General features: G+C 27.9%; 2 protein-coding genes across 9 annotated transcripts in view; one reads left to right on the top strand and one right to left on the bottom strand.

The window, feature by feature from the left end:
* Nucleotides 1–12,472, bottom strand: part of LOC145843876 (uncharacterized) — a 24,909-nt gene extending 12,437 nt beyond the window's left edge. Inside the window, exons 1-5 of the mRNA XM_082951139.1 lie at nucleotides 12,336–12,472; nucleotides 11,807–11,892; nucleotides 11,086–11,305; nucleotides 9,926–10,922; nucleotides 8,673–8,820 (exon numbers count right to left, since the gene is read on the bottom strand). Coding sequence (XP_082807265.1) covers nucleotides 8,673–8,820; nucleotides 9,926–10,922; nucleotides 11,086–11,305; nucleotides 11,807–11,892; nucleotides 12,336–12,418 — 1,534 coding nt within the window. The 5' untranslated portion in view covers nucleotides 12,419–12,472. The remainder of the gene's footprint in view (nucleotides 1–8,672; nucleotides 8,821–9,925; nucleotides 10,923–11,085; nucleotides 11,306–11,806; nucleotides 11,893–12,335) is intronic.
* A 13,822-nt stretch (nucleotides 12,473–26,294) lies between these two features.
* LOC145833860 (E3 ubiquitin-protein ligase HUWE1-like) lies at nucleotides 26,295–116,297 on the top strand. 8 transcript variants are annotated; one of them, XM_082941099.1, is made up of 93 exons: nucleotides 26,295–26,363; nucleotides 27,413–27,546; nucleotides 32,412–32,577; nucleotides 33,895–34,047; nucleotides 38,068–38,130; nucleotides 38,526–38,621; nucleotides 38,845–38,972; nucleotides 39,243–39,384; nucleotides 39,612–39,708; nucleotides 40,014–40,088; nucleotides 40,758–40,921; nucleotides 41,230–41,398; nucleotides 42,152–42,253; nucleotides 43,099–43,290; nucleotides 43,613–43,766; nucleotides 45,264–45,394; nucleotides 45,671–45,815; nucleotides 46,296–46,438; nucleotides 48,260–48,456; nucleotides 49,434–49,616; nucleotides 50,045–50,169; nucleotides 50,462–50,639; nucleotides 50,953–51,006; nucleotides 51,133–51,235; nucleotides 54,543–54,673; nucleotides 54,936–55,099; nucleotides 55,489–55,626; nucleotides 60,394–60,516; nucleotides 60,760–60,836; nucleotides 61,269–61,453; nucleotides 61,826–61,975; nucleotides 62,266–62,387; nucleotides 62,481–62,525; nucleotides 62,949–63,174; nucleotides 63,689–63,911; nucleotides 64,225–64,422; nucleotides 64,762–64,877; nucleotides 65,155–65,187; nucleotides 65,397–65,462; nucleotides 65,729–65,832; nucleotides 66,796–66,877; nucleotides 67,336–67,488; nucleotides 68,243–68,370; nucleotides 71,334–71,534; nucleotides 76,252–76,396; nucleotides 76,585–76,712; nucleotides 76,962–77,145; nucleotides 77,524–77,716; nucleotides 78,032–78,240; nucleotides 79,525–79,639; nucleotides 79,866–79,996; nucleotides 80,426–80,524; nucleotides 80,805–81,055; nucleotides 81,743–81,962; nucleotides 84,193–84,297; nucleotides 85,722–85,770; nucleotides 86,195–86,278; nucleotides 87,036–87,166; nucleotides 87,483–87,651; nucleotides 88,002–88,145; nucleotides 88,456–88,646; nucleotides 88,860–88,963; nucleotides 89,116–89,239; nucleotides 89,454–89,574; nucleotides 90,127–90,341; nucleotides 92,841–92,931; nucleotides 96,245–96,373; nucleotides 96,687–96,849; nucleotides 97,360–97,489; nucleotides 97,798–97,900; nucleotides 98,420–98,546; nucleotides 99,208–99,436; nucleotides 99,735–99,950; nucleotides 100,228–100,435; nucleotides 101,400–101,548; nucleotides 101,865–102,007; nucleotides 102,409–102,713; nucleotides 102,970–103,101; nucleotides 103,393–103,528; nucleotides 104,631–104,733; nucleotides 104,942–105,062; nucleotides 105,418–105,624; nucleotides 105,891–105,997; nucleotides 106,505–106,623; nucleotides 106,869–106,967; nucleotides 107,453–107,728; nucleotides 109,856–109,922; nucleotides 110,228–110,344; nucleotides 112,431–112,643; nucleotides 113,231–113,370; nucleotides 113,755–113,987; nucleotides 115,493–115,610; nucleotides 115,877–116,297. In XM_082941099.1, exons 1-93 carry the CDS (start codon nucleotides 26,319–26,321, stop codon nucleotides 115,977–115,979), a joined length of 13,200 nt encoding a protein of 4,399 aa, XP_082797225.1. In that variant the 5' UTR covers nucleotides 26,295–26,318; the 3' UTR covers nucleotides 115,980–116,297. The 8 variants fall into 8 exon arrangements, with proteins under 8 accessions (XP_082797225.1, XP_082797241.1, XP_082797233.1 ...); XM_082941115.1 differs by having other exon boundaries at nucleotides 40,755–40,921; nucleotides 86,198–86,278; XM_082941107.1 differs by having other exon boundaries at nucleotides 40,755–40,921; nucleotides 87,039–87,166.
* Nucleotides 116,298–144,179: the final 27,882 nt, after the last annotated feature.

Below are 144,179 nucleotides of genomic sequence, written 5' to 3'. Positions count from 1 at the left end.
TGTTTAAATATCAAGTAGTATTGATATTGATAACTAAAAGTTGCTTTTTTAAACAGAATTACCTAGGACTAATGACATTTCATTTTTTTTTGTTATACTAAAGAGTGTATGTTTCAGTATTTCGTTTTAGTTTCTTTATTTGTTAGATTTAACTTTGTTTTTGTTAAGTGCTGTTTTAGTTCAGTTGTAAAAAGAAATTTTAATCTGAGTTAGTCTATTTTAATTTTTGACCATATAATTAAAAGTAAATCATGGTTACATACTCAACTGCTTGTTTTATAAAATCAGATTTGTGTTTTTTTATGATCTATAACTGTCAGTAAACATTTAAACTAGATTTTTTTGTGTTAATTTTCTGTAGTATTAATATTAATAACCGAAAATTGCTTATTTTAAACAATATTACCTAGGACTAATGATATTTCATTTTTTGTTATACTAAAGATTGTATGTTTTAGATTTATATACCTGTTTTTAATTTTTCAACACATTTAGTTTTAGTATTAAAGATAGATGTTTTGTTTTCTGCTTTTAAAAAACAATTTTTTCAAAATATGTTCGGATTATTTTGAATACTTAAGATAAGTGAATTTTTTATTGTGTTCTATAATAAAATATGAATCTTAAACATTTAGGTAAATATAACGTTTTTTTTTTAAGTTGTTGTGTGTGTGAAAAAATTAATATAGTTTAAAATAATAAATTTTTAACAAATGCGAAAATGTTTCATTTCTATATTTATCAATTAAAATTACAGATGATACTTATTTTTGTATACAACTAAAGTTAACTTTGAATTCGATTTAAAGTTTATAGTATAATAAAATGTTATAGTTATAATTGAATAATTTTACAGTTTTTAACTTAAGCTTTAACTAGAAATAAGAGCAAGTAAAAAATTTGTTAAAAATAAATTTTAGAACCCTTATGGCTTGTTTAAAGAATTATTTAAATAATTATGATAAACAGCTTACAATAAATTAAAACTTTACTAGGTTTTTGTTTCTAAACAAAATTAGAGTAGTCTCTTTAGATTTAATTAAAACTAAATTGGTTATTTATGCCTTATTTTAGTTTATCTATACACATCACATTACCGGCTTTAATCATTATATTAATTGGTCAAGTATGTTTTTTACGAAAATCATAACATAGAAGAAGTCTTATTGTATCATGTTAAATAAGTTTCAAATGTATAATTTCAAAATTACTAGTAATTACAGTTTAATTAGTGTTCTTCTGTAGTTATAGCTTAGTAAATAAGTTTAAAAATTACACATGACTCAAAGAAAATTACACATAAATTAAAAACAACCCACTTTATAATTGTCATTGCATTTCGTTTAAACTTAGTAAATAATTAAAATTATTTTTTATTTTATATCTATAGACGTGGTTGAATTTGTTTACAATTAAAAATTACATAGAAAGCGTATTTTTTATAAACAGAGACGCTTGTTCTTGTGTTTACAAAAATAAAGTTCCAAAAACTAGCAGTACGGCTTTTAATGAAGCCATTTATATAGAATTTTTAAATGTAAAGTTGTTCAATTTACTTTTCAGCGCGACGTATTTTTACAACTTTTTTGTATAATTTTAAAATCAAAACTACCCAAAATATGCTATGACGTCATGAAAATATTGGAGCCTTTTTTTTGCAAAATTGCTGCAATTATACTCATGAAAAGTACCCAATATTGCTCGAAAAAAAAACTACCCATAAAAAGTCCTACCCTTTTTTTCTTATTAAGCTAGGTAATTAATTGAAACTTTAAAATTAAAAGTTTAAAGGTTAAACTAAACTTTAGTAAAAAGTAACCAACTCTTAGAACTAATTTAAAAAACAGCAGTTTAAATATAAAATCAACTTCTTATAGCACAATTTCAAAAACACCGCATTGAAATGATTAATAAATGTATACAAAAAACATTAAAACTTAAATAAGTATGATAATTACCTTTTGTTTCAAAACATTCAATTGTATAAAGTTGTAAAACTTGTACTAATGTTTATAGTGTCATTGAAAAAACCCAATAGTTTAATTAAAAATATTGTTTTCTTTTATTTACCGTTTATAGTATTTAAAAGCATATTTTCATTTAAACTTTAAAACAACGCTTAAAACTGAGCTAAGAATAAGTTATATTCTAAACACAAGTGAAAATTATTGAAGACTTTTTATTTGAATAGTCACAATATTAATCTTAATTATCAGAACCTTTTCATGAATGTAGTAAAAAAGAAAAAAAAAACGAGTTTACTATTATTATATTTAGTTTTAGACACTCACTGTCTTAGTGTTAGCTTGCTGAAGTATAAATTATAACAAATTTATCAATTGATTATTACAAAATTTCATCCTGGTATTAACAAAATATTCTTATCGGAATACTTTTAAAAAAATCATATCAAATTTTCTTAAAGTTGTTTGAAATTGACACTTAAAATTAATACTGAATAAAGAAAAATAACTTTTATAATTAACCAATATACCATAAACTTACACCTTTTCCTAGATACAATATTTTTCTTTAAGTTTTATTTAGAAAAAAAATATAGTATACTTTGAATCAGGTATTAGTTTATTACGTGTCTATCATGCGATTTTTTAGATCTACTTTTTTTTTATTTTTCTATGTAGTTAAATCTTCTTTTGAAATAAACAGTTTACTTTTACAATTGATCTAATGCAATCAATAAATTAATTATAAACTATTATTAAATTATAATAACTATGTATAATATATTTAACATTTTTAACACCTATTTGTCACAACTGCATTTTCATTGGTTAATCAAATTTTTATTAACAAAGGATTTAAGTTACAAAGTATTTTTTTAAGAAAAACATTTAGAGCAACTTAGTTTAAGTTATATAATATATTTTTTTTAAACTGTAAGCTATTGCTAACTCAAAAAACAAAGTTGAAAGTTTTTAATATACTGAAAAACTTCAAAATATGTTAAACGAATTGTAAGCAAAACAAAACACTTAACAAAAATTGACCCGTTTTACAACTAATCAATGTGGTTATTATACAAACAAATCAAAGCTTTAAATTTTCAACTTCACTAAAAATGTTATTATCTTTTTATTGAACGACAAAACAATTGCTGAAAACATTTGGTCCCGGCACACAAAAAGAAACTTTAGGGTTATCAAGTCGCACACCACTTGGATACCTTTTAACGTCTTGTCCAAGACAACATATAACTAAACAGTAAAAACCGTAAATGAAAGAGTGTTGTAATACTATTTAATTGATATTTTTCAAATTACACTGTTTACAATAACTCATACAAATATTCATACCGAAAATACATGTATACCTTTTTTCATTGGAGTATGATGTTTAGAAATATTTAATATGCAGTAGATTTCAAAAAAAATAGTATTATGATTGTTGAAAGTTATACAAATATGCACCATAAATAAGCAATATCGTTTTGTTTATAATCTGTCAGGTATTCCTTTTCAATTTTATTAAAAAGCAATACTAATGTTTTCCATATGAATATTTAATTTTATGCTCTCAAAAAAGATAAACTAAATAAAATAAATTTTCAAGTAGTAAATGTATAGTATTACACTGAAGACTTACGTATAAGCGACTGCCTTACAAACAAAAAGTTTTAAATTCAACACTTTCATTAGTCAATCAAGCTGTTTTGTGCAACACAGCCAGTTAATTTGATAGGCTTCAGTTTTTTATTACACGTCATAGCAGAAGCTGTATTTTTTATTTCATTAACATATAGAGAGGATTTGGTCAAAATGGATTCAGATGCGTTTGTACGCTGAGCTAGATAGAAATAACCTTCACATTTTAGTTTTTTTATTTATTAAACGTTACCCTTTTTGTTTAAAAGCTTGTTGTTGTTTACAACTTGTGGGGTTGAGTTTACAGTAGGTCTTAGTTGAAATTTATTTAAAACTTAATTTTTCAACTTAGTTGTTGCAATAATCTAGTATAGTACAGTGTGGACGAAACAAGATTTTTTTTTTGCAACTAAATTTTTTCTTTAATCACTTTTGATTTAGACTTAACTTTAAACAAACTTTAAATAACAATAAATTACAACTAGTTCGATGTTTTTAATATCATTTCTAATTAAAGTGAAAGTTTTTCGATGCTAGATTTATATTTCGTAATTATTGATTACATGTCAACATTAAATAAAGATAGCTAATTTTTGTATTTTTAAGCAGTGTAATTTTTAGCTTTTGAAAGTTGTTTTTCAATCTTTTCAGCTAAAATGCCGTTGCTAATAAACCAGTTCAGTCTCATCAGCGGTGACAGTTCAAATGCGTCTGAAGAAGTGAGCCAACTTGAAATGCTGTGCACTGGTGGCTTGGGGCTTGTGAGTTCTTTCACATTTTTTTGCTTGTGCTTTTGCTGTTAAAATATTTCAGAAACATGAGAGTTTAACTGTTTCTAATGTTTAACACAGTGTGATTTCAGCAGTTTTTTTTCAAACAAAACAGTTTAGAACTAGTAGATTTTCTAGACTGTTTAAATCAGCAATTCTTAACCTGGGGTAAATTTACCCCTTGAGGTTAATTATCCTGTTATAGAGGGTAAACTTTTTTATTACAACTTTTAAAATTAATGTTTATTAGTTGTCATTTTAGTTTACAAGTTAGTATTTAACTGATTTTTTTTTTATAAGTTCTTTAAATTTTATGATTTTTTCTATATAATATACTTAATTTTTTTTTTTCAAAATTAAACACTATTTTGTACATTGGGGGTAAATTTGGTTGTTACCTTCATAAAAGGGGTGAATTTGGTAATAACCTTCCAAAAAGGAGTAAATCATAAAAAAAAAGGTTAAGAATCGCTGGTCTAGCAAATGAAAGAACTTCATCTGAGGTTTTTTTTTCCAGCAGTAAACAAACAAATTCTGTTCGTAATAACAATTTGATCAATGCTTTGGCAGCGTAAAAGTTAAAAAGGCGTAAAGCTTGATTTTTTTTAAACTACTTTACTTGTTACGTGTGTGCCATTAAAAACTATTCACAGGTGAACTTCTACTTGTTCGTCGCGGTGTTCACTTTCTCGTACAACAAGCTCCGCAACCGGACGCAGCGGCTGCAAAACTTCTTCGCCTGCTCCATAGCCCTCCTCAACACGGTGCAGTTCAGCGTCGCCTTCGTGAAAGCCTTCTTCCCGACACTGGAGGCGCAAAAGTGCGTGCCGTTCCGCATGACGCAGCTCACATGCACGGCCGTGACCCGTTGCGCGGCCCACCTCTTCTTCAACGACCGGCTCAAGGGGCTGTCCCGGCCCCAGCCGTCCGAGAACAACTTTCTCCTCAAAGCGGTCAGCGTCTCCGTGGTGGTCGCCTCCGCGTCCAAGCTCACCGTCCAGTACTTTTACTCGGCGGCGGAGGAGCACCCCACGGTGAGTTGCAACGAGGGGCTGACGGACGGGAGCGTGGGGTACTACTTCTACATCGGGGCGAGCCTCCTGATTGGCGCGTTGCAGCTCATCGTGCTGGCCCTGATAATCCTGAAGCTGACCAGGCACTCGAAGCTGATCAGGGAAAGCCCCAGCATAAGGAACGGGATGCGGAGCAGCAGCGTCGTCATGAAGCGGGTGGTGAAGCGGATCGGCTGCTCCTCGATAGTGTTCGTCACGAGCGACGTCATGTTCGTTGTTTACGTCATAGTCAAGAGCACGATAAGCTACTGGCACGCTTACTTTCTGTCGGTCAACGTCACGGTGAACCTCGTGGCGATAATGTGCTCCCACAACGACTATCGGAAGAGGTTTTTCCCCTTCAAGTTCCGCGGTGGCTCTTTGAATGCTTTGAACAGGGGAAACACCGTTTTTAATATTACGCAGAGACACTTGAATGGAAAGTCGTGATGGGTTGTTTATAATTTTTATGTTTTATTTTTCGATGTTTTAGTGTATAATTTTTACTCTTTTATTTCATTCACTTAAATGACAATCTAAATGTCTTTCTAATTAAATCATGAGTTTGATTTTTTCTGAGATGCATTAATATATTCATGCAAATTATTATTTCGATTGGTGCTTATGTTCTATTTTGTAGTAAAACTTGTTATGCTTTTGTTGGATACTAACTTTTGTTTAGGAATTTTTTAACTGAACTTAAATTTTCTTTAAACTTTAATTTTAATGTTTCTTTCTAACAAGATTTTATTCAAACTAAATATTGCGTACAGTTTTAACATACTTTTTTTTTAATTTTTTGTTAAAACTATTTCACATTTTTATAAACGTTTTATCGGACTTTTATCGAAAAACATTAAAAACACAACTAATCAAACAGACTAACTTAATACTCAAAAGTACTTGGGTTAAAAACTGAAGTTTACAGTTGTTTGTAACATTTCTTTTTTATTATTTTTGTTTGGACGTATGAGCAACAAAACAACAACTTAAATTTTACTAAACTAAAAGTAAACTACAGTCTCCTAACAAATATTATGAAAGTTTTATAAAGTAGTTTCACAATAAGTAAATGCTATGGAGTTTCGTTAATTTTTTAAAAAAGTAAGGTGTTGAACTTCATTACGGTAAATTTATCAAAAAGTTATGTTAAATTTAATTTTTAAATTTACTTCAAAAATTTAATTTTTAGATTAAAGTTTTTTTATCAGACTTGCACGATCTTACAACAACACAAAGTTATTAAGAACTCAAATTTTTTTTTTAAGTTTTGTTAAATAATTTGGTAGTATTTGTACGTGCTGAAACAGTGTTTTTATTTCAGTTCGCTACTTATTATTTTACTGTTTGTTCTTTAAACATGATATAGACAGCAAAACTGTTTGCTTCTTACTGTTAAATTTGTAATACTTGACCAGGTTGTTATTGATGTAAATTGATGTATGAATTTTGAGTTTAAGTAAAAATTTATTTAAAAGTTTTATTGGTATGAACGTTCAAACTTTTACTGTTTTGTAAAACAAAAACCATGTTAATCAACAAAGTCACTAAGAAGTTTGTGCTTGTTGAGCTGAAATTAATTCAATTCGGGTGTAAAAGTGAATAAACTATCTCTCATATATGCAACTTTGTTCTAATATTTGTTTATTTAGTAAACATTTATCACTTAGTATTTTCGTTTTGAAAACTTACGATTCAAGAAACACCTACTAGCAAAGAATAAAATTTCAACCACACAGTTTATTCAAATTTTAACTACTTATCAAACAAAAAACTTTTTTATTAACTCTACACAATTCCAAAGCAACATTAGATAATTTTTTTAAAATAGTATAATAGTTGTAACATAAGGTTATAATAGTTTATTTGTATTTCTGTTTAGTTCATTTTTTGTTACTGCACAAGGTATAAACCTAGTATACTTATCAAAATATTTTTGTCGAAACTTATTACTTTTTTAATAATTGAAATTATTCTACAGCTTAATTTTTTTTCATTTAACGAAATTTTTTTATGAAACTTTTATTGTAACAATTTAAACTTTAAAGATAGTTCTTGGACAAAAACTAAATTATCACAAAGTTATATATAGTATAAAAATCATCAAACTTAAAATAAATTTAATTTTTCTAATATAAAAAGCTAATTATTTTTAAAGTATTCAAATGCTTTTCAAGCGTATTTTGTTTTCGAAAGTTTCATAACCCTTAAGCTAGAGAAACACCTAAGGAATGCTAATGATCGTATCAAATGCAGATAAAAATTTAAAACCCAACTAAATACTTTCGACTGCAGGTTGATATTAAAATACGGAAAACATTCTAGTTTGATGCAGATTTTATTTAGGATAAAAGATAACATTATTTATAATTTTATTTTCTACTTGGAAATATTATACTACATTTAAATATCAGCCTGAACTTGTATAAAATTTTAAATGTTCAATATTTTGTTTTACTTAAAAGATAAAGTGCAATTTTTTTTAAGAATATTTATGCAATTTCATAGAATAATACACTCATTAAAATTCTTATCTGCTTTTTTATTTAAAATAAATATTTTCACCGAAAACTTTTAAGGTAAAAACTAAAAAATGGTAGTTTTAGCCCCAACCAAAATTTAAAACAGTTTTATTTTTTGTTAAGAAAATGTTTTAATTTGTTCTTTAAATGACTTTTTATGAGTAAGTCTAGATATATTTTAAATTCAGCATAAACTGCTTGTAAAGCTTCAAAACTAATGTTGTTTTATTTAAAATATATATTCTAAACAAACTTATATACTACTGTTAGACTTATTTAAACTGTTTTTATTATAACAGTTTTTAAATACAGAGTCGAAAAATCCGTCAGCTTTGAGTTTGTATTTCATTTTAATTTCAAAGATACAACTTTTTAAATTTTCAGAATTATATCGGTTTATACTTTTTCGAAATAATATTTGATACACGGTTACATTTAATCCGATTAAAATATTTTAAGTAACCCGTTTTCAGCAAAAGAACTTTTTCTAATTTAAATTTTAGACTGTTTAGAAAATAAGCATTTTTTGGTTGTGGTTTTTATACATTATGCTTTTAATATTTAAATTAAACAGCTCATCGGCTTAATTAAGGTTTACATAAACATCAAACTTTCTAACACGACTTAAAATTAAAAGTATTTAGTAATCAAACATGTTTTTGCTTCTGTTTTCAATTGTATTTAGGTAATTAATTAGATATTAAATTTGAAATTTATTTAACAAACCTTTAGAGCACCATCCGTTTTGAACGAATCCACACAAAATTCTTCTCACATAACTGTATTTTATATTCTCAACAAACAGTTTGTCAAGTAACTTTTTGAACTTGGCTATTTTCAGCTTTGTAGCTATGTGTCTAGCTACGTGAAAACTCTGAAAATTTTTTTGTTTACATAGTAGTAAGTTTACAACTAATAGCATATTTTTTTAAAAGCGATAAAAGAAAAGCTCTCAAAATGTTTGGTTTTAGAATCTAGTTTACGTAAAAACCTTTCGGTTATCGTATAATTAAGCTCACTTTTATGTTTTTTAAATAAGCTTCTAATTTGTTGGTTTTTTATGTGTTTTATCAATATTTCACAGTATATAAGCTTAAAAAGTTTATTTATCAAGATCGTTTTCTTAGTTGAGGTAATTGAATTATAGTAGCACACTTATGATTGGTGAAGAATAATTTTTTTCCTTAGTAGAAACAAAATAACATTTCATATTTACTATTTTGAGTTTATTAGGTCAGATTAAGCTATTTTTAGTAGCTATTAAAACAAATTCCATAAAGTAAACAAAAAGGTACATTAATAATATTTTTTTGTTTTATTCGTATTCTCTTCAATCAATTTAATGCCCATAGTGTTGTGATTTACAATTAAACACATAATGTTTAAAGCTTTTAACAAAAATTACTGAATAAGAGATTTTTGAACATAAAGTTATAATCTTGCAAAAAAAAACTTTTTTTAATAAAAAAAACGGCTCATTTTTATTTTTATCGTAGGGTAAAAATAAATTTATCTTAATAGTTACATAAGTAACTTGATTTCAAATTATTCAAAAAAAAACGATGTAGTATGATAGTTAGAAAATTTGATGATTATATTAAAAATCAGGTATTTCAAAAGAAATATTACTCTTTTAAGATTATTTGCACCTTAACATATCGAGACTGAATACAGTTAGATATGATTACTTGAAATGAAATTTCTAAGCTATGTGAATTTAAGTTTTTTTTTGTAGAAATATTTTACAGCTTTAAAAGATTTTTGTTTTTAGTTAAATTTTATTAAAGTTTAAAAACAGTTTCAAAAAATTCAAATTTTTAATGTAATTATTTTGTTCTGTTGACAACAATGTAATAAAACAAAAAAATTTATTTTTATACAAAAAAAATTCTTTACAAAGAGTATATTTTACTTATTTAAGTATTAAGCTTTTCTAGTTAAAACAAAACTTTGTATAAAAAATTATAAAAAACTTTTACCTGAACAGTTGAGTAAACTTTGACGCTTCCCTCTTTGAAATCAAAACTCAAGGGAAATTCCCCTTTCACGATATCGTCCCTACCAGGGACGGAAAACCTAACCCTCGACACTTTCTCAAAATCAGCCAGTTGAACCTTGCCGAATCTCCCGTCAGACCTGAATTCTTCCAAGGTGATGTATTTTCTGTTGTGCCTGAACGCCTTACACATCAGTTTATCGAACCTCTCTGAAATCTTCTTCTTAAACTTCACCGGATCTTTTTTCGAAGACTTCTGTTTTTTCAAAGGTTTTTTAGAAGTTTCTATTAAGCTGTAAATTTTGTTGAAGAGCAAGCACTCGTTAGTTTCGGGTCTCAAAAAATCCCCTGAGTTGGGATCGGACATCATTTTCGCGAAGACAAACGGGTTATGGGTCAGTTTGTTAACAGAGCCGCTCTTGATCTTAAAAGTGTTCTTGAACTCTTTGAACCGATCCTTGGACACGCTCTTGCCCACAAACTTCTGCGACACGTCGTCGAATCCGACCAGGTGAACGCTGACTTTTGGCGCGAAAACTTCCCCTACAGTGAGCAGCGTCGAGTGCCTGAGAGCGACGAACTTCAAACTTTTCCCGCCAATTTTGTCGGATAAAAGCAGTCTCACCCAGCTAATGACTTCTCTGCTTTCTTTTGCATCGATCTTTTTACGTTCTTTTTTGGTCAGTTCAAAATCTTCGTCAAGGTCTAGTGACTCAATTCCGTCAATCAACCAGACAATTTTACCAGAATCGTCATTCAAAAGTTTCTTAATTTTTTCTTCAGGTAACTTTTCACTCAAACTGGCAAGACCAGATAAAGTAACTTTTTTCTTGATATTCATTTTGTCCAGCTGCAAAAGTACAACGAAATGTCCTTTTTCAATTAATTCCCTTTTGAGCATGGTGAGTAACGTTGATTTTCCTGACCCTGGTTCGCCGATTATTCCTATTTTGTTCGTTGCAATGGGTTTCTGCGTTGCTCTGAAAGAAAAATAGTTATTCATTGTGAGCATAATATTTAAACTTGATACAAGATCATAAAACTAAGTTTTATTATTTAAGATAAGTATTTTTTAATTATCAGAAAGATGATACTCTTTGTTTTTCTTAGCTTACAATAAAAAAGTGTTATTCAAATACTTACAATGCCATAATGTCATCGATTCTAGTAGAAACTTTTTTCGATTTTCTTTTTTCAGCAAACAAACTTAGGCCCTCACATATTTCGAACATTGGAAGGTTTATCAAATGTTCATTTTTTATTTTAACTGCATTTCCATTGCAATCTGTGAAAAACTCGGGCTTTTCTTGCTTAAAAAAGTTTTCAGGTTTTACAATTTTCTTTTCTTCTTTATGCATGAGCGCTGAAACATGTAATGAAAAATTAAGTAAATGTGATTAGATGAACTAAATATAGTAGCTTTCTAAGGAGAAATATAGTTGAAAAACTAATATTTTTACATTCACAACCAATGAAACCTTCTAAATACAAAAGTTTTGAGCAAAACACAAAAAACGAAAAGCTTTTGAAGTTGACATTAAGATTTCATAAACAACACCTTTAAATTTTTACGTAAAAGATATGAACACTGTTTTAAAAATTGATAAACAAGCTGTGTAAATATTTTCATATCATTTGATCCAAAATCAATAAAAGCTTTTAAATTTTGAACAAAGCATAATTAAAAAGTATCAGTTTTTGTTTTAAACAATACTAATTTTACGTTTCTAATGTCTTTGAAGTTTATCGTAAATTAAGAAAGAGCAAAACTTTATATTAAATTTTTGTTTACGCAGCTGAAAACTTCAAGAAAAAAAATCAATAAAATTTTACACGAGATATCAAAACAAAAACCAAAACAAACCTTTTCCATTGGAAAAGGAATGTAAATTGCTTTGACTGCTGGATTTTACAATCTTTCCACTATTTGAGTTGTTTTCTTGCATTTTTCTGTACAAATAATTTTTAAGTAATTATTTATACAAACAGCTTTTAAAAACAAATTAATCAAACAGTTTTTTTATCAAAAAATATATTTTGTTCTAATTTTTTTACGTTAATAAGTAGTACACGTTTTTTAAACTGAACAAGCAGTAAATAAAAATACTGTTAAAACTTTATGTTATAAACTCAAATTCTTTTTCAAACTATACAGCTTTCATGAAATCTTAAATTTCATTTAAAAGCTTTGCTTTCTAATGAAAAGATATTTTTATACTATATAAAAAACTGATAAATTATACTTTAATTATCAAAGCATATCACTTTAGTCAAAAAAAAACTGTAAAGCTTTCAAGTTTAAACTGGCTTTAACTAGTATCTAGCGAGATGAATTATAAATATAAAAGCGTTTGTTTTCTACAAATGACCAAAAATCAATAATTTAAACTGACATTTCAATCATTTTATCTTGGTCTTGAGTAATTATTTTACCATTGCCCTTTGTGCGAGATGCTATTGTTTCGTCTTTTATCATTTTCCAAGTACTTTTGGTTCTAGTTCAATATATTTTTATTTGTGTATTTTAACTATAAAAGTTTACCTAATAATAGTTCAGGTCAGTTTAAAAAAACTTACACTTAATCAAAGTAAATGTTTAAAAAAGTCGAAAGAAAAACTAAGCAGTTTTTGCTAAGCTGTAAATGTAACACAATATTTGAACCGCAATATAAAAATAAAAAGTATAAAGTTTAACAAAAAGTTCGACTAAGCAAAAAAATCCAAAATAATACTGTAAGCTAAAACTTTAGCTTCTGATTTTTTACTTAGAATGGAGTTTTATATTTATTTTAATATTTTTTTAAGTTGTAACGAGCTGTCTTTTATTTAAACTTTAAAATATTAAATAATCAAAAACCAAATACACGTAATAATATATTAAAAAATTAAAAACTAACTTTAAAGCACCAAAAATACTACTAGCCTAAACTAAATCTTTTGACCTATAAGTTTTGCTTGAAACTTTATAAAATTTTGTTTTATTTTGCAAAAAAAAATTGTAAATATATTTAACAAAAAACAACCATTGAGTAAAACTTTATAAGAAGAAGAAACACCTATACTTTAACTTTTGACTAATTGAGCTTGAAGGAAATTAGTAAACACATTACTAATGACCTTTTTTCTTACAAAAAAATTACTTTGAATAACTTGAACCAGTTTACAGTTTAGACAAACATGTATCTATTGAAAGTATGCCTAGAAAAATTTTAAAAAATGTAGCAACTTTGCTCAACTTGATACAAGATTGTACAAAACAACTTTTTACTTATAAATAAAACTGAAAACAAATACCAATTTAACTAATAAAAAACCAAGAAAACTTTGTAGTAAAACCACCACAACTTAAAGCTACTAGAGCGGAAAAAAACATAAATAAAACAACAGTTTTTTACTACAAAATCTAAAATAAAACCTTATAAGTTTTACTAAACTAGCAATAAAACTAAGCAAAAACTTTTTTAGTAAAAAACGCTGAAATTTAAAACTACAACCTAAAATTACTAGAGCAGAAAAAACATTACAAGTTAGACTTCTTTCTCACAGGAAAAATACTTGAAATCGCAACAATGAAAAACATTTTCTTATAAAATTCCACAGTGCTTAAGCACATCACAAAAAAAACACCACTAGTAAAAAGCACCTTGTAACTAGCAATGACTTTAACTTGAATAAAACCGCTCAAATGATAAAACTTGAATGTGTGGGTTAAAATTTAACAGAAATTTCATGTGTTTGTAGAGCATGTATGTAGCTATGGCATGATGTAACGCAAATAAAAGAAGCTGTAAAGAATTTTTTTAGCTTCCATTATTTACTTTGCGTTTTCTCCTGTTTTGAGAAAAGCGTTGCTTTAGTAAAGCAAGCGTGTTGTTCCTAAAGTTCTTGGAATTTAAATTGCTTTTAAATGCGAGCGTTTAAAATTATATCCTTCCAAAAACTAGTTTTAAAAGACAAGAAAATACTTTTTGTTGTTTTTAAAAAAGCTATGAATATTAATTTTGTTCTTTTTACCTTCTGTTTTTTTTTTTTTGATATTTGAAATTGTTGTAATAAATCAAATGTTATTCATTTAAGGTTTTAAATAAGAATTAAGTTTTTGCTATAAGTTAATTTTCTTAATTATCAAAATCATTTTAAACCCTGATTTTAATATATTTTTATGTGTTTAAAATCAATTATATTTATCAAAAATATACTTTAAACAAAAACAGTTCTCAGGTTTTCTTTTTTGTATAAAATTCTCCATAAACTAACTTTGATAAACTAAGTTCTTAAATAAAAAAGTACTACATCATTTTCATAATGTTCGATAAAACTTATAAACGAACTATAAATAAATTTTATCAACATTCAAAAGTGTTTTATTAGGCTTTTTCTTGTTTTGGCATTTAAAACGGCTGTTTGACATTTGGACTATTTTTTTTTAGAAATGTTTTTAAAACTAAACATGTAGTTTGAAATCATCTGAAAAAATTTTCTGATATCATATGTTTTCCAATTAATATTACGTAAATTAAATGTAATAGGGTTTTAATATCATGTTGAAACAATTTTAAGATTAAATTTTGTATAAAAATTTAATTACAGTTTTTATATCTGTAACTTGAAATGTTTCCATACACTATATTTTAAAGTAAGAATTTAATCAAAGTAAAGTTATTAGTTGGGTTTTTTAAAGTGAATTGTATTTTAAATACTCATTAGCATGTATCGCTGTGGCTGTGGTACTTGGAAAAATACCCCGCTTTTTCGTTTAAAAATTTAATTAAAAAAACACATTACTTTTATTTAAAAAAAAATGGACATTTTTTTGTTTTTGTAAAAGAAAGTATTATTGTGTCTTGTGTTTTAATCTTGAATTTGTTGTTATTCTTTAGATAACAACAACAACAACAACAAAAAAAGTCCAAAATATTTGGTTTTAGGACCTCATCAACTAAAAAAAACCTTCGGTTGTCGAATTGCCCACCACTATGTTTAATTGCAAACTTAATATAATTTATATATTTTAATAACTTTTCATTTAAATTTTAAGTTCATAAACCATGAAAAAAATTTAAAGTAGAACACATAACTTAATTTTTTTTTGGCTTTACGTTTTGTTTTTGCATACTAAAAACTTTATGTGTAATAATTACGTTCAATAGAGTTTTGCTTCAAACAAAACTTAAAAAAGCAAAAATAAAACTACGACGGATATTTTTGTTTAAATTAAACTTAACTATAAATCGAATAAAAAAAAAACTAGTGTTTAAAATAAAAGATACTTTTATAAGTTTAGTTTATGATGAAGTTTGTAAAACAAACATAAAATACAAGATATGTAAATTTTACTCGACAGTTTAAATTTATTTTTTGAAAGTTTAGTTTGTTGAAATTCAACGACATTTAAACAAATTAAAAACATTTTTTTGTTATTGACAATATTTTTTTATATAACTGATTTTTTTTGTAACTATATAAACAATTTAATTTTAAAAAGTTTTTTTATTGATTTTAAGTGCTTTTGCATAATACAACTTCAAAATGTTTAATAATTTATAGTGCTAAATAGAATTTTCTTTTTTTTGAAAACTAAAAAAAATCATTACTAAATCAGTATTTTATTTTTTTTGTATGGTATCTTTATTTATTTATTGTTTATTGAATTACAAAAAAAAAGCGCTCAAAATATTTGGTCCTCAGACCTGGTGCACGAAAAAGGTCGCACACCACGGGACGGCGACGGGATACTGATATCTTTTAACGTCATGTCCAGGACTAAATTATAATATCAAAAAAGTATTGTCCCGCAAAACAGAACAAGCTTTTATTAAAAACTTTTAAAAGTTTACGAGCATAAAGTTAATGTTTATAAATTTTTCAAAAACATAAAACTTTAATGTCAATTATTTTTCTTATTTTAAAAGCTATCTAAAATTTTTTTTTTTTAGAGAACGCATCTTTGTCTTTAATTAAAAAAAAAAACTTGGTTTGGGGTTTGAATTGTTTCATGGGGTCCCTCAAAAAATAAAGGTTTTTTTTTTTCATTTATATGGTATTAAAACTAAAAATAAATATTTTTTATTTTATTTTATTTTTTATTTTTTCCCTTAGTTTGCATGTTATTTAAACTTCAAATGTTTATTTTATAAATAATATTAGTATCTTTTACGATTTGGCCCCAAAGCAAAATGATGTGTAATATACATCAAACTATCATAAAATATTAAAAATCTATGAAAAACATGAAATTTGATTTATTTTCTTACTAGCTCATACTCTCAACTCAAGTGCAAAATTTAAGTTTAAGTTGCAAAATTTTACGATTCAAATTGAATTGATATTTATTTATTCATTTTTCCCCCAATGTCGATAAAATTTTTAATTAAAATCCATTAATTTTTTAGTTGTTTTATTCATAACAAACTGATCTTTCTTCTAAATTGTTACTAGTACAGTTGTTTTTAATTTATCTTTCAGCTTAACGTACAATGACGGGTAATCTTATGATTTTAACTGAATAGTTCGAGAAATATACGAAAAACACTTTGAAAATGTTTTGTTGATTTTAATATATATAAATTTTTATATTTTTGTGTTTTCGTAATTTTTAAAGTCTGGGTAAGATTAGGTTGTGTTTAAAATTTTAAAAGATTTACTGAAACACTCCAAATTTGTATAAACACTTTGTATCAATAGCTTAAAATTTTAGCTTGAACCAAAATATGTTTCAATAATACCTAATGGACAAGGATTCTAACTGAAGAAAAATGCAACTACTAGAAGTTTGTGGAATTGTACACAGTTTATGATAAGTAAAGTTTCAATATATTTAATTATAAAAAATACTATAAACTTCTTATAAAACTTGAAAACTGACTTGCAAGTGCTAATTTTTTCACTAATAACCTGTTTTCACAAACCAGTATTTATTTAATTTGAAATAAATTATGCTCACTATATTTTAAAAAATATATTATGCTACTATTTATGTTTAAACAATAAAAATAATAGAGCTTGTTGTATTTTAATGCTAAAGAAGGAACTGTTTATAAAGCACTTGTTTAATAAGGTTGTGCATAATTTGAAAAGTAAACTTAACTAAGCATAAAGTGGCATAAAGTATTACATAATGTTTATAACTTGTAATATAGAAAAACCAAACTTACAAAGTCAATAGCAATTTTCAAAGCATAGTTTTGAAAAACATTTCTTAATTAATAATATATAAGTTTTAAATAAATTTATCTTATTGTTAAAAGTTTATCTTTAAGAATTAAGAAAATTATTAAAATTTACTTGAAAAAAAGTGTTTAAAATGTTAAAACTGAAGTGTTTGAGTATAGTAAGTGTGATATTCAATGACTTATAGACATTTTTATTATTTATTATTTCAATTTAAATTAATCCATTTAGATAAAATAAAATCTCAAATTCTTAAATGTTAGGTGATTTTTAAAACTTATTCTTTTTTAGTACTTTGAGTACTAAAGTAGTATTATATTTTATTAGATACAGGATTGCTACTTTACCTGGAAAAACCTTGAAAAACCTGAAATTCGACAATTTAGGCAAAAATAACCTGGAAAAACCTGGAATTGAGAAATTTTGAAAAAAACCTGGATTTTTGAACAAAAAGACCTGTAAAAACCTGGAATTTTAACAATTTTCAGATGGTCAGTAGTAAAATTTCGATTTGACCCAAAAAATCTATCATATAAATAAAAAAAATATGTCATAATTAAAATTTTTTTCTATTAAAAACATATGTAGCTTTATATTATCTTTTCAATGTTTTTATACTATATAACAGGGTTTCTTACCTTAGACTTAACTTTAAACCAAAAATAGACCCAAAATAAGTACTTATAAAACCTGGAATTTTTTTAAAAAAACAACTGGCAACCCTGTAGATAAACAATTTTTTGAAAGATTATTTGAAAGTTATTTTGAAAGATTTTTTCTACCTTAAAAATTTATCCAAAAAAAGGTTTAGAAAATTTGTATTTTGAATAACCTAGAACAAATTCTGAAAATATGGAAGAAATTTCTTTGTTAGTGATTACTTTGATTATAAAGTCATAAATAGTTTTCTTGGAAATTTGAAAATATAATTGTGAATGTCACTTATATTTGACATGGTTAAAAATAATCAAGTAATTTTTTTTAATAAAACAACAAAGCAGAAAAATGTTTAAAGTTATAGTAATCTATTATTGAACCAAGTATTTTTTCAAGATTGCAATTTAAAATGTTAAAAGGTGTTGTATTTATAAGTATAAAATTTATAAAAGCTACTTTTATTCAAAATTTAATGTAAATACATTCAAATATAATTTTTTGCTTTAAAACTACAGAGAAGGTGTGATCAAATTGTTTCTTTGTTATTTAATTTTTAAAACTTATTTTTCTTTAAATTTTCTAAACCAAAAAAGTAGCTAACAAGCTTGCTTGCCTGTTTCAAAAAATTAATTTACCAAAACAGTTTAAAATGTTATTGGAAGTGGATATTTAGATTTTAAATTTTATTTGGGTGAATTCTTGCTTGCCAACTGTAACTATTGTTATTAAAATACATGAACACTAAAGTGCCTATAGAGTTTTTTGATCTTTGAATTTTTGCTTGAAAACTTTTTTACATGAGAAATTATTACAAAACTACAGTTTGTAAGATTATAAAAAGTTTCATGGAGGTTTTTTTTTTTTGGAATTTCTGTAATTTTTTATAGTTTTAAGTTAATTTGAAGATTTTTGTAAAATAAAAAAGAAGCTTTCATGAAATTTTCCTTGAATCTTTATTACTTGAGTACTTGGTCCTTTTTTCAATTGTAGTTTACTTTTTATGCCATCCAATATGTATAAGCGAATATCCTACTAATTCACAAATTTCAGCACTGTGCTTTCCTCCAATGGATATGTCAAATAGTTTACTGCTGTTGTTATTGCTTGTTTTGACCCAAACTTGCTGTTGATGGTAAAGTACGGATTTTGTTGCATTTGTCATTATTTTTATTTTGTGGTTTTCTATCTTTTTGTATAGTTTTTTTAAAGGTAAATGCTTTTTTTAAAAGGTTTTCTCTGATTCTAGGATAAAAATTGACGATGTCAAATTTAAGCAGTTTACATTTTCCTTTTTCTAAGTTTCTGAACCAGGTTAAAACCTTGTCAGAGCTCATTCATTGATTAAATTATATTTGCTTCTTATTTGTACATTTTTATTGTCGATTATTCTCTTTCTAATAATTCCAATTTCTAAGCCTGTTGGGTTTATTAGTCGTTTGCTGTTGAAATCATTCTTATGGTCTTTCCAAGGTGATGTAACATTGTTTCAATTGGAGGATGCTTATTCTATTTAGCTTAAGTTTTGTAGCAATCAAAAGCTTCTGTATTTATATCGTCAATTATGCTTTTATCCATTTTATGTATTCTTTTAGTTTTTTTATAAGCATTCTGCTGTAATCATCTTTTGGAATTTGGTAGTAGTTTGTGGTTTCAGCTTTAACAAGGATGTCTTTTGATGTTGTTATCTTTTTTATGTCTACCTCTATTTTTTTCTGGAATTCATCTTAACGTTTCTCCATTTTAAGTTTTCGGCTGAATCAAACATGTTGCTTTCAAATTCCTTCAGTTCCTTTTATAGTAATCTAGATTTAAATCCGTATGTTTCCTTAAAATTTTCAATGCATAAGCTTTCTTCTTCAGATACAATGTATCAATACAAATTTCAATGACCTTTTTCAGAGGTACATTAGTAAAACAACTTTTAATGTCAAATGAGCAATACTATTATTTGCTTCCATAAATCATATATATTTATATTTACACATTTGTAACAAAGTGCTTTGAACCAATTTGAGTAGCTTCAAACATCAAGTTAGAAAACTCATCCGTTTTCTAACTTAACACAATGCTGTCAAACAACTATACCCAAGCAGAATGAGTTTGTTCCCGGTTGAAGCAGCTTTGGTAAAATTGATGTTTCAAAGCAACAAAATTGTTGCCGGGAGAGTCACACACTTTTAAATATTTTACGTTTGTTGGCACAATATTTGCCAAGAACAAAACAATACGCTGAAAAGTGAGTAGTTTTCGGTCAAAAAAATAAATTATTAATGTCATCTTTGCTTGCAAAATAACACCATCAAATTTTTATTATAAAACTAGATATAAGTTTTAATTAACAACAATAAAAAGTACTGTTACAGACATTTAAACAGGCAGGCAGTTTATGCACAAGTTTTTACTTTTTTACGTACCTGGGTGCTTGATAAATTCTGGGCCAGATTTTAATAGAGACAAACTGTTAATAAATTATAATTCAGAAAGATTTTAGTTACTTTGAGTCTCTAGAATACTCTTGATTTTGATTCAGTTTCTCAAAATATTTGAAATTAGGATGCAAATTTTGTGATTTAAACAAACATTTAATTACAAAAGTTTGTCAAATAATTTTTTGCTTTAAAAGAGTATTCAAGTAATGATACATATTTAATCATTTAACACTTGTATTCTAAGACTTAGTATTAGCAGGGTTGCAACAAAACCTGGAATCCTGAAAAATCCTGGAACTTAACAATTAAGCTAAAAGGTCCTAGAATAAGAAAAATTTTAAAAAAAGTTTGGAAAAACCTGGAATTTTCAACAATTTTTTCATTTTAAGTAGAAAAATCTATTATGCAGGTAAGCAATTTTTATCATCATAATTTTTTATATTATAAAATATATCTTAAGCTTAACTGTATGTTTTGAATGTTGTAGTAGGACTCGGCACAGTTTTTAACCTTAACCTAACCTTAAATTAAATATAGACCCAAAATTGTGTACTTTCAAAAATCTAGAAATATTTTTCAAAAACCAGTGGCAACTTTGGAATGAGTTATGGTGTAGATCACCTGGTCAATTAAGGGCATCGATGGGGCAGGTCCACCTTGATTTTTACAGGTTGATATTATTTTACAAGGTTGATCTTATTATCTGAGCTATTAGACATTTTTAACCACTTAAAAAAGTTCAAATTAATTTTTGAGATATGAGCAATCAAAGTTGGTGCCCTCAATAGGTTCCTAATGGAAGGTGCAAACTAGCAAACTAAAAATGCAAAAAAAGACCATTTCACTAAAAATCTATCTTCTCCTTCATTATTTAAGCAATCTTCTTCAAATTTTCACAGAAAGTGTTGAAAAGTTAGAAAGATTGAATGCAGGATTTTCTTAATTTAAATAAATAAAATTAAAAAAAAAAAACTACCTAATTTTTTTTTTTAATTATCTAAAATTTTTATATTTTAATATTTTTAAAATTCTAATATTCAAAGTCTTTTACACTATAAAAGAAACGTTTCCTGAAAGTTTGAGGTCTAAAGCTCAAAAAATGAAGGAGAAGATAGATTTTTAGTAATTTCAAAATAGCTGAGAAAATTGACCCCAAAAAATTTGTGATCTATACGTTTTTGTCAAAACTTTTTTATAATAATTACAATATCTCAAAAGTTAAATAATATTTTTAATTCTATAAAAACTGGCTTGTAGTTTGTACTTCAAGCTTTCATATAAGATCCAATGTTATTTTTAGTAAAAAAATGTTGGACTTCCCCTATGCCTCTAATTATATATGTTAGTTAATTTGAAAAGAGAGCTTACCTTTTATAAAGGTTTCTTCAAAACCTGGAATCCTTGAAAAAAAATCGAGTTTGAGAAACTTTGAATAATAATATATTTGACTACTGTTTTAACCTTAAACATAACTTTAAACTAAAAGTAGGCCAAAATTGTATATTTTAAAAAATCTGGAAGAAATTTGGAAAACCTGTAAAAAATTTCTTGAAAACCAGTGGCAACACTGTTTATAATTTTGTTTTTGTTGTATGAAAAAATAAATTCATCCCTAATCCACACTTTTTTTCATTAATAAATAGAATTGTTTCTGCCAAAGTTTACAAAACAAATAATGTGTAGCTCAATGACCAATACAGAATAAATGTGTTTTTGTACATGTATAGCTTTCTTTCATCACAATCAGAAGTTTGATATTCCAGTAAGATCTTAAATTACTGACTTTTTTTTATTTATATTTGAAGGCTGAATTTGATTAGTTCAAGGTTGTCACAAATTCAGGAAAATCAGGATAAATGAAAGAATGACAAAAGTCAGGAAAAATAAGGGTTTTCAAAAAAAAAAGTTAGGAAGTTTGATATAAACTTGTTTCTAATAATTCTTTTTTCATCAATAAAAACTGCAGTTTGCTAGTGTTATTTTCTAAAAAAATTTCTAACTAATCTTAAGTTAAATTTTATTATAAAAATGACCTAAAAACTTGTTTTTTAAAAATCTGGAAAGTTTTTTCAAAATACTTTTGGTATCCCTGCCCTGTTAAAAACTAAATAAAATTAAAGTGATAAATAAATATGTTGTTGGTCCAAAGTCAGTTTTTTCTTTAATTTGATTGTGTTGGTTCAAAGCAGAAAAACTTGGCTTTTCTTTCATATGCTTAAAAGTTTAAATAAGATATTGGCTCAAGTTTTTATCATTGCTAAAACAGTGGCTTACACTATGAACTTTTTAAAATTTATTAATAACATAAATTATTCAATTTAGCTTTTAAAATCAATTTTTGATGCCTAGCTAAAAAAGGAAAACATTTGTTTTTCCTAACTTACCCAAATCTAACCTTTTAAGTTGTAATTATTAAAACAAAGAACTGCAAATTAAAAACAGTTTTTCTATTAAAATGTTTTTATTCTATAATCTTCCTTTTGGTCAACATTTGAACAAAAGATGATCATGGTTAGGTTAGTTAGGTGATTGTATCATGCTTTTTGAATATAAAATAGTTTTCATAGTAACATTTCAGTTTCATGTTTAATTTATTATTTGTAATACAAAAACTTGAAGCTGCTTATATAACTGACAAAAAAATTAATACTATTCTTAATTGTGTCTTTTTAGCTGTTATTGTTAAGTGTCAAAAAATTCTATCTAATAAATAAACTTCAATAGAGGCTATTTTTTTTTCAAAAAACTTATGCTTTAAACTCAATCCTACATCACATGAAGTTAATCAATTTAATGAATTGGACATTATAATAATGTGTACACAACAGAAAGACTGATAAATATTCAATGATAATTATGTTTGAGTATATTTTTTATTGGACATTTGATTGAAGTTGTGAAAAATTTTTGTACCTGTATTGCTTTCTTTTAACACAATCAAAAGTTTGATATTTCAGTAAGATTACTGACTTTTTAATATTTACAATTGAAGGCTGAACTTGACCAGTTTAGGGTTGCCACAAAGTCAGGAAAATCAGGAAAATGAAAAAAAAAAAGACTAGATTCAAGAAAAATAGGGGTTTTAAGTCAGGAAATTTGATATAAACTTGTTTATGATAAGAAATTTTGTCATCACTAAAAACTGCATTTAGCTAGTGTTATTTTCTTCAAGTTTTTGCATATTCAAAAATATGAATTAATCTAGCAAAAGAACTATTGTTTTAACTTGTTTATAAGTAAGATTAAGAACTTTACACAATTTCAAGCCTTAAGTTATGATGTTTTTAATTAACTATAATCAAAAACTGACTTACAAAAGTCAGAAAAAGTCATGAAGTTTTTTTCTGCTGGATCTGTGGCAAAACCTGCTTGTTGAAAAATAAATTTTGTACCAAACTTAGATGAATTTTTTAACAGAAATGAAATTAATACAGTACCAAAAAGTCAACCAACAAATAAACATAACTAAAATAGTTATGATATTTAATGTGTGGAGTTCTTTAAGTTTACTATTTAGATTTACAAGTTTTATCTTGAAAAAAAATATTAAATTTATTTTCAATGACTTTTGATACATAAGTTATGTTATAGCTATTATCAATTGAACAAAGAAGCAATTTATTTGCTTAAAAAAATAAAAAATTGTTAAGGCTATCTATTGGTAAAACATAAAAAAAAAAACACTATAGTCCTTATTTAAAGTACATAAAATCTAAACAATTTTTTGGTATGCAGTCAATCATGTGAAAAGATTTTGTTACAAACATTATCACTTAAATTTAATAACATATTTTTCTTTTTAACTTGAAACTTCAAGTTTATTATAAAAAGAAGATTAAATTTAGAAGAAAAATAAGTTGATAAAAGTTAAAAAGTAATGATAAGTTGTAGTTAATAAAATGTTAATAATTAAGAATTTAGATAAAAAAGGAAAATAATTTTTCTGTAATTTTTTATTTTCCAAAATTAACAAGTTTAATGGTGAATTATATTAATTTGAGTGCCAGACTAACTGAACAAATTTTGTAAATGTTAGCTAAAATATTTTAAAGGTATATTTTTTCTTGGTGAGACATGATTGTGCTTTCCATTAAGAACCTATTATTAAACTCATTGATTTTCTTCTCTTAAATGAATTAAAAATTACTCAAAAGTTTGCAAAAGAGTAAAACATTTCTAAAAGCTAAGAAAAAACCCTACCAGGGAAGACCACACACAAAAAAACAAGGTTTATCTCCCTTTAATGTGAATTTGAATATAAGTTATGTGTTGAGAATAAAATAAGTTCAATTCTTTGTATTCAAATTCAACTAACAGGCTTTTATACATTTTAAGCCACATAGAGGATAAATGCCAATCGGGATATTGTCTGTTGAGTAAAAATTAAGAAACCTAAGTTTTTAAATTTAAGTTTAATAAAATCAAAGTAAAAATTTAAACTGTATTTACAAAAGTTAAAAATAATTAGTTCACAGACAAAAGAACACTTGAGAAAGTATATATATTTATTAAAGACCCCTAAATTAAACTATATCACAGGGTTGCCACTTTTTTGGAAACCTGGAAAAACCTGGAGTTTGACAGTTTAGGCAAAAATAACCTGGAAAAACCTGGAATTTTAAAAAATTTGAAAAAAACCTGGAAAAACCTGGAATTTTGATCAAAAAACCTGGAAAAACCTGGAATTTTTAATAATTTTAACATTTTCAGTAGTAAAATTTCGATTTAACACAAAAAATCTATCATATAATTAAGATATTTTGTCATAATCAAAAAATTAAAAAAAAAAAACACATTTAAAGTAACTTAACAGTATCTTTTCAATGTTTTTATACTATTTAACACAGTTTATTATAAAGAAATGAATTTAAAAATAAAAATAGACCCAAAAATGTGTACTTTTAAAAACCTGGAAGAAATTTGGAAAACCTGGAAAAAAATTTGAAAAAACGAGTGGCAACCCTGATATCACCTATTAAGAAAGTATATATGAAGTTAACTATTTACTAGCTACTTATATGTGCTGTTTACTCCAGATATAAGAAGTTGATAACCAATTTTGATACTTTAAAACCAATTTTGTTCAAAAACAACATTTCTATTTTTTTTGAAAAATTAATATAATTTATTTATGATTTTAAGAAAAAGATTTAAAAAACTCAGGATGACTCAGGACAGTTATTTGTTACTCAAAATTTTTTGACTTAAGGAGAAGCAACCTTGATTTAAGTACCAAATAAATGGCATAATACAAACAAAATGCTTATTTTATTGATAAAATTAAATTGAAAATTTAACATTCAAGTTTCACTGTAGCAGTTTTACATAAGAATTTAATCATTTTTATCAACAAATAGTAGTTTATGTTATGTTATATATGTTGCTATTAACAAAAAATAGTATACAGTAGTGTATCACATACAAAAATATAAACTTTTAAAAAACTGGACAAAGTTGATTAAAAATTTGCAATCTGTTATATTAAGATTATAAACAATAAAGTTGAAATTTGTTTTTTTACTAATACTGACAAATGATATAGCAACAACCATAAAAAAGTTAGTTAAACAGTTTTCATTAAAGCTATTTTAAAAAGAATTAATATTAGGTCAAGAATTAAAAAATAAATAATTTGCAGAAATTAATTAACTTTTGACCCTTAGCTGACTAAGCATAGTACATACAGGGTTTTCACTGGAATTCTTTACTTTTCTGAATTGACTATTGTAAATTTATGTTTTCAAATTGATTTTTTTAAGTTTTGGTGGGAACTTAGTTCATAATGTTTCATTTAATTGAGAAAAACAGGGACTAAGAAGTCAATTTATTTGTATTTTGCCTGCAAAGTAGTTCTGAGTTAGTGTTAGCTCGATTAATTTTTCAAAGAGTTTTAAAACAATTAAAATACAAACTTATAAAAGTTTTTTTGGAAGTGTTGTTCTTAAAATTTTTAACAAAATATTTTTATAGCTATAAAGTAGGTATAAAGTAAGTGTTAACCACAAAAAAATTTTGAAACTCTTAAAATATAAGTCAGTAAAAAGTTTTTAAGAAAATAATTTTTGTAATTGTAATTATTAACAAAAATATTTTTTCAGCTATAAATTTTGAACTTAAACAATGATTATTGACCGAAACAAACTGAAAAAATGCTCATCCGAAGTGGTAAGATTTTTTCCACTGATTTTAACAAATTTGAATTATGTTTTTTATCAATATTAGTAAATTAGATTTAAAAGAAGCTAAAAAAATAGCATTTTCCTTGTAAAATTTAAAACTGTAAAATAGTTGTACATTGATAGATAGGTCAATGATTGTCTAAAAAGCACATATAAAATTAATCCTTTCAGTTGTATAAAATATCTTTAAAATAAACGTATTTAAATAAATGATCCAGTTTATAAGATTATAATTGTATTAATAAAAAATAATAAAACATTGAGCAATGAAAATGTTTAAATGTAAGTAACTTTTTCCATACTTTTTGATGTGTAGCAGTTGTTTTTGTTTTAAAAAGTTGTTATAAATTTTAGGCTCAATAACAAAAATGTTAGAAAATTTATTTTGAATAAAGAATGTCAACTGCTAAATTTTAAATGGTTGTTATGTCTAAAAATGTGATAACATGCTTAAATTGATAAGTTTTAGACATAAAACATAAAAACAGTCTCATAAACTAATAGTATTTCAATAAATTAGTTTATTTACCTAAAAAAATTTTTTAATTGAAATAAAACTATTCCGTTTAAAGCACTCCAAAACTTTTTAACTTGGTTAAAAATAGTTTTTTTGATGTTTTCATGTTTACATCACCTTTAATAATTTCATCAGAATTTACTTAGATAAAGGTTGAAACTAATACAATAATAGTTCATATCAGCTAGACCTAAGGTGTAATTTAACTTAACAATCTTTGGGTTGAATATCTTGTGAGATATTTTGATATATGTATTTAAAAACAAAAAGTTATTAACAATCTTTTGAATAAATACATTAAAAGATAATTAAGTAATTGTATTAAAGCAATAAATGCAATTAAATATTTTTTTCATAATATCAATATATTTCACACAGTCATCCTATCAGCTAAACCTTGGTATAATTTAACTTATCAGTCTTTGGAATAAATATACTTTAAGTTATTTAAGTATCTGTGTTATAGCAATAAATATAATAAGATTTTTTCTTGAAAATAATATAATCACATCACACAGCCATCCGACTGCCGACAACTGATAGAGAAATTAACAAAGTGCACCGACGATGAACTCGTGCAAATATTGAGGGGGACCTCCAGCTGGTGCGTGGGAAAGTGTGAACTGTATCACTGGGTGGATGTTTTAGACAGGTTAGAATTAGAATAAGTACAATAAATATATTAAAATTTAAGTGGGTAAATGTGAACTGTATCACTGGGTTGATGTTTTAGACAGGTTAGATTTATTAGAAATATATAAATATATTAAAATTTAAGTGGGAAAGTGTGAACTTTACCACTGGGTTGATGTACTAGACAGGTTAGAATTATACAATTGCAATAAATATTTAAATTAGTGGAAAGTGTGAACTGTACCACTGGGTGGATGTTTTAGACAGGTTAGAATTATTAGAAATATATAAGTATGTTAAAATTTAAGTGGTAAATGTGAATTGTATGACTGGGTTGGTGTACTTGACAGGTTAGAATTAGAATAAATACAATAAATATTCAAATTAGTGGGAAAGTGTGAACTTTACCACTGGGTTGATATATTAGATAGGTTAGAATTAAAAAAAAAACAATAAATATTTAAATTAGTGGAAAGTGTGAACTGTATCACTGGGTTGACGTATTAGACAGGTTAGAATTAGAATAAAAACAATAAATATCTAAATTAGTGGGAAAGTGTGAACTTTACCACTGGGTAGATGTACTTGACAGGTTAGAATTATATAAATACAATAAATATTTAAATTAGTGGGAAAGTGTGAACTGTATCACTGGGTTGATGTTTTAGACAGGTTAGAATTATATAAATACATACATTAAAATAAAAAAATGTTGGTATTCGTGTGTAAGAATTAACTATATCACTGGGTATAAGTTTTGGTAGGTTAGAATTATTAGAAATGTAATTATTAGAAAGGAATTATTATTAGAAATTATTAAAGTAAAACTTAAGTGGGCAAATGTGAACTGTATCAGATGTATTAGACAGGTTAGAGTATATGAAATAAACTATTGTGAACTTTATTTCTCTTATTGGTGAGAAAATAAGAGCTGTACATCACTGGGTTTAAGTTATTTACAAATAAGAATGACGTCAAAACAAAACAATGATGAACTTTAAATTTAAATTTGTTGTTTGTTTTTCTATGAACAAACTACAAGACTTGTTTTTAAAGAAATATATTTCCCAGAAATTCAAAGTTTATTGTATTGGACAAGTTTAATAAATCGTAATTAGAAAATAGAGTACTTTAAAAATAGTTGGAAGTGTATAACTTAAAATTCCTGATTTATTTTTAACATGTTAAATAAAAAAATAATAATAGTTAGTTGTTAAGTTTTGTAAGGGAATTAAGTATGAATAAATAAACCAAAACTTAAACTAAATAATTCATAAGTGCTAACTAATTTTTAAACAAGGTAACTGAAAAAAATTAGATATAAATATTAATCAGATTTTATTTAAGTAGTTATACTGTCAATATAAAATTTTGTTGGGTTTGATATTAAAAAATGTAAAAAAAAGCATGAAATCAACAAGTATTCATTAATACTTATAATTTTTATTTATAAGAAAGTGATTTAAATGGTGAAAATAGAAAATAAATTATGACCAATCTCAAAAGTTAGTTTGCTTTTATTGATTTTTTTTTCAAATTTCATCCAAAGTTGAATAAATGGATTCATTTTCTACTAAAACGAACAATTTTAGTAACATTTGTTTATATAACTTGGGTAATTAAACAGTTGTACAACTAAATTATTTTGAAATTCAGACAAATACAATTTGTCTTTGCTTTGTATTCAGCAATTATTTTATTTTAAAGTTTTGTAATGTAGTTGTGGCAATTATGGTTTTAGGTAACCAATGATGCTTAATTGTTTTGAATATGCGTTCAAAAGCTAAATATTTGTTTATTTGTTGCTTGAATAAAAGTGATATTTAAGTAAACAAGTAGATTTACAATCAATTTATCAAAATGTTTGTTTTACAAGTTAGTATTATAAAACAGTATTACATTATGTATATATTCTGGGTAAAATATGGTTCATAATATGTTGTTTTAGCCCACAAAGTTTATCTACCTTATATTTGTAAATAAAGTTTATTTTAGTTGGTTAAAAAACGTATTAAATGCTTATATAGCTTGAAATAGAAAAACCAATAGTATTAAATTAATTTTTATAAACTTTTAGCAAGTGTTAAAGAAGTTAAAAGCATCTAGCTTAATTTTGAGCTAGCTACATAATCTGAACTTAAGGTAAAATTAATTTCAGAAAAAATAGAATTCCTTATTAGTATAAAAGTTGCTTGTAAAATGTCATTTGCTTTTACTGCTAAAGTTAATAGTTCAATGTTTTGATAATTTGTAAGTTGTTTGTTTAAAAAAACAAAAGTAAGTAAACAATAGTTTGTTTATTAATCTATAAAGTTTTCTCTTAATTTTCATAACTTGCTTGAGGTACAAAATACTCACAAGAAAATCTTAAAAAGTTAAAGTATCAAAAATTAATACAAACAGTAAGTTTTACCCACGTAGTATATGAGAAATAATAAGTTAAGTGAAACTAAGTTGTATGTATTTAGCATGTGACTTACTTTTGTCAAGCAGATAAGCTCATACTACAAAGGGAATTAAGTACAAATTATCAATAAAATCCTTGTTTTGAAATTGAAATGTATATTCAATAGTGAAAAAAATTAAGACAACCTCACTGAAAACTAAACCATTCAAGCTTCTGTACTCTAAATCCAAGGTTAAATATTTAAAATTGATCACTTCCAGCCAATTTTTAATTTTTAGTTAGTAGATAATAAATTAAAAATTATACTGATTACAATGCACTTAACCTATATTTCTTACCATATAAGGTAAACAGGAGCCTAGCATGAACTAAATAAAATTCTTTGAACAATATTAACAAAAAATAAAGTAATTTTTTTATTGTTCAGCTAAAAAGCAAAGAAAACACTCCATCTATATATAATTCAAGAACTTACTCTACAGTTGAATAGTTTTTGAAAAATTAAAAATGGAACTTTCCAAGAAATCAACATTTAAAATCAAAATATCATTAATAAAAAAATCTTTAATAAGTAGTTTAACTTTCTGTCATTATTGTTGAAAATAATAAATGTCAAATAAAAAGTATGATACTGCTTAAAAAAGTAGACAATTATTGTAGCAAAATACAAAAAAGTATAATTTAAAAAACAAAAAGCTTTGCAACAAGAGTATCAACTTTTCATAGCTAACTTTGAAACATTTAATTTGTGTTTATCTTTAAAAGTTTATTTTTTTAATATAAATAATATTTTTAAATATTAATTAATGATGGTTTTAAGTATAAGTTTTGCTTTAATTTTTATTATTACAAACACATATTAATTAAATATAGACAAGTCTAAGATTGTTAAATGCAATGAAATTTAGTTATGATAATTTTAAATTTGCTTTAACAAAGATAATTGACAATTACTTATTTTTAAAAGCCTAACTGAATTTAATCTAAAAACATATGTTTTACTTGTGGTTATTTTTTCAATTATGTAAAATATGTTGCTATACTATAAAGCTTTCTATTATTTATTGTTAACAAACTTGTCTACTACAGCCTTTAAAAAAGTGTGCTTAAAAATATAATTATTTTAATCAGCAATTATAAAACTTAAACACACTGAATGTTATTCAATTAGATACATGTTCATCATCATTTTATAAATATTATAATATCAATAACAACAACTTGGGTTAAATCATGAAACTAGCACTCATTGAACCTTCCTGATTCTTAATTTAAACTGTTAAACTAGCTGGTAGCTATTAAAAGAGTATTAAGAACATGAACAACTTGTGAAAAATAAAATTTAACCTCTTTGGTCTAAAATTATGAAATTTATATTTAACAAATTTTAATTGAAGAAAAAAGTTATCACTGATTTACTTTGGTTAATTATTGGATGTCGCTGATACATAATAAAAAATTACCGACTATGTTTGACTTTTTGTGTAAAAATAGGTACAGTCATAAGTTGAGGAACTTTTTTTTTGCACCTGAAAAACTTTGTGCGGTGTAAGTTATAAATATAAATGTGCAAAAAAGAATCTTACAAAACAATACAGGCTTGATTTTTTATAAAACACAGTCAACATACAAAGAGCTGATAAAATAATCTGTGAGAAGTTTAGTAAATTTATGATAAATTAATATTACGCTTGTCCTGGCTTTTACCAAATATTTCTTTATTTTCTTTATTTCAAATACTTTTAAGTATTTTAGTTATCAAGTAGTTAAAAAAAACATCAAAAATTCAAACGTCTGGCCTGTGAAACAAATATTTCTAATTTAAAACTAACATTTTCATATAATAGTTCATACTAATATTTTTTCTAAGCTTAAAAATAGTAGACCAGCTTGCTAAAGTCCATTTTCAATAAGTTGGCCACATTACATATAAAACATTGCCACATGTGAGCCAAAATAAAAAATTATATAAAGTTGTTCTAAAATATACTGGGTGAAAACAAAATGACTGTTATTAATATTTAAGCTGGCTGGCTGGCTGGCTTTGAAGCCTGTTATAGACTGGACCTTTTTCTCAATTTTTATTTTTATATATTGTAATAAAACAAATAAAAAACCATATTTTTAACAGATCATATTTAACAACTTACTTAATATTTTTAACTGCTAAAATATTAACAATGTAATAGCATATTGAAATGAATAAAAAATGTTGAATTGTCACTCACCAACCACATCCTTGCACCAGCTTGCTGTGCCGCAAACATTAATTAATTATAAATAAAATTGTAACAAAAAAAAACCATAAGTAAATAAATAGTAGTAATAAATTAATAGATATTAAACAGATCTGAAAATAAATTAAATAATAAATTGTAATAATTAAAACCATAAATAACAAAAAATAAGTCAATAAATGTTAGTAAATAAACCGGTAAATAATAATATATAAATAAATGACTATTATGACGTCACAGATTCGACGACATCCTCGCGCGAGCTTGCAGCACCACCAACGACACCAAGTGGATGTTGAGGGTGAACACAGACGAGCAGATTTGTTCACTAGTGCAACTGATCCTCCATTTCACATCCTTGCTGATCGAGTATTCGTTCAGCAGACACCTGTACAACTCTGTAGAGGTTAGTATTTAGAATATGTATTTTTAAGTTAAGTAGATCAGATTTGCTCACTGGTGCAACTCATCCTACATTTAACATCCTTGCTGATCGAGTAATCGTTCAGCAGACACCTTTACAACTCTGTAGAAGTTAGTATTTGTATATTATTAAGTTAAGTAGATCAGATTTGCTCACTGGTGCAACTCATTCTCCATTTCACACCACTATTGATCGAGTATTCGTTCAGTAGGCATCTTTACAACTCTGTAGAGGTTAGTATCTGTATATTTTTGAGTTAAGTAGATCAGATTTGCTCACTAGTGCAACTTAAACTCCGTTTCACATCACTATTGATCAAATGTTCCTTCAATAGGCATCTGTACAACTCTTTAGAGGTAAACAGGTTTATCTTATACAATATATGTAGGGACTAAATTGAATATAAAGTATTTTTTACCTGTGCAACTATGTAGAGGTTAGAAACATTTTTCTAGGTGAAGTTAGAGAAATGTACGCTTGTATGTGGTTTGTCTGTTTTGTTTCTAAATAAATTAGTAGGGAAGAAGTTTACATGAATAAAACGGGTATATTTAAAGTTTGTTCTACATGCGTATTGCTTATCCTTAAGTGTTTAATTTAAAACTTTTCAATACACACCTGTCTGCTACAATGAAGTTATGTTTGCAAGCTACTCATTGAAAAGTTCTTAAAAAAGTCCCAGTTGGATAACTTGATCAAAAAAATAGTACACTGTAAAGTAGTTTGCTATTATTAAGTAAAAAATAAATTTGACAACTTTAACATTGAACCGAACATTTAAGTTCAATTGTTATTTTATCTGTAAATGTTTTATGTAAAGTTTATTGAAAACAACAGTCTTATGTTTTAAGTAAATTTTTTTCTGTTTGTTGAAGGTATGTGATTAGTGTATTTTTGTTTTGAATTTATACAATGGTGAGTAGGTGGTAATTTATGTTTAATAAAAGTTGCATTGTGCATGCTGAAGCAGTAAACTTTTATTCAATACAAAACAAAAAACCATAAGAATTTTCCATTTACGGTAACATTTGTTTATTTTTATTACAAAAATATGTGATACTATATTTTATATTGTTCATTAAAACAATTGTTCAAACCCAATATTTTATTCCTTGTTTCTTCGCACAAAGTGTTCTTTTAGAGCAATATTTCTTATTTCAACTGACAATTTTAAATACATAAATTTTAATTTAAACTTAATTTTAATTAATTTATAAAACATTAAAACCAGCATTTCGTTTTGTTTCTTTGTAGGTTATTTTTTAGCAATATCTTTCCTTCAAACTAATTTTTTTTCAGCACCTCACCGCCCTGCTTTCCTCCACCAAGCTCGACATCATTCTGAGCGTTTTGAACCTTCTGTACGTCTTCAGCAAGAGGAGCAACTTCCTGTCGAGGCTGGCCGACAAGCAGAAGAACCCCCTTCTGGAGAGGCTGTCCTACCTCGGAGAGGTTTGTTTTTGATGATATTTGTATTAAAAAAAGTTTATTAAAAATACCCCCTAACCTATGGTCTTTCTTTAATTGTTAGTATAAATATTATCTCCCATCTAGGAGAGGTTTGTTTTGTTGATATAACAAAAAATTAAACATTTCAGTTACATTTATTAAAGCATTATTTGATTTGATTTATTTGTACAGCATAAAACTATGTGTAAGAACTTAGATGTGTAAAATAATTAAATAAAGTCTATCAATAACACCCTTTCAATTACTTTTATTACAGTTAAAATTTGGTTTGATAGTTTATATAGCATCAAATCATGTTGTTTTAATCATATTGAAAACTCCACAATCATTAATCTAAAAAATCTTAGTCATATCAGCATCAATTAGTACAGAATAAGATAACATATAGTAAATAAGTTACTGATTATTGCTGGAGAGCCTAGTTGGGAGAGGTTTGTTATGTTGATATTAATTACATTCTGAAAAACTAATTTTTAATCTGAGAAAATTAGTTGTTAAGGGTTAGCTGAAATACATTTTACTTGTTTGCTCAATGAAAATGTTTTCGAATGAATCGTGTTTCAAGATATAAATTAAAGATAGTAAATAATGAAAAAAAGTTTTATATCCTCCCCTTTGACCCTAATGATCAGTATGCACAAGTAAAGAGTATTTTAATTTTTTACAATAAATTAAGAGAAGTTGTAATGTTTTATATTCGTCTCCAAATCTAAAATTTGAGATCTGTAGTTGTTTTTTAATTAAATAATATTTAACTTGAGTGAGTTGTGAATTTTTGAAATAATAAAACCTTGTACAATATATTATCAACCCAGTGCTGAGACTAGTGACTGTTTGACTGAAACCACTGTATAAATAATCATTACAATAAATATTAAGTTTGTATAACAGTTGTTGTTTTAATGGTTTTTTGACAAACGCACACTAGACTTTATGTAAACAAGCTAAAGTTTAGTGATTTTTTGAGAAAGTAGACATTAGTAGGGAAATAAGTTTTTTTATTTGAACTAATAATAGGAAATATGTTTTAAGTAAAACAATATTTTTAGGCTTATTATTTGATGCCTTCCATAAAGTACCTATAAAACTCTGAAAATTTAAAGTTTGTATTTAAAAAAAAAACTTTGGTTTTAAAAAGTTGGTAAAAGACGGATAGTAGGTTATAAATATAAAAAATGCAAAACATATTTACCCCTATGGCTATAATCGTTAAAATAAACAAGTTATTCATCATCTTAAAGTCCAATTTTAATGACTTAAACTAAATCTTCTTATGTAAACAAAAATAAAGTTTACATGAAAATTCGAGAAAATAAATATGTTGAAAACTCGATGTTATTTTATTTCTCCTATGCTTAATTTTTAAATCTTGTGATACCTTTATACAAATTAAGCTTATTACATATTAAAAGCATTCAAGTGTTTAATTTCTAATAACAATCAAATGCTTTTTAAGCCGCTTAAGTTTTTGGTAAACATATTTATATGTTTTTAATGCAAGCATTTTGTAAACCTATTAGATTTAAACATCAACATATCAGGTATGAATTATTAAAGTTATCACTTCTTACCACAATGTCAAATAATAAGTGAATGTTTTGGAAACAAACAATAAGTAAGCACAATGTTTACATTCAAAACATTCTATTTAAAAATGACAACAAAATAAATTGTTGAAGTGACAACTTAAATTAACAATTAAAATAGAGTTGTGTGTTTAAATCTGTTTTAATTGCAAACAAAAAGTCCACGTTCAGTATATAAATAGATCTTGCAACAACTAAATTTAAGTTGCTGACAGCTTTTAAATTAGTATTTCAACATTTATGCATAAAAGTTATGATAACTGTATTTTTGTTTCAAACACATTCTAAAGTTCGAAATGTTCAAAACAAACGTGCAAAACACCTCATCAATGAAAACAAGAAATTGTTTACACAAAGTTGTAAGAAAATTGAAAAAGCAGTATCCAGTAAGTACTCTTAAAAGATAATCTATAACGCAACTGTATCCTGTGATTTATTACAAATAATTAGAAAGTATAATTACAAACAGACAAGTTAGTCGAGTATTTGCAATTAAAATTTGTTTGAAATTAATAGCTGTAATTAGGTTAAAAAAATTCTCACATTATAAATATCACTGAGATTAATATGCTCAAATCATTCGTGTTTTTGTTGCAAATTATTAGCACTTAAATTAGCAGAAAATGTTCAACAATCTGCTAATGAACCTGTTTTTGAATACAGTTTAGATGAACGTCAAGTAATTAAATTGTTAACACAGAGAAAACAATAAAAATTAAATCAACAGGTTTTAAATAATATTATTACGTTTATAACATAAACATTTGGGTTTAACTGAGTTTAATTGATAATTTATCTTCAGATTGATTTAAATTAAGTAATTTCAATCAATCACTACATGTATATCAACAAATTTTTTCACACATAAGAAAGATAAAATACCTTGAACTTTTAAAAGTATTAAACATACTACTTATTTTGATCACATTATGCTTAAAGCATTAAAACGTTAGTTGTAAGGTATCTTAAAGCTTATTTAAAGTTAATTTATAAAATAAAAAACACAATTGTACACAAATATATAAAAGAAATTAAAAAAAAAAAACTAAGCAATAAAAAAATATTATAATAAAAGTTAACCCAGCTCTGATGTGTTAAAAAAGGCTTATTTTTATCGAAAATAAGTAACAGCTGAAAGGTATTCACACATGTTTTAAGGTGAACAAAAAATTTGTTTACCTTAAAAATTAATTAACACTTGTAAATCAACATATAAAGTTTTACCTATCCTGCAGGTATTGCGGTGATATAAATTGCATGCTTAACTACTTCAGCTGCTTATTTGCAATTTAGTTGGGCATTTCAAATATTTCACTTCAACATCGCAAAAAGGTTTAAACACAAAATTAAGACAAATTAAAAACATTCTTTTCAGTTCAAATTTGTTAATTTGCGTCTAAGCTGTTTTGAGCAACATAAATTAAGAATGACGAAAATATCAAATTTCAGTTTTAATTTACTTTATACTAATTTGAAGTTATTTCAAACATCTGGTAAAACAACTTTAAATTAATAACTAAGGAATAACCTTTCAGTTCAAATAAATTAATTCAAGTTCGGGGGTAATTTATTCTTCGTACTACAGATAGTTTGTAGTATATTTTAATATATCGTAAATTCACATGCATGTTGCTAAATTTAAACATAGTCAAATTAAAAAACTACAAAAAAGAATGTTTTTCAGTTCAAACTGGATATAATGAATTTAATTACTCTATTGTTTTAAAACTCATCAAATATTAATGGGTACAGTTCAAAAGTGTGTTTGTGAATTTTTATTTTAGGTACACATGGTTAATTAGTTTTTGTTGCTTTTTGTTTTTTGTAACGAAGTAAGTTGAGTTATTTGTACTCTTTCTGCTTTTTAATTATTTTAAATTTCAAGAGGTAAATAAAAATGTGAAAATTAAATATTTTATTTAAGAAAAAGTAAATAAAATATTTAAATTGCACATCTTTATTTAAATAAGCTCTTTACATTTCAGTAAATTGAGCAATCTTTTTTAGTTAAGACGAATAACTATTAATTTCAGGAAGTAAAAAATTGTATTAACGACTTCACTTATCTGACGTGAAGAGCTCAATTCTGGTTTATTTAAATTTTTATTTCCGGTATTTACGTTTGAGATTAAATTAAAAAATGAATTTAATTTTAACGAAGCACAAAAATAAAATTATTCGTAACAACTTGACTACTCTAACGCAGAGAATATAGTTCTGGTTTATTTAAACATAGCTTTTTCTTAAGATTTTCATTTAAAGTTAAATTAAAAATTGAATTAAATTTCAACAGAATAAATAAAAAAATAACACAACTTCCGAGGAGCTTGTTTTGTATTATATGTCAATTAGTTTCAAATATAATAAGAAATATAATAAGTTAACAAATAAATTGAATTTATTGTTTTAAATACAGAGTTGGGGAGGTAAGGAAAACGGATTCGGACTGGCTACGTCTTGTTTAAACCAGCCCTTATCTGTAAGTTTGTTGTTAATAGAAGATAATTAGTTTAAGTTTAATAATTTGGAATAGCATCTAGTTTTAACCAGCAATTATATTTTAGTTTATTATAATAAAATAAATAATAAGTTTTTAAATTTAATTATTTGGGTTGGTTTATCCAAATAGCCCTTATCTGTAAGTTTGTTATCAATAAATAATCAATTAATTGTAGTTAAAGAAATAACTAGTATAAAGCATTTTACAAGCCATATATTTGTACATGGATAAAAACTTTTAACTTACTGCAAGTTTAATATACTAGATAAATGATCTAACACTTTGAAATAAATCCATTGAAAACCAATACATATCCTGACATAGTAGTATTTATTTCTTACCTTCTTTTCAAGAGTTTTGTTCTATCTTTTAAGAGTTTCCCACCCAGTGCAACCACCCTACAGCACGAAATTCCTTCAGAAAAAACAAAATCAGGCGTCACCTGCATTAACTTGACCAATGTACATGAAGTGAGTTTTGTTAAATAATTTTTATAAATTAAGCTTAACAGCTCAAATAAAAAAACTAAGTTCAGCTTAATTATAAATTAGACTAAGCAGCAACAAATTGAAAGCTAAATTAGATATAGAACTTTATCATATTTTAAATCCAAATTAGAACAGGTACCAATATAAGTTAGAAATGAACTGTGACCAAATAATAATCGATTAACTATTAAATTTTTCTTAACAGTTAAACGACAGTCCATCGAAGATAATGGAAATGTTGATCAACAAATACACAACGATGCCCGAGGAATCGAAAATGCTGCTTTTTACCAGGCTCAGGCTCGCATACAACTTCGCCAAGCACGAAACTAGGTTTTAAAAAAAAAAAAAATTTTTTTAGTTATTTACACCTTTTAACTTCTTTTGAATAAACTTTTAAATAAATTTTTTAAAGTCTTATTTTGATTCTATAACCAATACAAAAATAGTATAAACTTGAGTTAACGTTAAATTTCATTCACGTATAACTACTAATATTTGTTGCTCTTCACGAAACTAGGTTTGAAACATGCCATTAGTGTTTAACTTCAAATAAATATTTAAAATTAAAAAAAAAAAATTAAATATAAATTAAATAAACAGATTAAAATGCGTGCAAGCGAGGCTTCATGCAATAAGTGTATTGGTGTACACTTCAAATATGAACAATGTGGGAAGCATACTTTATAACGGATTCACAGAAGAATTAGTTGATCTGTTGCAAGCAAAAGACAACAGTCTCATCGTTAGTATTTTGTTTCAAATAAAAACATTTAAAAACACTTATATAATTTATCAAAAATAACACATAAGTAAGCCTTTTAAAATTTTTTGGCTCGTAAAGGTGTTTAAATTAAATTGATAAATTAGAATAACAAAAAAAACCCATAGTTGATCAATGTCTTAGTGCTAAAATTAAAGTAAAGGACTCTAAAAATAATTTATATTTAAAATTAAAATTAATATAAACAGGACATTAAAGCTGCCGCTTTAAGGACCCTCACATCCATAGTCCACTTGGACAACAGAGATAGACCTTCGAGGCTGTCTTCAATTATAGACGTGACAGGTATGTTGGAAGTAATGTAATATTTTAATCTATATTGTTATTAATAATATGAGTTAATGGCGGGTATGTCTCATGGTTTCTACCATGTAGCTCATTATTTTTTTATTAGCTATTTAAATCTTTATTTTTAACTGGTATGTTTCAGTGCCTGGTAAATAATATGACAGTATTAGTTATATAGTTATAATAAAAATCTAGTATAAATAGGTATCTACCATGTTGTGTCATGTGGCTCAATGTGGTTGATTAACTATACCTTTTTGACTTTTTTTTTCCTTATTTTTTTAATATAAATTTTTTCACAGGTATGTCCCAGTATCACGGATTCCTGCCTGTCTTAGTGAGGAGATGCATTGAAAACATGACCAAATCAGATAAACGTAAGTACGATTGTTGTTTTAAACATGGTTATTAGCCCACTTAAAAAATTAAACAGCACTAGTTCAAACATTGAAAATAACTTGAATAAGAATGTCCTGTTTTAGAAGTGCACAGTATTTATGTGTTGTAGAATTCTGATCGAACTTTGTTGATTTTTGATCCGGTCGGACCCTTAACATACCAAGAAGGATTAACCGCTAAATAAAATTCGATTGCTAATTAATTGCCAGCGTTATCTTACACACGACATAAATTTACAAAGTACTCTGAATAACAGAAGGCGGATTAGTGGATTTTCACCTAGTTTTATTCAAAAAAAAAAAAACAGATCGTTAAATGATCTAAATTAATCTGCAAAACTTTTCAATCAAAATTGAAATAAGTTAATGTAGTAAGAAAATACTCAAGCATTAATAGCTGTAAATGTAATCTCATACTTTTTTTCGCATAAAATGATATTCACAACAGAAGGCGGATCGGCGGAATTCCCGCACAGCTTCGCCAAAAAATTAAAAACATAATTACTTTTGCATAACTTATATATGGTTATAATAGAAATTGTTCATAGAAAGTAGAATAATAATTAATAAATTTAACATGTATCGCTTCAATTTACATCTAAAACGATATGGTAACAATAAAATTACGCAAAATAACTCACACAGAAGGCGGATCGGCGGAATTTCCGCACAGCTTCGCCACGGCTCTCTTCTCTTTCCTCTACCACCTGTCCTCTTTCGAGCAAGGAGGCATTTCCCTGGTGCACAGCGGCATGATGGTGCCACTGTTATCAGTTGTCACTAACATGGGCGACCAGCAGGAGCAAACCACTGTTAGTTTTGGTGTTGTTGGTAGTTATACATCTAACACACTTGATGTAGTTGTACATCTTTAAGTTTTTTATCATATTAACTTAAAATCTGTAGTTAAGAACAGAAAACGATAAGTTATAAAAATACTTAGTTTTTAATTAAGTTCGTTTATAATTAAAAAAAAGTTCTGTATACATTTTTGAAAATCGAAAGGGTACGAACTAAACTCTTATTACTTAAATTAGATGTTTTAAAATTATTTAAACCAACCGAGTTTTTTTTTATTTTTTATTGCACGCAGCCTGTTTACCTAGACAACATTAAACAGTTTGTGACGAGGGCGGTGCGGGTGATCGACCTCATCACCAACATAGAGTGGCAGTCCTTCCAGAACGCCAACGGATTGCAGGTGTTCATCGACAGGCTGAAACACGAGGTCGACATTTGCAGGAAGAAGACGCCACCTTGTAGTTACCACCTTCCTACTAAGAGTTCAGGTTTGTTTGCTGAATTGTTAGTATGTCACTTATATAAGTGGGTAGCTGTCAAATTTGCACGAGCGTACAAATTTGCACGAGCGTACAAAATTGCAAGAGTGCACCTTCCTACTAAGAATTTAGTTTGGTGTTAATTACATTTAATACCTTGTAGTTACCACCTTCCTACTAAGAATTCAGGTAATCTACTGTACTAAGTATTATATATACAAGGTGGTATTACATATATAAAAATCACCTCGTAATTTTCATCTTCCTTCTAAAAACATAGATTTGTTATGTTTTTAGTTGATATATTCATATAAGCACCTACTTGTACCCACTTGAGATTCAGGTTTGTTACTTATGTTACTTAAAACTAGTTAGTAAGATAGATATTTAAGCGTTACCTTGCAGTTACTATCTTTCTGATTAAAACTCAGGTAATCTTCCCTACTAAGCAAGGTGTTATTTTTATTAACACCACTTTTTGACTACCCACATACTAAAATTCAGGTTGCTTTTAAGTAATGTAATAAGCCTGTAGTATATTGTTTTGAGTATACCTACTTAAATTGAGGTAAATCACTTTTTTAACTAATGTATTTTTCCAAGTGTTATAGTTTTTTTTGGATCATTTGATATCTTGGAAATTAAAAACATGATAGTTAATGGTTACTAGTTGCTGTACAAACTTTGGTGCTAGTTCGTAATAACAATGAGATTATGTTGATTCATACAGTTATTTATTATGTATAATAATTTTAAATAAAGACGAAGCCAGTTCAAGCGGTAGCACAAGCCACACAGAAATGGAAGTTGACACGATCCAGTCAGCCGAGAGTATGGATGTTGACACCAATACTTACAAACCTGGTATGTTGTTTATTAATATAAACTTATCCAATAAGCTGAAAGTATGTATGTTGACACAAATACCTATAAACCTGGTAAATTGTTTATTTATTTAATTATACAAATTTAATTATGTCTAATATTAAGTATGGACGTTGACACCAATACTTACAAACCTGGTAAATTGTTTATTTATATTTTTTTCAAATTTAATTCAATCCGCTGAAAGTATGGACGTTGATTCGAACAATTATAATCCTGGTAGATAGTTTTGGGATAACATGAAAATATAAAAACAATCATATATTATATATGTTTTGTTCCACATATTAAATTTATTTTGAACAACTGGATATGAATAAATTTTTTCATTTATACCAAACAAACAATCTCGTTAGTTAAATATAAATTTAATCGTTTGATGTGTTGCCAGCAAAAATTAAAAACTACAAAGCGACCATTTTAAAAAATAAACCAATCCACTACCACACAGGAGTCCAAGAGTCCAATGCTTCTCGCAACACCAGGCACAAAAGTACTGACTAAAAGTATTTTCCTCTTAAGATTGCAATTTAAGATTTTGGTTTTCTGAAATTAAGCATCTTTAGGATATGGAAATTTTCACTTATTTTTTTTTACATTTGAATGTTTAATAGTCCACTTGACACTTGTATACATGTCCTAAACACCTAAACAATCTTAAAACATATTTTAGCTTCTTTGAGTTTATATTGATAAGATTTAAATTCAATATAGTTTCTTGATTTCGTATTAAAATAATAAGTATTCAATATCTACAATGTTTTAAAATTTAACTTTTAAATCGAAAATAAAAATTAATAACTAAAATAACTACTACCACACAGGAGTGCAATGCTTCCCGCAGCGCCAGGCCCTGTTCAAATCGGTTCTGAACTTCCTGAAGAAAGCCATCATGGATTCGAACAACCAGTCCGTAACCGACACGGTGCGAAACATGATGCAGGGATCGCTGCCCGAATCACTGAAGCACATCATTGGCAACGCAGAGTTCTACGGGAGTCCGCTCTTCTTGCTCGGTTTGTTTTTGTTATTTAAACGTAGATTGATTTGAGAGCGAAAAAAATACTTGAAATTTTGGGATTTTAATGGTTACAAAACTATAAGACTGTTTTTCTAGATTGGTTAAAATGCTTACTATCGTAAGACTAAGAAATATTTTAGGACTGGTAGGCATAACTCGGAAGTGTTTTAGTAACTAAAAATAACTACTGCTGTAGTCAGTAAAAATATTTATTCTAATGTTTTAAAGCTTTGCTTTATTTTGTAAGCGTTTTAAATTTTGGTAAAATAATCAGTATTGTTCTTGTAAAGAAAATAATTTATCTTTTCCATCCACAGCGATGGAGGTAGTGACTCACTACGTGTACCAGGAACCATCCTTGCTTAGGTACTTGCAGGAGAAAAAGCTCACTGACGTCATAATGCACTCGTTGTTGGTGAAAAATCCCCCGGCCACCCGAGAAGTGCTCGCTTCACTGCCTAATGTGCTCAGGTTGGTTTAAAAATAAATGTTACAAAATCATAAAATAATAAAAAATTTAGATATATTTTACTTAAAGTTAAACATAAATCTTGTGTTTGTATGTTAACTGAATAATGTACTCAAGTGATTAAAATATATTAAATATAAAATAATAATACTGCCTAATGTGTCTAACAGGTAAGTCCTAACATAATAAAATTAATTAAAATTTAAAATTTTCTTACATTAAACAAAAACATAAACCTAGTGTTTGTATATTCGTTAATGTACTAAAGTGGGTTCAAAAATATAAGTGTAATAAAATTATTTAAACTTATGTATTTATTTAAGCTAAACTGAAACATAAACCTGGTGTTTGAGTGTTTATTGCATAATGTACTGGAGTGAGTAAAAAGTATTTAAAAAAAACTTAAAGAGTACCAAAAAAAAAACTTAAAGTTAAAGTGGATTTTAGGTTTAATGCTTTTACAGGTAATAATAATATTATACAAGCTATTATTTTTAAAATTAAAGCATTGTTTACAATTATATTTGTATTAAAATTCTAAGTAATAAAATATATAACCACAAAAAGTTAGTCGTTTAAAAATTTTGATAAATTGTTTGATTTTCTACGAACTAAAATATTATCAGAAATTTTGATATCTATAAATAAACTTAATCCGCTAAGCTGAGCTCATTTATCTAATTAGCTTTTATGTTCTTACATATTTGGTAAACATGTTTTGCTTAATTAGTTTGTTATCAAATCTTGTTTTCATTAGCTGTGTCTAATTACACTGAATTATTTCTAAAACTTTGTTCAATATTTCGTAACTTATACGTATAATTCAAACGTATATCAAAATTAAATAATTATTGCGAATGAAATAAACAATCCATTGTTAAATTGTTACACCTGACTTGATAAGTCATTGAACCTTGCAGTAAATTGTCAATTGAATGCTGTTATTAAAAATTGCACCTACAGTATTAAAATAGAAACATCTGTTTTGCAAAATGAAAAGTGGTTTTATAACAATTTTTTTATTTGAATTGTTTATGTTATAACATCAAAATAATTGAATTAAATGAAACAATTTAAGTTGGAGTATATCCAAACAAACTATGCAACTGAATTAACTTTAAAATAAAACTATCATTTTAAATAAAATTTCTAATTGTTTAAATAAGATGAAAACAAATTATAACAATCTACTTGTAAAACTGACTTGGTGCCACAAATTTAACCTTTTAGTTATTAAGAGCCTTGAGATAAAAATTAACTGAAAAACTGATTAACAATATAACTAATAAAATTAAAAATTCTATTGCTGAATAAACAAGTAATAATTCACAATATTATCAATAAAATAATCAGTAAACTAGTGTAAATGAAATAAACAATTATCAATAGTTTGTTTCTTAAGCGTTTCAATAATTAGTTTGCTGTAAAGTAATAAATAGTTTTTTAATTTTTATATAAAATATACCTGATTATTTATTAATTGTCAAAACATTCAACAGTGCCTTGTGTTTGAACTCAACCGGGCTGGAAACCTTCCTAAATTGTGACCCGTTTGAGAAGTTGTTCAACGTCCTACTTACTCCTGAATACCTACCCGCCATGCGCAGAAGGAGAAACGCTGAACCCATCGGTTTGTTTTGTTTAATAAAAAAGAATTTTAGTTAAAAAGTACCTAATTTAGTTTTAAGAGCATTTTATTCTTAACCTTAAAAGCGCTTTGAAAACAATTAGGCTATATTTTGTGAAAACTGATAAGCATTATTAATTATTGATGATTTTTAGTCTTCGAAGAAAAAAATCCACTTAAAATAGATACAAATATTTTTCGTTGATACTGATAAAAATGTAATTGCTTAATCTTATGGTAATATTAAAACATACGCAACTAATCGAAGTTACTACGCAGGCGACACAGCGCAAACGTTGGGAAACGCGATGGACGATTTGATGCGGAACCAGGAAAAATTGAGGGTTCCAACACTGAAGGCGCTAATTGAGTTGCTAAGGAAACTGAAGCAGCTGGGCAACGACCCCAGCACTGTTTGTTGCAAGTAAGTTTGAAAAATTATATTAATTGTAGTGTTTTATAAATAATATAAACAATAAAAATAATATAAATATAATTTTTATATAAATGTTTACTGCAAGTTTGTTTTGTTGTTTCAATTTTTGTTGCAAGTATGTTTGATTTATTCTGAATTTGTAAATTGATGGTATTCCTATTTTTGTCTGTATCAAAACTTCATATCACTTCTTAAGGAGCCTCTAATCTTTTATTTAAAAAATAATACTTCACTGTACTATTTTGAAAATGATGTATATGAGAAGTAGACATAAATGTTTTTCGGTAAAATTTACACATCAAATATAAGTTCTACTCTAATATTAATTATTAAAACTGTTAGTTAATAAACAGTGAGTAGTTGTTTGATCATCTAAATAAAAATCATTCGTTTGTTAGTTGATTTAATTGAAAACAACTCTTTTGCTATTTAGTAAATACTAACGCACATGTTTGTAAAACTTCGCAGGTCAAGCGGGAAGTCGGTAGATACGAGGGTCGACACTTCGGTCATCAACGTTGCCAGGCAACCGGTCGGGTTGTCAGGGGAGGAGAGACCCCCGCGGGTCATCGAAATTAACAGGATCATCATCGAGGAAAATCAGGAAGATGGTTTGTTTGAAAATTTATAAAAAGTTTTTATAAATAAGTAAACTAGCTCAAAACATTTATAGTATAAATTAACAAAAGGTAATTATAAACTATCTTTGAAAAGTAACAAAAAGCTGAATGCTTGTAATAAAATACATCAAAGGTGCCAAATAAATTTTAAGAAAGTATATAATTATAATATTAACTTAAGTTGGGCGATACATTTTACAATACTTAAAAGCAATACAGCATCCTTTAGTTTTCAGTTGCCAATAAAAGTTCATAGGTTTTTAATCATAAAAGTCAGAGTAAATTTAATTTATAGAAGTTATAAATATATTGGTAGATATAATTTAACACAAATGGAAAAATACAAATTTGATTATAAAGAAAAACTAATTTAAAACACTTTTTATTGTTTTATATAAAATAACTTATGTTCAGAGAACTGAAAAAGAAACAAGTTTTATTTTACATAATGTTCTAAACTTGATATTTTTTCAAAACAAGGTATATCAAGCAAGTTAATGAAAAATAAAAGGTTAGAAACATGTGCGTAGATGTTTATAAGTTTATCGATTTTTGATTGAATTAATTGCAGTCTTTGTGAAACAACAGCGTGTATGTGAATTTGTTTAGCTTTGTGCCGTAAAGATCTTTGTTTTGTATATTTAAAAAATAAAACTTATTCTCAGAAAAAAATAACATTTTGTTACGAAATACAAGTTTCCAAACATTTCATAGAAAAGAAATACCATGTTTAGAATTTTAAAACTGAATAATTTGAAATTTTAAAACAGTAACAAGTAGAAAACCAAAATAATGCTATGTAATTTCTAATAATTTAATTCAAATTTTGATGGTGCAATACAATCACTAATAATTAAGCAGCCAGTAAGTATAAAAACAAGAATTAAATTAAGGAAAAATCAATCACATTTAAACTTACCTTGAACTTATTAATTATATAAAGCAATTAAACTTAAAAGTTTTCTGCAAACAACGTTTTTGTTTGTAGATGAATAAAATTGTTATAAAGAACTTGAATTACTCATTTGTGGTTGAAATAAAATAAAATCCAATTTTGTTATGGCTTGATAACCTTTGTAAGGTCGTAAAAATGTAATGATTTGTGTCAACAAACTTCCTTGAAAAAAAAGTATTTGACCATTTTTTATTTTGGAAAATGTCTGCAGTATAAGATGATGTTACTGAAATATTTAAACTTTTAGTAACTCTTCTAAATGAGTGTATAAGCGTTTTGTATACGACAATTTTCAGATAAAAAGGAGTTGAAAATTTTATTCAATGTTTTATAACAACAAACTTTGTTTGCATACATAGAATGCAAGCTATGTTAAATTTGCATATAAATATATTGAATACTTGGTGGTAAAGGAGAATTATAAGAGAAAAAAAAACAAAACAGAAGACCTAAAACATGAGATCTAAAACATTAAAATTTACTATGCAGTTTTGTTTGTTTTTTTTTTTAAGTTTGGTAAAATTGGATTAAAAAAACAATAAATTAAAAACAAGCAAAACAATTAATATATCAAATTACAATAATTTATTTTTAATTGCGACTGTCTACTAACATATGATGATTTGTTCACGTGCCTTATAGCAAAAAATTAAATAAAATAATAAACAGCTTTTTTCCCAACACAAAAGATTAAATTCAGTTAACATTTGAACACAATAAAATTTTGTTTAACAAAAAATTAGAAATACCTTTAAATAAATATTTAAAATTCGTAAAGTTAAATTAATTAGCTTCAAGATAACTTTTTTTCCAACATAAAACAAAAATCAAGTTGATCGTATTATGACGTCACACAGAGCAAAGCGAGGAGGAGGACATCCGCGTGGTGACGGAAGAGGACAACAGCCTGAGGATTTTGGAGGGCCACCAGCAGGTGGAGCCGCCGAGTTCAACAGGAGCCTCGCAGACGTCCGTGCTCGCCAGTAGCTCCAATGTATCCACTAGTAGTAATGTGAAGAAGCAAGTTCCGCTGTTGGATTACATGACCAATGTGGTGAGAAAATAATTAAATAAACAAACTAAATATAAATAAATATAAATAAACAATAACTAGTATGGTGTGAAGTGTTATAAGTAGATAGGTAAATAATTGTTAATATAACGTGAAGAATCAAGTTCCATTGTTGGATTACATGACTAACGTGGTTGGTAACAATATATATATAAACTTTTTAATAACTTTAATTTATTGCTGAAACATTAGTATACAACAACACATGTATTATGCATAGAACTATTAGCCAATCAAGAGTTTTGTTTTTGCTTGTATTACTAATAATATATGTATTCGTATTCTTAAGTGAATAGTTTTATATGCCTCTGATAAAGAATTTTTTATTTAAGCTGAAATATATTTTTTCTTGAATTGATTGAAAAGTCGTCGCAGTTTTTATAGTTTTCTTCAAACAAATTAAAGCATATAATTTTTAATACGAAACAGGATTCCTGAGTCAAAAGTTTAATTTGTTGTGACATATTTTTGACAGTTTTAATTATCCGTATAATTTCGTTCATTGAATAAGATATCAAAGCCTATTGTTTTACGTGTATACTATCTTTTATAGTTAGGTAAGCTTTATTCTAACACTTATACAACCTTCTAAATCATCTGTAAATTTTAAGATTTAAACCCAAAACATTACCTATCATATTTAATATCATAGACAGTCAATTACTAGCATGAGTTTAATGTTCGACAATTTATTTTTTATAAACAAATGTACATTTCCCTGGAGCTTGAAGTTTATGTCCTTTTTCTTGAAAAAAAAAAAGTTAATTGTTATCAAGTCGATTTAACGAAATAGCATTATTATTTAATAATCAGTGAAACTAATACTTACTCTAAACAGACGGAGTTTGTGTAGAAATGTAAAGTTTGTATGAACAAATATTTGAGTTTTCAAAAGACTTGTTTAAATTTTTACTATGGAAAAAGAGCTACTATTACAAACTGTTCAATTTTCTCAACAGACCAAGTTCGTGAACGCGATTATGTCAAACTCGCTTGCATCACAGCCGACAGAAATCAAACAGTTCATAAGTTTTGGGGGTGTCGAGGCGTTATTGGATTTGCTTGAGTTGGATTCCTTGCCTCTCGATTTCGCCACAACGTTCGCTTGCAACTCCATCATTAACCTCGCTCTCAACTGCTTGGTAAGTTTTGTTTGTTTTGATTATCTCAAAATGTATTCGTTTTTTTGTAATACAATTTTGTGTTACGTTAGTCAAGGTTTATATGCAATTTTAAGTACAACTGTTCTTTTGGTTTGACTACAAATTGTTTCAATTTTTAGGTTGTAATGTAAAAGGTTGACTGTAAAAGTGCCTTATTGAAATAACTAAATTAATAGTTTCAAATATTAATTTATAATTGCATTGTGTTGTATAAATAATATAAAATATATCCGCTAGGTGACTCAGAAGAGCTGTGTAAAGTACCATACAAAAATATTTATGCAACAATTTCAAAATATTTTTTTAAGTATTTAGTTGCCAGTCAGATTGAAAACTTAAACATAGATATTATTTGATTAGTTTTTGGTATGCCACAATGTTAATACCTAATCAATATAATCAAACAGAGTTACCAGTTCCAGCAGAGGCAACAAAACTCCTCAGAAAACACAAACATGTTGAGTATGAACAGGTTGGAGAAAATAATGGACAAGTTGCAGGTCCTACAGCTTCACAAAAACACCCCCGATGGGTTAGTTAATATTTTGTGTGTCTTTTGTAAAAAATAATCAAAATGTAAATTCTATTGTAACGTCCAATAGAAATTCATTTCAAAATTAATTGTCAGTTAAGTTTTTATATCCATGGTCCCTTACCAGATCACAACGACTCTTATGTACTTAAAAAGTCTCAAAAACTAGATTAACAAAATAGATACTATATTTGTAGCTGAACTTATTCTGCAAGCTAAAAGTGTGATTTTGGGGAGATATCGCCCAATTTTGTAAAGGTTCAGATTGTAAAATTGTACAAACCTCAAACAGATCTCAGCGACCCACGTGCGTGCTGATGCGTGACCAGCGCAACTCTCCGGTGCCACCAAGCGACACGAACACGCCTTTAGTGCAGCACCTCGTTCACTTCCACTCGTACATATCCATGTTCCTCAGCTTCGCCAAGAACGCCAACCAGGCCAACAGAAACAACAGGAACAACGACAGTGTTAGTTGAGTATAAAAGTAAAAACAAACTTTTTAGTACTATGTTCCTACTTCTGTAGTTTTAGATTGATAAATCCGTTATCTTGGTAACACATTTTTATGCTGAATACTGATTAATAAAAATAATAATAATGTTAGTTGAATCTTAAAAAAGTTCTTTGTAATAAAACCCTTACGCATGTTAGTTTTAATGAATATTTTATACAAAATGACTTATGGTAAAAATAATAAGTCTTAAAGTTTTATTTATTATCTGTTAATTTTGTTGGTCTTACAACTTCTTGAATTAACTAATACTAATAATTTTACTACAGAACGACTTAAGAAAATTCCTTGTCAAGAGATGGTCGACTGAGAAAGGCATCGAGGTTAGAACTATAAGTTAAATTGCCTCTATTTGATTATTTTTAACTTGCTCTAAGTCTACAGCATACCCTATTAGGTATCAAAATTCTCAAAAACTCATACACTAACAATTCAAATATGGTTAACAGAATCTGAAGGCGATGAGCTCGTTGTACAGAGGACTGATATGGGAAAGCACGATGTTGTTAAACATGTGCGCACCCAATTTCAACCCCGAAGATAACGATTTCGGTATTATTATTATTATTATATTGTTTATTGTGCAATGTTGGACTCAGGCATCAAAACCTGAGCCACTTAAACAGGACACACAAAAAGAGAAAAAGAAAATAAACTTATATTCAAAACTTTAAGATAAATTATACATATATATATAAACAAACATAATTTAAATGGAAACACAAAGTTAAACACAATATGATAAACAAATGAACTAAATTGAAAATTCAGTTCAAAAAATTCAAATTTATATATTACTTAGTACACACAGTAAAGAAGTTTGTCTAAAATCATGGCTTATAAAACAATATTCATAACTACAAAATATATAAGTAAACTAATAGTTTGTAGGGGGGAGGCGTAGGGAACCGAATATTTTTCTTTTTGTTACAGTGGAAAATTAGTTAATTTTACTGGTATTTATCGTATTTAAGTCAAATCTTTTTAGCTTTAAACGAAATTGTTCTACCCTCTCACAAGATACTATATCCTGAGGTAGTCTGTTCCACATAGCTTTTGCTCTGTGAAAAAATGCGCCTTGCCACTGACTGTTTTGAAAATCATGTTTACATTTTATTTTCAAATTATTTCCTCTTAGTTGATATTTATTTTGGGAAAAATTAAAAAACTGGTTAAAAAAACTTTTATATTTGCCATTGATAATTTTGTAAAGAATTAATAAATCAAATTCCCATCTTCTATATTCCAGTGATTTCAATCCAAATTTAATCATTCTATCATTATATGACGTGTAAGATATGTTGCAACGATTACAAATATGACGGGTAAAACTCCTTTGCACAGATTCAATTTTGTTAATATCCTTTTTTAAATGGGGTGACCAAATTTGGGTACTAAACTCAAGTTTAGGGCGAACGTATGTTTTAAATAGTTTTGTCAGAATTGAAGCAGAATTAGTTTTAAAACTTTTCAATATTTGATAACATGTAGTTTTTGCAATCTTATATAAATAGTTGATATGTTCATTCCATTTCAAATCTTTGGAATTATAAATTCCTAAATCTTTAAAAACTTTAATTTCTGGTAACTTGATGTTATTGATTAAGAGGTCAGTTGGAGAAGATTCTTTTTTGTTAATGGTTAGAATTTTACATTTGCTAGGATTTAAGTTTAGTTTTCTTGTTTTTAACCATAAGTAAATATTATCTAATGATAGTTGTAATGAAGTATTTGACTGACTAAAGATTTTGGCATCATCTGCAAATAAGCTTAACTCACTTTTAATATCAATGTTTGAACAAATATCATTAATATAAATTAAAAAGAGAAGGGGACCAACTACTCCACCTTGTGGTACTCCACTGTAGATTGTTAAAGAGTCAGAAAGCGTATTATTGATGAGTACTCTTTGTGATCTATTATTTAAAAAGTTATCAAACCAATCAATTAAGCTTTCATGTAGCCCATACTGATTCAAAATTTTTAATAATCTTTTGTGTGATACTGAATCAAAGGCTTTTTGAATATCCGTATAAACTACTTTAGTAAATTCATTTTTGAGATAAGGAACTAACCAAGAATGTAAGCATGTTAACAGTTGAATGGTTGATGAGCGGTTTGGAACAAAACCAAACTGTTTGTTAGTTAATAATTTGTTATCAAAGAGGTGATTGAGAATTTTTACAGATACAATATGTTCATAAATTCTTGAAAAGCCACTTGTTAGAGATATTGGTCTGTAATTTAATGCATCGTGTATATTACCTTTCTTGTGCACAGGAATAATAAAAGATGTTTTCCATTGTTTAGGAACATCAGATAGTTCTAGAGAGCAATTAAATATTAATGAAAGTGGAAATATTATTGATTGGATAACATGCTTGATATAATAGGGTGGAATGTTTTCTGGCGTTCTTATGATTTTATCTTTTAAGTGGTTAATTGAACTTATAATGTCTTCATAGGTTATGAAAAAATTTTGCATCTTATTACAATTCTTTTGGGGTAGCTTAAAAGACTGGTAACTCTCGTCTTTTTTAAAAACTTTTTGAAAATTTATGTTGAAAAGTGTTGCTATTTCAAAATCTGAGGTTACTGTTTTGTTTTTATCATTATCATATAAGAGATGTATGGAATTATTTAACTTAAGTTTAGATTTCACGTAGCTATAAAACTTTTTTAAATTTGGGTTTTTGCAGAATTTGTTTTCATATTCAAAGTTGTATTTTTTAACAGCTAATTGATATTCTTTAGACTTGTTTTTGTATTTTATCAAAAGTGATTTATTTGTCTTACTTTTTTTGTATAGATTCGCTTTTTCTTTTAATAACTTTTTAATATGAGATGGATATTTTTTACTTTTGTTATTTTTAGAAAAAATTGGAACAAAACGTTTGATTGAGATTTGGATTGAGCTGATGAATTGATCGTAGAAATGCTGGAGATTTTCTGAATTTTTAAATAAAGAGGTCCAATTAATTTTTGACAGGAAATCATTGATGCTTTTAAAATCTGCTTTTTTATAGTCATATGAGACTTTTTTAGCAATAGGTACTACTTTATTTTCAATTTTAATTTTTAGTGAAAGCAAGTTATGGTCACAAGTGTTTGTTAATGGAAAATTAGTTGAGTGTGATATGATTCTATCTAGACCAAAATGATTGCAAATTATGAGATCAAGAATGTTACCATTCTTATGGGTTGGATTTTCAATTACTTGGGTTAAAAAATTGTCTGTACAAAAATTAAGAAAACATTCATGGGGTTTATTGAAATCTGTGCTAGGAATCCTCCAATCTATATTTGGCATATTAAAATCACCAAGAACATAAAAAGAACACTCTTAAAACCATTTTAATCATTTTGATTACATTTTGAACAGTCAGTGCGCATCTAGCAGACAGTGGAGGAAGGTAGACACAACAAAATCTTAATTTCATCTTTTTAAAAATTACATCTACACATAGGTATTCAAAATTGATGTTGCTAGTAGAGATAGAATCGTTTTTAACTTTAATAACTTTAAGCGAATTTTTGAAAAGGATAGCAACACCTCCACCCCTACTAGACCTATCACTTCGGTAAATAATATAGTTAAAAGGACAATAATTTTTTATGGACAAGGTATGTTTTGTTGTTTGTGACAATAATTTAAACGAGAAAAACATCTTTCAAAATATCAAATTTATTAATTGATTTTGTGCGTTCGAAGAGTTTAAGAAATGATATAATTGCTTTCAGTAAATCTTTGAATCAAACTTTATCCTTCAACTTTTGAGATCCTTTAGTAACAGTATGATTTGAAACAACGCACTGACATCAAAATAAATGGTTAATAATTCATTATATGTTCTTGCAGATGTAAGGAACTTGGTGGAATTGATGCAAGACGATCTTATTGAGCATGTCAGGTTTGAAAACCTGCAGGAGGATATTGTGACAGACATCAACATCGCGTTGAACGAGAACCGTGCCACCAAAAAGCTCAAGGTTTGTTGATTGGTTAAAGTTAAAAATAAGTTTAAAATCCTCAAGGTCACGAAAAATGATGACAATAAACTCTTTTATAAATACTTCTAATTCTATAGAAATTTTAATTTCTCTACAAAAGGTCTAATTCTTGTAAAACTTGTGATCTGGTGTCGTGTAAAAGCTGCAAACTAAACTTTTCTCACGCGTTCACCACATGATATGTCCATTTAAAAACTTGCATGTTAACAAAATAAGTTTAAATATTTTATCACACCAACAGAACTTGTTAGGACCACTGCTGTCTGTGCGCATAAGGAAACTGAAACCAGTTTTGTTATTGACCAGCAAAATAGTCAGATCCATATCTGAGTTCCTCGGGTTGTTGGTTAAACACGGTGTGGCCCAGAAGCAACCGAAAAACAACACCATCAACAGCTTGTCCAGGTTTGTTTGCTTGGATTAATTCAGTCTGCTAAAGTTATTCAAATAATATTAAACCTATGTGGGTTAGTTTTTCATGTATTATGAAATAACTTTTCTGAAATATTAATATTTTTGGTTGGAAAAATAAAAGGTAAAGCTCAATTTAATTAAAAAGAATCAAAGAACTAAATAAGCCTGTTATCCTTTTTAAAGATGTTAAGATGTTGGAACCATGTTGGACACTATTACAATGCAGACCTTTACAATAATTAAAATGAGACACTACAATACAGTAGTACATGTATGAATATGATAATAATTACTAGATGTGTAATCTAAATGTTCTTCAGAAACACTAGCCACGCTCTGATTTCGTGGCAATTAAATTATATTTTTTATTTTTAACACAGAAATCGCCAGGAAAATAACCAGACTCAGTTGTACGCACAATCGAGGGAAAGCAGACGGTTATCGAGGTGCCTCTGCGAAATATTATCCGATTCTATGAAATGGGATGATCTCAGTTTGGATACCCCTGAAAGATTAAGGTTTGTATAAGTATTACTTAAGTTTTATTTTTAGGTTACTCTTTCGAATCAAAAGTACTTTGTGGTATAAATGAGATTTTTTGATGTCTAGTCTAAATTAAAAACTTTAAAAAATGTTACAGCAAATTTAACAGAAAAATCAAAATTGAATATTTTTTAATAAAATTATACTAACCGCTAGTCGTAGCTTCTAGAACAAACCACAATGAAATTTAAACTTCAATTAATGTCTTAAAATTTCTAACCGCTAGTTGTCGCGTGTGAGCAACACGAGATGCAAGTCACGTACATAGAAGTTGCGTAACATTTTCATATACATTATACGCTGTGTTGGGCGGCCAACATTGAACATAAAGTTGCCGCTCTTTTCACTAATATAAAAAATTTTCACTTCATGCGTTTGAAGCTGTTTGTATTTGTGTGGGTGTTTCTTATATGAAGTTTGATGTTATATTTGATGTGAACAGTTTTTAATTATATTAATATATCTGTCATACATGTGTTGATATATTGCCTCGAACCAAGTTATTTTGTCATTTTCTGAGAATTTTTTTTTAATTTGAAAGCTTCTGGTTTTGATGTAGTTTGTCAAACTTTGCACGCTGTAAATTTTGCACATCTTTCTAAATTGTTCACATCGGATTAAACTTACATAAAAAATAGATTTATAAGTAAAAATACATTCATTAGTTTGAATTGATATGAGCTTAAAGTGAAACTTAAAAAAAAATCAAAGTTGAACAATTAAATTGCTACAATTACATGAACAAGACGACAAAACTCACTAAAAAGTTTTCTGTTTGTGATTTTAGTATAATTTAAAATTTTATGAGGAAGTGTATAGCAATTTTCTCATACAAAAAAGATATATTGTTAGTTCCTCGAATACTTCCTGTATTAATACAAGTAATATCTTATTTCCAATTATTCAATAGATAATTCAAATTCAAATGTTTTGCAATATTCTAGCAATGTAAAATGTAAAATCAGCATATTTCAGTAAGTGTGCTTATTCGCTGAAATATCAACTTAGTTAAACTGATGTAATATTTTGTAATTTTAGCAAATAAAAAACAGTTATTCATTGTGTTGTAAGTTTGAGCAATGTTTTAAATTGACAACTTGTCAAAAAAAGTAAAAATTAATTATCTGCTTTGTTAAGATACGAAATTTTGTAAATATTAAAATCTAGTTAAGAGACATACTAAGTTAAACAAATTTTAATTGAACTAGAGAAGGATAAATTGTTGTGAGAACATATTTTTGCAATGTTTTTAATAAAAAGTATACTTTTACTTATTTGTTTATAGGTCGTGTAGGTTTAAATTTTACTTATTGAACAGCATGACTGAATGTGATTACAAATCGCGTATAAGACGTCGAATGCTTGTCACAATTAATACAATTACATCAAATCGTTATAAGGGAAGTAGTTCTAATTCATTTAGTAGCCTCAACCTTTTGCAATGGGATGTTCAAAGTTATACATAACATTTTCTGCATAATATTTTGTAACTTTCTCCACACCTTTTAAAACAATTTATCGAGTCTTGACCAAATCAGAAATTTATATTTCCACCATCCGTAAAACCTCGATGAAAAGAATCCATTTTTTTGAAAAAGAAGCAAGAAAGTTCTGTGAAATGAATAAAGCGAGGCAACAGCTAGCAAGATGTTTGCTCGACAATAAAAAGATGTGGCTACGTGATAAAAATTTTACTCGTTGAAAATTTCGACTCTCTTTTCACTTAACCTCGCTTCAACTTTCAGCGAAATCTTTCGACCGTGAAATGAAGTGAATTTTCAAGCATATTCAAGCGCGCCTTTTCGTCTTTTTCATATCTTGAGAACAGCTATATCGAGTAACTGAATAAAAAAAATTTTTATGAGGGTATTTTTGCATTAGTTTAGTAATGTGAAATAGATCAAGTAGAATGTAATGAGAGCAACTAAATAGATAGCAACAAAAAGAACTTAAATTTAAAACAATAGTCTTCGAGAAATTGTTTGAGTAGCTGAATGAAATTAAGAAAATATCGAGGGATGTTTTTTTATGAGCTGAGGAATTTCAAGCATATTCCAGCGCGCTTTTTAAGCAATTTGTTTTTCAGCAGCTGAATGTGGTCTGAATTTGAGTAGTTTAATTATAAATTTATTCGGTTTAGATTTTTTTATGTTCTAGCAATGTGATTTAGAGGTCAAGTTAGATATAGAGTTGGCCTATTTTGTACATTAACAGTTTTTTGTCAAGTATTTGATCAGCTTAATTGAGGCTGAAATTGAGAAAGTATTCAGGGGTGTATTTTTTATGAGCTAAGGAATTTGCACTTGACTCTGAAGTAGTTTTTGTAAGAATAATATTTTATTGAAAATACTCTGCGCATGAATGTCAAGAGGTTTTAAAAGTTTAACAGTTTCCTAGGCCTTATAACTTATTTAGTTGTATATATATTTATATATTTAGTTGTTTCGATTTTCTTGCATTAAGTGATGAATAATTTGGCCAACAAATTAAGCTAAAATAATTTAGCAGTCTATTGTGATTAAATAATTTTTATCGTTAAAATTTAAAACTTAAAGTAAATTTACGTAAAGTAATTGTGTTTTTGTTTGTGAAAAGCAATATTATGGTAAAAGCATATTCAATTCAGTATGCTAAATGATTTATATGTTTAATGTCCATTTCTAATTTATAATTTATTAAGAAAAGTAATTAAAAAAAACCAGAACATACGTTTCATAAAGCTAAATGCTTAAACCTTTAAGTGGGCTCTGTGGAAAGTGTTTGAATTTATTCAATCACATTATTATATATATAATTTATTGGAAAAGCACGATTTATTTTATATATACATCAGCTTTTTGCTATCTCCGCACCTTTTGTATAAAACACTGGGGTGAACAACCTCTTACAAAGTTTATAAAACAAAACTAATGACGGCAAAAAGTTAACAAAACTAGGCACGCATTTCTGAGAATTCTGAATGTTTGAACAGCTTATCTAAGCCGCGCACTACAAGTTGTTCAAATATATCATTGTACGCACACACACTACTTTTTAATGCTGAAGATTATCAGCTGCCGTTGCTGTTGCCTGTCCCATTGAAACGTATAAGGTCCATACGATTACATACTTATAATGGTATACTTTACAAAAGGTAAATATGTTTGGATAATTTATTAAGTTTTAATCTTTTGTTGCCAACGCTAGTTTCTGTTGTTGAAATACTAAATCTTGACGGTTAAAACATCCCCTTACGTATTAAGCTATTGATACCTTTTTAACGTACACAATCTTTTGTTAAAGTTATATTTTATTCAATATAAAGCTTATCAAAAGATTTACCTCTCAATACACAAATCCACTTGAGCGAAATAAACAAATTCGCCCAATATCAACCAGCCATCGCGGTCACATGACCAAAAGCGATGTATTTCGCAATTTGCCAGAACATTCTGTCAATTCGTTTCGTCGCGGTTGAGCGCGCGCGCAAGTACGTGTCTCCCTGCAATGATTGCAGCAACCTGATACTAGCTGCAATGCTGCATTCGAGAACAATCGAGAGCGCACCGCCCTTTCTGCACAGCTCTCTAAGTTTGAACAACCTTCCAGTTATAAATTGCTTGAAAAGTTTCAGCAGCAGCAGATTGGAGCGAAACTCTGCGCTCGACTTTTTTTTCAAGTTTTTACCAGAAATAGCGCTCTTATCACTTTTTTTGTAATAACTTTTGGCGAGTGCGTTAATTCTAGTTGAGAGCAGCTTAATTATTTGTTGTGTGCAGCGCAAAAAGCGTTGGAACTGTTCAGATTTTGCAGCTTGATCTGGTTGTGGCGCAGCTTTTTAAATGCAGCAAATGTACGAGGTGTGAATGTGAAGGTATCACGTTTCAAAAGTTCCAATTTGCAACTTGATATGCATGTATAAATTAGAAGTGAGATTTCGGAGAGAGGTAATTGATTGTTGTGTTAAGCTCGCAGCTGCTTGCCAAAATGTGAAGTTAAGTGGCCAGCAGTAAAAGTTTTCATTTGCAGCTAGATTATGTAAGTTGTGGCATGTAATTTGGTTTTATGGTAGATTTTGTTTTGATTTATATAATTTTTATCCTTTTGAAGACTAAATTAGATTTCTTTTATTTGGAAAAGGAAAATTTACTTCGAAATTAATTAACAGTAAAGAATTGTATTCATTTTTTACATGTGAGTAGTTAAAAAATTTCTTAATAAATAAGTATGTTTATTAGTTTTTAAACTTATGAACAAATTTTTAAATGCAACAGCAGATTATTTGTATTAACAAAACTAAATATCATAAAAAGCATAACAAAATGGAGGTAAAAGAAAACAGAATTGAATTTGAAAGTGGTAAGTTAATTCGATGAAACTTTTCGCAACATCCGCTTTCGATAGCGCCACCTAGCGGATACTTTTGTTTGTGCCTTTAAAATCGAAAATCATAATTTCTAAATAAAATTTAGTGGTGCGAAAAAGATTCATATAAAGTTTAATTTAAAACACAAAAAATATATTTTGTTTAATTTGTCACCTACACACATTCTTGTAAAAAATTGAGCTAATAATTATACATTTCATTATGGATGTAACTCAATTATTTAAATCTTAAAATAACCTTTGTTAGTAACTTGTTTCGTAGTTAATTATCTTCTTTTACAGAGTCACCTTCTACATTTGCACTGTGGGATTCACATTACCACTATTATTTGATGATAAAAGTTAAATTCATTTTTAAATATTGATAATTATCACAGAGTTACCTTCTACATTTGCACTGTGGGATTCACTCTTCCATTGTTGTTTGATGATAAAAAGATGCCTTACCACCTCATGCTTCAGTACTTCCTCGGAACCAAGGCTCAACAAGCATTATTCGAGTTTGTTTCTTTGTATTTATTTGTATATAACAGTGTTTACAGCTTGAATGCAAATTAGATTGTTCACAAAGTACACGTTAAATTATTATTTGTAAATCAAACTAGTACTAGTAGTTTTAAAACTGAAAATACTTTCTTACTTGGTAATTTTGTCTTGTTGGTTTTGTTACATGTAAAACTTGCTCTATACAACTCAAGTAAGGTATAATTATATTTTATATAAGTATTTTAACTTATTTACAGTTGCTTCAAGTGGGTTTTGGAGTGCTACATTGAAAAAGAAAATGACGAGTCCCCTGAGAACAGCAGTGAAATTCCAGGTAACAAACCTGTTTTAAATAAACAAAATAAAAAATGTTAAAATATAATTAGCTTTCATAAAAATAAAAGACATAAGTTGAAATTTAAACAAATTTTTAAATTAAATTGAAAACATACTTCTCGGTTTTACTGACAACAAAATTTTTTTATTTATATATTTCAAACTAAATAAATAGTTAAAAATAAGTACTAACAAGTCTAACACCAATATTTTTTGTACCATAGAAATGTATCAAATACTACACATATTTAGAATTAAAAAAATATTGTAGCAGTACAAAAAGTTGTCAAGATAATTTCTCAAAGGCTGCGTTAAAATTTTTAATCTTTGTAAATTGGTATTAGTACCAAGTATAAAAAAAAAAAACTTAAGTATTGAAACAATCTCATCACCCCTTATTTTTTTTTGTCTCACGTAGCTGTATGCGCAGGAACTCTCAGCGACTTCCTGGATCCGTGGCTGTCATTGGTCGAGAGGCTGGTGAACCCCTCCAACGTCTTCCAATCACCGCACGTCGTTCACACCAAGAAGGCTCCCTACAACGCCCACGGAAGCACCGAGGAACCGCTGGTGATACCGTTTTCTCCTGCTAGGTTCCTCATCAAAATGCAGAAGGTGTGTTGTGTTTGGCTTTTTTATAACCAGTTAAGTGAAGATGCTGTTTCATTTAGGATAACTGTATATAACTTGTAAAGTGTTATATTTTTGTTATTAGTACATATTGTTGTGTTTGGCTTTGTTTTGATTAGGAAAATGTAAATGACTACACTTGTGTTATATGTAGGCTTGATTACATGTTAGCTTAAGTACTTTTTGTATCTAAAACCTTTTGTTAAGATGCACAAAATTTGAAATTAAGCATTTAGTGATGACTGAGATGAACAATCATTATAATTTATATAAATTTTTATCTTGAATCTTACAGCTGAAAATAAATAAACTAAAGTAAATTAGAAAAATCATCTATAACCAATTTCCTCCACACAGGATTCACTGAAAGCAATGCAGTTGTTATGGGATTCTGGTTGCTTGTCGAAACAGAGCAGCAGAATCGTCGATTCAGTTATACTGATATTGTGCCATCTCATAAAAGGTGAAAAAATAATCAAACAGAAACTCGACGAAGAAGATAAAGTGGTTTGTATACTTTAAATATTGAAAATTATAAGTAATTTAATAATGGTATATATTTTATTTTGAATGAGCTTGGCTAAAAATGATAATCTACTAGATTTGTAGCTCCCAAACTAATCCTGATCTATATTAATTTTAAAAGTATATCACAATTTGACTAGAGTCTTGAAAATTTTTTTCACCCTAGTTTATGCTGTTGAATAACGTTTTTAGAGCTCACTATATACAAAACAATATAATTTTGAAGTACACTGATATATTTTTGCTTATATTTATTTTAACCCAATTTACAGAAATGGGACTCAGCAAAGCCACCAGCAGACCTGACTACAAACGCCATCGATCAGTTACTAGCTGGCGCCAATGTCCCCATACAGCAGGTTCTCATGTCTGGCAGCAGTAGGAACCAGTGGAGGTCAGTATTTATCAGCTAATTTAGATACGCTAGATGGTTTGAAACCCTAACAGTATTAAAAAAGATAAAATAAAATGAAAATATTTTTTACAGAGCTAGAGACGGCGACAGGAGCGTGGCAGTTCCAATCTCCGGAAAGTAAGTTTATTTTAGATTATATTGTGTTATTTAATAACATGTTGAGGTTGTTTGATTAAACTATTGGCAAAGCCAAGTTTTCTGAAATGACCATAAATTCAATTAAAATAAATAATCTTCTCGAAAAAACCCTTAATAAATTATTAACTTTAAAATTATCACAAACACAAACCCCCACCTATCCCAACAGCGAAACAGCAACTTTTTTGATACTCGGTTTTAAACCATTCGGACTGACAAGAGTTACTAACTACTAAATAAAATTTGATTGTAATAACTTTTATTGGTACACAAATAAACACACACCCATACTATAATTATTAAAATATATTTATTAAACTATAATTATTTAAAATTTAAAATTATTTAGAAGTAACTAACTTTCAAACTATCACAAACACAAACCCCTACCCATCCCAACAGCGAGCCGGCAACGGAGGAAGCGGCCCGTCGCATCCGGGACATCGGGTTGGACATGAACGCGCTGATCGAGCAAGCCACAAGGGCGTCGTCATCGCAACCGTCGGGTAGCAACGTTGCTGGGGGCAGGAGGCCCAGGGTGAGGGTGAGGGGCACCTACGTCCCCCCCGCCTCGCAACAGCCCCCTCCGCCCCAGCAACCGGAACCCTCCGAAGAAAATATTCAGCAGGTTGAAGCAAAAGTTGTGAAATATTGTGACAACTTGATGTAAAAGTTTTTTTTTTTTATGTGTAGCTTGAAATTAAATTAAAATAAAAATAGACAAAATTTTCAGTAATAACACTAACAGTAAACGAGTCCTTTGAGTTTTGCATCTTTAAATAAACCTTTTTAATAATAAAGTCCTCAAGGTGGGCTCAGTGTGAATAATTTAATTTATTAAGTTAAATAAGTTAATTCTAATTATATATATATATATATATATATATATAAAATTAAGTTATTTAACTTAATAAATTAAATTTATTATATATATATATATATATATATATAGAAATAACAAACACAAAATAAACTTTTGCTTGGTACAGCTGTTTCTGCGTTTAATACGCGTCCTCAGCCAAGTTTTATTCAATGAAAAACAAACTTGTAAGTACAGCAATAAAATTATACAAAAATAGGTATTACGTAATAATATATATACATATATTTATTTATTATAAAACAAAATCTTTATCAAACAGATAATAGAGATGGGGTTCACGCGCGACCAGGTCGTGCCGGCATTGAGGAGGCACCGGAGGGTGGAGGACGCCGTGCAGCACTTGCTGAACGGAGGATCGAGCGACACGCCGGCAAGCAACAGCGAGGACCAGTACCAGGACGACCTGATGCGCGCCATACAGATGAGCATGCAGACGACGCAGCAGGAGAACAACACCGATCAGCAGGAAGGAGGTGAAGGAGGTGAGTGTGGAAAAACGATAAAATAGTTTTTTGTTTGTTTTGTTTGTTAAATGATTTTTAGTTTTTATTTTTAATGTGGCGCGAATCACAACACTTAGTTTGTTTATTAAGTTTGTTTAGTTTTAAATCGATAATAAATATACTTTTCTTTAGTTGTTGAGTTGAAACTTGAGTTTAGTTCAATTATTAGATAATTAATCCTAACGTTTTAACTCAATAAATTGCTAGTTTTAACAAAACTAAGCATGTAAAGGTTTGTCTTCTCATGAGTTGCTAATTTTTTTATCTACTTATTAAGAAAATTTACCGGCAGCGGCGCCCGTGGCAGAGGCCGGAGGCGAGGAACCGCCTCAGGTGGAAGCGCCCGCCTCCGAGGAAGGAGAAAGTTCTCCCTACCAGGAGGGAGAAAGTCCTCCTCAGGATCAGGAAGGAGAAACTCCTCCCCAGGACCAGGAGTTTTCAACTCCCCCGCAAGCGATGGTTCCTCCGCCAGACCTACCGGATGCCGAACGTTGGTTTTGATGAAATTTTTATTTAAATATTTTGTTGTTGTTTTGATATTGTCTGCATTAGTATATTGTAAGTTGTTCCAACAAGTTGTGTTGTTCCAATTGTTTATTGTAAGGGGGTCAAATTATTTAGTAAAATTTTTAGTGTAATTATCTCATGTCCTCGAAAAACTTAAAACGCTTCAAGTATTTCGACTGGGTTTTTATTGGACTAAAGTTTACTTTTAGCATATTTTTAAAACCTGTTTGCCTTTTTTTTTTCGGGATACAGACTCAGAAATTAACTTATACTATTCTTAATAAAATATTATGCCATATTAATGATGCTAATAAACAAACAGCTGAAGACGACGGTCGAATGATCGATCCGGCAGCGATCGTGTTCGATCAAGAGGACAATCTGGATTACGCCGAATACGAAATGTTTGATGATCAAGATCAGTACCCTCTTATGATGGTAAATTTGTTAATAATTATATTATAATCAAGTTTGTATTTTATATGAACCTTGTCAAGTTAGGGTAGTTTTGAAATTATAAATTACAAGCGCATGTAAACTATTCTGTTATTTTTTTTTTTTAATTTGATTTATTTATTTTTGTTTTTGTTATTTAGTTGTAAAAGTGTAAATTACAAGCGCATGGAAATTGCGCTTTTTTCTTTATTTTGTTAATTTAATCGATTCTATTTTTGTTTTTATTATTTTATTTTGATTATTTTGTTTTTATTAATAGAGTGAAACATCACAAAGAGGTGAAACTTCTTCAGTGAGTTTTTTTTTTGGTTTTCCTTTACTTTTTGTTATTATTTTAATCATTTTATTTATATTTTATGGAAAATTGCAGTAAATTTAAGACAACCTTAAATATTAGTTTTTATTTTGTATTTTTTCAATTAAAAATTTTTTCATATTGTTAGATTTTTTGAACAAAATATTAAGGTATTTTGATTTATTAAAATTGATTATATTTTACAGGAACAAGCAAGATGTGATCAAGATCGAAAAGAGAAAGACGAAGCTGAATCCAAACTGCTCAATCAGGTTTGTTGAAATGTGTATTTAAATAAATACTTTAATTGTAAATATTTGTTTTTCTAACTATAATATGTTTTACGTTGATGCAATTAACTATCAGAAGAAATTACAACTTTAAAATTTAAATTGAGTTTAAAATTCTATTAACTTATCAAGGTCTGGTATGCAGAGTAAATAATAAGTATATGTTGGTTAACCAAAATAAAAATCGGCATTTTATGTAACCAATGTAACAAGTTTATTTAAAAATATAACTTGGAATATTTGTTCAGGATTCTGAAAAGATGATGAATGATGATGAGATAGAAAAATTCGCAATTGTCATGATCGATAAATTAATGCAATTTATTAATCACAAACAAGAAACTGTTTACAGGTTTTTATAATTATTTTGTTTATTTAATAATTGTTGAATTCGATAAATTAATGCAATTTTTTAATCACAAACAAGAAACTGTTTACAGATTTTTATGATTTTATTAATTGTTTATTAATTGTTATAATCGATAAATTAATGCAGTTTATTATTTTTCATTCGAAAATAGATAAAACAACATAAGAATAATTAAAATTAGCTTCGACATCATTAAGTTAATGCATATAGTGTTATTAATGTGTTAACTTGGGAAAATTGTAAAATAGTAGCTTAAACATTACTAGTGTTTTTCTTATATTATTATATTTATTTGTTTACACAAATAAAGTAAATAGTTTAAAACCAAAACTAACAAAAAATATTTTGAACTGAGCAAATATCTGTAATATAAATTTTATAAAACTGAGGCGGTATTGAACGTTGCATAACACAATTTTTATAATTAGAAAATCGATATTTAAGACGTCTCGTTTCTAATTATAAATTCTGCGTGTAATTGTATAAGAAGTTATAAATAAACTGTCTCAAATCATGTGTGTTTATGTAATAACAATTTTGTACTTTTTTGATTTTACACGTTCAATGAAATTTTTCAAAAAAAAAGTTAATTTTTTTTTATCTATTAACTTGCACTTTTTAGTAATTCTTGATTTTCAAATTCGCCGTAAAATAGTTGTAATAAATGTTACTCAAGCATACAATGCATTAAGAAGCTATACACTAAAGTCTATTTTTTCCAGGATTTGTGACATGATAGTTGTCCTCATGAAAAGATTAAATAAATAAAATTATTATTAATTATTTTTTCTAGGATATGCGACATGATAGTTGTTCTCATGAAAAGAGTAAATGAATATAATAATATTAATTATTTTTTTTTCCAGGATATGCGATATGATAGTTGTCCTCATTAAAAGATTAAATAAATAAAATTATTATAATTGTTATTAATTTTTTTTCTAGGATTTGTGATATGATAGTTGTCCTCATGAAAAGAGTCAGTGGTACTTGGTCGCAAAAAGTTATTGGAAACATTGTTGCCGATGTAAGTTTTGTTATAAAATTGTAAATATAGTTGAACTAAAAAATCATCTGAAATAGTAAAGGTTTGGTTAAACGTGTTTACAAGTTAAAACTAAGGTAAGTAGACTGATTAAATAAATTGTTACTAACTTTTTCTACTTGTTGTAAATAAATTTTGTAACTTGTCTCAAGTATTAGATGTTTCTAAAAATTGAAAGTTATTTAATTTCTCGACCCGATAGTACGAGTCATTCACATTCCTATCTAAAACCTAAAGTAAAATCCAATATTTGCTTCATTTTAGATCGACGAATCAGCCAGTACCCTCTACAGTCTACACTGACTACAAAAAATATAAATAATATAAAATATACCTATACAAACAAAAAAATTTACAGATCGATCATTCGGCAGCTACACTACACACCGACTACAGAACATACAAACATACAGATAATATTAACTTAAACAAATTTACAGATCGATCATTCAGCATCAACCCTCCACACCGACTACAGAACGTACAACGCTACGATGATGCATCCGAATCAGGGCGCCCAGATGTGGATTGACGACGACAACAGACACCAGTTCTTCGCCACTAAATTGCTACTGTTCTGCCTACTTTTTGAGGTAGGAATTTATAATAAAGTATATAAAATACTTAAATGAGTTCTTCGCCACTAAATTGCTACTGTTCTGCCTACTTTTCGAAGTAAGAATTTATAATAAATTATATTAAATACTTAAATGAGTTCTTCGCCACTAAACTGCTACTGTTCTGTCTACTTTTCGAAGTAAGAATTTATAATAAATTATATTAAATACTTTAATGAGTTCTTCGCAACTAAATTGCTACTGTTCTGTCTACTTTTCGAAGTAATAAATTTGTGTAACGAAATAGTTTATATTCGGATAGAATGTTGCACAAATAAATTAGTGTTTGTATAAGTTCTCTGCTTGTATTTTGAAAGAAAAAAAAAGTGTAATATACTTGAATAAATAACGTCAATTTTAGCAATTTTCTTCACAAGTCCTTACACAAGTTTAAATTTTAACAAACTGCGATTTTTTGTCTGTTGCCTATAAGATTTGCGTATAACTAAAACCAATAATTTAAATTTCTTTGTGTTAACATCTAGTCATCAGTTTTACATATGAAGAAATGGTTTCACATGAAAAACCTAATTTGTGGTTTTAGTAATGATTTTGTAATATGCGTGTATTATTTATCTCAATTAAATTTAATCATAAGTATACGTCATTATTTAACTTAATCAACTATAGTTTTATTTGTTATTTGCATATACTATAATTTCACAGGAACAAAAATATAACAAACTTAATATTCACAGGAACAAAAATATAACGAACTATAATTTCACAGGAACAAAAAGAACTGTGCGCGAAAGTGGTTTCACAGAAGGGACTCATTGTGACCTGCATTAAGTTGTTGGGTCAAGCAGCGGAGTTTGTTGAAGAGTACCCCACTTCGTTGGATAAAATCACGCCAAAGTTTGTGTTTATATTTGAATTTATAAAAGATAGCAGTCGCAATAGGCTTGGTAAATTCTATATTTGAATTTAAAATCACACCAAAGTTTGTAATACAGATTCCCATGTATAAATAATTAAGACTTTATAGTTTATTTAGAGCGGTAATTCCCTTTTTGTTGATATCTTCCCCCTTTTGAAAACCTTGAATAAAAGCATGAAATATTTAAATTATGACAATGTTTAAAAAAAGTATCTGATTAGTTGATTATTTATCATACCTAATACTATATTCAGTTTTGTTAAAAAGTTTACTTCTAAGCCTATTTATGTCTAATAGGATTATAGGCAACATGACTCAAAAAAGTCAAAGTATTTACAATAAAAACCTCTAATCCTAAAAAAATACAATGAACACAATAGGAATAACATGATATTCATGTATGAAAAAAAAAGTTTTATTGACACTTCTCTAATAGGATTACACGACAACATTATACAAACAATCCAAAATATTTTAATAATCTAGACATATATTTGTTGAAAAGAACGTCTAATCCTAAAAAAACATTGAAAATTTAAAAAGAATTCAAGAGTTAAATGTTATTCATGTATTAAAAAAATATTAATGTCATTTGTGAAAGTATATTAGCCGTTAAATCTTTGAAGTATTTTTTTTTCTTTGAGGGTTTCATGCCATTTAAAAGTATAAAGGGTGGGAAACCTAAAACAAACAAATAAAATTTTTGGTGGCAACTTGCCAACAAATCAGAATTAATTCCATTATAAAATAAACATTAATGCCCAAATAAAACGTACAGGCGCCTTATGTATCCACAACGACTGCGGATTACAAAGTTTACTGCCAAAAAGCGTAAACTAACGTAATTCAATACACGAGCTACCTTTATTACGTCATAGTATCGCCTATTGATGTGCGAAAGCGGCACGCTTTGAAATGAAAAAGTTTTGCTGCGTCAAGTTTCTTTATAGCGATTTTTTTTTTGCGAGAAACATTATATGTAAAATTGCAAAAAAAAAATTCAAGCCTCGTTTAATTCGAGCAATGCGCGTGAAACCGAATAAAAGCAATAAAAGTTTTTATTAAAAATGCGCATAATGTTCCTTTGTGCGACAAAAGGCAAGGCGTCAAGTTTTAACAAATTAAAAAGAGTAAAGTTTCAAATTATCCGAGCTAGGTGTAAAAAAAACCTTAATTTTCTTCGAATTACAAATGTGAAACATTGAATTCTTTCAAGTTGCCTGAAAAAATATAAATTTAACTGTTTTGTGAACAATAAGTTAAAAAAAAAATATTCTGGCTTGAAGTTCTAAATATCAATTTTCTCCTAAAATGCAAGCAAAATACACAAAATCTTAAAATATCAAATTTTCTCCAAGTTGCCAGTAAAATCGCTTTTTTCCACGTGAACGCGTCATCATCTTCGCAGAGGTTTCCTGTATTACAAGCTCTCGTTGAAAAATTAATGACTTTGTACAAAGTTTCATCCGTGCTTTGATGTCTAAACTAATTTAAAACTTACATCGATTTAAAAGGGCTTCGTTTGATCTTTATATAGCATTTTAAAAATTTATATGTCATTGCGCTAATCAAAGGATCTTTCGACGCATCTATTTTTCGAAAGTTTTATTGAGAACTTTTAAGTAAAGAAACTTTAAGTAAGAACTTTTTAAGTCTTATAGCAATGGATGAACTTCTTGAGTAAAGTTTATATTTTACGCGTATTTTTTGGTAAAAACTAAGTTTTGTTACTATTTTATTCGGTATAGTTTTAGTTTTGTGAAAAGTTTTTAAATATGGCGATTTGATAATTTTGGAAAATTTGTTTGAAAATAAACCGGACGTACTCCAGTGCATATATTGATCAAATTAAAACAAATATCCACTTCAATAATTTACGATATCTTTTATTTATAGTTTGCTGTACATTGGATAAAACTAGTAAAATAATTCGTTATATTTATTGATTTACTCGTTTATATTTATAAAAGGCATTTTTTTAATCAGTAGTTCGGTTTTATGCTTCCGTTCTATCAAATACTTAAATTTAATTCTCAATAATTTTCATCTCGATTACTCCTGCTGAAAGTATTACAATTTTTAATTTTAGTAACACAACTATGTAAATAATAAAAGAGTTCAACAACCAAACAACCTTCTACCTCGCTAACGTTTCCATTCAAGTCTCACAATATGTTTCCCAACAAGTTTATAGTCAAGCAAAATATGACTACACATGTTTTAGTTGATCCTATTAACTGAGCAGACTTTTTAACAAAAACTATCATTTTAAACATACGTAACATCCGAGTGAACCCTCCAAGCAGTCGTGCTGTTGATTGACCCCTACATTCCAACCTTGTAATGTACATACCGGTAGTTGAATATTAGTTTATTAAAAATATAATAAATAATTTCCACAGTTGGGTATTAATAAACCTACCTGAAAAAATTAATAGAAATAAATAAACTGTTCAAAATATAAATTTGAGCGTTTGCTAATAAAGATCCTAGCGATGCAAGTTCACTGGAATATGTAACAATAGCAATTCCAAACAGTATTCTTTTTGTTATACTAACACATGTTTCTGTGTTAACACACTTTAACGGAGCTCTTTAAAAAAGTAAAAACTGCAAGGAAAGAGTAGAAGCTTAATCAGGTGTATATATGAAATAAATAAATATATTATTCAAACTAAACAATCAACAGTTGGGTCTCACGCGTGTTGCTCCTTATAAACATGCAAACATCCACTTAATTATAATATTCCAACACATAATTGAAACTAAAAATAATTCAATACATTAATTAAGCACGCCTTTAAATGCTATATAAATAAATTATTTTTACAATTCCCTTTTTTCAGTTGGGTATCCCGCGTAATATAAAACATGCAAATAAAATACTCATATAAACACCCACCTGTGAATAGATTCAAACTTAAATATATTTGCTAAACAGTTGGGTCTCACGAGTGATGCTGCTGATCGACCTTCACATGCGAACCTGCACGTCGATGCAGCGCCACCACGCGATCAACCAGCAGATGTTTAAGAAGCAGTGGATGTGGTTCGACGAGCGGACGGGCAAGTGGTACCAGTACTCCGTGCAGAACATGAAGACCATAGAGGACGCGTACAAGGAGGGAGAGTCTAGTGTGAGGTTGGTTGTGGTTCAACAACCTAGATTATTAATTACAGGGTTGCCACTTTACCTAACACCTGGAAAAACCTTAAAAAACCTGGAATTCGGAAAATTTTGAAAAAAAAAACCTGAAAAAACCTGGAATTTGGTAAATTTTCACATGTTCAGTAGTACAATTTTGAATTGACTCAAAAAATCTATCATATCTCGTACAAGGAGGGAGAGTCCAGTGTGAGGTTGGTAGCGGTTTAATTTAATGTTGACTTCAGCTGTTGATAAAATGGATACGACTGAATTTAGATTCAGTAATAATTTTTGGTCAATTATAAAAAAGTACAGGTTGTTAGTAAAGCTATGTTTTTATGGGTAAGTGGGTTTTTCGAAACGAAAGTATAGAGGTTGAGATTTACCAGTTAAATTATTTATCGCTCAAAACCTCAAAGCTGCTAATAACTTCGTTTATTTAAAAAAATTTAAGTACTTTAATAAAAAGAGTTAATATTAAAAAAACTTGAAATTTAATAAATTGAGTGTAGATTCATTTGAAAATACCGAGTAAGGTTGGTAAAAAAACAGACTGTTTATGTGGTTGAAATAAATTAGTAGTTACAAAAAGCAACTTGATTGTAACAAAATCTACAGCTATAGATAAAATCCTTTTAAAGTGCAAGTTTTCATGTTCAGACAAAACAAGATCAAATACATTTAAACAAAATCAAAACAGCTAATTGCTCAACTTGAAACACTGAAACACTTTATAACATTCGATGTTTGCCAAAACGCATGCGAGAGACACGCGCGCCTAATTGTTGTGTAAACAACCATCCTACATTATAAATCAATTGGTTTGTATATCAATTAAATGTATTTCTCAGAATTGCTGCAGTCAGTCTATGAGTATCTCCATTGTGTTTCTGTTTGAGGATTTGGCTTATATTTTCATGAGGTTTGCTTGATTTTTTATTTGTAAGAAGCATACGTGAGAAAAACGACTGCATTTCTCACACAGATAACATCAGAAAGAAAATGTAGGTACGTGTTGTGTGAGATATGAAAAAGTTAGAGGTTTTTCAAATTGTTGTAAACTGCGGTTTTCGTACATCAAATTTCATGCTTCAAACAAATTTCATTTGAAATTCACCAGAGGTTAAAGCAAAATGCGCGTTTTATTCGTTTTACCAGAAATCCAAACTAAATTTTGCTTCTCATTCGTTTTAAGCAAACAAATTCGAGCCAAATTGTGAAAAAGTCAAACATCATATTTACAGTAAAAAGCATTCCCGTAAAATTTCCACTTTTGAGCTCACATACAGCCGGCCTTATGCACTGCTAAAGAGTGGGATATCGTTTCTTTATTACACCACCTCTCGCCACTGTGAGGCGCTGAAGAGCTTGCAACCGCTGTGACGCAACAGACGGTTTGTTCGTGATGATATTTGCCCGTTGTTTTGTAATTGACGAAATTAAACGCGAACTTTTTGAATTTGCTTTACAAATTTGCTGCCAATTCTGATTTGTAGTTTGAAATGCGAAAGCGGTTTGTCGGATCAAAAATCCTTTTTTTCGAGTTGGATTCTCTTGTTAAGTGAAGCAAAATAATTGTTTATTTTGGTTTCGCAAACTTTGCTAATTAACAGCAACTAAATCTGTGATAATTGAATCGATTAAACGCATAAAGTTGACTAAATTAATCAATTTTTTGATGATTAAAGCCTGTCTAGTGTAATACTATTTCTATGGAGTATTTTGGAAATAAAATACAAATTGTTCTTATTTTCTTAATCTTAGCTAATTAACACTTGCTTAATTGTAATTTTTTAATGGCTTAAACAGGTTAAGTTTGTTAAACAAATCAATTAATTGGTTAACCTGGAATAGCAGTTTACACTTACTGTCGTGAAACTGTATTACATAATACACACTTTTGTAGAGGTTGTAGCGTTTACCGATTACTTTTCAACTCTTTTGATACAAATGAATAAATATTATTTCTGTCTAATGCGTTTCAAATCGGTGTTTATATTTAATAAGTCATGTTCACCGTACTAGTAGACTTTATGGTGAACAGATTAGAACAAGAAAAGCAACTCGCATCCAATTATAAATTACCAGAGTTTAATGTATTACATAATGCACAATTTTGTAGAGGTTGTTTACTGATTACTTTTCAACTCTTTTAATACAAATGAAAATTTTATTTCAATCTAATGTGTTTCACATCGGTGTTTATATTTTTAAGTCATGTTAACTACACCAGTAGCCTTTATTGTGAACAAAAAATCAACTCACATCAAGTTATAAATAACAATAATTTAATGTATTACATAATACTTAATCTTGAAAATATAAAACATTTATTGATTTTTTTGATTCTTAAAAAATGCGATTAACTAAATTTAATTTCATCAAATCTATATTTATACATTTCACAAATCATGTATACTAGTACATACTAAGAAGGCTTCACACCCATGAAATTTCAATTACTAATAACCAGAGTTATAAATTTATTGATCAAAGTTCAAAAGTTGTCTTAATTGAAATCGAAGTTGAATTCCAGCAAGTTACTCAAGTTCAACGAACTCAAGTTAGAAATAATCCGAAGTTGAATTGAGTAGAAGTATAGAGAACTTTAAAGAGTAGGTGCTACCAAGCAGCCATATTGAAAAGTTGCTTAACAAGATTAACTCAGTTCGTTGAACTTTGTAAAGAGTTTTAAAACAAACTTTGTTAAGTAACAATACTATGTGGTTACTTGACAAAAGTACTAAGATAATATTGGAATTAAAACGCATAATGGAAGCAAGTCACCAAGTATTAACCCAGAGAAAACACGAAGTAGAAATAGTAAGAATATAAAGACGTTACTTAACCAAATCTTGATGCCGAGAAAGTTTGACTCTTGACCTGAATACTTTAATATGAAAATATTTTCCTTACATAACCATCCTTAACCTTTGCACACGAAATTAGCTTCGGTTCTGACTTTTACATCCTGCTATGTATCATGTTACAACTTATATGTAAGATGTATTGGTCTTAATTTCTATTTTAAAACTCAAGTCTTTTTTTCAAATAAATTTACATCAGTTTATCAGGTACTTTGTACTGATATTTTTCCACTTTGAATAGAATAAAATGTACTTTTTGCTATATGTCATGAAACAACCGGTATTTAAGATGTATTAGTTTTTATTTCTAATTTAAACCAAGTCTTATTCTTTCATGATATATTTACATCAGATCAACAGGTACTTAATATCGGTGGTCGATTTCCACTAATGCTTTGTTAAAATGCAGAACAAAAACTTAATCTTTTAAATACCAAACTCGTACAAACCATTTTTTTGTTCATCATACCCAGCTCTTAACTTCGTATTGAATTTTTTTAACTATTGTTTATTTTACGTTCAATACAGAGAGGAGCACTTACCAGGATTTGAAAACCCGCTAATCCAGGTAACTGTTTGCTATTGAATAGGAAAAAAAATATTTGGACATTTTCAAACAATTAAAAACTTTCTCCACATTTATAAACACATTACAAACTTGTACAAACACAATTGTGTTTTTTGTTCGCATGTAGCTGTACTAACAAAATTTATACATACGTGGCTTTCGCAATGTATTTTTCAAATTCGAGCGCGCAATACCAGCTGAACTTGGTAACGAGATACCTTTCGCAAGCAGCTGTAACATTTCGTGATTGCAACCATCTAAATTTTTTATTTAAGAGTTTTAACAACGCGCTTTGTAATGCGGTCTTTATGCAATCAACGCGTGCGAGTCGTGTTTGTTCAAACATCAAAAGAGCTCTCAAGTACAAAGTTGTTTTACCAGTTGAAATTAAACTTCAATTAAATATTAAATACGACTACATTTATATCAACATGTAAATAAACAATCACCAATGGCGCCTCGGTTTCAAATGAAATTCTCCAATTTTGTTTTCTTTTCAACTTTGGGTGGGCGCCTTGATATTTATTTATTTTACATTAAACCTCGCAAATACGTAATTTCAAAACAAATCTTCAAAAAACTGTTTTTGGATGTAGAGTTAACAATGTGGTTGAAAATATTTTTTGTGTATTTCTTTAATTGTGAATGAGAAATTATGTAAAAAAGAGTATTTGAAATATTTTTTGAAAATCAGAAATAGTTTAAATTCAAAATATTGAAATTGTTTTTCAATTCTTGACAAAAAACAAAAATTCTTTCAACAACAATGACAGCATTTAGCAGACCACGACAATTTAAAATAAATTAAAGTAACACGAGTTTTATGTTGTCTTGTGATTCCTCAACAATGTGAAGTATGAAAAACAAATTAAAGAGTTCAACTTTTAACCACTTTCACATAACAAACTTGAATGACTTTAAATTTTGTGTCGCAATCTCCATGTGAGGTAGCTGGCTAATTCCAAGTCTTAAAACAAATTAATTATACAAAACTTAAGATTTTGTTCACCAAGCTTTTTTAAAATTTTAAGTATTTTTTCGTGGATTATCGTTTTTTCTTCTACAAAAAATCAGTCCAATTAAAGTTTGAAGTCAGATATCGAAATTCAAATATATTTTCGAGTTTTTGTTATTGGAAAACATAAACTTGTTTAGTTATTTACATAGATATAAAATCATTTAGGTTGTCTTTGTACACATTAACCTGAGAATTTTTTCTAACACGTTCCGATCTAATAAACTTGAGAAATTTATTTGTTTAATTTCTTAAAAACAGGTTCACAGCGGGTAGAAGGAGGTACAAGGTTGACTTCCACCAAATGCTGCAGTTCAACGAAGAATCAGGCAACAAGCGACCTATTATGACGTCATACGCCAAAAAACCAGTGAAGAAGTCCAAAAAAGATGCCGATAGCAAAAAGGTACGTACATTGACTGATTTGTAACTAAACTTTCAGAAATTCAAAAGCTTACATTTAACATTTTGAAATTACATTGAGTAACTGTTTTATTAAATTTTTGCAAAACAAAAAAAAAATCAGATAAATTTTAAATATAAGCTTTTAGTATGTTTGTTAATGTAATATTGATAACTTCTAAATATTTCCAGATCAATCTAACTGACTACCAGTTGATAAGCCAGGAAGATTCAAGCGCCTTGGTGAGGTATTGCGTTTCATTCATTAAAAACCCCCTACACAGTGATGCCATCCACGCCTCCATGAGATTACTGCTCAGGTATATATATATTGACCATGTAATTATAAATAAAGTAGAAAAAGTTGTAAAAAAGAATTAGAAAAAAAAAATTATATCAACCATATACTACCAAAATAATTAACTTAATTTGTGTTGTAACTAATTTTTAAAAGAGATTTGCGTTCTAATACTTTTATTTTATGTTTAAAATATTTTGGCTACTTTAAAAGAAATAAAAATACATCAGAGGTCTTTTACATATCAAAATACTAATAATATTACAAACAGGTTGACGCGATTCTGTGACGAGGGAGGTGTCGGCAGAGCTTGGACTTTCGCACAATTGGACGGAGTGAAGCACATATTGCAGTTGAAGAAGAGACACGGGTTCCAAGGATTCGAATCTCTGGCCACACTGCTTATCAGGAGGGTTTTTGAAGACAAGAAGACCGTCAAGTACGCCATGAATAAGGTATGTGTTTCACTTGTCGTTTTGAAAAGTTTTGTTTAAATTAAACCAATTTATAATGATTTTATTTAACTAAGTTTTTGATAAACTGGTTGTCCAAAATGCTGTTAGATTTAATGCAAACGTTGTATAAACTAAAAATATAAATTCTAATTCATGCAAGTGTACAACAAAAATACCCGAAATCACTTTCAGACAACCCTCCTTTTTACATAATATAATACCAAAAGTGCATTTTTTATTTTTCTTTAACCACATCCCAACCAAACAGTGGGTTCGTAATATTTTTTGCATAATACACCAGAAGCGAATTTCTATGACTATTTTTCAAATAAATTCCAATATGCTCTATTTATTTTTTAACCACATCCTAACCAACAGTGGGTTCGTCACGTGGTGGCGAAGGGAGCTAGCAACAGGCGGTGCGGGGTCGCGGCTAACTCGCAAGGTAGCAAGGAAGCGAACTACATGATGAGAGTGTTAGCACCGGCCTGCTTGCACTCGCAAGAAATATTCAAGCAGGCTTGCATCGACAACATATCGCTGCAGCTGCCATCTGATCAGGGAAGAACTAGTTAGTTTATATATATATATATTGTCAAAACGTTACACCAAAAATTTTATGTCACTGTTTTGTTTTTAAAATTTATATAAGTAAAGCAGTTAAACTATAATATTTTAACTATAGAGTATTTTTTTATTTTAGCACAGGTTGTATTAGCAAAAACACCTGATTTAGTGCCACATAACCTTTAAATTACATAAATTTACCTTTGGAAGAAATTTTTTTCTTAACCCCGAACCCTTTTGAAACCTATCTAACACAACAAACAAAGTTTCTCCTTTAGTAAATTTTTCTTCTTGTCTTTCTAACAACCAGCCACAACAGACGCACAGATCCAGCACGCCGAGAAGGAGCTGCTTGAGAACAACGCAACCAGGAAACTCAAGTGCGACCCTCAACCCAACGAGAACACCTTGCCTCCGTTCGATTATAAAGACATGTCACACCCCGCAGTGGAAACCATGAGAATGCTGCTCAACTTTTTGGTGCTGAAGAAGTACCCCAAGTACGATCCCAGCTCAGAGTGGAAGAAGGTTTGTGTTTGGTTTGCGCATTCGAAATTAACTTAATAGTTTGCTAGTTTGTATTTAAACTAAAAGTAAATAGGTTTGGTTTGATGTTTTAGTAAAAAAAAAATGCTTGGTATTTTTTGATCGAGGCTTTTTTTATGCGCTACTGAATAATAAGTAGTACAGCTTTGAAAATAAAAATCATATAACATACGCTGGTTAAGAGTATTTAAAAGGTGTATGTACTAGAATTTTTTATTAAAAAAATTAAGAAGTTGCTGAAATGTTGTAACTTGATTATTTCTTATTGAAATATTTTTAAACAACCTAGTTTTTTTATTAGTTATATTTTAGTACTAGTTAAAAGTTTAAGCTATGAATTTAAGAAACGGGAACTGAAAAACTAATATTTTCTCAAACATGGTCAATTTTGTGTAAGTAGGATTACTTAGTATTAATTAAGGTATTTTTGAAACAATAAGTTTTCTATGAAAAACTTTTAGCGGTGTTAACTTATCATGTAAGCCGGATTAAGTTGTCTGAAGTTGGTATTTTAAATATCTTGAATTGTAAAATTACTAAAATTTAATCTAAGAGTTACGTTTAGAACCGAGTTATTTTTATGTGAGTAGTTAATTTTTTTGATATAAGCTAAAATGTTTTAGAAGTAAGTAAGTAAGTGATATTTAAAAGTAAAGTTGTGTCATATCACGACGAATGCCCGCAAATCAAATTAAACACGCTATGACGTCACAACAGCTAAATAATCACGTACCAGACAAAATTGTCATATCGTCAAATCAGTGTCATAACAGTTGATACCATAATCCAGAAAAGATTACAAATACTAAAACTGAAACAAGCCATTGTATTTATAAAAAATATTTTTCTTTTAATTAAGCGCACACGCAGTGTTAGCAGTTGTCAAATTAATAAAAGGCGTCAATCACTATATTGGATTTAATTTTCATATATCTAGCAATTACATCTGCACATTTTATCGTCAAAGTGTTGCCATTTTGTAATGAGTTTTTAACTGTTTCGGCAGCTGTTTAGAAATATTTGATGTTACATAACTTGATTTTTATTAGTTTTATGAAAAATTTTAAGGCTTTTTGGATTATAAAAATTAAAAGAAAAATAAGTGAAAATGTAACTGACTTTTATGTTATATTTTTTGGAAAATGAATAATTTTTCAAAACAATCAAGAAAATTTTAATAAAAGTTTGTTTTTATGAAATAGTAAAACTTAAACAAAATCTTATCGGTTTTATTAAATATAACTAACTTAAATATTATATCCACAGCACCCATATGGCCAGCATTTCGGACCAATAGCGAGCATGGGGACCCCAATTCTTTCAGTCACCCCAAAAATGACCCATCGTCAGCAAACTAGTTCCCCTGAAGACAGTAGTAATTGTTAGTTTTATTACTCATAGAAAAAAAATAGTACGAAAAATATAATTTTTATTATTAAGTCTTAATTTTATTATCACAAAGTTTGTAAAAATGTGCATCCTAAAATTGCTACATTTAACAAATGTCAGTTGTGTAAATGGTACAGTTTATTTTGACTATGTCATATATGGTTATTAATTGTTATATAATAATTGAAATTCTAAACGAAATGTATATTATCATACAGACGAACGAATGGTATCAAAATCCTCAATATTGCGAATAATAGCGGAAATAGTGAAAAGTTACCCTGTGACAGCTTCTATAGTGGCTAATCATCAGTACCAAGCCGATCCGAATACTACTATTATCAAGCAGGTATGTAGTTATAAATATATCAATACTTTTATTATTAGTCAGGTATGTAGATATTGAAGCTTGCTCTATACTAATATTTTTAAATATGTATTAAAATTATTGATATTTATTTTATTACTAATATTTAACTGACCGGTTAATATTTATTGTTTTAACTTCTGAAATTAAATAAGTCAATATACTAAGTCTTTTTACAAATAAATTTCAAAGTAACCAGTAAATAAATATTTGATGCTGACTTTTGTACTACATTTTTAACATTCTTCGAAAAAAAAAACATTACTTCATTTATTTCTTTTGTTGCATCAAAACTTTCAAAATAAGCTTACACATAAGCTTTGAACAAAAAATTTTGTGGGGATAAAAATAAAAACTTGATTAATTAAAATGCACTGAAGTATTTATTAAAACATAATTATTTAATTACAGGATTCATCGTGTTTGTCAGTACTACTGGATCACTTGCTGGTTCCGAAAACAAACATGAAAAAAGAAAGCGGTGACAAAAAATCCGATAAGTCCGATCAGGTATATTGTTTGTATAAATTATGATTAAAAAAAGTATATATTGCTGAGTTTTAAATCTTAAACAAGTTCTGCTAATAAATAATGGTTTTTAATACTTACAACTTTAGTAATTATTTCAACTCATTTTCTAATGTTCAAACTGTATTTTAATTTTTTAATCGAGTTTTTTTATCGTGAATAACTTGTTTTTATAGTCCACACAAAAAATCACAAAATTTTGATGAGAAAAAAATAAAAAAGTAAAACAAATAATATCAATGTTAAAAATTCCCCCGATTAGAAACAAGTTTGCGACGCCGACGAGAACTTCGACGACGACTTCTGGGACGACAACTGCCCGTTGCTATGCAGGGTCGTCGTGGCAACCGTCGCCCAGTCCTACTTCCACGGCGCCCCGTTGCCAGGCAGCGACGTCACGGACGTTCACCTGCTGGTCGTCAACGAGCTGAAGGGCGCCATCAACAGGGCTGTGGGATTCCCCGAAAGTAAGAAGAAACACATGAAACTGAGGGCATTGCTGGAACTTACTGGGTGAGTTTTTAGTAAATAAAAAAGTAGTCAAATATTAAATAAACTAATGTTTTTTTTTAATAATTTTCCTAGTTAAAGTTAATTAAAAGTGTAGCCTAGGCATTATTAGAGTTGACTTGGTTGGTTTTTTTAGTAGTTAAAAGAAACAAAGAAACATTTGAATTATCTAAATTGAATAGCAAACTAGTTGAAAAGTAATGTGTAGTATTTTTCCAAGTTGTGAGCTAATATTTAAGTCTAGACTGAAAAAACGCTCAATTGAGAATTGCAGAATGCATTTAAGTTGTTTCTGTAAACCACAAACTCAAAATGTGTATTTGGTAATGTCGTGGCTTTTCTCTTAAAATTAAACCTAACGATATCTTGGATGCATTTTGTAAGCCGAAAATTCCTTTAACTACTTGTGAAACGTTATTTAAAAAAGAAAAGTGTTTGAGCAAATCAAAAGATATTTTTCGTATCTCATTGTTTTTTTTTTATTAATAAAACTTTCAAACAGCGTCATCATCCAAGTAACTAATACATGTGTATTTGGACCGGTTTTTAAGAAGTTGTTTTATTAATTTAATATTTTTTTTGTCATCATCCAAGTGACGACGGTGAATCAACTTATAAATTTTAATATACCTTTATTATAAAACACAAAAAAAAAATTTGAAATATTTATATAAAAAAACCCAAACGCAGCGTCATCATCCAAGTGACGACGGTGAAGCAGGTGCCCAGGATCAGGTCGAGGGTGGAGCAGCAGGAGATGCAGGGGAACCACCCGCACAACAACCAGTACATGCCCAAGCTGATGGTTAGGAGGGGGCTGGCCGCCGACCTGGCCAAGGTCATCCACCACATCGACCTCGGGTCAAGTGAGATGGCAGAAACCGTCAACGCCGCGCTTAATCCGTTGGAGGTTTGTATTTTATTATTTGTTATTGTTTTAATTAAATGATTTCGTCAACTTTATTATTAAATGTTCTCATCAGATATCTCATTTTTTTTTATTATGTGTATATATATATAATCAACTGAAACCGTCAACGCTGCGTTGAACCCACTGGAAATATGTTTTTATGGAAACTGTCAATGCTGCGTTGATTCCACTGTTTTTGTGATTATTAACTTGGTAATTTATATTTTATTGGATGTAAAATACCTTATTTAGCTTTGTTTAAAGTCCGTTGAGGTGAGATAAAAATGTGTTCTCTTGCCCACTCATTTTTTGATTGGTTGTAAATTTAACTAAGCTACATAGGTTCTACAGGCAAAATTGTTAGAGCTAGCAAGTTGTTCAGTATAACAGATACGTAATCGTTACACTTGTTCGTCCATTGAGTTAATCTGGGTTGAACTACTACAAGCTATGGTTTATTTACCTTAAACTGTTTTTTTATCGGTTTGATTATAGCTTTCGGTCTAATTATTTGCTAGCTTTGGAAACTGTTCGTTTGGGTAATTAGTAAAACTATTTGAACCTCAAAAACTTTTTAAGATGACATGTTTATAAGCAGAGATTAGTTGTACCTTTTCAAAACTAAATCACCAATTGTTTCAATGGTCTTGTTGTTGGTTAAGTCATTTAAGCCTATTAATCTTAGACTTTGAGCTTAAGTTTATTTATAAAATACTTATCTTTCATATTGAAACCACCTAAATATTCTACTCAAAGTAGTTTCATTTATATACAAAACGAAAAATACAATTAGATATCAAAACTAACTATACAACTTAAGTTTTATTTTAACTTGTATAACTGAAAAAATTAAGAATCAAATTAAAAATGAATTCTAAACCTTCACACAATTCTGGTATTCTCTCACTGAAATATTTTATTAAAACACTAATGTTTAGAAGTTTTGAGGAAGTAAAAAGGTATATGTAGTAATATCTAAGATTAATTTTTCTCACACTTCAAAATTTTGTTTTCATAATGTTTACTTGTGATCAAAAAAGTTAAATATAAAACTTAATTATGCCTGCAATTTCCAACAGGTGCTTATATATAATATATAAAACAATACGCATTTTTATTTCTATTGTAATTAATTTCATTAATTTAACTCTAATGAGCCATAAAATGCTGTTGATAATTTAAACGAAAAAAAATTCTGTTTGTTTTATATGGTGTGATAAACCATTTTCCAATAAATTACAGTTAAAACGGAAATGCCTTATTCTATTTACTAACAGGAAATTTAATTCAAGTCTTATAAAATCTAATGAGCCATAAAATGCCACTGGTAATTTAAATAAAATTATTCTGTTTGTTTTATATGGTGTGATAAATAAATTTCCAATAAATTCTCAATACAGAAAAGGAAATGTCTAAATTTAATTATCAACAGAAAATTTAATGCAACTCTTTGCAACGCGAACGGAAATTTGAATAGAATTTCAGTTCGACTCGTACTCAAAGCGCCCTCTTCAAAAAGGAAGCGAGTTGCGAAAGGAGGTTGAAATAGCGGATGAGTCACTTCGATTCGCGAGTGGAAACTCGAGTTTCCACGGTGACTCATTTTCGACACGCTCCGACGATTTCACCGCACATTTAACCGGCGTCGAGTCGATCCTTTTCGGCCAATAGCGAGTCGGTATTTGTGAGTTTGGCGCGGTTTTTTACGAGCCGGCAAGACCGAGTCTTTTGTTTGCGCCGGATCGTTAAATTTATGATTTTTAAAGTAAATGTTTATTATTTCGGCACAAAATATTTTTAAAAGCCTTTTTTGTAAGCATTCATGTCTTATCAGTGTTATTGATAAAGTTCTAGGAAAAAGTTGATTATGATAAAGAAAAAAAATTACTATGAAAAAGCTGGAGAAGAATATATATATATATATTTATTTATTTATTTATTTATTTATTTGATAAAGTATGTATAATTGAATAAACTTTTTTTTAGTAATTTACTCAATTTTGCAGAACCTAAATAAAAAAATACAGTTTGTAAATGAAAAAATCTATCGATAGCTGTAGAATCTCGAAGTCAAAACTCGAGTTACTATCATTTACCATCAAAATGATGTGAACATATAAATTTTACAAATAAGTATTCAACATTTCAATTTTACAAATAAATATTCAAACACATAAATTTTACAAATAAGTATTCAAAAATTTCAAATCACAAATAAGTATTCAAACAGATCTTGTGCCGTTGGTCGACTTTGAAGAAACCGACGGAAGACAAGAAGCAAGGTAGTGGAAATCAAAATAATCAGCAAAATCCATCTGCTTCAACTGATGAGAATGTTTGTTTATTTGTAAAATATTATTTTTTAAATATTGTATACATAAAAATTATTGGTAATGCAATATTGTGTGCGTTTGTTAATCTAAAATCAGTTTAATTACTATATATTGTTTCCTTTATAGGTTTTTAACGTTAATTTTTAGAATCCGTCCACTTCAACTGATGAAAATGTTTGTTTTTTGATTAAATACAAAATATTAATGTTTGAACACAACAGTTTTGTATGAGAAAATTTAAGTGATGGTGTAATAGTTTGTGTTTGAATTTAAAATAACTGGTTTTTCTCCTTTATGAATGTTTAAACGTTAGTTTGAGCGCGCTTTTTTTCGAAAATAAGCCTTCATGAAATTATTAATGTTTTAGTAAACTCTAGTATAAAAAAATGTTTTTCAAAAGCTATGTTGTCGCAAAAAAAAACATTTTTACTTGATACTTAAATTTGAAATAAATTAAAATAACTTATTTAAAATTTTAAACAAACATATTTTTGTTTATCTTAGCATTAGTTAAAAAAATTGTTCAACCAAAAAAACAAACTTTAAAAAATTAAAAAAAAATTAAAACAAACATTTTATTATTTATGTTAACATTTATTATAAAAAAAGTTCAACAAAAAAAAATCAAAGCTTGTTGAAATTCTAACACGCTTTAAATGATGAATTATTTAAAATTACTAATAGATACTTTTGTCCAACCAATAATTCGAAACTTTCAAAAACTTAAAACTTGGTAAATTCAAGAGTTAAACCGAAAGAACAAAACCTATAAATAAAAAAAAACTTGTTGAAATTCAAACACGCATTAAATGTCGGCGCGACGTGGAAAAATCGCGAACTTTCCAGAAAAACCAGCTGAAATTTCACGCTCCGCCGAGCACTCGACGATTGTGACGTCACACAGCCAGCGCGCTGATCCTGTTTGTGTATTCTTTTCCAGCAAATAAATAAAATTTCGCCACACCTCTCGCGCTAATTGTTTCGATTTTTTGAACAAAAATGATCTTTTGATTTCACAATTAAAAAACAAGTATTTTAATAAAAACAAAATTGTTTTTGTTAATAAAAATATTGTAGTTAAAAAAATTGCTAGCCCCTATTTTGTCGTGTGAATTAAATTGTAATTTTTGGAAAACTAATGGAACTTAAGTTGGTTGATTAAAAGTGTACAATATTAAAGTAGAAAAAGTTTTTATTTATTAAGTTTTTCTGCTCAAAAATAGTATTTAGACAGTTATGAAGTCCATTTTAATCAAATATAACTACTTTAACATCATTATTAAACAATTAAAGTAAACGTTTTATAAGTTTTCTTACAATATGTACACTTCGTTTATTAAGCTAAAAAATTTAATAAATTTTTTTGAGGTTAATAACTTTAAAGTTTCATAAATAACTTGTGATTATTTTATTAATTTGTTTTTAGGCACTTTCCAGCTCACAGAATACCACAGCCGCCCCTACATTAATGAGAGGTAATTATTATATTATTAGAATAAAAAAATAAATATAACGTTTAAAGTTAACATCTTGCATTAAAAATAAAATAAAAAAATACAAAAACTTACCGTAAAAATTTATACCACTTAGTTTGGTATGAATTTTCAATTTTATATTAAATAGCTATCTGAATAATACATAGAGTAGTAGTAATGTTTTTTATATTAAATTTACAGAAGGTTCAAATGAAAATGTAAGCTACTTAATATTTAAACTGAAAAAAGCTAATATTTTTACAATTAAATAGTATTGATTATTAAAATTCCTAAAAGTTGCAAACACTTTTTAAGAACTTATGACAGCTAGACTAACATAAAATTTGATTCTTAATTCAAATTCACTTATGATACTGTAGAAACAAATAAAACTTATTAATCTTTTTATATATATTTATTACAGCAGGTTCAAATGATATGGATACGGATCCAGTTGTTGTTGCTGACGAGAACCAATCTCAATCGAATGACAACAACGACTCAATGTGTGAGTTTTAATTTAGAAATTTATGACAAGTTGTGATTGTGAAATTAAAATGAAAATCACATTCAATTTTGACATTGTCCTTTAATTTATATTTTCGAATGCTTTTTACCCAAAACTTAAAACTACTTGCATTAAAACTACTTGCATTAAAATCAAAAACTGACTATCCATTTAAATAAAGCGTGTTTGGTAGAACATATAAGGAACTTTAGTTTATGATTTCTGGCATTTGTAGATACTTTTATATTTAGTTTTATTTCCTTTTATAATTAAGTAATTAATGCAGAAGCTGCACGTATTAAGACCAAGCAGAAAACAATCTTTTAATTTTTTACAATTGTTTACGCAGCTTGTCAAAACATTTAATAACAATCTGTGTATATATTAATGTTTTAATAAAACTTATTAAGTAGCTCCTCATAACTAACTTCTCTATAGAGTATCATGCACTGTTTATGCAGGTAGTCAAAATAGCTCATGTGTTTGAGTAGTTTCCAGTGGGCATGATTTATTTAAAACAAATTATTTATTGGCTTATGCAACACTGTATGCTTTCAGTAGTGTGCCGAAAACTAAACAAACACCAATATAAAGATAAAATAAAATAAATTGTTTATTCAATAGAAACAACGAAGGAAGATCTCGTCATTTACCACTAAATAATAAAAAAAAAACATTTTATATAATAAACAAATAAATTTAAATAATGGATAAGTCTTGTCTTCTATCACCAAATAAATCAAATAATTAATTTCAGTAGTGGACCACCACGCGGTACCGTTGGAAGATCTCGTCGTCTATCACCAGGGCAACCCTCACGATGACGTCAGCGGTGACGCGGACGACGATGACGTCACCGACGTCGAAGACGACGACGAGGATGATGACGTGAGTTTATTTTTTCTTGATTATTTGGTTGAACATTAGGTTAAAATATAGAATTTGTAAATATGATTGCCTCGCGCTCAGACCAGATTTTTTCTCTTACAGAAAATTTATAAAAGCTTTAAAAAATTTTTGGTTGAAGTGCATAAGTATTGGTTTGCCAACATTCAAGTCTTGTTTGAGTTAAATTAAAAAATGGCCTGTTAACTTTCAAAACATTTTCTGTTTTTTGTTCAAAACAAATAAGTCATATGTAAAATATCTCCTACTTTTTTAAAACAATTGAAAATTTGTTTAACTTAATACTGTGACGTCACAGAGCGACGAGACGGAGGGAGAAGACGACGATGACGACAACGACGTGCTGGGTTCGGACGAGCAGATGGACCAGGTGTACAACTATGACGTCATAAACAACTACAACCTGGGCGATCAGGAGAACAATTTGTTCGTGCAGCTGGAAGACCTTTTCAGCGAACAACTCGACGGTTCGTTGTGGATTATGAAATTTATGATTAAATTAAAGATTAAATATTGAAGTTTAACTAATTTTAGTTTTTGTTTAATGAGGTTGATAAGGTCATAGATAATAGTTTGAATTGGTCACTGAAGTGCTGTATGATTGAAAATTTATTTATAAACAAGATCAGACTCGGGTTTTTGTCATATACAAAACATGCATGTAATGGAAATAAAAAGTTTTCTTTTAAATATGTATTTTTTTAAAACTAAGGCTTCAGAGTCTAATAATTTTTAAGTTTTGAAACAATAGTTAATTTTATAAAATTATAACTTTTTTTTTGTACTTGTGACGTAATAGACGATAACGAACCCGCAGCTATGAGCCGGGGCCAGGCGAACCCCAACATAATCCCCGTGATCAACTCTCGGACCAGGGGATTCCCCCACGCCTACCTGGACATGCAGGGATTCGGAACTTCGACGCCGCAGAGCAGGAACGACGCTACCCCCATCTCAATCGGTTCGGAATTTGTTTTATTTTGTTTTTACATTGTTGTATGTTTTACTAGGATATTAAGTATTACTTAACCAGAGTTGAATAACTCACTGGAAAGAGAATAATAAATTAGAGAGGTCTGTTAAAGTTTTGTTTATTTTTTGACGTACAACTTTTTAATTTCTCTGTATTGTTTAAATAATTTGTTCTACTTGATAAACTGAGTACAACTAAAAAGGTTGGTTGATAAATATAACTCAGTAAACTTTTTCTCAGCCAACAGGCGAAGCAAATTTAGAAATAAAACGGTTAATATTTTAATTTATATTTACAGTGCAAGGAACATCAGGCGGAAGGGTGACCTCTCAGCACCCACTCCTGGTCAGACCCCAGATGTTGCTGCACTCCCTGGCAACCAACAACCAGCCTGGCAACCAGCAGAACGTCGTCAGGGGACCGCCCGAAAACTGGTCGCAACGAGTTTTGAGGGCGGGGCAGAACATCGGGGCCATGAGACAGAATCAGGTTGGTATAAATAAGATTAATAATAGACTTTTTAATTTTGATTGATAATATTCATGCTACTATTAAAAAATGTGTGTATTTATTATTTATTTAATTATACTGTAGATTTAAAAATCAATAAAAAAATGTTGACATAAAATTTTGAGATATAGACAAACTAGGTGAACACAATAATTACAAATATAATGATTATATATATTTTACTATTACTAGGTGAATACCCCGAACCAAGAGGTGAATCAGGAAGTTTTCATTCAGAGGGCCGCTCAGCCTGGCGACCCGAGAAGAAACAGAACCAACCAGTCCGTCTTTCACAGGTTTGAATTAATAAAAATTAACAATATATTTTTCCTTTTAATCAATCAGTTTCAACCAGTCCGTGTTTCACATGTTTAAGTTTTTGTTTTTCTTAAAGGTACTTTAAAGTTTGGATAAAACTGTTTTTAAAACTTTTAGAATACCATTACAGATTATTGGAGCCAGTGGCAGCAAACGGGATGTATTTGGGAGCCGATCTGGTGGGAGAAATGAGAAATCTGGTAAATCAGGAAGTGCAGCAGTTACCCGATCCCATATTTGCATCCATGCTTCCTGTTCGTTTTATTTTTTGTTTAAACAAACGTGTATTCAGTAGCTTGCATCCAACAACTAATTATTCCTAGATGTACATGCATTAATTTATTTTTTTGTATATAGACTAGACTTTCTTGGTTGAATTTAAAGACTTGAAAGCCATTGAAACCAATAAAAGTAATTCTTCATACATAACTGATATTATAACTGAAAATAAAAATATACAATTCATAGGACAACTTGTACGAAACCATGCTCACTGGTGGGTACACTGAAAACCTCCAAACAACTTTGTCAAGATGGATTGAAGAATGCTGCGTTCTTGAATCCCACGATGTGTACGATTGCGTTACATGTTAGTTACTTGACATAATACTAGTATTATAAACTTTGTGATAAATATTGTGTTAAACCTCTTTATAATTTTCAAAAGCTAGTTTTAATCTAAAACGATGTTGAGTTATTTCTTAAAGTAAATCTAATGATAAAGTACATTTAAGCAATGTTGCTTATCAAAAAACTGTTTAGTAGCTCTAGTTGAAGGATAAATTGACACTATTTACAAAGTTAACTTGAGTTTTCAATTTCCCCTGATTACATGTACGGGCAACAGTTTAATTACATCCAAGTTTTAGTCTTAAGACTTGACAAACTCACTTTCCATTAAAACCAGCTTATTGTCTTGTCTTTACCAACTTCTTAACTAAAACAGTGTATTATGACGTCAAAAATAATGACTAAAATTATTTTGTTCTCCCTACATCCCTTACTAAAAGTTTCCGGGAAGAAAGTTGATCCGTTAAAAAAAGCTCTCTGACTTCATAAAGGCAAAAAAACTTTTTATTCATTCAAAAGTATTAAAATTAATTATGACGTCACATTGATAAAAACATCTCGCTCTCAACAGTGGTGAAAGAGGAGATCTTCGACAAGGTGGTGGAGAAGGCGAAGAAGGAGATCGCGAAGCGGGCGGAGCAGAGGCGGATCCTGAAGGAGGAGAAGGAGAAGAAGAAGAAGGAGCTGATGAAGAAGAAGCAGGAGGAGGAGGAGAAGAAGCGGAAGGAAAGGGAGGAGAGGGAAGCTCAGGAAGCGGAAGAAGGCCAGGCAGAAGGAGAAGACAATGTAAGTTGGAACAAAATCATGTTTTAGAAATTTTTAATACTGGGATCAAATATAAATACTTGTACATGATAATTAAAAGTTGGTGTTTTATCAAATAATGATTAAGTACAGTAAAATCTCGCATCTTTACGCACTCGTGACGTTACGCATTTTAGAAATCTAAAAAATTCAAAATTAAAAGTTTTAATATTTTTAATATTGCACAAATTAGGTTTATTGTATATTTTTAAGTTAAACTAATAAGTAACGTAAAAAATAAGTATTTAAATTAAATAAAAGAAGATAATGTGAGTGGCAATAATAACTAAAATAAATAAAAACTGAATAGATTAAAACATATCAATATATTTATTTAAATGTAGTTTTTGACATGTTGTATTGTTATTCTGGGTTGGAGTTAGTAATATGATATAATTAAAATGATATTATAAAAGACTGACTAATGTGAAAAATTATTTTTTAACAAAAAGTTTTAATTGTATTAAAAATTATCAAATAAACATATTCTAATAAGTAATAAATAATTATTTAAAATAAAACATGTTTCAAAGATAACTTTTTACACTTTAAGTTAGATATATAATAATTATTCAAAAATGAGTTTATAATGTTTAAATAGTATGTTTTATACTTTTTTGAAAGAATACAATTAAATTAAAATTGTAAGATATTTTAATTTATTACAAAAATTGAAAACAATTTAGCATTATAAAAAATATAATTACTTAATAATTTTAACAAGTATGCATTAAATGTGTTTAAATTTTGAGCATACAAAGACTAAACAAATTTTGAGTATCTCAGAAACTGGTTAATTACCTTAAGTGCTCTAATTAACTTACTTACAATTAGTTTTATAATTAAGTAAATACCGAGAACATGATTTGGTAATCCTCTTTTGCATTTTAAAAACAAACACTAAAAACAGGTGCTTGTATTATTTTTAGATTTTCAAGGCCGTTTTTAAGCACTGAGAAATTAATAATTTTCGAGTTTTTATCAATTTAATCGTAACCTTAAAAACTCTACTTAAAAAATCTTAATTTTACGTTTAAAAAAATTAAATTTAAATATAAAATACATTTATTATTTGATTTGCAAAATAATTTTAATGGAATATTAATTAGAATAGCTGAAATAGTTTCAAAACTGTTTATTATTACGATTCCATGTGAACATGACAATTAACAAAATGTTGCATATTTTGTAATTTTAATTAAATATTAAAAATATTTAAGGTAAAATTTAAAAGTATTATGTAACAACCCTGTGTAAAGTTGATATTTTTATCATAAATTCGGTGTCAATTTTATCAGTATAAACCGCAAAATAATAGTTAATGCTAATATAATTGATATTGTTCATACTTAACCTAATACATATAAAAACTTATGTAATTTATAACATATCATTTCGCAGACGAAGTGAAATGTTTAAAAAAGTAACATTTAACGAGTTGGTTGTTTTAAAATTTATTAGCAAATTTCAGCAAAGTCTTGATAAATTGGCTCAAATAAATTACTTTTAGAACGCGGCGCGACCAAGTTAATTAATTAAATGTTGACATAACAGATTAATTTAAATTAATCTATGTTTACTTTAGCAGTGCGAAATTAAAATATTTTTGAACTTTAGTCAGTAAAAATTATAATAATTTCGAAGTCCAATTTTTTGTAGGTTCGTAAAAATTTAGTTATAATGTGTAAAGTTAAAGGTCAAGGATCACTGATTAAATTAGTAGATTTCAATTACAGTTCACTAATTTATATACAGCATGAATTATTAACCATTAAAAATTATGCTACTACGTAAGTGTGAGCTTTTGAAAGTTATATTAGAAATATCAGTCAAAGTTCACTAATTGAATTGATTATACTAATGTAATTTTTGTTTTAATAATTCTAGTTTTAACATGTAAAAATACTGATGTACGAATAATCAATACAATTCACTTCCTGTTGTAATGCTTACAAATATTATGTATAACTCAAATCGATACTTGTCTGAGTGAATGTAAGTGTTTTTAATCAATTCCTTTTTATACGACACAAACCATTTAAAGTGTTTTAATGTTTATATTCTGTATCTTTTGTTTAAAAAACAAAACCTTCATTGAAACAAGCTGACTAGCAGTTCTTTTGAAACCTTTAAAGTTTATGACCACAAAATATTAAAATAAAAAAAAATTGTTTTTAATGAAAAAACTGAAAATTAAAAAAAATTGTTGCTAGTTCAACAATGAACTATACTCATATTGTTTTTTTGTTTAATATGTGTTTAAGTATAAATATATTTTTTATATATAGTACCGTGTATAATCAAATATATTGTTCAGACTGTAACAGTAACAATTTGTTATTTACCACTTCTACTACGAAAGATACACTTGTAAAAACACAAATAAATAAAAGTAGAACATTACCAAATATTTCTCTTTGTGATAAATGTTACAACAAACTGTTTAAACTTGATACATAATAATCAAATATATTATTACAGACTGCTGCTGAAGGTGAGCCCTCCGCAGAAAACCCTCCTCAAGCAGAAACTCCTCCGACGACAGGAGAAAATGCACAACAGCAAAATGACGGTTAGTTATATGTCACTTCATATTAAACTTTACTTTCTCTTTGACACAACATTGACCAAGTAGTTAGCGAGAACTTTTTTAGCAAAAAAGTATATTACCTTTTAAATTAAAAAAAATGTTAAAAAGGTGCAAAATTTAGGTGCAAAATGATGGGCTAGATTTTACTTAGTTACATTACAATACAAAAGAATTTAAAAAAATTTTGTGATTGAAATAAAATTTTAAAATGCTTGATTTTCTCATTAAAACCTAGACATAAAATTAATTTAAATAAACTCAATTTTTTGAATATTTTTAATTTGACCCGGCTTAACATTAACAGCACATGTTTATTTAATTTACTATATATTGACAAAAAAAATTCCTCGAATAAAAATTTATATTAAAATTTCGAACAAAGAAATTCTGCAGAAACATGCATTGTTAACAAAACAAGTGTTTTTGTTCGAATGACAAAAGAAAATGAATGTTGAGAATAAAACAATAGACAGTATGTTTTATAAATAAAACAAACAAACTCATATTCGCCTACTGACTGTATTACGCTTTCTTGGACATTTCCTTATTTGGAAATTCGAAATGGTTCAAGCCGGTTTGTGCTAACCAGATATTAATTTGTGTTGCAATTATTGAATTAATTAGGAAAAAATATTGCAAATCATTTTTAATAAAAAAAAAAGATTCAATTTAACCACGACTTTCGCATGTTTCATTTCCTTGTCAAAAACTTTCTTTGTAATTTGTTTTTTTGTAAAGTTCCTTATTTTTTGTAACTTTTCAAGTTACAATATTAGTTGTAATATTTGAAGTATGATATTTTAGAGAACACATAAAAAAGTTAAGAATAAAAGAGAAAAAAAGATTTTAAGTAGATATTTTGTCTTTGATATGTTTAATATTTGTTGGTTTTATTGTTAAAACAATATTCATTGCAGCAAATTTTTATTGTGCTAGTTACAGTTTGTAGTATAATCTTTTAATATAAATAGAGAGGAAAGATTTCATCTATTTATAGCAGACAATGAAAAAGTTGTTTCAGCTCAAAAAGCGACAATCCTTTGTATTTATAAATATATATTATTAAATTAAACATAAAAGCTTGGAACCCGCACAATTCAATTTCGCTCGTCACAATGCACGAAGGCGTTTGACGCAAGTTTCTTATTATTGCGTCACACACAGCTTATAAAAGGCGAGAGTCGTGATAAAAATAAAACCGGCTTAAAATCTCCCGAAAAAAAAGTCGCAAAATTAAAATTAAAGAAACACAAAAAAATCGTTCCAAATGGAAAGCTCTCTTTACCAAAACCGCAAAGTTTCCTTCACCAATTTTTTTTTTAATTCTCTCGTTTTTTTTTAATTCTCTCGTTTCAATTTTTTCTCTTCTCTCGCGTTGCGCGTTCTTTTGCAGGCGGCCCGCTCGCTTTCGCGTTCTTTCCACTTTTCAGCTGGTGCAGTCAGTTTGAAAAAAAAATCGATCGAACAAAACACACGTCATTTTTAATTTCAAGTGCAGCTTTTCGTTTCAGTTTATTTTTTTATTTTTTTTTACTAAAATTTTGTGCAGTTTCTGCTGAGGTAGTGGATTTTGTAGTTTTTTTTTTTGCCGAACTACAAACTTCACCGCCTCCGCCGAAGCGGCTCGCTCGAAACTTCAAAGGAGTCAAGGTCATCACGTCGGCTGAGTCACTGTGACGTCACAGAAGGAGCTTTTGGCGTCGCGGTGAGGTAGTAGGTTAAATCAGTTCCGGGTTGGTATATATATATATATATATATTTTTTTTGTGAACTGGTTTACTACTACCTTGCCCTGACAAGCTCACATTCACACAGTGAAAGATAAAAGTTGTTTTAGTTTTGGTTTTATTTAGTTGAGTTTTTCAATTGAATGATTTTTAAACTAGTTCATTTGTTTGAAGAATTTTTTTTAGTGTAAAATTTTTAAGTTTCGTAAACTGGTTTTTTGACTAAAGAACTTTAATATTTCACTTTTTATCGAGCATTAAGTTTTTTAAACTAGAATTTTAAGTATTGATTGGATAGTTCATGTCCTAATTTGTCACAGTTTTTACTTGTACGTCAGTTTTCTTCTTACTTTTACCTTACTTTCTCAATTATTTGCACTCATCATTAAAATAAAGCAGCCTAGCAAGTGAGGTAGAAGGTAATATAGTCAATTAATAATAAAAACAATTAGACTATATTGTTTTCTACCTCCCATGCTGGGCTAGCACCTCCTACATTGATGAGTTTTCTTTCTGAATTGTTAATTTCTTGCTGTTTCACCTACTAGTTTGAACAAAAATATGAAGAAAAAGCGACTTTTCAGTGCAAATCATATCAAATTTCAACTGATCTACTGTACTGACCTCTGTACAGACTGTGTCAGCACCGTTTGTAACTTCAGCACTTCCTATCACTTGATGTTCTGTGCAAACAAATAAACGAGAGAGAGAGCTCTTATGAAAGCCCTCTCTCGCATCCCAAGTTCAAAACTTTCGTTCCAACATCTCTCGCTCTCATTTTGTGTGACGCAATTTCTCACTCTTTTTCCGCACGGTTTTGCTCGCTGGATTTTTTTTTGATGTTTGCTTTTCCTGATGCAACATGTTTGCTTTTGTGTCGAACGATAATCTCCTCATCTGTTGAAGTTAAACTTTATATATGCATTTGTTAAAATAATAAATGAAAACGTTCCCAGTCTGTAAGCTTCTGTTTAAATAATTTTATTCTTTATGCTTGTTGTCTAAGTATTATACATACAGCTTTTGATCTCCCCCTTTATAAGCTTGTGTTGAAAATTAACATCTTTTTGTTGTATTTGGTAAAATGAATCAAAACTTTAATCTCCCCGTCTAAAAGCTTCTGTTGAAATTAAAGCTTTATATTTTTTTTTCTCATATATATAAACCCTAATCTTCTCATCTGTGTAAGAAAGCTTCTATTGAAAATAAAATTTCCTTTTTTTTGTTGTGTTTTGTAAATAATAAATAGAAATTTTAGTCCATCATCATAAGAAAACTTCTTTAGAAATTAAGTTTATCTTTTTTAAGTACATATTTTTTTGTATTTGTCACTAAGAAACATGTTTAAGCACAAATGTTAGTTCGAGATAAAACAAGTATTTTTTATTAGATATAAACTTAAATATAAAACTAAAACTGAAAATAATGAATAAAACTTCTTCAACTGAAAGCCTAATTTTGTTGCGGCCCTATTCGCCAAAGGGCTGAGTTGTGTAAAGTAAGTTTAAATATATTTTATTAAAAAAACACCCAAAACAAAATATTAAACTTTAATATTTATCAAACAGATGTTGATAGGGATGTGACTGACGCTCAACCCATGGACACGGGGGATTCATCCGCCGAGTTACCAGGGCAACCATCAAACACGGTTACCCAGGAACCCCAAACTACCACCGCCCCATCTCAGCAACAAGGTTTGTGAAATGGTGTTTTTCTAATAATAGTTATAAAAAAAATTAATTAAAGTATTAATTGCCTGTGCATATAAGATAATGCCTAGAATCCAAAAAAGTTTTGAAATAATTAATTTTTATTTGAGTAAGGTAAATGTAATACCTTAAAATAAATGAAAAATGTAGACATAACTTGTTAGAACGAAAAAAAAAAGATTTAAAAAATAAGTAATTATTCATTCCGGGAGTTTATTTCAGTGTAAACCAAAAAGAATATACTAGTTAAAAAAAAACAAATGATATACATTATACATTAAATCACGATTCTTTACAGAGCCACCTGCATCAGATGCAGCAACCAATCAACAAGCAGCATCTGATCAACCGTCCAATCAACAGCAAGCAAATCAGGTAGACGACGGTCCTACTGTGTGGAACAACGTCGACCCCCAATTTCTCATCGCAGTACCCCAAGACGTCAGAGCTGAAATTATCAGGTATATTTTGTTGATTTTTGAATAATTGAAAGTTTGTTACGACACAGATATTTTGTTTCACTGATTTTACATTGATTAATATTGTCATAGAAAGTAAAAACTATTACAAGTTTAACTGTCATCTTTTTTTTTTGCAAATTTTGAAACCTTTTGTTAACAAAAAAAATATAAGAAGCATTTTGAATTTTTTTAACTAAATGCAAGAGTAGTAGGTGTTGCATATGTTAGATTATTACATACAAATTTTACATAACATCATTTTCTCCACAAATCTATACTAATATCTATTGAATACTGACTTTAAATCGATTAACATTACCTTAAAAAGTAAACACTATTATGAAACTTATCATTATCTTTTTTACTTGATTTTTTTTTTTTTTTTGCAAATTTTGAGCTTTTTAGTACGTTAAGCTTAAAAATAATATTATTAGAAAGCATAACATCATTATCTTCACACATCTATACTTATATTTTTTGAACACTAACAGTTTAATTTTCTTTCCACAGGGACACACTGAACAGAAACGCAGAATCTGGTAGCGGGCAAGCGAACGTTCTCAGCACCAGATTGAACCCTGAATTCTTGAACGCCCTCCCTCAGAACATCCAACAAGAAGTCATTGATCAGCAGAGGAGGGTTGGTAGTACTTTGTTTGAAATTAAAATTTTATTGAAGTCAAGTTGTATGATTCAAGTCTTTTATATTATCAATGAGATTTAAAATCTGATTTAACTATAAAACTGTCTTTATTTAATATAAAACTTGAAAAAGATGATTTAAGCTCATCTTTTTTTAGTAGAAAGAACAACTTGTATTGTGATTTTTATGATTTTTAAAACTACTTGATTATATGACCATTTTGATTCAAACACTTCTTGTATTCCTCATCTAATTATAATAACAGTAAAAAATGTTGTGTTTTATTTTAAACTGATAATTCGCAGCACGAAGAGCAACGCGCAGCATTCAATCAAGCGACGCAACCTTCAGCGGACAATTCCTCCTTCATCCACCAACTTGAACCTGATTTGAGGAGGCAGTTGCTAGGTTGGTATAAATAATAATAAGTACGTATCAATTAAATACAGGTGCATAATTTTTTTAGATAAGTATATACTTTAAGGTTGGTATAAGTCATAATTAACACTTATGATACATAATACATATGTAATAAGATTATAGTGCATAACTTTTTTAAGATAAATACATTCATAAGATTTTAGTGGAAATACATAACAATACTTAACACAAAATAAAAATAGATAGTGGAAATACATTAGAACATGCTTATATCACAGAATTTCCGATAAGGAATGCATTTACAAACTATTTTTAGCTGACAATGGTCACAAAAAACTTCTAAACTATGACGTAGCTAATAATAATACATAAGATTTTAGTGGAAGTACACTAATAATAACATAAGTGCATATGTAATTAAATATAGATACATAGCTAATTCAAATTATTCACGTTCAAAGCAATGGTCACAGAAGGACTGTAAGCCTAAAAATTTATTTTTTCTATGTGAAATGACCTCATAATAATCATAACAATGTTAACCAGGTGAGATGGAAGATTCAGAGATCGCCCAACTGCCGCAAGCTCTCCAGGAAGAAGCGAGGTCTCTGAGGGCGGAGAACGAGAGAAGGCAGATGGAGCAGCACAGGAACGTCACCGAACATTTGCAGAGGTTGGTGTTATGACGTAATATTATTAAGATATACTTATTTTTGTTTGGGACTTCCGTTTACAAGTGTGGTTACTTTTTAACTAAATCAAGTTCGTTATACTTGGCAAAGACAAAAATATCGAAATTTTCTAGATTTTATCCGCTGATTTCAAATAAACAAAACTAGTTATTTATTATTTAATTTAAAAAAAAAGCAAAGAAAAACTCTAAAACTAAACATCATCCTACCAACGACTAAACCCGTATTTTTTGTACGCTTCCACTAGAAGGCACGCAGAAACTTACGACAGATACCGCGCATTGCTTAATACATAAGTTTGATAATTTACAAAATTGTTTAGTTTTTGATTGTATCAATCGAAATTTTCTTGATTTTCTCCATCAAATTAAAACAAAAAGGGAATTAAAAAAAAAATCTGTTTAACAATTTATCTCAAGTATCTCAAAATCACCATTAAGTTCTTTAAAAACTAAGCAACATCCGACGACCAAACCCACTTTTTGTATGCATCTCTAAAACATCAAAATTTTCTTGATTTTATCCACTATTCAATTCAAATAAACAAAACTAGTTGTTTATTATTTCATTAAAAAAAACATAAAAAACTCAAAAACCAAGCAACATCCGACCAAACTAAACCCACTTTTTTGTATGCGCCAGAAGGTACGCAGAAATTGACCACAGATACCGCGACAGAGGCGGCATGCTGGTCGACTTCGGCGTTGCGGGCGGCCGCAGGAGGGCGCTCAGGTACCACCAGGGGAGCCAGGGCGCGCAGGCCGGAAATGGGGACAAGACGTTCCAGTCCAGGCAGGTCCTCGATCACGAGTCGCTGTCCCACCTGCTGCTGCTGCTGTTCGTGCAAGAAGACTCCAAGTTGAACGTTCAGGTCGGTTGTTTTGTACCTTAATATTCTCAATGCTTAAAGTAACAGCCATAAAAAAGTTAGAAGTAATTCTGTAAAGACTTTGAAAATTAATCCATTTTAATAAAAAAATGGACATGCTTTTTTTTTTACCTTAAGTCACGTTTAAATTAGTTTAAGTGGGCTTTTTGAAGTTGAAAAGCAAATGAAACTTCGTTCAAAGTATTTAATCATATCCAAAAGATTCAATTAATAACTTATATAAAAAGTCATAGATAATATTCTTATATGTCTACCTTTCAACAAGTTAATTTTCCAACAGGTTCTCCACAAAGTGTTCAGGAACGTATGTTACCACTCGGCCACCCGCGATTGGCTGGTATCCACTTTGGTATCCATCCTGCAACGTTCCGGGGACACCAAGGTTGCCAAGCAACCGGCTAAGAAGCAGGAAGCAACCACCGTCAAGTACGCCACCTCCAGTTGGATGTCGATCAAGCTGGACGGCGCTTTGGGTGCCAGGGCTTCCATTTTCCAAGTTTGTTGAAAAAAATATTTAATGTTATAACCTCTTTATAAATTTATATAAGTCTATATTTTGTTAAAACAAGTCTTTAATATTATTTTTAGATGCACAAATAAGAAGAAGTTATTACTTTGTATTTAGACAATAATGCACTTTTATTTAACTTAACTTTAAGAACCAAATAGTTATTTGCTTAACACAATTTATATTATGTTTAAACATGAAATGTGTACAGGCTAAATAGAGCATAAATTTTTCCAACTGATAAAACTAAAAACTTCCAACTCAGGTAGCGAAGGTGCCATCGCAATCTTCGAACAAGAAGTCTTCGTCGCAGAGGTTGGTGAAGAAGCTGTTCATCCACCCGCAAGCGGCGCCGCTGGTGGCCAGGCACGCCATCGACTGCTTGAACATGCTCAGCAAAGTGTTCCCCGCCGATTTCGTTCAGCCCCAGCAACTGGTTGCCAGCACCAACAAGAAGAGCAAGGAGTTGAATGGTGCGTTTGTTATCTTGTGTTTTAAATATATATTGAGAACTTAAAATAAGTGAGCAGTTTAACAAAACATTTAGAAGCTGAAAAATGTTGTATAAGTTAAGTATATAAGAGCAAGGAACTCAATGGTGGGTTGTTTATTTTTAATTGTCAGTTGAAAAAAAAAGACTATTTCTTTAATCAAGTTATAAAAAATTTATATTAATATTATATTGAATATATTGCCAAATATTTAACAAGGAACTTAAAGTATGTGAATATTGTTTCAAACTCCAAGTCATTTTTTCCCATACTTCCATATTACCAGTCTAAAAATTTATCAGAAACCATTATAATCATTTTAGTTTTCATAAGATTAAAGAGCTATAAAAGTTTGTTGAAGCTCTATAATATATTTTTACAGTAAATTTTATTCTTTAAAACATAATAGCAATGTTTATTTTGTTCAATTCAATAAAATTTGGCTTTTCAAACTTGAGCAAACATTTTTATAAAACGTTACATTTAGGTGAAGCCCACTTTTTTGCAAATGTAAAATAAATTTCTTATGCATAAACAAACAAAAGTTGCTAAAGTAAAATTTATACAATGGACTGTTACACAGTTGAGTAAATATTTGATGTAGTGCACATTAGACATATGGCTTTCATTATAAAATTTTATTATTGACTTATTGTTCACATTACTTCCAATTTATTACTAAAAAAGTACAAGTTTTTGTCTGCTCCTTACAAGTATTACGACACAGTGATAACTTTTGTTGAAATATTTTAAGTTTTAAATCAAATAGTGCGTAAATGTCTGAAAATTAATAATTTAAAGTAGATTTTAGATTGCCAAAATGCTTACCAAACAGACAATTTATTATAATTATTTTTCAAACTTGTAAAAGAATAGTGTGTTTGATTTTAAACTAAGCACGTTTGATGTAAGTGCTATTTATGAACATTACAATTCTGTTATACAGACGCGGAAGTGTCTTCGGATTTCTGGGACATTCTGATGAAATTGGACACTTCCTCTTCAACCAAGAAGAAGATCACCGCCACCTCGAGAGCGCACACGGCAACCATTGATCAGGAGAACAGACCCACCACTGGACCCGTTGTTATCAAGGTATGGGTTTTCAAGTTTTGTCGGTTTTTAAGCTTTTATTTCTTTTCGACTAATGCAGCTTCGCAATTTGTACCAAAAATAGTTCAAGCAAAGTACGTTGATACAGTTACACTATTTTTTTAAATTTAAATTTTGTTGAATTGTCTTAATTGTAATTTTTAACAATTAAACTATGCGTACGTTAAAAACACAAGTGTATGAAGTAACAAGTTAATCTAAAACGTTATTAAACTACAAATATTTATTTATCTTTCACGGGAATAAAAATAGCATAATGTCTTGAAATGTTGTTTATCTTATCAATAATACTTCACAGGACGCTGGTCAACTTCAAACATCTTGGTTGTCGTTCCTCTTAAAGCAATTGAGCCATCCTGTTGTTAAAAAGAACCAGCAATTAACTGACAGGATGCTGAAATTGTTGAGCAACATCTCCAAAAACATCAAGGCTCCACCAAAGTTAGTTTCACTCTATTTTATTTATATTACTTTCAGCTTAAAATTGTTTTCTTGTTTTGAATATTTAAAGTGTTACTAGATATCCATAGTAACTTATTATGTTAAAGTAAAATGTAACGTTTTCTATTATTGTTGGTATTATATAAAATTTTTAACTTGAAAAAATGAAATAGTTTAGCTTATACGTAAAACTTAAAGCTGGTTACGTATGAACTTCAAAAAGAAATTTATATTATTTAAACTTGATTTACTGAGGTTTTAAATGCATTTATAATAAACTAAAATTAAACTGACCTTTCACAATTGAAAATATCATATGCTTAATAATACTGTATATTAATATAAAATTAATTATTATTAATTTAAATTTTTATACATTTTATTAGTTTCTATCACTTCAGGAGCACATTGGCCCGAACAGTCACCCCGCCCCAAGCAACAACTCCCCCTAGCGAGGAAGCCTCCACCTCCCAGCAGCAACCCCCCGTTGCCACGCAACCGACCCCCGCTCCCCAGCAACCGCCCGTGAGGACCATGACGACGAGGACCATGTCGGCGCAGGCCTCGACGTCCAACACGCAGACGGACACGAGGGGAAACACCGCGACTGAAACCAGCACCACCACCAGTTCCAAGTCCCTCATATCCAGTTCTCATCAAGGGGAAAACACCCCGAAGAAGGAAGAGTGCTTGAAGGACGAGCTAGGTGCGTGTGATCTGTTTTATCTCATTGTTACTTTTTGTTTTTAAGCTAAATGAAAAGCGAACTAAAGTTTTGAAGTTTTTAGATATTAACTTCAAAGTTCATTCAGTGCATTCTTAATGGAATAAATTTAATATTGGTATAAAAACTTTTCTCTAAATCAAGTGCGTTTAATGTAAAGCTTGAAATGAATAAAAATACAAATAATATTTTTGAGTTATTCTAATAATTGAATTAAAATTGATAATATAAATCTCAGGCGTGTGCATCGAAGTGCTGACTTCACACAGTTGCAGCGAAGATGGTCTTGAGGATGCCACCCAACTTCTTCTACAATTGTCAAAATCAGCTGACCCGCTGAGATCAGTCATTGTTTCACTACTTGTTGACGGTTCGTATTTTTTGGAAATTTAAAAAGATATGTCTTTGGCAACATTTTCATAATTATTTTCTAGTGATATTCTAATACTTAAATTTTTAAAACTTTAAATGACTTCTCTTGAATTTACTGTTTAATGCTTTATGATCTTTAGGTAATTTGTTAATCAAGGTCTATTTTCAATACGTTCGTTTTGAAATAGTTAAGCTTAAGATTCTTGTTAACCAAAAAAATTAGGCTTTAATTATTAAACTTATCAAACTTTATATGGTAGAACATTTTTTAAACCTCATAATTATTTAGGTGGCAAAACCCTGGGAGTCAGGTTAGCAGAACAAATAAGTGGGCTGTACAGGGAAATAAAAGAATACAACAAAAACAAAAAATCAAACGTTGATTCGCCGTCTACCAGCTCAAATCAGGGAGAATTCACCAGCAGGTATTTATTGTAACTTATCTATTTTAATGTTTCATTTATTTTTATAAATACTTGCCTTTGTCGTACTTGTATGTAAAGTATTCCGTGATTTTGACAAAACTGTTTTGCTGGGAGAAATTATCAGCAGGTTTTTTATATTGCAAATTATGTATTAATGTATCTATTTAAAGTGCAGTACGATTATTTTGCGAGTTTTAAAATTATAGTTTACTTTTCTACGTTGAACAGTTATATTTAGATGTAATTGTCTGTACTAGACTTGAACGTAAAATATTCCGTAATTTTGAATATTCCGAGTAATTTCTTCAGTAAGCAGAACAAATGTATTTTTAGAAATAATTGTTTTACGTTACTACTTCAGCACAAATTAGCATATAAGTATAGTTTAAGATAGAAATAGAGAAAACAGAAATAGCTGTTTATTTTAATTGTGAAGCTCTTGGAAATGTATGTAGAAAAAAGAGAGTTAAATACATTCTTACAAAATTTTTGTTTCATAAATGTACAAATAATTATTGTTAAAATTTAATTGCCTGACGCTACCAGTAAAGTTTATATTTTTAAAAAAGGTGGTTATTTAGGGTATTTAATGTTTTAAAAGTTAAGCAAGTCAAGTGAACTTAAAAGTTCTAAGAAACTGATCAATCAATTAAAAGTTATTGCAACATTATTGAGCAAAAATACGTCAATAGAAATGTTGCTAAAGCTGGCAGTTTATAGCACGATTTTTACAGTTGAACCAGTTGTTTTAATGTTAGTCATGCTTTGTATACGTGTCATTCTAATTGTGACATTTTGTTAACAATTACATTAAAGTAAAGTTTTAATTTTTTTATGATTTTGTATTAACTTGAAAGTTAACTCGACATTTTTTACTCAAGTATGTTTAAATTTCGTTTAGTTTTTTTAAAACGGCTGTTACAATCAAACTCCAACCAAATTTAAGTTTTCAACTTTTTCATACAACCTTGTATTTAAAAACAAAAATTATTATCAACATACATGCAGGTTCAACAAAGATAAAAAGTTGGTGTTGAAGAAAAATTATAAGTTAATAAACTTCAATATACTTAAATGTAATAAAAACAAAATATGCAAACAGGTTCGACAAAGATAAGAAGTTGGTGCTGAAGAAAGACGACAAATTGGCGAGAGACCTTCAACTTCCAAGCATGCAACCCCTTACCTGCAAAACCAGCAGACAGGTAAAATTACAATTGGTAATATTTTTAGTACAGCTTTAAAATTAATATTTGTAGTTTTAACAAGAGAAACATACTGTTTCGTTTAATTTGTAGTTTTTAAGTAATGGATTTTGATGTAAGCATAAGTTAAATAAGTCCTAGTCAGTAAAAAAAAACTCTAATACTCTACTAGCTTGTAAAATAAATAAACGTTACATGAACTCAACAGGCGTTCTTCTTGAGAATACTGAAGGTTATATTGCAACTGCAAACATCAGGCAAACATCAGTACTTCAATTTCGTTCCCAACTCCAATCAAGTCAGGAGCCAGATTAGAAGATGGCGTAGACGTATGTTTATTTTATTTTTTGTTAAGTTAAACAAGCTCCTCCTCACAGACTAAAGTCAGTAAGTGGTCTTAAACCTTGCTTAAAGTCAGTTTTAAAGGCTGAAATTAAGTTTTGCACTTCAAGTGAAAAATTTTCTTACACCTAACTTCGTTTGTTTTAAATCGATTTGAGTTCAGCTTCAGGTTTTGATTAAACTTAAAATTTTGAGGACTCTCTTTCTCCCACTGGTTTTTTTAATATACAATTATCCAGAGAAAGACAATATTTGAAACATGAACGCAAAAATAACTAAACTCGTTTTTGTAAATAAAACAAACAATTAAACCGCAAGTTTTGTACACCCAAGCCGTTGCAGAGCACCCCAACACCCAGTTCGGTTTGTTCGACGGGGACTCTTTATTGGACATGGACGCTCTCAACGCCGCCTACCCCCTCCCCTCGTGGGTCACCAGGCACCAGCAGAGGTCGCAGGGTTCAAACAGGGGTGGCAGTAGCAGGAACAATGAAGCTTCGACAAGCGGTCAGGGTACTACAACTGAAAACAAACCGGAGGAAACGCAAGGTTGGTGAACTGATTAAAAAATATTGTAATTATGTAAGTAAATTATAAATATAAGAATTAATTTGCATTCCTTGAATTCTTATTTGTAAGATACGGTTTTCGTTCAACATATAATCTAAACATATTAAAATTTGATTTTGATATTTGGTTGGTATTTAATCTTTTATGGTAAAAAAATATTAATGATAGTATTTTTTTCTTATATTCTGTCAATATAAAATAACTAACAAAATAAGTTATTAATGTTTATTTATGTTTGCAAACAGCCACACTAGCAGAGAAATTGCAACTTGAGAGCTTGTGGAAAGTCCTCGGTGATTGTTTGAAAGAATTGGAAAAAAGTGGAGACGAACACGCAGTGCTTGTATTACAAGTAATATCATTTATGTTGTTCAATCCTGAATTAATATAATACTTATTTGGTTAAGTCTGTTTTTAACCTTAGGAAAAATGTTTTCAACAGTAAAAGATTTTTTTTCTAATTCACACCAAGTTATTTAAAAACTTGTCTACGGTTTATTCACCATTAACATCTTGATAAATTAAGATTCCCTTAAAAAGTTTTAAAAAGCGATTTTCTAAAAAACAACACTTAGAGCATACACTTACCTCACCAACATCTTTCCACTTTACAGCCCGCAGTTAAGATTTCCTCTAAGTAACTTTTCAACAAACCCCTTAAAACATTCGTTTAAGACAGTTTTTTTTCATTCCTTTTTTTTAATTTTTGTTAGTATGGTAGAGAAAATCCCATATACCAATCATTAACTTTATAATATAACTCTACCATGATAAATATTAATTCTCTAAAATATATAGTAACAACATGAGTTCCACCCACTAATATCCCCTAACTTAACCTTTCTCCTCACTTGAACAGCCCGCAGTGGAGGCGTTCTTCCTCGTCCACTCCTTCGACATCAAGCAGGACCAACCCGATCAGGAGGACGCGTCCACGAGCAGGAACGAGAATGAGGAAGTCATGAAGAGGCTCACCAGGTAATAAAAACATTTAAAAAATAATTAAACTATAATGAATAAAAAAAATAAAAAGTTAAAAATGATTGTTTGATTTAGTTTCAAACAAATAACGTCCTAATAGATATTATCTGATATTATTTGTTAAGCGATAAATAAGAGAGTACCAGGTAATAAAAAACTTGATTTTTAATTAATGAACGATCATTGAATACAATAATAAATAATAATAAACTACTTATTTCATAATAATAAATGTTCACCAGGGACGACTTCGAGCACTTCTTTGAAGACCTCGACGCGAAGAAGTCCGAATCGAGTCTGATAGACGACAAGATGCCCAAGAACGAGAAAGAGTTCCTCAAGTAAGTGTCGACTGTATTTGATGATAATAAAATTAATGAGTATGTTAATATTTGATCCAAAATTTAGTAGTTTCAGTTTACCTAGTTGTTTTTTTGTGGAGTTTGTTTGCATTTTATCGCTTTTATCTGCAGTTAGAAAAAAAAACATGTAAAAAGTAGGTTTTTTTTATGGGGTTAAGTTCATCAATTTTATTTCAACTTGAAACTTAATAATAAAAAATTTCCAACTCCTTTTTGGTACAAAACAATAAAAACAATTTGTGTCAGCTGTTGATGTTTGGGTGCAAGATACAATTAGAGACACATCATTAATAGGTTCTGTACTTGAACTATTATTTTTATTTTTATAATTTTTTTTTATTTATTAACATTAATAGATTATTATTAATTTTTATTATTAATTACTACTTGTACTATTTTCTCTCTACAAAGAAATTTCTCCTTTGTTCTTCCCTTTCTCCTTTTTCACAAACAAACTTCCGCAGGTTCGCCGATCGCCACCGCACCGTCCTCAACCAGATCCTGCGCCAGTCCACCGTCCCCCTGGCAACGGGCCCCTTCAGCGTCCTGGCAACGCACACGCGCGTCCTGGACTTCGACGTGAAGCGGAAGCACTTCCGGCAGCAGCTGGACAAGCTGAGCGAGACTTCAGGAAGCTCAAGGAGCAGGGACGACCTGCAGCTGAAGGTGAGCAGGAAAAATTTGTTCGAGGACTCGTTCAGGGAGTTCCAGAAGAAGTCCGGCGCCGATCTCAGGGCTAGGTTGGTTTATTAAAGATAATATGATAATTAGGAATAAAATGTTAATTTTAATATTTGTATTAAAGTTGTTTTTACTTGAGTTTTTCAACTGTAAGCTTTAGTGCCGATCTCAGAGCAAGGTTGGAATTTTTGTTTCGTGATATAAACATAATAATTTTAAGTTAAATATATATGCTTATATAATTATTTTTTTTAATGTTATATATCTTCTTATTATATGTTTATTATTTTATTTTAGACAAAGTTAAGTTTATGATTGAAGCTTTGTTAGCTTATGAGCGCTTTTTTTTCTATGACTTCCGGTGCTGGTTTAAGAACTAAGTTTTCAAAATTACGTAACAAATATAATACTAATTGGAAGTTTTTGTATAAACGTAAAACCGACCTCAGAGCAAGCTTGGTTTTGAATAATTAAATTAAAAATATATATATGTTAGATTTACAATTACAGCTGAATTTACTTACGCGTCAACTTTTGTAACCAAAAAATAAAATTGAATTTTGTCAAGAACTTGCTTTTTATGCGAATTTTTAGATAAATAGTGAGCGTAAAATTGTGTACAAATAAAACTATATAAGTAGCAGTTTTAATGTAAGTACGATATAAAGTCTTGATAATATTTTTTTTCCTCATATCCTCGAAGCGTTTATCTTGTTAAGATTAAGTTATTGCTCAGAAGAACTAGTGTTGAAATAAATTAAATCATGTTTGGAAATTGTCATTACAGAAATTGCTATAGCATACAAGTAATAAATTACTAGATTTTAATAATCATTATTTAATCTAATAATATTAATTAAACGAATATAAAGCGGAAGTGTTTGTAATCAGTCTACTGGAGTTTTTCATTTAAATTTATACTGAAGTATAATCTTTTTAATTATTTTGTTCTTCATAAAAAAATGTTTGTAAGCATTGGAATACAACAAATAAGTTTTAGTTGTTTTCCTATAAAACTTTTTGAGTTTGAACTATTAAACTCAGTTTCTACCAAAACTTATTGAGTTTAATCTTTTTTTCTGAGAAACGAAATTAAATTAGTCATAATCTCTTCACTTCCTTATTGAGTTAGCGCCAAAAATTGCTACATTTATATTATAAACTTTTTTAATTAAAATATATTTTGTTATACAATTGCCCACAAAAAGAAAAGGTCAAGTAAAAAGTTAATTTTGAAAATTATAAAAAATAAGTTTAATTTCAACTATATGTGACATTTTAAGGTTTTGTTTTGATCATGAGGTCTTTTAAGGCTAAAGTAAATTATAAATTTAATGAGTAAGATGCAATTTTATCATAATATTTGTTTTTTTTCTACTATTTTACCTAAATCTTAATCTTAATACCTAAACCTTAATCTACTAACTGACACTTAATAAATAAATCCATGTTTAACCAAAGTATACGTGGCATTTAAAATGTCAATACTCAAACAGGTGATGTGATAAATTAAAAACAAACAAACTATTCCTACTTCTAATTAGCCAACTGAAATTTTCTCCTTATGATTTAATCAATAGAAATCAGACTATAACTACAGTTAAATACCAGATAAAAATAATTATTAACCACTTAAAACTTCCTAAACTTCCAAAAGACCAATCAAAAATCTACTATACCAATTAACAAGTTTTAGCTGTGACATTCAAATAGTCACAAAAACACCAGTTATTAACCAATCCAACCTTACATTTTATTATATAAAAACTATAACAAATATAGATATATAATTAGCTAACAATCAAATCAAAAAAGGTTATATGTTGCATTCATTTTATTTAATAGTTATAGTTATCATTTATAAACAGGTTGTAAGCTTACAAATCTCATTAAAAACCTTTATTACCAATTACCAAGTCAGAATTTTATATATAAAATATATGTAATATATATAATATATAACTAATGATAAACTCATACTAACTATCAACTAATCAAAACAGGTTGTACGTAACATTCAATGAATTAATAATTATGTTTATTATTTTTCAGATTGTAATTTAATTAAATTAATAATTATATTTATCATTTTTTAGGTTGTACGTACAATTAAATTAATAATTAATTTTATAATTTTTCAGGTTGTACATTCAATTAAATTAATAATTATATTTTTTATTTTTCAGGTTGTACGTCACTTTCAAGGATGAGGACGGTCAAGACGCAGGTGGTGTTTTGAGGGAGTGGTATCAGGTAAATATTATTAAAATTATCCTAATTGAAAAAAAATAAAAAAATTGTAATATAATAAATATACAATACATTATCATTGAGCAGATATTCAATTAAAGCTGTTAAATTGTTCTATATATATTGAATAATTTGTTAAATAAATAATGTAATACATATACATTAGTAGGTCATAAGTGAGCAGATATTCAATCATAATTATTAAGTATACAATTAATATTTAATTAACACATAATATAATAATACATAAATTACAATAAAAATCATATAAATATAATAACATAGAATAATAATACAAATTATGTCAGGTGATTAGTGAGCAGATATTCAATCAGAACTACTGCTTGTTCATGTACAAGGGTCACGGTTGCTACGCGATAAACCCAACTTCGACAATAAACCCCGCCCATTTGCAGTATTTCGAAGTAAGTTGTTGAATAAATAATATTGGTTAATATTTAAAAATAATAAGTTTAAATTTAAAAGTTTGTACAAAAATTTGATATGAAAATTAATTAGTGTAAATGATATACTTGGTATGAATTTTCACTTTTAATTATTATAATTTTGTTTTTAAATAATAAAAGTTTTAGTTGTTTTATTAACCATTAACGAACTGTAGTAGAGTATTAAATAAAAAGTACATTATTCTTTTTTTTATGTAATATAGTTAAAATAGTATAGTATAACATCATAACTTATATTTTGTTTGATCTACATTCCAGTTAAAAATTAATATTTACAGTAATTTGAACAAATTGAAATAATTTATGTTTAAATAACTGAAAATGAACAAATAAAGCACAAGTTTAAAAAATCGTTAGATAAACTTAACATAAAAAAAATAAACATTGCAATACACGGCAAATATTTGTTTTTTCTAACGTTTTTTATTTGTGCAAATTAAATGTTTGCCTGAAATTAGCTTTTACCGATAAGTTAACATCACAGTAAACAGTTGTTTTTCTTAAAATAAATTTTTGACACAAAACGCTTAAAACTGCTCACTTTAAAATTTCGCAAAACTTGAGTACGCAAGTCCCAAACACAAGTGGATACCCAACTTTCTATTTTCCTTGAGTAATTTTTTCACTTACATTAAGCACGCTTCTCGAGAAATGCTATCATGATTATTATTAAAGCTCAGTGCGGACTTGAGTTTCGCTTTAGCGGTGGAAACGTTGTTTTAAGACGTCATTTGTTTTTTTAATTCAATCAGAAAAAACGCTGGGTTACTGAATTTTGATAAATCATTTTGTTTCGAATAATTGATGAAATACGTTGAACCGATTTTACTAGGTGTTATTTACGCTGTAAGTGCCTTTAGTGAATGAATATCCGTTCATTTGATTAATGCTAATAGTTTAAATGCTAATAATTTATTATTTAATTTAATCAGTTAAAATACTGGGCCATTGAATTTTTGATGAATCATCTTTTTTTAATCAATGAAAGATGCTAATCTAGGTGTTTTCAACGTTTTAAATACTTATAGTGGATAATTTTCAATGTTACATAACGAGATAAGTGTTTGGTCAATTGCTAGAAATATTACATCGCATTATCGGCTTAATGCGTTGGCGTATTTGCATTTGGAATAAATTGTTTGCCAAGCTGAATGTATCTTAAATTTTGCACATTTGCTTTAATTCATGTTTGAAATATGTTTTACAGTTTACTTCATTTAACACTATGTAAGTCCGCTTGAATCTATTCCATTCTAATATTTATAAACCATATTCAAAGTAGTTTTGTAAAAAAACTTAAACGTTCAAACCTGGATTTATTTATCATTAAAAATAGTTAGGTTATTACAAAAACAAAGCAGTCAATTGTTTGTATGCAAACAATATTTCTCAGTAATATGATGAGATAGCGGTTTCTTGATTACCAAAACTTTATTAACAGGAACTATAAAGCACAAGTGATTGGCTTGTAACTTTTTAAGTATTTTTTCAATCTAATATGTTCTTTACAATTGAAAGTAAAAACATACTAAATATCCTTTTACTATATCTTAAGTTGCTTATACACAATTCTAATTTTGTCATCCAAATATGTAATGTTCTAACTAAAATGTTTTTATTTTTGACTAATTAACAAAGTCTTGGCATAATAATAAGCTCGTCTATTGACAAAGGCTCTAGTTTTTAACTCTAGTTAATATATTTTTTATAACATCTAAATTTTAATTATTTACTTTATTCAACAGTTCCTGGGTAACATAGGCGATATTCAGAAACGAATAATAAATAATCTAAACTATTAATAAAAACCTTTTTATTTGAACAGTTCTTAGGAAGAGCAATAATTCTTATCTCACAATTTAAGTAGATGTTTTTATATTCATAAATGGCATATTTTTTCTATATCATACTAACTAAGAAAGTCTTATATGTATTAAGATATTTTTTACTCAACAGTTCGTAGGACGTGTGGTGGCGAAGGCGATATTCGACAATAAAATTATTAATATTAATAAAACAATTAACAAACTAATTATTCGAACAGTTCGTAGGTCGTGTGGTGGCGAAGGCGATATTCGACAACAAGCACATGTCGTGCTACTTCTGCAGGTCTTTCTACAAGCACATACTCGGCAAGCAGGTCACTTCCCACGACTACGAGTCCGAGGAACCCGGCAGCTACAGGCACCTGCTCTCAATGCTCGACCAATCGCTGAAGCAGATAGGCGTTGAAAACTGCCTCACGTTCTCCGTTGATGTAAGTTTGATTATATTTTTATTTTAGTTATTTTTTCTAATAATTTGTTTATTATTTTTTGTTGAAAACTGCCTCACGTTCTCCGTTGATGTAAGTTTGATTATATTTTTATTTTAGTTATTTTTTCTAATAATTTGTTTATTATTTTTTGTTGAAAACTACCTCACATTCTCCGTTGATGTTAGTAATTTTTTTTTCAACTGTTATTTTTTGAAGTTTTTTTGAATTTTATTTAAGTGTTGAAATTCGTCTCGCATTTTCTTTTGAAATTAGTGTTTTTGAGACCTTTTTTTATTTATATCCAGATCTATAGTTTTGAAACTTTCTTAGAGCTGTCTTATATATGCAATCGCTCCTGTGTTAATTAACTTTTTTTTTTAGCCAAGTCTCTTAATGTTATTGTGGAAATTGTCTCTTTTTTAGTCGTGATGCAATTTTTTTCAAAGGTTCATAAAAATAGTGTAAATGCATAAATAACCAACTTTGTTTTAATCTCAAGCAACATGACAAATTTTTACATGCTAGAGTTATACCTAACATTTAATCTAACTCTTACGTCATAATAACAAAACTGTTACGTCACACAGGAAAGTGAATTCGGAATGGCGGTTAACAAGGAGTTGAAGCCGGGCGGAAACGAAATTGAAGTTACAGAGGAAAACAAGAAACATTACGTGTACCTGTACTGCAAGCACAAAATGTGTGTCAACATTAAAGACCAAATCAAGTTTGTTTTTTGTGCTACTTTAAAGTTTATAAGTTATTAAGAAATAGTTGTTCAGTGTTTGACATATAATGGAGTGTCAGTTTGTTTACAAGCAAATAAAAAAAAATCTGTTAAAAAAGTAGAAATTGATTCTTCTTTCGGTTTAAGTTTCTGATAAGCTTAAGTTCTTGCTAATGAAACTTGTAAACCTGTTTATGATTATAATATTTTAAAGACCAAATACATAAAACTGTTTCAAAATGTAAACACATTTTTAACATTCATTTACCAACCATGGTGTTAAAATTCATTACGTATATTGAAATAATAAATAAATAATAAAAATGTTCAAAAAAAATTACAACATGACTCCACACAAACTAAATATTTCCATTTTCTCAACAGCGCCTTCCTGAAGGGTTTCTACCAGGTGATCCCGTTCAAGCTGATCTCGATGTTCGACGAGCAGGAACTGGAGCTCTTGATCTCGGGACTTCCCACCATAGACGTGGCGGACATGAAGGCGAACACGACCTACACGAGGTTCACCACGGCCAGCAAGCAGGTGCAGTGGTTCTGGCGGGCCCTGAAGTCCTTCGACGAGGCCACCAAAGCCAAGTTCCTACAATTTGCCACCGGTTGGTTGTTTGTTGAATAAATGAATAATAAGAATAAAACTTTTTGTTATATGTTAGTGGTTTTAAAATATTTTTTTCTCAAGTCTCTACAAGGCTACCAAAGCTAAATTCTTTCAATTTGCCACTGGTCGGTATATTAGATTAGATTGTAATAAATAAATATTTTTTGCTGGTTTTAAACTTATTGAAAAATGACTTTTGTTTTATTAGTTGGCAAATAACTATTAAACCAGAACGTAAGTTTCAATTTTATGATTCACATTAAAATTATTGTTGCCCTTAAGTCCTATAATAAATTAATTACTTATTTGTTTCCTTTATACTATTGGTTGGTTATATTGAGTGTTTATTTTAATTCAGTAATAATTAAATTAAGAAGTCAAACTTTGCACAATTCTCTTGCTTTTCTAACTAATGTAGTTTCTTCAGTTTGCTACTAGTTGGTTACTAGTTATCATTAAGAGCAAATAAGTATATTTTATTCTAAGTTGTTACACATTATTTTCCTACTGGTTATTTATTATGTATTTTTATCGTTGAAACTTGAATTATCACTTATGTTCCAACAAATTTCCTTTCTTTTTTAAGGTTTTATGCTTACTAAAATAGCTTTGTCTATTAAAAAAAATTCAATTTGTCAATTAAAATCTAGGTTATATTTATTATATAAAGTTTTGAATTAAATTGGCACAAAATCAAATTTCTAAATTTTTCAAACATCTGTTAGTTGGTTGTATATTTTGCAAGTTTAAAGTTTCTTGTTAGTAAAATCATACGAGTAATAATATTTAAGCAAGTATTGTTGAATTATTATAATCTTTTTTAAATGCATCTAAGCAAATCACCTGTTAAAAGCAGTAGATGTTTTACTTGAGTTTGAAATGTGAAGAAACTATTTAATAATTCATACTTTTTCTTATCTAGCTCTATGCGTAGTTAGATTTTAAATTTCTGCTAAAGATTTTCTAAACTCTTCTAATGTTATGAGCTGTTTTCTTTGATATTTAAAGTTTTCATTTAAAATTATCTTTATTCTTCAAAACAAATTTTAAATTAGATTCTTCAAAACACAAAAAAAAAACAAAATTTTATCTTCGTTTGTAAAAATATTCAACTGAATTGATACCACTTGTTTTGCTTAACACAAAAGTTTAATGATTAGCTTTACTAAATTCTTATTACTTAGTTTATAAATCCTAACTTTCACTGGATTTAATTTCAACTTAATATATAAATTAATTGATTTTTTTATAATAAATATTGTAGTTGAAAACTATTTTATTTTTCAAACCACCATTATACATAAGAGTGCCACATTTTAACTCCACGTTTTTTAAAGGAACTTTGTTACCACTCACAGATTGGTATTAAAAGTTCATTTTAATTTAAATCTTGTATTTTAAACAGGAACATCAAAAGGTCCCTATTGGTGGAAAACAAAATATGACTTGCAATTTAAAAATTTTACCAAGTTATTGTTCTTATTTAAATGTTTTTCCTCACAGGAACGTCAAAAGTGCCGATTGGCGGTTTTTCGAGGTTGGAAGGCATGACGGGCGTCCAGTTATTCCAAATTTCAATGGACAACAGGTCCACTGACCGGCTACCTTGCGCCCATACTTGGTTAGTTTATCATTAGAAATTAAAATGTTTTTGATTAAATTGAAATATTAATTTAAAAATCAAAAATAGTTATAAATGAAATACTTGTTTGTAAGTTCAAGTTTTTTACACATGTTTTACTAATCTGAAATGTTAAACATTTTTAAATCCTAAAACTTTGAGATGAAAATAAATCAACTGAAGATTTATTTTCTTTGCATCCTTAAAAATTACTTAGCATAAGTTATAACAAATTTATTTGTTTATAAGCAATTTTTTTATTTCAGTTTCAACCAGTTGGACTTGCCGTTGTACGAAACTTACGACAAACTTCGCGAGAAACTCCTCCAAGCAATCAACGAGTGCACGGTTGGATTCGGCCTCGCTTAACTATGACGTCATAATGACGTCACAACAACACGGTTGGCTTCGGCCTTGCGTGACGTCACAATATACATCATAACTTCTATAGATAATTCTTTCATAACTTTTCGCTTCTTTTTTATACTTTTTTTCTTCTTACGTGTTTCTGTGTGTTGTTTTGCGAAAAGTCCATTTTGTTGTATAGGTAAAAAAATTCCCCCATTTTTTTTTGTTGCGAATTACCTTGTGTTTTGTTAAATGTCTCATTTCTTCTTTTTATTGTTTAAATTGACTTCTGGGTTCGCAAATTGTGTATTTGTTAAGGAATAAATGTCATATAAATTAAGAAAATTTGTTTTTTGTATAAGTAAGTATTGTTATCTAACACTTCTAAAAATAATTTGTATACAAGGCCTTACATTAAAAGTAACTTGAATATATCTTAAGTTTTGAGTTTAAGTTACAGTCAATATACCATTAAAATAACAAAAATATTTTTTACTGCATAAGTCATTAACTACTTAATTAAAAAAAAAAAAGTTTGAGACTTGAAAATTTAAACTAACGCATAAAACTTCTAGTTTACAGACATGGTATGTTAAAATAAATACTAGTATTATGTAATTCATGATAAGCTTTTGTCAATATTAACTATCATGATTTAAATATCATCTTTGTTGTTCGTTACATGAAATATTAGTTGTTACAAAAGACTTGTGATAAATGTAACTAGTTTTTCACGCTAGTAAGTTTTCATATGTCATAAATTAAAAATTTCACAAAATTTTAAGTGGTTTTTATACAATTACCTTCCAGAGAGAGTTATTACAATAAAAAGTAAAAATAATTTGTTTGATCATAAATGTATCTAAGTGGTAACTAATAATTAATTTAAAAATCCAATAAGACTTAACATAGATAAAATAGATATGTTTAAAACAGTTTATTAAGAAGAGATAGTCCAAAACAGTGCTTATTTTTAAAGCTTTTTTTTTAATTGTAGTAAAAAACAATATCTTGTAAGCACAATCTTTTAGCTGCTCTACAAATGAAACTTGAATGTAGTTTTCGGATGTTGCTAGATATACTGAGATATTTGTATGAGCTACATTAATTAAAAAAAAAATATTACAGTAGGCAATATACAGGCTTTGAATTTACTTAGTTTGTTGTAGTTGAAGACTTATATATTAAACACAATACGATACTTTTATTATTTCTCTTACAAGTTGTAAAATAGAACAAACTAACACAGCTTGTTGTTAAGTTATATAGAGTTTAAATGTAACTTTATTTCAAATACAAATTGAAAAAAAGCCATAAGTTAAGAAAAAATTTCTAATTTTGTAAAAGTGTTTCAAAATCATAAAAGTTCTCAATGAAACCGTACTTATAAAAAAGGCCAAAGTAGACATAAAAGAAGTTAAAGTCTTAAAACTATAGACATATTATAAAGAAAAAAAATTATTCACGAAGTATTCATAAAAACAGTATGTCATATAGATGCAAAACTTTGAACTGCTAAAAAATCTATAATTTTTTAATTAAAACATTCCAAAACAAATCGAAGCTTTCACAAAACTCAACAAGTAAATCTGTCAGCGCTGACAAACAACAAAATATTTTCGAAACAAGATGTGTAGAGAGTTCACGTTGCAGATCGATCTGATAATCGATATTCGCGAAGTTCGACATTCGCGTTGTTCGATGAAAAGCTCCGTTAGGTGGGTCAGAGGTCGCCGAGTCGGATGTTTTCGCTTTGTTGATGAAAATATAATATGTGAAAATTATTTTGTTTTTGTCGGATTTATTGAAGAACTCGAACCTTTATGCACTCAAAAAAAGTATGAAAAATTAAAAATATTTTTTTACTAAAATATGTGAAAAATAAATTTAAGAGGTTTACTTTTCGGGTTTAAAATGGTATCGACTTTTTGAGCAAAAATTTAATTTTTCCCTGGAAAAAGTTTGGAACTGATATACCTTGGCAGCTTATAAACTAAAATGGTCTGATACACTTTTTCAAGTTTTGTAAAAAATACCTCATACAGCCTTTTACTTTCTAAAACTGTATTTATGTCTAAATACTTTTTCTAACATTAGTGTTTTTATAAGCAAAATAGCTTAAGAGCAATGAGGCTTTTTTTAGTCTTTAAGCTAGTGCTTTTTGAATGTCTTTTTATTATATCATTTTTTATAAGTTTGTCTTACAAGGTTTTACATAGCCTTTATAATGTACTTGTGGTCCACTTAGTAGTTAAACTTTTATTTTATGAAAAAAGCCTACTTTACTGTATACTTTGTAACAATTCCAATAAAACATTTTAGGCGGTATAACCACAATGTTTAGAAACGAAATTTTCAGTTTTAAAATGCTTGTAAGGTCATGTTAAGCAGAAAAATATTTGTGTAATTTCATTTAACAAGACATTAATGTTATTAAACGGTGTGTAGCAATTTTAAGCGAGGATTATGCGGCTTTTAATGTTTATGTAGCACATTTTCAATTCAGACGCAATTAAGCGTTTTTTTTTATGTATACCTGGTAATTTATTATAAAAAAACATACAATCATGGTTACTTGCAAAAAACATATGAAATTTTATTTAAGTTTGTTGAACAACATTGTTTTTGATTTAATATTTGTTTTACGTTGTTTTTTATTGTAATGGAATTAAAACTAGCTGATAACTGTAGTTAAGTAAACACTTTATACTATTTATTTTAAGTTAAGATACTTTCGTATTGGTATTTTTAATATTATTATCATTTAATAGGTATGTTATGATTTACCAAAGAAAAGTTTTCGAAAACCATAAAAAATATTTACTCAAAGTAAACTTCAAAACTTACATTCAAACAAAGTTCAAAAATTTTCCGAACACGAAATAAAATTCAAAACTGTGGAAAATAAAATTAACTTGGATGGCAGCCACTTTGCGGTAAGCTGCCCTCACAATAAAAAGGAGAAAAAATAAATCACTGTGAAAAAAAAAAAGGTTTTTGTTTGATATTTATATAAACCTTGCGCAACTTTCAACAATCCTTTTTATTGACCCCATTGTGTTTGACACTTTTTGAGAAAGTATCTTTTAAAGCTTCCTCTTGCAGGTAATTCGTTTAATAATTTAATGTTCAGTGAGATATTATAATTTCAACTTCCGCATTTCAGTTCAATTTTCACGCCACTTTTCAGCTCTGCTTAAATTCATTATATTTTTTACTTGCAAAACCAGTCGAAAGTATGAGCAACGAAGTTTCTAGAAAAATTGCAACCAACCCAGTTACGCTTCTCCATGGCAACCGAAATTGAAACGTCGTTGCCACGCAAAACCGTTGCCAGGTGATAAACTGTGACCGGGTAGAAATTTGAAATTTGAATTTCTGATTTCCAACGCATCGAGCGTCTGCCCTCAAGGCTCTCTCGGTTTTCTCGCGTTTCTCACACCTTTGACGTCACAATGCAGTTGGAATGAGCCGATGATGGCTGCTTACATAAAGCGACAATGAGATGATGAGCGCGCGTGGAAAGGGGGAAGAAATTGTTGAGCAGTGGAAATAAAATGCGAAGTATTTTTCATTTGCTGCAGCTTATAAGCTTCTTTTTCTTAAGAAAAAAAACTAAAAACTTTTTTTTTGATTACAAAGTTTAAATAGTTTCACCAGACGAAAAATGCAATCAGACGCGCAATGCCGCTAATCGACGCTTCGATGACGAGACCTCGCAGACGTCCGGAACGTGACGGCCGTTCGGAAAAACTTCCACGGCTTTTTATCGAGAGGGGAAATTGCTCCCATTATTTGAAAATGCGCCGCCTAAAACCAATCCTCGCTCCAAATCAAACTTTATACCGAAGCGCGCCTTGAAAACCATCCTTAAATTTTCGCCTTTTCACATCATTTTTTTTCTTGGATTTTTCGCCGCACCTGGGGGCTTTACAACATTCATCCATGCGTTTCGATATTTCGATGTGAAATTTGAAATTTCCACACTTTTTCGGCTTTTCCACACTTTTTCCTCTGTTTGCTTTGCATCGCGCTTTGCTGCCGTCTCTGTCTGCTGGGTTGAAATTACAGCTTCTTTTTGTCTGTTGCGAATTTTTATTGCTTGGTAGTGAAATTGAACCCGCGTGTTATCAAATTTCTGGATTTTTCACAAAGTATATTGGTATTTTTCCGGTAGCTAAACATTATCTTTGTTAGCTGTAAAATGTGAACTTTTTCTACACTCGATTTTTATTACAGTGTTTGTGTAATGGAGCTTGTTTGATTTTGTGGCGCTGTTTTAATGCGCGACATATAATTCTTTTATAGACATTATGTCATTTTCAACTTCTGCTTCTCATCTGCTGGACAACAGCCTCACTTGCTGACTTAGGTTCGCAAATTCCTACTTTGTCTAATTTGAAGTTTGTAATTTTAAAGTTTGAATTTGCGCGCTTTTTAGAGAACATTTGTTTTCCAATGGAAAATTAATGCGCATTTTTTGATATGAATTTAGTTTTGTACTCTTCTAGCATTATTGCACATAAATTTGTTTTGGGGCCTAAAGATAATTAAAACTTTCACTAAGTAAATCTAATTTTAATTATCAAACACACTTAGAAATAAGTAGTGCAAACTTGTAAACTTAAAATTCCTAGTTTTTGCACTTATAAAACAAAGTAATCATCTAGTTTCAAAAAAAAAATTGGAAATAATAAAATTTTCTAGTTAACTGCAAAAGGGTTCAGTTTTAATTAGCTGTTTTAGCAAAACTATAAAGACTTGATTTGAAAATTTGGTATTCTTAAATAATGAGACAGTTTTTTTTGGTGTAATTTATAAAGTGATTAAAGCTTTCATGATAAAAATTTCTTTAAAGTTCTTAAATGCATCTAAATTTATTTTTACTTGTTACTCATACATGGGAACCCGTATAATAGTTTAAGCTAGGTTTTTGATTATAACATTTTTTCAGAATAAAATTAAAATCATCTGTTTTATGCTAACAATCGTTTTAAATGCATGTACTGGTTAATGTCGTAAAACTTTTTTTTTTCAGTGAATTGTAAAACTGTATAACATGTAGTCAATTCTATTACTAAAAAATAAAATGTAGATTGCATTAATATTGATATTTTTAAAGAATTCTAATATCAAACAAAATTATGTTTAAAACAAATCAATCTTAAAAAAAAGCTGTTTTATTGTAATAAATCTAAAGTAAAGTCTACGATTTGTTTGTTTTATATTTTATTGGTTTTTCATTTTGTTTGTTCAAAAATATTTGGTTTCGAATTATCAGACAACAAAACCAAACTATAAAGTTTATTCTGATTGAAGTACAAAATATTGACATCTAAGCTTTGTTTTACAGCTTATTTTTCACAAGGTAAATAATTCTTAGAACAACTTTTATACAAAAGCTATTATCTAACTGAGAAAATAAATATGTTAGACTTTTATAGAATTTATCAACCTTAGTTCGTAAAATAAAAGCTGTTATCTAAATTGAATACTTTAGCTTTTACCTATGTTTTGAAAATAAATTTGTAAGGATTTTTTTTGTTTCTGTTTAACCAGGCACGTTTTAAAAGATCACATAGTTTAAGGTTTATTTGGGTTAAAATTAAATAGTGTTAATTGTATTTTTACGCAGTTTTTATTACATGATTTTTACTAGCTAAGTAATTTTAATGCGACTTTTTAGCCTTAATTTAACTTTCATAAGTAAATACGTAAGACTTGAACTAGTAAAAATCATTTAACTTAAATATTCGATAAACTTTTAACGACTATGTTAGGAACTTTTGATTTAGAAAAATTAAATAATATATAGTTAGTAGAACTACAACATTTGTAGCTTTTTTTTAATTTCTAGATATTATTAAACAATATTGTTTTAGCTTAAATTTTCTCATAGCAACTACTTGAAGCAAAATTTTCGAAAACTTGTTCTGATAAGTGATTAAGTTAAAATGAATAGATAAGAACATTAAGTAATATAATTAAGTTAAAATATTAGAGTGGGTTTAAAGATTAAAAAAGCCCTTTTTTGTTTAAGGATACTATGTTTTATCCAAAAAAATAATATCACAAAACAAAACCGATGAAAATCTAGCAACAAACTTTGTTAGTACACAATACATTGAAGCAGTTTTGCATGTTTCATCAGATTGTTTGCATACATAATGAGTCAAAGAACTTGTAAGCTTTTTAACATTTTGTACCATTCTTCAGCGGACTATTTTCAATGGACGCCATTTTAACTTGCGGTTTAAAAATCAGTTCGCTTTTAATTATTTCTTTGATTTGTTCTTTTTATAAAAGTATTGATTACATTTTTTTATTGAATATTATGTCTGAATTAAATTTATTCGGAAAATAGCATACAGACTAATTAGTTAAAAATCATTGGTTATGTTAAAAGAAAATCAACACAACAGTAATATTAGAAAAAACTAAAGTTTTAACAACATGAGTTTAATATAGCTTTACATTTATTAACGTTCTACATTCTTATCTTAGTTTACAGCGTTATAAATAATATTTTAACGCTATAACTAAGAGTCAAAAACGTTTTCTAGTATTTTCAACTATTTTTTTGAAAGTATACTTTTAGTGTTTTTAACTTAAAGCATACATAAAATCGTAGCTAATAAAAATATTTTATCAATTTAGTGTTTGTTTTATACACTGTGTTTCAACTTTTTGTTCAAATTCTCACTTTAAGAGTTGCATGAAAAAAATAAGCTAAATGTCAAAATAGAGAGAAAGAGCATAGACATTTTTGTAAGTAAAAAAGAAGTATTTACAGCATCGTCTAGCCTTTAATTGTCGACTTTTAAAACTTACGTCTACATACAGAGTAGTACTTACAATTTATTCATATCGTATCCAGCCATTTTGTTAATATTTTTAATTGACTTATTTTTAATGTTTTACTCATTCATCATTTGTTTATTTTATCGCGTTTAATCTTTTTGTAACTTTTGACCAAAAATAGTTTAGTCTTAAAATTAACAAACTTTAGTGTGATAATTGTTTTATGTCTGCTATCATAGAAGCTTTTGTATAAAAATATGAAAGTATTTAGTATGTAAACGTACTTATTTCGTTCTTTTATTTTTATATTGAAAATATTAAATACCTTAGAACATATTATTTTATGTTTTTTTAATATTTAGTTGCTTCTTATAGACATTTTAATTTGAATTGTTTTTAAATGCTTGAATAAATTAAACTTAACTTTATTGATTTTTGATACATAATTGTTTTATGATATATGGTTAAAAACTTCAGGGTTCAAAAACTTCAGGGGAAAACTTTTAAATAAATACTACAAATGCACTTTTTATTTATAAAAATTCAAATTTTCAGAATACAACTTTTCTTAAAAAAAATTATTATTGATTAATATCTCGATTAAATTGTTAGGTTTTTTAGGTGAAAAAGTGCATTAAGTTAAAAAATTCATTAAACATTAAACTCAAGATTAACCATTAATAAATATTTTGCATTTAAAAGACCTTGTAACGTTTAGTCTTCACTTAAAATATGTTTTTTTATTTACATTAATTCTGTTTAACTAATTATGACCAAAGTTTTTTTTGAATTCGAATTTTTTATTTGTTCACTTAATAAATAAGTTTTGTGCAGGAAAACTAAAACATAAATCAATTAACTGATATTTGTCCGTTTAAAGTTTAATAACATTTTGTTTCCAGTTTAAAATAAATATTGCCGTTAAAACACAAGTCGCCATTTACAAAGTTTTATACTTTAACTATATTTTTCTACTTAACTCTGCATATAATTACTTTTCAAGTTTTTAGATCCTTAGTATTTAAAATAGGTTTAAAACACAGCTTGTGTAGCGAAATTTAAAGTTGAGATTAATTTGAAAATGGTGTATAACTTTTTAAAATTGTTACTCACACAATATAAGATCTTATAAAATCAGTTTTAGATTTGAGTAAAACCAACAATTCAACTTCATTTAAAACGTATAAAACAATAATAGCTACTAGACAGATCTGACATTTTATTATATGATAAAATCAGTTTTATTTTCATGAATTTTATGTTGTGCTTTTAGACTATATTTCACTAGATGCAAAAGATACATTAACTGCATGTTTTACTGTACATAAATTATCTTATATAACTCGATAAAATTTAAAATAATAAATTTTTTATTTGTTATGTTCTAAAGTAAAGTTTTTGATACCTTGTAAGATATAAAGCTGTTTTCTTCACTATAAATGTTACTGAAGTATTTCGAAATAAATTTGCAATGTATTTAAACATTGTTTAAACTTAAACATGCTCAATACAAAACACTTAATTTTTGCAGAAAATAAATTTGGTACTAAAAGTCAATTTAAAATTTAAAATTTTATAGTACTAGTGAAACTTCTGTCCTTAAATTTTAAACTAGTCATTTTATTACCTTGTATTTTGTAAAATATTTCTTTGATTGCATAAAACCTAAGTTTTAATAATTGTAAAATAGTTCTTAACATTTTAGATTTAATCAAAAGTCTTATAGTTTCAAAATTAAGGCTGAAATAAACATGTTATACAACGAATAGAAACTCTTTGTTCAGAAATTATAATCTAGCCTCTCTTTTAACTATAACATGTTTTGTAAAATACTTTTTGATTCTACAAAATCTTAGTTTCAATCAGTGTAAAGGATGTTTTAACATTAAATATTTAATTAAAAAATTTTATCTAATTAAAGAATTTTTACATAATACAAGGTTTCTTTTTTTAATTTGCTGCGTACGTGTCGACTTGAGAAAAAAACCGAAATAAAAAGAAATGAATTATAATCTCAGTTTGTGCCAGGAACGCATTATATTCCAGTGGTTTTCCACTGAATTTTATTTGTGCCATAATTTACTTTATTTAGATGTATTACGATTTTGGATTGATTTAGAACTTTTTGTATAAAAAAAAAGTTTCTGTAGAACGTTTGTACTTTTTTCCGATATTTATTTAAAATAAAACAGTAAACTGTATACTAAAAAAATAATTAAAGTAAATTAAAAACGCTTGTTTTATTTTAAGATTAACTAAGCATTTATAAACTCTTCAATTAAGATTAAAATTAAAACAATATTAAACTTGTAGTTAAAAAGAAATTTGCCTAAATTGCAGTTAAAAATAATTATTCAAGCATAGAGATCATGAAAGTTAAAAAAACGCTTGTCAAAAATCGTAAAGCTTATACAGTTTGTATAATTTTTGTTTTCTTAAAAGACAATAAAGACCATCTTTAACTATAAGTACATCTAAAATGGAACATTAATTTCATTCAACAATAAAATAATGCTTTTTTAAATTCTCAGAAATTATAAACAGAACAAACAATTTATTTTCAGCTGTGTCATCTGAAAAAAGATAAGTTTCTAATTTAAATCAATTAGACTGTAATCTTTATAAAACAAACATCGAACAAACCACACAATTGCACAATAAAACAACATTTACGTGTACATTTGATAAAATGGTTAACATCAAAAAAAAAGTAATTTTCTTTTCATTTACTCTTAAAATGAAGTTTTTCCTTTGTTGAACTTTTCATAAAAAACCATTAAAAATATCATGAGCTCAAAAGTTCACAGAAGCTGGAGCGTCGTTCCCAAACCACATTATGACGTAATAAAGAACAAATACGTGACAAGTATGAGAAGAGCTGGTTTCCGAGACCGTCTCTCTCTCGTTTGTGGTTACCAAGACGACGAAGTTTGAGCGGGAAATTTTCAGTTTGGAAGTTTCAAATGTGTTGTTATAAAGTATGTGTTGGAATTTATGATAAAGTTGGCGCTTTATTCGAAACTGTGTTGGCGTTTTAGTGAATATCCATTTTATCTTTGTACATAATAACTTTATCAGTATTTTGACACCAAAGCATTAGGTTTTGTTTGTTTTCAGCTTAGTTACTAAAACCTTCAATCTAAGCTGTCTTCAAACACTGAAATGCTTCTAAACTTACGTATGTAGTTCTGAAACTATTTCAAACATGATTAGCATTAAAGCAAAATGAAACATTTCAATAACTTAGAAGCCTTTTCAGTTGATTGAATAAGTTTGCTTTCTCTATACTATAACAAAATAAAATGTTTATCAATGTTGTTTTATTATAATCACAGTAAAACCATTAAACTTAAACTGTTATCTTAAAATCGACTAATTGGTATGCTTCTTAAGCTGAATAAAATTATTTATTGAGATTAAAATTATTTAACCGTTTTTCTGTTTTCTTGGTTTATACAAGCTGTTGAGTAGTTAAAGCCCAAATAATTTATATATTAACTTTCTTTTTTGTTTTAAACACTCACTGTAATGTTAGTCTTTAAAAACTTAAGAAAACAGTTTCATATTGTTCTTGTTTTAATCTTTTTTGGAAAAGTTTTATCTTTTATCACTCAACACTGTTTTATATACAAAGAACAATTAAAAATATAATGTTAATAAGTCTACAGTACTTTCGAAGTTAACTTAACTGAAGTCTTGCTTGCTTTTAAAAAGTTTTTTTTTTAATTTCAAGATTTATTGTTCTGAAATTCGAAATAATTTCAAACAAAATCTTTTACTAGTAATAGTTTAACTTTTGTAATGCATTTATTTGTTCTTAAAAATTGTTTAATTTTTTTACAATAAATATATTTTAAGTTTACTCTTTTTTGATCCATTATTGATTGCAATTATTTTTTTCTTGAATATAGTGTATGTCTTTTTTAGACAATAGATTTTCATAGTGCTTTAGAAACATTTCGAAAGTATGTTTTATGTTTTTTTATAATAAATCCAATCAATGTATTAGTTTTTGTTTACGTTTTAAAATCAAAATGGTTTACTTTGAACGAAACACCCTTTTATGAAAAGATTATTTCTATGCTAATGAAAATCAAGAAAATGTATACTTCAAGACAACAATATTTAGGTTTTGTGCTAAAACTTTAATTTAATTTTATTAAAGAAAACTTTTAACAATAACAACAGTTTAAACACTGTATAAGCTACTGTAAAAGTAAGTTAAAAGTTATACTTATCATGTTTACAAGCTAAACTAAGTTCTTATGTTTTTTTTAATAGTTTTGTGGTTCTGTTTGCTTGTCAACCTACTTTACTTAAAAATTAATAAACTTAATAGTTTTTAAACTTTATTATGATGTTTTCTTGACTAGCTGTGTATAATCTTAAACCATAGCCAATGCTGTTGCATTTAATTTTTTTCAATGGCATGTAAGTCTTTTTAATAATCTATAACAATTCAAATTAATATATTAACCAGCTTGATACTTTAGTTTCGCCAGTAAAATTAAACCTAAACACTTTAAATAATGTTTTATAATGTGTAGAAAAGTTTTGAAATTAACAATAAACTGATAACGTATAAGAAAAGCCGATCGAAATTGAAATATATCCCAGACTTGTTTATTTCTGTACAGGCTAATTTAGTTTAAGTGATTTTGCAGGACAATATGAAAAACTTTGCTTGTATGTTCACTTTTTCTCAGAAACTATCCTTACATTACTGAAAACTGAGTTTATATTTCCAAACAACCAAACTGTTGTGGACTTCATCGAGTTTTGATCATATCACTTCGATCACATGACAAGATCTTTCGGTAGACTGAAACTCGGGTTCTGTTTCCGTTGAAACCAATTTGTCATGACCGAAGTCTATGTAAAGTTTGATTATTGAGGTTATATAATCAAAAATTTTTATTAATTTGAGTTTAGGCACATAAAAGTCCAGGCCTTGATTATAATAGACATTCGCCGATGTTGGCTTTTCTTTTTATTTTGATAATGTTAAGAATTTATAAATTTTGCAGTATTTAGCACCATTTTCAAGTAAAAATTTTTGTCGGCTGGTAACATAATTTTATTGAATTCGGTTCCTTTGAGTAATGTTTTTTCAGTCACTTTTTATTTACTTTAATCCAGCATCTATGCACCTCACTCCAAACATAAAAAATACGTAGTGAAATGAATAAAATGAATTGACCTTGATGATTTTTGCCGATGATTCCTATTTATCCGATCTAGGAATAACACGATTCTTGAACATTAGAAAAAAAGTACTTTTTATTTGTATCGTAACTTTATTGGTTCCAATTTTTTACCATATTTTTTTTTCGTTTTTTCTCAAAACTGCAAACGTTTCGTGCACCCCACCACAGACCATCAATTCGTTTCATGCCTGACTCTCGAGTCTGTCCAGTATGTCCGAGAGCCAGTAGCTTTCCTGACCGAAGTTTTTACGGCAGACCGGGCACGTGTCCCGGTCCTGAAACCTGTCAAATTGCAAAAAAAAAATTTAAGTGTGTTAGCTGCTGAAGTTTTAAAAAAATTAATCAAAGTGTCAGGTTCTGAAGTTTTTTTTTTCAATGTTATGTAACGAATTCAACTTCAAACACGAACAGGTTTATAAGAAAATCTAAAAAATTTTTTGTTAAATTGTAAAATCTGTAAATTTTTGTTTTTTTTTTTTTCATTACACTAAATAAATAAAAAACCCGATTACCAAAGGCAATGGTGGTAAACATTTGTAAAAAGTTTGACTTTGTTTTGCAAGCAAAAATGCAAACTGCTTGAATTTTTATAAACTATTTTGAGTTGTAAAATCACAAAAAGTGTAAACGTTAAAAAGTACAAATAACAAACAATATTAAAAATTTTTGCAAAGTGATTAAGTTTTCTTTTAACCGAGTTAGTAATGTTATTAATTAATTAATAATAATTAATTAGTTAATTAATACTAAATGTTATTTAAAAATAGAAGTTAACAAAGTTTCTTAAACAAACTAATCCTAAATAACAGTTATCATTCACTAAATATAAACATATCACTACAAAACTAGACAACAGTTTTTAAAACTAATTAAATAATTTCTCACCACTGTCTGGCGCACTCTTCGTGAATCAAATGGCCGCACGGTAGCGCCATAACCTCATCACCCAACCCGTAATCGGCCAAGCATATCGGGCACTGGTCACCAACCTTGTCCTCGGTTACCGTGACGATTTCGAACTGGTCGATTTGGTTGCTAGGAAGACCCAGGTTCAGGTCCAAAGTGAACTCATCGGTCTGACCTATAAAAATAATTATTTTTTTCTCATCAGTTTAACAAGAACAGGTAACTTAGCAATTATATGTCGTAGCTTAATAAAAACTATCAATTATTTCTAACTTTTATAATGTTTTAGGGTTAAAAGATGCAACTAAAATAAATTCAGTAACTATTTTTGGTCAAAGTAAAGTTTTATTTTAAAGTAAAGTTTGCTATACAAAAACTTTATTAGTCTAATTTGATTAAAAAATAACTTTTAAAGATTTCAATTTTGTTTTAATTTTTGACAAGCCTCTGAACCTTCCCGATTTAACTTTCTATATTTTAATACTTGAAAACAGCCCACCAATTCCATAAGACCAATAACCAACTATAATCAGTTTTATTGATATTTTAATAAATTAATCAATATATCTCAACCAACCAATATTATCGAGTTGGACAAGACACTGTTCGACTTTCTGCTGGTAAACGACCAAACTCCTACCCACAATTTCGTCCCTGGTGCTAACACTCTCAACAGAGGGAATTACCCACGCTGGATCCGGGTACTCGGGCCAGTACAACAGGTCTTCATTTATCTGGTGCTTGGTCAACAAGGTCCTGGCCCGGTTAGCCATGTCCTGGTATCCCAATGTGTCCTCCTGATATAATTCTGTCTCGTTGTACCTGAATATGTTTTATTTTGTTTTTATTTATGGAATAGTTGTTATAATTTTTATAACTTTCATTAATTTTTTTATACAACTATTGTGTCAAGCACAGCGCTCAAACTGATTTAGTTTCAAAGTAAATGTAGCTTTTATTACATTTTTTTTATGGCAATAACTGTAGTGCGTAATTCTAAAAAAAAAGTTTATTGACTTTGAAAGCTCCTATTTGTTTTTTATATTTAAACCAGCACGTTAGAAATCAAACGATAAAAAGCTATATATTTTTATGAACCTACATGTTAGTGAGACTAATAAAAAACTTTGTTTTGTTTTGGAGTAACTCAATAATAAAAAACTTATACAATAACGTCTAACTTTGTACTTTTTTTAACACAAATTTGAATGGGCTTTTATGTTAATAAGTAAACATTGTATTTATATATGTTACATTTGAAGTTTTGTTAAAACCATAAAATGGCTTCGTTGTAGATTTTTTTGACCAATTCATAACATACTGATAGTTTTTCCAACATTTACTAGACTTGATATCTACACACCGATTATTTTGAAAATTTATTTAAAGTATTATTACATCCTTTTTATTTGTTTAAACAAAACTGTAAATAGATAAAAAAACCTTTAACAAACCAAATAATGAATTGAACAATTTTAGCGCAAGGTTCCGACAGTTTTGTCATTCTTTCTAAACAGGACAATTGTCCAGTCTGAAGTCCTTTTACAGCGTTTTCCAGTTGAGTTTCGTCCAAACTTTCAAAATTGACGTCTTGGGAGAATTTTGATACAGATGCCGACGACCCCATATTTATTTATTAAAGATATAAATTTATTTCAATTTCTGTGACAACGACAAAAGGCGAAGACAGAGAACACAAAATTGGGAATAATATTTATGAGACCATCTCAAAACGATGGTAGTTACTACTAAAGTGTCTTACTAACACTGTAAGAGTTTTAATTAAAAATTAAATTATTTCCGCCAAAAATGTTTCTTGTTGTAAAATTTGTAAGTAGTAGCTTGGTTACAGCACAGCATGGCAACATGTTATATAAACTGAAAGTTCATTTATGTTTTATATGTTCTTATAATGCATTTATTTTTAGTTCAGTTTATTTAAACTGTCTATAACAGATTAAGTTTTTTACAGAGTTTATAAGTGTTCTTTTTACGAAAATTGTAAACCTTAAGTTAAGTAAATGTTTTTTTAAAGCGCATAAAAAAGTTTTAGTTCTATCAGTGAATAGTGGTGTAAATTTTGTCTTTCATTTGTCTAAACAGTTAGCTTTTGTACTTTTTCAAAGTATTCGAGTACTATATAATTAATTTATAAAAAGTAAAATTTGGCATACTCAGATTTGTTGGTATAAATGCGTACTTGTAAATTTATTAAGAACAAAAATTTTCTTTTAGCAGTCTGATCTTCAGTTTAATTTTGAATATTAAAACCACAAGGCTTAATAGATTAACTTCTAGTATACACAAACTTATTTTTATTTTTTATAAGGTTGCTTTTAAATATCTTTTAACTACTGTTGGTTAACTTGTATAAAGATGATTTTTACGGGCAAGGTAAGGTTGATCAAAACTAAAGACCTAAGTTATTTTTTACAATCTATGTACTTTATCTAAACTTTTACACATATTTTTAAAAACTTTGTGATATATCTTTTATAAGTTATGGAAAATATATTTTCACTGCAAATCAAAACATTTTAGTATGTTGAGCTTTAGTTGAATAGTTTAGAATTTTTATTGGACTATAATTTATGAACAAAATTATTTTGGCTGTATAAGTATCCAAAAAGAAATATTTTATTAAAAGTATATTTTATATAAAGTATTTTTAGTGTTTTATTAAATAAGGTTTACTTTCGGAACTTAGAAAACTTAAGTCTAAAAATTAGACATATAAAAATATATAAAGCCTCTACTTTAAACTGGGTTAATGAAAAAACTTGCTTATATAAATTATTAGCAGTTGGTGTTACAAATTTTCAACTAGAACTAAAATCAAATGAAATTAAAAAGTGGCGTGATGTTTTCCAATTATGACATCACTAATGAAATAGTAAAACTTAAAGTTCTATTCATAAAAGAGTCAATGAACTCAAGGACCTTGTACACATTAAAAAACAAAATTCACAATGAAGAAGCAATCTAGTTTTTTAATGTGGATAGTTTTTATAACAATGAGCAAACTGTCTTCGTCAACAAAAGTTAGTTGTACTCTGTTTTATTCTAATAAAACTTTTTTTTTTTATTTTAGACATTATTTTTATATATATACAAAAGCATTTCACTTATATAAAAATTGTAATGAACCAAAAATGTAGATTAAATAAGTTTATTTTTATCACTTGAAACTTTTTTCTAACAAATAAAGTTTTTGTGAAAACCTGAGTATCTAAAGCCAATGTCTGTTTTAAAACTGTATCAATATTAAACTATGTACAGTACATACAAACCATGAAAAAACTTAATTAAATGATTGCTATAAGTTTAAGCTATATTTTTAAAAGTATGCACATAAATCAATTAAAATGTTAATTTATTTTAAGTCATTTTAAAAGTTTTTTTTAAGTATGCATAAGATGGATACAATAAACTTTATTTAAAAAATTTAAGTTGCTATTTCAATTAGTACAATTTACTTTTTACAACTGCAAATGTGATCTTTAAAACTAATTGTGTGTAACTTGAAGACCTTTGAAATATTTGTTACTTCCGAAATTTAAAATACAGTAAATCAATAATTTTTTATACTCACACTTTTTATATAAAGCTTTTTGTAAACAGTTATTAGAAGGAAAGACAAAACTAATCTAAAGGTAGAATTGTTTGTAAAAAGTTAATAAAAAAAATCTCGTTTAAAAAGTCTATAACTAAATTCTATTAATAAATCTAATATAAGCTAATATATGTCTATAAATTCATTGTACAAAAGCTTTTGCTTTAATTTGAATGTATTTATTTGTTAAACAGGAGGTAAAAAGTCGCAAGAAAAGGACTGTTTTTGATCTGGGTCAACACATCAACTGTGCAACTAAAAAGTGGAAACACAATTATTGGAACGCTTTGTCCTACAACAATTATGGTTGCTATTGTGGTACTGAGAATGTAAAATCTTACCCAATGGACATGATAGATTTGTTAGTTTGTTTAAATAAATGAATTAGTTAGTTTCTTTTTTCAAAAAAGTTTTCTTAAAGTTATTCATTGGATATAATTTATTTTAACTTTATTAAATAAATTGATTTAACGTTTGATCTAAATCTTCTTTAACTCTTATTTATGTTCTAAAATTTTTTAGGAACACTATTTATCTATTGAATATGAGAAATTTATTAATTTGTTTAAAAAGATAAACTAGATTGATATGTTTTTAAAACCGTATTCAAGATTGTATGTTTATCCATTAGACTTGTAAATTTATGTTAAAATAAAATAATAGTTTAAATTCTTTAAAAGGTTTTATAAGTTTTTGTATCTATTTATAAGTAGATCTAAGGATCATTTTGATTTGAATATTATGTCACTGTATTAGGTGTCTTGTTAGATATATAAGTGTTAAAAACTTTTTTTTACTTTACAATTTTATTGATTATTACTTTTGCAATGCTAAAGTTCTACGGAAGCTTAATTATAATAGATATATTATAAAAAATCATTTTTATTTTCTAAGTTCTCCTTAAAACTGAAAGCAAAATATAAGAACACTTTTAAAATTTGTTTTATTTATATTTTAGGTAAATTCAAATAGAATTTTTTTAAATTAATAATAATTTTTTTTAGAATACTGTTCTAAACTGATACTGTTTTTAGTTTTCATATTTTTTGATAACATTTTTTATAATATTGTTTTGTAGTTTACCAATCCACATAAAAGTTAACTAGCCTTCTTTAAACTTTACTTTACATTCATGCAAAAGATGTTTTTCAGGGGATGTTATTACCACGACCTCTGCTACAATGACATAAAAACAAGAGAATATCAATCTGTGAAGTATAACAGTGATTGTCATGCAAAAACTGGAACGATTACTTGCTGTTAGTTTATTGAAAAGTTTATTTGTAAAAAAACATTTTAAAATGTAATTAATATGCTTATTTTTAAATCTAACTGTCATAGCTATTTTGTTTTATTAAACAGCTTATATTTAAACCTACTCTATGACAACCAGTATTTATGTTTTTTATTTATTTTAATTAAATTAACAGACGATGAAAAAGATACAGACAGTTTTATTAAATGTGACTGCGACAGGAAACTAGCCAACTGGTTCAGAAAGTTCCAGAGGATGTACAAAAAAGTGAACAAAGGCATCAACAAAATCGAAAAATGTGTGGACGACACAATTCACAATCTACTGTTTCCTGAGCTTAAAAGTACATTTGATGAACACACTAATAAAATTGTCGATATGGAGAACTATAGTGATGAATACTTCAAGAAGAAGAATTATACCGATGAATATTTCACGATGGGCGATTATAATGAAGAAACGGCGACAATGGATAAATTTATGGATGACTATTACGAGTTCCTACGAAATGTATAAACTACTAAAATGATTAAAAAATTACAATGAAGTTTTTATAGTATTTTAAGTTTGAAGTGTTTTAACTTCGCTTTAATTGTAAATATAGTTTTAAAATTTTGGTTTACTATAAGTTTTCATAGAATTAAATTCTTAATAATGTTTAAAACAATAAGTTGCTGTAATTTTCGTAAACTTTATCTGCTTAATATAATAGATTGAGCTAAAAATTATTTTTTAATTTTTACTTTTGTGTTTTTAAATACTGTTTTATTAAGCCTAATTTTATAAATGATTAATTGTTTTCATCCTTTTTCGAAGAAACAAATAATAAAAAATATAAGGTTTAATTAACAAATATCTTTAAACAACTATTGATTTTAATTTAAAATATCTCTCCAGTCACTTATTTATGCATGCATATGTAGTATTTTGTATTTTTATGTTTTGATATATATATTTTTATATTTCATTTTGTTTGTCATTAAAACAATATTTTCAATTTTAATTTTTCTTTTTTTTAGCGTTGTTTTTTTAAATAAAGGGTGATAAGTTATTTATGACATTTTTAATACTAATGATAAGTTATTTATAACACATATTTATATGAGTACTGTGTACAAATTGCAATAAGAACTACTTGAAAAAAAAAAACGGTTTAAGGAATTATTTACTTCACAAAGAAGTTATACAATAGTTTTTGTTTATAAAACATAAATGTTAACTTAACTATAAGCTACTAAAAATAAGTATGCATAAAGAAAAAGTTAAAGTTTTATAAAACTCACTACATTTTTCAAATTAAACAGAAATTAATTAAGTTCATACTTAAAACTAATGTAAGATTTTTGGCATTAGATTGCATGATTAATTTAAACTTTGCCTGGTCGACTAACTAAGTTCATACTATTTCTCAAACCTTTTTCTAAAATCAGCCTGGCGAAGTCGGAAGTTTTACACAAATCTGTTGCCAATTTATTTCAAAAATAAAATGTTTGCGGGCCTAATTTATTAAAAAAGTCTTCACAAGTGGCAGCTGTTTCGAAATAATTTTAGTAATATTTTATAAAAACACTTTTTTAAACTAAAAATAGCCATAATAGAACACCAGTATTAGTTGTTAAGAACCTAGTAGCAAGTTTTTACTACAAAAAAAATGTTACTTTTTAAAAGTATTTTTTCGCTAAATTGTAGTTTTTGGATCGCGGGCTGCAGTTTGCCGACCCTGGTCTAAGTTCTGCAGCAATCCGTATAAATTAAATTACTTATATTCATAATGAAAACATCCATCTAAATTAAACTATTCTTATTCGTAATTACTAACTAGTTAATAACTTATATATTTTTTTTGTAACGAAACTGTTAAAATATTAAGGTAATGATTTTTTTTTTCAGTTTAAAAAAACAAAACTTAAGTATTAAAAGCGGAACAACTTTATAATAAATAAATTCGAATAAATTGTTTATAGTTTAATATATAAAAACACACAGACTTAATTTTTTTTTGTTATTTTTAATGTATACACAATCAGTATGAGTATTTTGGCAGTTGTAAAACATGCTATAAGAACCACACAACATTTAATTGTACATAACGACATAATTATATAGTAATAAACATTAACTATAACCAATATAAGTTACAAGAAAATAATTTCAACAATAGTAATGTGTCGTCGATTATTTGACTTAAATCAAAAAATCAGTTTTATCGAAAAAAAACCAAATGAACTTACAGTGGTAATTAAAAATTTACCTTTTTTTATATAACAATCGACTGAAATTGTCACACACACATATTTTAAAAACATATTCTACAAAAAAAATAATGATTTCAAATACTTTTATTTCAACATATTTAAATTTGAAATCAATTTACGACAAGTAGAAAATTAAACACTTTTACAGTACTTATCAAAAACTTAACAACATTTAGTATTAACTAGTTTTTTAGAACTATAGTTAGCTATAAAAACATAGTTTTATTCAATAATATTATACATGGGCGACAAAATCAGTACTACATTGTATCAAATATCTTGGAATTACCAAATTTTCATGACATACGTAATAATTGTACTCTTCTAATATATTCGCTTTAGAACATCTTATCATTCTTCCTTTACTATCTTTCTTGTAAGTATGCTTAAATTTTTCACCAGTTCCTGACTTTATGTATTTTTCAAACTGATTTTTACGTGGAGTCTTAGTGAAGGTAACTTTTGTTTTGTCCTTAGCTTTAATTATTTTCAGTTTATCTGTATCAAGTATCTCGTTAACGAAAACGAAGCTTACATCTCTATCTAACTCATCAAAACGTTGATCTATTTCCTCTTTGCTTTTTATTTGAGAAGAATCAACTGCTCTGTAAGAACTTTCTGTTAAATACACACCAGGTCCGTATATACCCTCTGTAGAAGGTTTGAATCCTTCGTTTGTTATACCAACAGCGTTATTGCAACATGTACCGTGGAATAAAAGGAGATTGTTACTTTTATCTTCAATTATTTTATCACTATGACGTTTGTTAACTCTGTATATTTTCATTTCTACGACTTCCAGAGTAGTTTGTTTGCTTCGGTAGTGCTTCAACATTGTGTCTTTGAAACATTTCTTTATCAGCTTGTAATCTTTTTGTTTTGGTGACAATTCTTCTATGGAGTAAGCTGAGTTTTCGCTTGTTGAGTCATTTTTAATAAATTCATTGTTTGTCGCTTTAATAGTTGACATAATTTTGCACTGCTTAAATTTAATAAGGTTCAGTGTGGAAAATAGTATATTATAGTAAAGTTAAACATTAGATACTTATTATGCTTGTAGTCACATAAAAATATTTATACTAACAATTATAATTAAAACACACAAAGTAACACATAAACTGATAGTTTTTACACTTTAAAACATTTAATTAAATTTTCCTGAAAAAAACTTTGATTGTATTTCAAAAAATTAAAAATAATGTACTAGCTTTTTATTAAAATTATAATTAAAATATAAGTTACAACGTCTATTATTATTACAAAAATAGTTTATAGGAAAGTTAAAAAGTTTCATAATCTTTAGTAAGTGATGCCAAACAAAAAAGCTTATTTCAAAAAGTAAGTTACCTAAAACTGTTTATACCTAATCTTAATAGAATATTTGTAAAACAAAAAGTTTTTACAAATATTTTACTTTTAATTTGATAATTTTATTTTAAAGTTTTTTGTTTAGTTTGAAAAAATCTGTAACTATAATGAGTAAATAGAAACTTGATTTTTGGCTAGATTTACAAAAAAAAAAAAAAAGATTTTAAAAATGACTTCAAATTTCTATTTCTAATTAAGAGCAGTTAGCTTTGCTATAGTCTTTGAAGTAGTTAAGTGGTTAACAAAACAAAACTATCATTTATTATTAAGTAAATAATTTAAAAAGAGTTAGCAAGAATAATGTTTATTTTATCTTTTTTAACGGCTAAAATATATAATATTGTTTACTATTTTTTATTAAACGATTTCAAAGCACGTATGAGCTTTGAATAATTACAGACAACTTTTTTTTACTGTAGAAATAATTTAGTTACTGTAGGTCATAATCTAATTTATTTTAAAAGCTTTACAATAAATTTTATTTTACTTTTTATTACTTGTAATCTTTTCATTGCACAACTAATTAGTTATAGAAGAAATTTTAACTGTTTTGAAGTTTTTTTTAAATACTTTATTATCATTCAAGAACTATTGAGTTAAATTAGTTTTGGTTTTTAATAACTTTTTCTAAATGTTCAAAAAATTAATTCAAACAATAAAAACAACTTAGTAAAAGTTAATTGGTTTAGCTATTGTACCTAGATATCCTAGTTATTTTAAACGTAAAAAGACATAGTTATTCTAATAAAGTAAAAAAATATAAAAATGTTCTTAACTATTATACAAGTTAAACTAAAATCGCAAGTTACCATTAAGTTGTACACTTTTTATAAAGATATAATTTTTCGAACAATTCTTAGCTCTTTTCGCTTAAACTTTTTGATAAGCATAATTTTTAGCTACTTATTTTGTACATGTGCTAATACGTTTTACTTTGTTATTATAATACTTTATATTAATACTTAAATTAAAACTGAAGTGCTTAAGATATTTAAAGTACTATCTAAAACTTATTTCATAAAAAAAGTAATGAATAATAAAATACATATATCAAACTAAATACTTCACCACTGCGAATACTCAAAACATGGTTTTTAAGAATTATTTTTTATAAAAGTATTCAGTAACTAGTTTAAATGCTATATAGTTGATTGTTAAGATAACAGTTTAGTTATAGTACATTGCAAAGCTTTAAAAAAGCTTATATTTTATTTAAAATCTGTTTATTGCTTGATTGATAAGTTAGTCAGTTAGTAAGAAAATACCTTCTAAATACTTAATGCCTTTAGTGATATAATCAAGACAAAAAATAAAATGTAAAACTTCTTTATGGGAAATCAATTGCGATTTTTTACAATGTATAACCTATGTTTAAGTTTAACACAAAAATAACTACGCATATATCTATTTTACTTTAAGTTCTACTTTTTGAACTGCATTTAATTACATTCCCATAAAGTAAATAGTAACTGTTTTTATTTTTTGCTTTTAAAGACGTTTGAATAGATAATGTACTATTAATAGTAACAGTTTTGTTTTTTGTGTTAATTAAAAAAACTATAATATTATAATTTCAACGATATAATCTAAATTTATGCTAAATTTGATAGATTATAATTTCAACCGCATAATCTAAATATATGCGCACTTTTTTGTGGAAAAATTGCATAAATATTTATTTTTCTCCACTGGGCTTCTTTGCAAATATCAGATCTTTTAACAAAGTGACCTTTAACAAATTTAAAGTTTTATAAAAAGGTGACTTTCAAAAAATCCGAAACCTTTTTGATGTCGTTTTTATTTCTTAGGTGGGAAATTTTTTTTTTTACTCACACACTTTCTTAATTTCAACTATAAGTACAGCTAGTATACTTAAATGTCAGTCTAACTTAACTAACTAGAAAAAGCTGAGTCAGCAATTTTTATAAAACTTTTTTGATATTATTTTTTATTTTAATTTTTTGAACTAATTTTTATATGAAACTAAGGTGGGTTAGAAACAAGGGTTAATAGTTTGTTTTCTAAAAAATTACATTGTTAAACAAGTGAAAAATGCTACTTTATAATAAAAAGTCTTACATTAGTCTTTAAGTTACTAGACAACAATAATATTTTATTAATTTCAGTAATACACTCATAATCTTAGGTTTACGAAAAATGCTAATGTTTATTATTATTTATTTAAAATAAAGTTGCTATTTTCGCACGTCTTTTAATTCAAAACAGTTTAGTTTTATTTTTGCAAGTATAGAACTTCTAACCAACAATTTGCATTATGAAAATTAATAGCTTGTTTTTTTAATAACAATATTAAACATATAAACGTTATTTAGATAGATCATTAATTTTATTAACATGTTTCAGTAGGTGGACGTTTTACAATTAAATAGTTCTTTTGCGGTCATGTTTAATTTGTTTTAATAAAATAAAACTATTTGATAATTATTAGAACTAATTTAGTCACCATTTGTACTAATATTGCGCAGGGTTTCCTAAAATTAAAAAAAGCCTATTCTAAACCCACGTTTTTTAATCAAATAGTTCTTTTGCGGATGTACAACGTTTTTTTTAATAAAATAAAACAAATTGATAATTATTAGAACTAATTTACTAGCCAACTGTTCTAAAGCAAACTCGAACAATTTTATCGAGTTCGGTAATTTTTTGTTAACTCAGTGTGACACTTTTTCACATGCTGACTTTCTTCAACACGACTGACTGTAGTTTGCAGTCATCTTGGCTGTATTACAGACATTTGGGTTTGGTTTGATAAATATCAGTGGATCTGATTCAAGTCATTATAACGTTGGAAACATTACTTAAGTAAAAATGTAGTTAATAGTAATAAGTGAGCTTAAGTTAAGATGCATTTTGACCAAGCTAATTTTTATTGTGACTTGACAATTGAAAACTTAAGTAATTTTGTGGTTGTAGTGTTTTATGAAAATTTGAAATTTTGCTTGTGTGACTTAAAAAAAACTTTTAGTTTTAAGGATTTATCAAAAGCATGTAAAAACCTGTACTACGGGCAATTTAAGTTTTGAAGTGGAGTTTTAGAAAGTGCGGGCAGGAATAAAAAGAGCTCATACCGTTTATTTAAGTTGTCTATTCTGTCTGCTTTAACGATCGCAACCTTTTCTAATATGCAAGTACTGCAAATGCTTTATGGGCCTTTGGCTTTGCCAACATGGTGGATAGTTTCCCAATCTATAACTTTTTTATTTAATTTTTAAGCTAAATCTGCTAACTTGTCTATTTTTGCAAAAACTTTATTTATCAATACATAATCAAAATGTTTCTACTACAAATCTTTTTCATTGCAATGTTTATTACATTTTGAGCAAAATTATGAAACTTTTTGGAAACAAATAACAAAAAAAACTGTTTTTATAGTAATATTTTTAAACTAAGATCAGTTTTTTTTAATTATACATTAGGAATAGTTTTGTATAAAGCATCAAAGTTTTTATACTTCTATATAACATTAAATAATCATCATAAAAAGATACTCTAAATAATAGTCAAGTATAATTAAATATAATAATCAAATATACAAATGTGCATTATTTATTATATAAATTCAACGTTTAAACAAAAAATTTAAGAGACTTTATATTTTTAACCAATTAACTTATTAATTTATTAGTGCCTCTGTTAATAAAGAGATTTAAAATAAAACTTTATAAAATTGTTTTAGTAGTGAAATCAAAGAAAATTTCTCTTCAATTAATTTATCAACTACTAATTTAAATAGGCTATTTTTACCGTTTACAAACATTTATTTCTTTCATTTAATTTAAACTTTAAATAAGACTAAACAACTTGTACACGAAACTAATGAAAGTTTTAAATATTCTGAGGTATTTTAACACAGCATCCAGTTTTTATACGGCTAGTGACTTCGCATTCTTCCTCGATCCATTCTTCTGTGTCAATATTGTAAGAAATAACTTTAGATTCATGTTCCCTGAAGACAAATATTTTGTTTGCAATTGAAACAGCCCTTTGTCCTATATCCAAACTAGAAGCTGAAGGCGGTTTTTTAATCAGCACAAACTTTTTTGACAAACTATCATAAACTTGACAAGACTCATAGATGACGTACAGCTTGTTCTTTATGGCTACTAAACTGTGGTCATAAGTACGCTCAACCATATTCGGCATATATGACCATGTATCAGCTATATGGTCATACACTTCAACAGTATTAGTATAACTAAACCTATGTAGGAAACCTGCAGGATTTGCGGGAACATATCCACCAGAAACAACAATTTTACCTTCAAAAACAGTGCAAGCTGCTTTATATTTACCTGTGTTCATTTTAGAAATATCTTCATGTTGTAAATTTTTTGTATTGTACTGCAAGCAAGAACTATAAACGACATTATGATAAAAGTCGTGTCCTCCAATAATATAAATAGAGTTAACTAAAGCACTCACACAAAATTCTTGACGATCATCAACTTTAAGTAGATGTTCCCACTCCATAGGTTCTGCTAAATATTTTTTCATCATAATTATATTTTTTGAATAAGCATTATCTGTAAGAAGGGCGTAAATTTCGCCTTTCAAATAAACTGTTTCAAAAATAGATTGTTTTAATCTAGTGAAAGTTCCTGCAATCTTAAGATTTTCTCCATTTATTAATTTTAATAACTTTTTAGAGTTTACACTGTTTTTCCGTTCACAAAATATAATGTTAAATAAGTTTTGATTACAATATCTACTAGATTTGCAGATAGTGCTTTTTATACCCTTTTCTTTGTTACACAAAACGTTTTCTATCACTTTTCTGCAATCTGAAATATTGCAAGTAAGAGAAGTTATTTGGTTCAATAGATTGTCTAAAGCAAGATTTGATAGCAAAGAAAGTCTCACTGTCAACAAAAGAGTTTTTGCAAACTTGCTTCTTTCTTCAGTTTTGTAACAAATCCAGTTATATGCTGCATTAAATACTTCAATTTCTGAAGTAACATGCAGTTCAGATGAATTAAGTATTTTTCTTAACAGTTTGAAATCCAGTTCTAAGAAGTATTTAGTATCCATTACAGTTGTAAAACAACGTTCAATAAGACTGAAACTTACTGCAGCAAGATTTGTCATTTTAAAAATACTAGCAAGTGTGTAGTAGAGTGTAATTGAACGTTTATTTATATACTTTTTTATACAACTAATTACATTGTTATCCAAGTTTACGCTGTAGTGTGGTTTTCTTTTAATAAGAATTTGAATAAACTCCTTTTTTTCTTCGCCTAAAATACCTATAAAAGTTTAAAAATTTTAACATTCTAATCCATTCAATTTAAGCTTTTAAATTTAATGTTTTGCTAAAATTTCAATTTGCCTACCAAGATAAAAATTATGTGGATTGTTCAAGTATGCATGAAATCACTTTCGATGGAGGTGTCACTTTTACACACAGTTAAAAATAATGTAAATTACCGACTAAGAGGAAGTTTTAGGAGGTAGCAGTGATTGTAAAGTATACAATAAGTAAAAATGAAGAAATTGTTAACTAATTAATATTAAGAATAATTATAAAAAATAAACCATGCAAACGTGACCCCTCGTGCATAAGTGACGCTGTGCAAAAAAGTTTTTGTACAAAGTGTTTTCGTGTAAAATATTTGACAAAATCCTACTTACATCTACTCATAAAACATTCCCTTAATGTTTAGAATACTTACCTTTAGAAGTTAATTGAGGAAAACTTTTTTCATCTAATGACTTCATGCTGTTTTCCTTGCAACTAATAAGAAATCCATTATCTTTAAAACTTGTAGAAACTTCATTACTAGTTGGTGAACTTTGATCAATGTGTTCAACTGTGTTAATACCTACATCGTTTTCAATACAACAAGTTGTATTTTCATTGCTTTCTGATATCTTTTTACTCATTTTAGAAGGTTTAAATAGCTGGAAAGTAATTATAAGTAAGTTTTAAACCAAATTAGAAAACTTTACCAGTTCTTAAAACTTAAATTCTTACAAATTTACCATTTTATAATCATTTCTGGTTACTTGTAATATAGTTCTTAGAGCATATAGCAAAACTTCAATTAGAAAACAAATGTTTTCCACAGCACAAGATTTTGCAAACCTTATAAACACAGTTGCCAAATGTTTTCGGCAAATTTTCTCAAGGTTTTGAAAATTTTTCTTCAGGGATTTAAATTACAAGATTTTTAGTTTTTTTTTAGTTTAAATAAAATTTAATTTTTTATCTAACTCCAACTACTCATTTCCATTATCAATCTGTAGTTCTTAATCATTATTAACTACTAAGAAATTATAGAGTTTATTTTTGTAAAGACATTTAAACTTTTTCTTAACTTAATTGTTTAAGGTTCTTTGCATTTAAGTATCGTTAGACAATTGAATATTTATTTCTAGTTTTATTTTAAGAAAAAACTAACATATTAAAATCTTAAACTTAATTTTAGTTAAATTTAAATCTTAAAGCGCTGGTAGTATTAAAGCACTTAAAAAATAAAGCACTGTCTGTCATTAGTTAACTGTTAAACTACTGTTAAGCTTCACTCTGTTAAATTCTTGGTAGAATAGTTGAAGTGACGTGATCAGTTTTTATAGTGGACAGAAAAAAGCCAAAACTTTTTTTTTAGTAAAATATTATATATATAAATGTCACGCTTGACCGCATCCGGTTGATTAATTTAATATGAAGCTGCAATTCACTTTTTTGGTCTTAATCTAGTTTAATACTTAGTTATAAATGATAACTAAATTTCGATACAACACTCTCTACCCTTAATTACAAACTTTTAGGTTTTTGAAAAGATAATAAGCTGTAAC

The sequence above is a fragment of the Thalia democratica genome, chromosome 1 (genome assembly GCF_965202585.1).
Source record: "Thalia democratica chromosome 1, ktThaDemo2.hap1.1, whole genome shotgun sequence".
Lineage (NCBI taxonomy): Eukaryota > Metazoa > Chordata > Thaliacea > Salpida > Salpidae > Thalia > Thalia democratica.
The sequence above is the reverse complement of the archived record's forward strand: the minus strand, read 5'-3'. Positions and strand labels throughout refer to the sequence as shown.

Excerpts from the sequence above, each read along its gene's own strand:
- LOC145833860 (XM_082941090.1), top strand. The coding sequence starts at position 26,319 with ATGATTATTGACCGAAACAAACTGAAAAAATGCTCATCCGAAGTG. Across the intron at positions 61,454-61,825 it reads TCCTCATCAAAATGCAGAAG|GATTCACTGAAAGCAATGCA; the intron begins GTGTGTTGTGTT and ends TCCTCCACACAG. Across the intron at positions 97,901-98,419 it reads TTTGAGGAGGCAGTTGCTAG|GTGAGATGGAAGATTCAGAG; the intron begins GTTGGTATAAAT and ends AATGTTAACCAG.